Source organism: Medicago sativa, chromosome 7 (assembly GCF_051527215.1).
Source record: "Medicago sativa cultivar Bolivia chromosome 7, Bolivia_mono, whole genome shotgun sequence".
NCBI lineage: Eukaryota > Viridiplantae > Streptophyta > Magnoliopsida > Fabales > Fabaceae > Medicago > Medicago sativa.
This window is the reverse complement of record NC_140755.1, coordinates 9,845,752-9,957,565: the sequence shown is the minus strand read 5'-3', so window position 1 is coordinate 9,957,565 and position 111,814 is coordinate 9,845,752. Positions and strand designations below refer to the sequence as shown.

The following is a 111,814-nucleotide window of genomic DNA, read 5'->3' as shown; positions in this document are numbered from 1 at the left end:
GAATGCTGAGTCTTTCCCATGACATCCAGTTGATCCCTTTGGTGTTCCTTTTGTTATGACCCCACCAGAATGAGTTCAACATTTTCTCTATATCAACAATAATGGATTTAGGGATAGCAAAGATACTCATGATATACGAGGGTATTGACTGCAAGACGGATTTGATTAGTGTTTCTCGACCGGCTTGTGACAAACATTTGCTGCTCCATGAGTTTATCTTCCTCCACACTCTATCCTTCACAAATTTGAAAGTAGAGGTGCGACTTCTTCCAACCATAGAAGGAACCCCAAGGTATTTGCCTGTTCCCATAACCTGTTGAACTCCTAAGATTTGGGAAATAGACGCCTTGACTGCATCATCCACATTCCTACTGTAGAAAACTTCGGACTTCTGAAAGTTTATTGACTGGCCAGAAGCACTTTCATACATTTGTAATATATCTTTCATACCCTGAGCTTGACTACTTTTAGCTTTAAAGAACAGGAAACAGTCATCCGCAAACAAAAGATGGGATATGATTGGTGCATTCTTGCAAATCTTTGCTCCACTTATGGCTCCACTTCCTTCCGCTTGACGAATAAGTGATGAAAGCCCTTCCGCACAAATGATGAAAAGGTAAGGTGACAACGGGTCTCCTTGCCTGAGACCACGACCTGGAACAATTGGACCAATCTTCTCACCATTTAATATAACAGAGTAGTCAACAGACTCCACGCACATCATAATCCACTCTGACCATTTCGAACAAAAACCCATCTTCCCCATTATGCTCCTCAGATAATCCCAATCGATTCTATCATAAGCCTTACTGATATCTAACTTCAAAGCCACATCCCCTTCATTACCTTTAGTCTTGCATTGCATGTAATGAACTATCTCAATAGCCGCTAAAGCATTATCCAAAATCGATCTTCCGGGCACAAAGGCAGACTGATTCTCAGATATACATTTAGAGAGCACTACCTTTAATCTATTAGCAAGAACCTTTGCCACTATCTTGTAAAGCACATTACACAAAGCAATCGGTCTCCAATCTTTCATAGATGATTGGGTATCTCCTTTCGGAATAAGAGTGATGTTGGTAGAATTTAAGGTTGGAGGGAAAGAACCATTTTCTAGCCAAAAACATGCAGCCTCAAAAATATCTTGTAGTTACTAATTATCGTCATAACTATATAATGTGGTTCAACATTTTTAATGTTAATCAACTAGCTCATCCGCTATACTCAATAAGCTATAAGTTCATCTGTTATAAACTAGTTTATCAGCTATTTATTACCAAACAAGGCTTTTATGTGGTTATTTTGACATTTGTCGCTTGAACTTATAATCTCTACAAATGATGGCACCAAGAGTCCGAAACTAGTTGAGTAATTAAATAGACTACTTGATGCCTTTTAGCTTCCACGTTACGTTCAGATCTTCAAACACAATCTCAATGATTCCTCAAGATGTTTTGGATTTCATTTAAAGTTATTCAAACGATTGAAATTGATTTTGGTTAAATCAACTTTTTCTACCTTCTACATATTGACTACAATCTGTAGCAAATTTTTGTAATTTATCAGCTATGCACTTTCCAAAGTATGGCCATTTTGAAGTTTTGCGTCTTTTTTTCTCTTTTGCGTTTCAAGCTGCAGCTGCAACATTCACTTTCATTCTCTAAATTATAGAAGGAGTTATTGTGCTCCAAAAGTTCATTTGTTTTTTTTTTTTTACACAATCGCAATACTGAATCGATAAAAAAAAATGGCTTTTACTTTTTCTACCATAAGTGTTACTCACAAACTTCATTTTTTGTCTCAAAATACCTATTGCTTGAATGTTATAAAATGAGAATTTGAATGATATTAACCTTTGAATTTGATTATAGAGGGAAGGTAAAAACAAGACTTGTTCCAACTATACAACATACTATATTGAAGCTTATTACACAGAATTATTAAATATCGAATGTGGTTCAAGAAACTGGATAGGGAATGGGGTTGTGGTAATCTTTGTATGATCTCTTTAAGGAGAATGGGACTTTGATTATTAACCTTGCAATCAAACATATCAACCTTACACTCTCATGTCAATTTACAGACTGACACCATGTCATTTGACCATTCATACAATCCCTAAAATATTAGAGTTACCTTTTTGTATGAAAGTCCAACAGTGGAAGCAAATTGTAGAAGAAAAGTGAAGGAGATAATTTGAGATGAAATGAGAATTTGTGAAGGATTGGTGGGTATTTAATGGGAAATTTGTGAATCATGGTGCATAGAGTGTAACGGTCCAATAATTAGGGTTAAAAACGTGTCAGTCTTGTTGAGCAAGTAGCCGTCCAATAATTAGGGTCCAATAATTAGGGTTAAAAACGGTCCAAAGGACCCAGAGAGAAATGTGTTCAACAAGTCAGTCTTGTTGAGCAAGTAGCCGTCCACACTATGAACTGGTTCAGATTATATAATCCAAAACAATCTTAGAAATATTCATATTATATAATCTGAACTAGTTCAAGATTGTGTTAACTCATACTTTGTAGAGTGAGGGACAATTCAGACTGTATAATCTGCACCGCACCAGTTAAGTGCGAGATTTTTTTGTGGTACACATTACAACAAATTTTTTCACTTAATTTCATAAATTTGTGTGCTTGTTTTCATATGATGTAAACCACTCCAAATAATCATGGTCACTTCAATCATTGATCAGAAAAAAAAACTACTTGTAGTTTACTACAACGAGGGAAAACCTAATATGTTCACGGTTCCAAACGATGTCATGCTCTCTAGGTTGAAGGATCAGCTGGACCAAATCAATCGTCGACTCAACCACATAGACACAAAGGAAGGTGGACGGTGTTGAGTAACGACGCCCATCAACCGACTCAGCTGGAAGTGTCTAGTTCACCTAAATGAAACTTATGAATGACGCGATGTGAGAACAATGCTCCCAATATTCGGTAAAGACAATACTAAATGACCAACTAAGTTAGATGCTTCCTTGGTTAGATCTTTTAAGATATTCAAAAAAAAATTATCCGGCCCAGAACATACGATGAAATCAAGGCTTTCATAGAGGAACCAAATGAAGAAGTTAATTTGGCTGATCTGTGTGTTTTGTTATATTATGTCTTTTACATTGTTTAATTAAGTCGTTTGATGTATTTAAATTGTTATATTTAATGTATGTCGCTGGAATTAAATTACTTGTGTTAAAATTCATACTTTAGGGTGACAAACAATTTGGATTTTATAATCCAATCCAGTCAAGCGCATAATTTTACTGTGGTCTACATTGCACCGACAATTTATGTTGTCCATGACTCAGAAACTTGTTTAAATAGACATTTTTGGTTCATTTGTTGTAAAACACATCAAAGAACTATGAAAATTTATAATGCGGATATAAACACGAAGAGGTTGTTATGAACTTGATCTTTGTGCCCTACCGATCGAAATATGTCAGTTGGCAAAAAAGCGAGATAAAGTTGAAAAACACCTCCTAGAACACCTTCCCTTTCATCATTATCTTGCGGATCTGAGCAAAAAAAATGTGTTATGAACTTTATCTTGCTGCCCTACCAATAGAAATATGGCAATTGGCAGGGCAGCTGGATAAGTTGAAAAACACCTCTGAAACATCTTCTCTTTCATCATCATTTATCTTATTATTGATATGAAATATCAGGTTGCACATAAGCTTCATATCGGAGCTTCAAAGTTTTCACAAAAATACTATTTGCTATCATCCATATTCATATAATCATATTCAATGTGTGTCGAGCATTTAATGTGAATAACTTTTTTAGTTGAAGTCAAACTGTGGTTCGTCACGTATTAGGAGTCTAACCTATTCCATCGGACCAAGTCTTTGTTCGTTCCCCATATACGTATGTAACGCCCATATTTAAAAGTGTCTAGAATAATAAATATGTGTGTTATAATAGGTACTGAATACATTAATTATACAATACAGAACGACTGAAGTCGGAAATTCAGGTACAAAAGTCACTTCATCCATATGATACATTATACACAAGGATGGTCGTGCGAGACTTTATCACAAAATTCATTACATCACATCATCTAATATAACATAAGCATCACTAGAAGGTCATAAAGTCGGATCCATAAAAGCACGATTAATCCAAAGCTTTCTCTTTACCTTTGGCACTTGAAACCTGTGAACCTGAACAAAAGAAGAAACGGGATGAGACATAACGTCTCAGTGAGTTCTATCTATTTCCTAGGCTAGTGGTAACTTTGGGGAAGATCCTACGGTTACCAAGTGTCGACTTTACAACCGCATGGTTGATTATACGTGAGTGAGTTCTATATACCTAAACGACCGTGCGGGGTACTATATCGTTCTTTCAAAACTATACTTGTGTGCATCCTATCACATCTTTTCTTGACATAAACATTTTATACATATCATAAGTGGGTGTAACAATCATATATCTGAGTTCGTTTTACGGATTGTTCTAGGTGGAGTAACCCCAAATACAAATCCCATACAAAGCTGAGAGTACCTAGCTAAGGCACATCGGACTCCTTCAGTGCCGTGCGGGCCCCCCTTACGAAGCTTATCCCATTTCGATGAAGGAAACCCCTCGCATCCCCCTGATGTGGATAACGAGAGCCACGACACCTACAACATTTCATACATATGCAAGCATGATCATATTCATTTAACGCCTAAGGTTTATGCTTCCTACTTCTTTTCTCAACCACTAAGTCGAGGCTCTAATATTTCCATATTCACAAAGATTCCTACCCTTTCTTGATTAGGAGAAGACTCTCTTAAAGTTATACTTGATTGTTTTAAGTTTTGTGCTTCTCGCATGCTCCCATTTTATCGGAGGAAGGATGTTTAGGGTTGCAAGATACTTGTTCAAGAAATGATGATTTTTCCCTTGATTAGGAGGAGTTTTAAGAATGATTTCAAGTAGTTTAATGATGTACCGAAGTATTAAGATCAAAATGATATAAGTGAAAGATTATGCGTTGTTTGCAAATGGCGAAAAGTCCTAGACTTCCAGACAGTAAGCGTGAGCCTCTGGAACCTGCTAGCAACCCTAAACAACCAGTAAGCTTGGCAGATATGGAATTTGCAAAAGCATAGCACATATAACACACAAACAAACAACAATTTCATGAACCTTGGGTAAGAAAAATATACAATTTTCCATCTAATGATCAATTCAGATTAAAACTATCAAGAAAGCAACCCATGATGAAGGTATTCTAACTAAGAACTCACTTTGATGAGCTTGGAGTTGAGATCAAGTTCTCTACACCAAAACCCTAAACAACCACTACCCTTAATTGAGAGAGAATAAGTTGGAGAAGCTTGATTCTTTGCACCCAACACTTGCAAGGATTCTAGTTATAAATGATTGAAGTGAAGATTATGTGAAAGAAGAGGGAGAGGGGGCCGAGTTCTAGAGAGAGGAGGGAGCATAAATTTGGTGCAAACCCTAGTGAGAGAAAGTGAGGGAAATAATGAAGATTTTCGGTCTTAAAGTCCTTATATACCCCTTAAGCTCAAATGTCAAAAATGCCCTTAACCTTAGACGCGCACATTTCATCGTCAACAGGTAATACGTCGTAACCTGAAAAACTGGGATGTTACAACGTGTGTGTGACTCTTAACAATTTTTTTTTTGTCTATATTTCCTAAATAATTTACTCCATCAGCTTCTTTTCAATTGTTACCTTTGTAGATATTTTTTTCTTTCTCCATATTAGCTAATATGTTTTGCAATAATATATTTAGATATTTATTGTTTAGAAAGAAATAAGTATAATTAAATGATAAATTATTAACAAATACGAAAGAAAATAAAAAAAATAATTTCATCAAAAGAGACAAAATTTATTAGGCTTTTTAGTGTATGCAAATAACCTTAAAACGGCAACTAGAATAGAAAATGAAGAAAATGCTAGACCTTTTTTTTTTTTTTTAGAGAGCGAAGAGATAGTACTAGATTTGTAAGAAAAAACAAGGAGCTAATGTTGTCCATAAAAAGAAATATTTTTCTTTGTTGAGACTTTGAGATCAACTTTAATGACAACTCGAGTAATAAATTGAGACTTTGAGATCAACTTTAATGACAACTCGAGTAATAAATTGTGCTTATAATAAACAACTCCAATTTGTTTGTACTTACAACAATTTGTGTTTTTGTTTTGTTTTTATTACAAAGAGGACGGAAATCCTGTTCTAATCTTTTTTTTTTTTTTTTTTTTAATTTGACATGAAAACTTCTAATCGTATTCTTAATGAAGTTGTTTTGCCTATAGAATAATTTGTAACAACTTCTTTAACATAGTTATTTAAACAGAACCATTATTACTAGTGGTTTTAGTCCACCATTGCATTATTAATGTGGCCAACGTTTGTTTATTTAGTTCCTCTGTTTCATGCAGAATATGCTAGGAGTTTTAAAATTTATTGGAAAAGTAATTTTGATTAGAAAAACTATTACTATTAAACTAATCATAAACGTCCAAGATTCATTATCTTGTGAGACAATTGATTTACTTTCAAACCACTCAAAAAAGAAATTGATTTACTTTCAAAGATAAAGTTTCACCAAATCAAGTATTTCTTAGAATGCGGGTCGAACCTAATTTAACCTCTATAAAACCATCTTGTAATTAAGATGATGAATACATACACATTTTAAAGTTTTATCTTATAAAATGTAGGACTCTTAACTCACTTTCACGCTCAAAACTAAATATATGAAGCATGCATGACCCATATGGTTCAATAGCCGTGATCCGATAACAAGTGGCTTGACATATATTAGGCTTTAATACCATGTTAAATGTGTTTTACTCCACTTTTAACAGCTAACTCGTAAGATGAAAGGTCTCAAACACATATATACATTGCACAATCTTGGAACTTTGATGGTGTGAGACTAAAAATATCCACCTAGGTCTTATTCCCAAGCACCCTACACAAAATCCAATTCTAACATCATCGTAGAATTTGAGTTGAGTTTAGCTAAAGCTCTACAAAACCATATTGTAAGATGCGGATCACCACATTTATAAACACATTTTTAGACTTTATCTCATCAAAAGTTGAATTTTTAACAATATTTGCACATTACAATGAACTAAGGAAACCAAAGGCTGAAAAACAACTAGAAACCTCTACAGATGCAAACTCCAGCGAAGGCTTTCATAAGAACAACCAGAAAGTTAGGAACAATAATGTCGAAAACATTAAAAGGAAACAACTAAATCAAGATCAAGATTAGATGAATGAATCATCAATTTCTTTAGTTATCATATGAACATAAGCTCAAGTCGACCAAGAAATTTGGTAAATATGATCCTTTTAACTCCTCCAAAAACCATATAAAGCCACTGCAAAATAAATAAGTCAACCTCTAACATTTTAACTCCTTGAATCCAAGTATCTTTCAAAATAACTCACTCAGTCACCCTTTGCCTATTCTCCAACGATGATTATTCTCCACTACTCTTCAAGACTTGCAAATTCCTTACCACAAATGCAATGCTACATTCCTTTCTTTTATTCTAGGAATAATATCATGACCACATTTGTGTTGTGCTTAGGACCTGGACCCAAAGAGAATCATGATTGGCTCTGAAATTCCATCCAATCTTTATTAGAAAGGAACGACTGCTTTGATCTTTAGGATGGCAAATATTTTCCCAAAATATTTTCCCAAGCAAGATGGATTTTTTATGCACATCATCATATCCCCCAAAGATTTCTTTTATACAAAATTATATAATATAAGAAAATGCTAACAAGCGCTCTTAGGGCATTGTTTAAGCATCCAAAAGTAACAACTTTTGTATTGAAAATTGTTCAGTTATAACTTTAATATGTGTTTGACTTGTATTTTCAAGACAAAATTTCTTTTTGTGGGTTCCTTAAACAATGCCCTTAGGACACTTGTTAGCAAGACCCTATTTGTTTTAGCTCAACGAATGTCAACTCAATGGTAAAAATTTAACTTTATAACTTTAAGGGATGAAATTTATATCCCTTTAGAAACAGTTGAAACATGACTATTAATATCCTCCTTCCATAATTTATTTTTTGAAAGTCCTAAGTAATACATTTCAGAGGATTTGAAATCAAAAGCTGTACATATTATACAAACCAATTTCAATATAATCAAATGTTTCGGACTGGGCCAAGGCCCAATCTGGGTAAGGATCTGACCTCTCCCGAGATCCAGTATATGCAGTGAATTCATATTATGAACACGCCCAAATTTCACTAGATCGCAGTCTAGACTTTTAATATGGACCGTCCCGTTGGAATCCTATGTTGTAACTACCCACATATCATTATAAGTGTCCAATGAGGACACCTGTTCGGGTGAAGGTCTAACAACCCAAAACCCTTCTTATCCTTTATAAATACTAATGAATAGCATTGGTTCAGATATCTCACTATTTACCCTAATATTTGACTCACTCGATCACTCGCTCGTTTGAGCGTCAGAGCATGTGCAGGTACACCGCCCTCTTCGCAGCAGCACTCAACCCTCATACCATATACCTTAGGTCTGAAAGGATCACCAAATGTTTCAGAGACTAAATAAAACAACAGGGTCGAAAAGAAAGAAAAAATGGTATATTTGCAATGATTGAAAACAAAAGAAAATATATTTGAAACAAGAAAAATTGTGTCAAAAATAAAATAAAATAAAATAATAGGTGCTAAAATGATTATTATGCAATTTCATCATGGGGTTTGAAAGGTGTATGGACTTGGCTAGTCCAATTGTCAACATCCTTAAGGAATTTGGCACACCAACTTCACTATAAATATACCAGTTATAGAATCGTTGAGGAGGCAGAAGAGGAAGATTATAAAAGGGTCATAACAGTATTGTTCCCTGCCACATTGGGTTAACATATAGCTAGAGATCACATTTCTTATAAGTTATATTACTCCAAAAGGTATAAACAACGATGGAGGAAATAGACAGATCAAGATCAACAAGCCGTTTGGTCACTTTTACAAATGAGCTGCAAAATCGCATAACCCAAAAGCAATCAATGTACCCTCTTGGCTTCCCAAAAAAGGTAATTGCTAATATTCGACAGAAATCTCTATTAATCTCTTTGGTTCATTTCTCTTTTTATTATTATGGCCAAGTATAATCATCTAATGTTTCAAAAACTGAACCACTAGCAACTAGCAAGACTTATATGTTATAGTTTTAACTGTTTTAAACTGCTCGAACCGGTTGAATAATGCATAGAAAAAGCTGGTTCACACACTAATAGAAACTCTCGCTTTTTCTGCGGAATTACCGGTGGATTTTGGTGAAAATTCCGCAGGAAACCATTCAATGAGGTAGAAACAAAAGTGACCAATTTGTTTTGTTTTGGTGAAAAAAATATTCGTTATATGAATGATACACATAGTCAAACCATGTCACTTATTTTGAACCAGAGCGAGTATTATAAATACACTTTTTTACTAAAAATGATAAGTCTAAGCTTTCAACTATTTTTAAAAGGTTTATAGAAGACAAATCCTTTATGAATGTTGTAAAATTGAGTTACTATCTTGAAAATGTTTAGTTAATTAACCATTTGTTGTTGTTGTTGTTGAATGATTGGTCCTTCATCAATTAAACTAAATTTAATATGCAATACAGGTATTTGCTGAGGTTATAGGGACATATTTATTGGTATTTGTTGGGAGTGGGTCTGCTGCTATGAATTCAATTGATGAAAACAAAGTCTCAAAATTGGGAGCTTCACTTGCAGGTGGATTCATTGTTACTGTTATGATTTATGCTATTGGACACATCTCTGGTGCACACATGAATCCGGCTGTTTCCTTAGCTTTTGCCACCGTTAAGCATTTTCCTTGGAAACAGGTTTGTCTCTTTATTTTGAAAAATTCTAATTTTTACTCCTTTGGATTAAATTATAGTAGTCATTTACTCAAGAGCACTTAGATGAGATGATAAAGGTCTCTTCTAACTTATTCAGAGTTATCGGTTCAAATTCAATATTGGGGAAGTAGCAGCATTAAACTTTCAGGCAGAGTTTGTCGTCCATTCGAGGGATCAGTATTTACGGAGTATACCCAATTTACGCAAAAAAATTATACGCCACTTTAACAATTTAATTTAGGGTCTTGCTAACAAGTGCCATAAGGGCATTGTTTAAGGAACACATAAAAGGAAATTATGTCTTGAAAATACAAGTTGAACACTTGTTAAAGTCATAACCGTACAATTTCCAATGCAAAAATTGCTATTTTTAGATGCTTAAACAATGCCCTTAGGACACTTGTTAGCATTTTCCTTTAATTTAATATGTTGTTTTTGTATGAGAAAGAAAAAATATGAATTACTTTAATTCGTTAATCGTCTAAAAAAGAGAAATTAAAATAATTAGAAAAAGATAGATTAATACTAAACATTAAAGGCATGATAGAAAATTTAAAAATTTCTACTCTATCAGTATTGTAAAATGATATTCTGTTATAAAATGTGACATGTATAGTATATGACCAGGGGAACATAGAATTTCGAGTTTCTTTGGATGGGAATTTAAATGCTTTTCAATCAAAATTTAATTTTCAAAATATAAATAAAAATAAACTAAAATCAGAACCACAAATCAATTAAATAATTTATTCCTACTTTTCTTCGCAATTAATTGGAAAAATATTCCTTTCTATCCAACAATCTTCTTTCGTTTCATTTCATTTTCGGTTTATTTTGTTCATACAATCTGATGCAAAACCAGCCAACATGAGTCAATTTCCAATGGATTAAGTCCATATCAAACTTGTTCCGCCAAGAAATAAATTGTTGTGAGTCAACTTCAAATATCATTCTGGACCCACAGAAATGTGTTTGCATTTAATTGGATGGGATTTCTTTAATAAAGAAATGACCCTATATATACTATATATATATATATTTTTTTTTTTTTTGAAGGAAGAAATGACCCTATATATAAGTCCTTGCATGTGATGCAAGTATTTGAACCTCATATCCTCACTGGCGTGAAATAATGCATATTAAATTAAATTAGTTTACATTAAAAAAAACACAACTACTCTTTTTTTTTTTAAAGGACAACTACTCTTTGTTAATACTCATCTCTTACACATTTATTATGGCCACTTTAGTTTTTTTTTTTTTTTTAAGAAATCAAAATAGGATATATTAAAACAACTGACTATCCTCCCAAAAAAAAAAAAAAACTGATTATCCTCCCAGCACAAGGTGTGTCAAAATAGATAGTAACAGAAATGTTTCAACAAAAAAGAACAATGATTAGCCTATACCCAAACATAAGAAAGGGTTCTGGCGTAAATCATGAAACTTATGATAAAAAGTTGCAAATTTTGCTTTATGCCACGAAGAAGAAAGTAGCTTGATGTTCTCCAAAGCTAAGAAAAGGAGTTTTCTTTGGTTCGGAAAAGTCTGTTGTTCCTTTCCTTCGAAATAACCCACGAAGTTGCAAACCAAATTAAGTATGTAAAAGAACGTCGCGCCTTTGTATAAACTGCTGAAGTACCAAATTGAATTAAGTGATCCACCAAGGTTGAGGGGTCCGCAGTATAGACACCCAACCATTGACGAACAAGATACAAAACCTTACCAAACTGATTACATAACAAGAAAATATGATCGGAAGATTCGGTTGAGTCACACCCACTGACACATAATTTCGCCTCATTATGAATAACTCCCTGACGGAATAAATTCACCTTTATAGGCAACCTATTCCGAAAGAGCCGCCAAGCAAAGATCGAGACCTTAAGGGGAATATCTTTCCTCCAAAGAAGATCCGCATAAACCAAAGAGGCATTATGGCTGATGGGCATTCCGTTAGTGAGAATGCGGAAGCCCCTCTAACCGTATACCCCACTCCTGGATCAGGTAGCCACGTTCAGACATCGTTAACAGTAACCTGCAACACCACAATCAGTAATAACAACCTACACTCCACTAGTGACTCCTCCTCCCATGCATTTAACCTCCATCTCCACTTCCAAGCCTCTCCTCCCTCATCCCACCCCAAATCAAACATCTGAGCCACATTTAACCATTATTTTCTGATAAATCAAACAAACGGCAAAACTGGACCAGTAGATGAACCTCACCTACCCATCTGTCAACCCAAAATAATGCATGTGATTCGTTACCTATTTGTAACCACACATTATCAGGGAACCATGCTCCTCCCACCGAACCAACATCGTCACATATATTAATCTCCCTCCACCACGCCGCCCCCTCCCTACCACCACCCTGGAGCCGCCCCCCACAAGGCCATATTTGACGGCCAAAAGTCTAAACCACAATCCCTCCCTATCCACTTTAGTAAATAAAAAAATATTTAAAATTAAATTATTTTCTTTGAATTTTATTCTTAATTAAATATTATATATATATTATTCATTAAAACTCTTATAGCTTATGATCCTATCCGAATTGAAAGATTAATTTGTGCAATTGAACGTAAATGATACCCAATTTACATATAAAATAACATTATTTCAGTCATTATTGAAAAAGTCAAAAATTTACGATCAACTTGCATTACTTAGAGCACAAGATGTGCCCAAAAAATACGAGAATCAAAGTACACAAGTTAACACTGGAAAAAACTACCAAACCCAAATACTACACAACAACCCTTCCAAAACTAAAAAGTAGAAACCCTACTTACCACAAAACATACTCTCGTGCAAGAATTGGGATCCACATTTAAAATTAGTTATTGGTTGTTTGCTTTTAAAATATTAGGCTTAGTTGGATGACATGGATGTGTTCTAATCCAAGTTATAATGCCATGTCATTTTACTCGCTTACCATATCATAATCTTGTTTGTGACATCATTCAATTTAGCCCCGATATAATAGATGGGAAAAAAATGTCAGACATTAAAAAAATTTAGGAGCCTAAAATTTGGATTTGGAAAAGAAGGACTAGCTCTTAAAAAAAAGAGACTAAATTCGTGAATTGAACAAAATGTAGGGATTAAATTACATTAATTTATGCCCAAATGAATGCATTCAACGATATTGTAGATTAAATAATTTGAAATATGTAAAAACACATTAAAAAAACCCTTTAAAACCTACAAATTTTAGATTATATAATCCAAAACAGGCGTGGAGAGTGGAAAAAGAATCACTCTAAGAATAATTCAAGCTCAAGAAACAAAATTCATGCCGATAATGAACCCTTTTAGCTAGCCTACTCATTTTGGCTCCACTAGTTGTTTTTTGGCTTAATTAATGATTTGGTCCCTTAAGTTATTTGTTGGTTACATTTTGGTCCCATAAGTTATTAACGTTACAATTTGGTCCCTTAAGTTATTTGTTGGTTACATTTTGGTCCCATAAGTTATTACGTTACAATTTGGTCCCTTAACTTATTTTTTGGTTTCGTTTTGGTCCCTTAACTTATTTGTTGGTTTCGTTTTGGTCCCAAACTACTCCCTTAACTCTAATAACTTATGGGACCAAAACGAAACCAACAAATAAGTTAAGGGACCAAAACGAAACCAAAAAATAAGTTAAGGGACCAAATTGTAACGTTAATAACTTATGGGACCAAAATGTAACCAACAAATAACTTAAGGGACCAAATTGTAACGTTAATAACTTATGGGACCAAAATGTAACCAACAAATAACTTAAGGGACCAAATCATTAATTAAGCCTTGTTTTTTTATCCTGAAAAAACAATCTTTAGGAATTATCTTTCGAAGTCTTTAAAATCATAAAAGAATGTTGTTCGAAAACTATCTTCTAAACTGTTTGCGCATTCTTTGATGCAAAGAGAAACCGTCACTTTATTTTTTGGGCTAGGTGTAGATTTCGACCCTTTCAACATAAGCACATAATAAGCACACAATCTTTCCTTGCAGGTCCCATTTTACATTGCAGCTCAACTCACAGGGGCAATTTCAGCTTCATATACACTTCGAGTTTTGTTAGAGCCATCAAAGCAGCTGGGGGCAACATCACCTTCTGGATCAAACATTCAAGCCGTAATCATAGAAATTGTGACCACCTTTACCATGGTGTTCATCTCCACCGCCGTCGCTACCGACTCAAAAGCTGTAAAATTATGCATACCAAAAATGTTTGATTTTGTTGTACCAAAATTAATTATAAACACACATTATCTTAATTAAAATGATTTTATTTGCAGACAGGAGAGCTTGCTGGAGTAGCAGTAGGCTCATCTGTTAGCATAGCAAGCATTGTTGCTGGGTAAGAAAATGTCTTTCCAGTCACATTTTTTTAAAAAGAAATATGCCCCTAAAAAGATCCCTCTTAATATTAAAAATTGATTGAATTTTTTATTTTGGTATAGCAAAAAAATTAGTGAGTCCAACAAATTATTAATAATAAGTAATTTAGAAAATATATCATATAAGCCTGTGTTGTGAAAATTATCAAAAGAACCAAGCCTGGTTATTTGATGCTGATTAATATAAGCTGTCAATATCTTGTAATCTTGTATACAGACCAATATCAGGTGGGTCAATGAATCCAGCAAGGTCTTTAGGTCCTGCAATTGCTACTTCATCCTACAAAGGAATTTGGGTCTATATGGTTGGACCAATTACAGGTGCACTTTTAGGTGCATGGTCTTATGTTGTGATTCAAGAGACAGATCATAAACAAGATATTGCAACTTCACAATCTCCACTTTCAGTCAAGATACACAATGAAATGAGTGGGATTGAGCTATAATTTGCGACATGGACAGCCAATGCTAAGTGTGAGAATAGTACATTTTAGTTTGGAGTTTGGACACTATCCAAGGCATATGAAATGAAATGTCTTGGATGATTTGAAGTCCAATTCAGTGCATATATTTAGTGCATATATGTATGTATCAAACTTAAGGATTAACCATGTATATTTCAATGGATATATACATTTGTGTTTCAATGAAAAGTTGGTATTTGTAGATTCTGTATAAAATGATTTTTTCGTAGTGGTTTGGCTTTTTTAAACGCCCATCCAAACACATATTTAGTCTCGCATTGAAGTGATAAAATCTAGGCTAAATTGCATATATATAGTTCTTTCACTTATTTAATATTTACATATTGGTCACTTAATTAAATATTGTTACGTTTTGGTCCTTCAACGTTACTTCCGTCAGTCCAATTAGTCATTTTCTGTTAACTTTTGACATCAATGTCTTCCTTCCTTTAAAAAAAACATCAATGCCTAAGATGGATCAACAATATAGAAGTTTCCATCGTAGACGTCATTAAATGAATTTATTTTAACTGTTTGATTTTTTTTTTGTAACGAGTATTGTTGGACTATGCAAATCTATTGTATCTTACGATGAACCACCAAGTACTAATTTTTGTTACTTTTCTCATCATACTTCTTCATCATTATCTACATAGACCTTCATCAACATAAAACCCAGAAAATTAAATAAACTCAAATTTATTTTTTTTTAAAAAAATATCTCAATCTTCATCTCTCAAAAACCTATAGATCTCAAATTATTTTTTTCAAAGGATCAACACCAACTCATAGTCCTTTCTCTCTTCCAATCCATTCACAGAAACATCACCAACTAATTTTGTTTTTGTCATCGTTCTCTTCTCTTTGACATAAACATCACTTTGAATCACCAACAACAAAGCACCCTTCTCAATTTGATCCAATCCCTAATCAAGTCCATGCACGATTCTCAGAGTTAAAGCATCAAACGGTTAAAAATAATCAAACCGTTAAAATAAAATAAAAATTAACGAGGCCTACGATGAAACATCTATAATAATGTTGATCCAGACATCAATGTTAAAAGATAACAAAAAATGACCAATTAGATTAATGAAAGTAACGCTGAGGAACCAAAATGTAACAACAATTATTTAAACAATCAATATAAAACCATTAAATAAGTTAAGGGACTATATATGCGATTTGACCTAAAATCTAAAACAAGTAAGAAAAGAATGGTACCACCTAATTAATTTCTTTAAAAAATACAATGCTTACTATGGTTAATATGGGGGAGGAATCCTCTTTGTTGACATTTTTTTCCATGTGAAATCTCATTCACTCCTTTTCTTTTAGCAGTTGCAGTGTTAATTATTAAAAAATAATTAAAGGTGGATTTGGATAATTTAATATTTATTTTTTGTGTTTAAATTCAATATTATCTACACTATTTTTTTTTGATGCTTTGTTGTTATGTTTACCTAAAAAAATGCTATTGTTATTTGCTTGTTGTTTAGACGTTGCTACTGCAACTTTTATATTTGTTGTCTGTAATACTTGATGCTGCAACCTTCTTTTGAAAGGAATTGTTAAATTGCAAGCTTATGTGTTGCAAATGTTTTATTATGCATTTTAGGACTTATGTTTATTTCAATATAATCATGTTTATGCTTTTGTTGAACCACTATCATGCACTATTTATGAAATGAATGAAAAAAAGACAAGTTGGTTGATAAAATCATCCATATTCTCAATTATTAATAATAATAATAATAATAATAATAATAATAATAATAATAATAATAATAATAATAATAATAATAATAATAATAATTAAATAATAATAATAATAATAATAATTAAAAAATAAATAATAAATAAATTGGCATCATGTTTTATGTATTTAGATGTTGAATGTTGTTTGTGCTTCGTGACCTACACCAGTCTGGTGAAGCATCAATATGCTTCGTGACCGACATTAGTATGGTGAAGCATAACACTTTGATCATTCATATTAACATAATCATGTTGATCGATTTTATGTTTATATGATATAGACATGTTATAGTGCGAATCATATTCTATTAGTGTTTGCATATAAATCAAATTCACACCTTTTGGGTCTATAAGTGGATGATGATGTGTATTTCTTTATCACTTAAATATGTTATTGAAGTAGAAAAATTGAGAAAATATTTATCATTTGTAATTTAAATATTAGGGTGTGTTTGTTTCAAGTTTACCAATTCCTAGGAATAACATTCCTTAGAGTATAAAGATTAGAATTTTATTTCGAGGTATTTAGAAAAAATATGTTTGGTTAACTTTATAATATTCCTAGGAACCATAAAAATAGGGTTTATAATAGGTAACTACGTATAAATTTATTCCCATCTCCATGGGAACTTTATTCCCACCCTTTTCTTTGGGAAATTTTTTCTATTCCCAGGAACATTTTATACCCGAGAATAAAATTTAATAAACTTGTAACAAACATAGGCATATATATTTCTATCATTCTATTTCCAGGAATCAACAAATATAACTTAAAACAAACACAACCTTGGTTACATTTGAAATTGAACAAATATTGGTTATGAAGTCCTTGTGAGCTTAGGTCAGTTGGTAGGGACAATGCATAATATATGCAAGGTCCATGGTTCAAACCCTGGCCACCACAAAAACAAAATATTGGTTATGAATTAAAAGGGTGAAAAGTGATATTATAAATTGAACATCATTCACAGAAGTGAATGGTTCATACTATTTATTATTTTTATAACCAATGTAGTGATTATGATAATTGTTTTAGTAGAGACTATCATATCCGTCATACTCTTCTATAAGTGGGTGAGCCTCCTTTCAGTTTTCAATTAAGGACGGATTGAAACCTTATGCTTTTGATGAGGTAATATTTTAAAATTATATATTATGTTTTGTTTCCTTTTAGTATCTTGTAAAATTGTTTCCTTATTCTATGACCAAATATTTGATTATTATTTTCTTATTGTGCAAGATATGCTTTATTCCCTTTTAGAATCTTGCAAGATTTTTTTTTTAAGCAAAAATGATGCATAAAGCATCATTCAAAATATATTAACCAAAAAGTAAAGGTAGTACAGGTAAGAAAAGGGGGACTAGGCCAAAACCTTTTAGAAATTAACAAACCTATAATTAGGTAATCCCAACCTATTCCTAATGTACTCCCCCCTGATTAAATCAGGGATGGTATCAAACCAAACAAAATCATTAAAAGGAGAGTTAAGACCTAAATTAGTTAAACCATCAGTACATTGTCATACCCTAATTTTGGACCTAAAAATACTTGCTCCAAATGATTTTCCTCTTCTCTGAGATGGGTCTTTGACTCTTGAGAGATTGCAGTTGACTGTTGTTTTACCCTGACATCTTACTCTACTCTATCTGAAATTTACTGATGTTACTTGAAAATGTTTAATTGTGCTTTTGTCTGTGGTTTTCTTGCATTTCAAGCCATCCAAAAGGGTTTTCTTGCACCTCAAGTCATTTGAATTTGTCTCTGATCAATTGCATATTTCTCTGCATTTTATTTGAACCTTATTTGCAAAAATCATTGAAAAGGGCATTTTAGTCATTTCCTGTGTTAAAACTCCTTTTAATCTTTGAAAATTGTCTCTGAGTCTCTTCAATTAGTTTGTATAAATCCTTGCTTTAATTCCATGTTAAAATCCATTTCAAAAATTGCATTTGAGTCATTTTGAGTCAGTTTAGTCCCTTGGGGCATTTTGGTCAGTTTAGTCCCTTGGGGCATTTTGGTCATTTCACATAAAATTTTGACAGAGAGGTTACTTTAAAGTACCTCATTTTTGTAGTTGATTCATTTTAGTCCTTTTTGTGTTTTTTATTTGTTTCACTTTACGTTATTTTCAATTTACCAATTTTAACCAATTTTATTTTAAATTTCATTTCAGTCCTTCAAAGTTGTTAAAATTGCATTTTAGTCCCTCAAAGCTTTTAACTCTGTTTGTTTAGTTCTGTTGCAAATTGCAGTTTGGTCCTTGTTTTTAAAATAATTGCAGGTCAGTCCCTTAATTTCCAGAAATTGCAAAAAGGTCCTCAAGCCAAAATCAGTCCAAGTCCGAGCCAATTGGTCCAGGGACACATGTCACAAGCTCATTGGGTCTCAAGTACACATGTCACCTATATAAAGGCCCAATCATCACAGTCCCATTCAGATTGTAACAACTCATCAAAATCACAGAAACAGAATCACACTTTCTCTCTCTTGGCAGTTACGATCAAAACACAACAATTTTCCAGAAAATTCATCCCCAATCTCAAACCCTAAAATTCCAGAACCACAAATTCAACACAATTTCAACAAATTTGTGAGAGTTCTCAGAGATTCACCGTTGAATCTTCATCATCGAACCTATCCCTTCGCAATTCTAGTGCGAATCCATCACTGAAAGCAACGGACTCAAGCACGATCACAAAAGGATCGAAGTTGAGAAGAAGAAGGATTGAAGAAGAGGAATCGAGCCGGTGAAGAAGAGAGAAGAAAATACCGATTTATTTTCGGTTTCCAGAGTTAAAGATTACTCACCAGAAGGATTCGAAGCTACTACGAAGTTCTCCGAAGAATTCTTTGTTCGAATCTCCGTTTAAATTTAGGTAATCGCAAAAAACTTTCTCGTTTTCATCGCAAAAGCTCAACGAAGGTTTACAAACACAAATAAACGGTGAATCGAAGCAGATTAACAAGTTCTAAGACTTGTTCTTTCGAAAAACTTTGAAACAGATTGAAAAGATTTGAAACCGAAGTTTCAAATGTAGATCTACGACTTTTCACCGTTTATTTTGCAAAACTAAGTTCATATTCGTAATCAGTGTGAAAAACAGAGTGGATTAGGGTTTGATTTAAGTTAAACCGGTGTTGTTAGGGCTCGCCGGAATCTGGAATTCACGGCGGAGTCGATGAAGATTCCGATGAATCTTCATCTTCTCCGGCCGTTTCATTCCAGAAACCGGCGGGGAAGGATGAACAGGATAGGAGAGAGGCGAGTGCTTCTCTCACTAGAACGAGAGAAGAGAGAAGTGAAAGAGAAGAATGAAACAAACCGGTGTGATTAGGTTTTTATAGAGGACTGAACCGGACCGGTTCGAAACCTGTCCACTCCCCTGGATCCTGGCCATTGGATCTAGGGTTGATCCATCTGGATCAATCCTACGGTCCCTGTTGTTCCCTGATCTTTCTGGATCTTCTTCCTTTGGGCCTGGGCTTTCTTTTTCGTTTTCCTTTGTTTTTCTTGCTATATATACTTGTTTTCTTGCTGATTGAACCCCTGCATGCTTGTTTTTGTGCTATAAAATCCCTAAAAAATTATCAATGCTTTTTCTTGTTAGTTTTAGTTGTTCTTGAATATTTCACATGTTAATTTTGACCTGAAAAATATATGGAGATGAGTTTTGATATTCTTGTTAGTTTAATGCTTTTCTTTTGTTAAAATTTTGTGAAAAAACCTCCAAAATTGATCATGTGTTTTTGTATTTTGATAATGATTCTTGATATTAAATATGCTGAATTTTCTACCTCTGAAATGTATGCAATTACCTTGATTTGTGTGGTGAATTTTTGGTATCATGTGCTTTAAGTAACTTGAATTTTTTGTAGAAATAAAGTGATAAATATACCTAAAATCTTGCTATGATTTCTTGGCTTGTTGTTTCCATTTAATTTCCATGTTATGGCTGAAAGAAAAATGCTCTATAAAATTGTCATAATGTAGGAATTATAGGTCCTACACTTGCCATTATCTTGTGGTAAATTTTTAGGTATATTTAGCATCTTTTTTTGTTAATTCTTGTTACTTGTTTGGAGCTTTTACTTGCTTATAATTTTTACCATATTCCTCTATATTGTGCTACTAACCATCTCATACATTTTCCATTCATCTTGACATAGCATTTCACCCTTCATTCTCTAGCTTTACATTTCTTGCAATTTAAGTTTCCTTGCAAATTTTAGAATGTAAACTTCGAGGTTTTGTAACTTTACTTTTATGCCTTTATCTTTCTTGCAAGACCTTAGTGTGTATCTAGGCCAATGATGTAAAAGGACAATGGACTCTAAAGATGTACACCGACACTCACCGACACATCACATGTATGTTTTAGATGTATGCTTAGGGAATGTGTAACATCCCAGACTGCTTACAGGATTGCCGACTAACCCCACAAACCAACACGAGTCTTTTCAGCATGCTTTGTCCTCACTCACATGCTTACCGGGAAACTTCCCGGTAGGTCACCCATCCTAGTACTACTCCAAGCCAAGCACGCTTAACTGTGGAGTTCCTATGGATTGAGCTCCCGAAAAGAAGATGCACTTATCTTGTGGTAAATTATAGGTCCTACACTTGCCATTATCTTGTGGTAAATTTTTAGGTATATTTAGCATCTTTTTTTGTTAATTCTTGTTACTTGTTTGGAGCTTTTACTTGCTTATAATTTTTACCATATTCCTTTATATTGTGCTACTAACCATCTCATACATTTTCCATTCATCTTGACATAGCATTTCACCCTTCATTCTCTAGCTTTACATTTCTTGCAATTTAAGTTTCCTTGCAAATTTTAGAATGTAAACTTCGAGGTTTTGTAACTTTACTTTTATGCCTTTATCTTTCTTGCAAGACCTTAGTGTGTATCTAGGCCAATGATGTAAAAGGACAATGGACTCTAAAGATGTACACCGACACTCACCGACACACGCACACACATCACATGTATGTTTTAGATGTATGCTTAGGGAATGTGTAACATCCCAGACTGCTTACAGGATTGCCGACTAACCCCACAAACCAACACGAGTCTTTTCAGCATGCTTTGTCCTCACTCACATGCTTACCGGGAAACTTCCCGGTAGGTCACCCATCCTAGTACTACTCCAAGCCAAGCACGCTTAACTGTGGAGTTCCTATGGATTGAGCTCCCGAAAAGAAGATGCATCTTGTTGATATGGGTAGTACCTAACAATTCTTATAAGCCTTCCTTCAACCATGTAGTCCCATACCTACACGGCCTCCGGATCCCTCTCATTCCGATGTGTTTCGGTTCCTACTATTGTCGTGGGGGTCCCTTGCGGCTTAAACCGTTCCCCTTAGGTCGGGAACCTTTCGTATCCACCTAGCGGGATATCGAAAGCCACGATGTGGGTGTTACATGCCCACCAGCTTCCGCCTGGTTCATCCCCGAACCACACCGTACTGGGAGAGGTCTGCTCTGATACCAAGTGTAACATCCCAGACTGCTTACAGGATTGCCGACTAACCCGACAAACCAACACGAGTCTTTTCAGCATGCTTTGTCCTCACTCACATGCTTACCGGGAAACTTCCCGGTAGGTCACCCATCCTAGTACTACTCCAAGCCAAGCACGCTTAACTGTGGAGTTCCTATGTATTGAGCTCCCGAAAAGAAGATGCATCTTGTTGATATGGGTAGTACCTAACAATTCTTATAAGCCTTCCTTCAACCATGTAGTCCCATACCTACACGGCCTCCGGATCCCTCTCATTCCGATGTGTTTCGGTTCCTACTATTGTTGTGGGGGTCCCTTGCGGCTTAAACCGTTCCCCTTAGGTCGGGAACCTTTCGTATCCACCTAGCGGGATATCGAAAGCCACGACGTGGGTGTTACAGAATGTATGCTTTAGATGTATGTTTAGGAATCGCGATACTTAGAAAAATTCTCTTTTCCAAAAAAATGTGAACAACTTCACTCAAATAATTTTCCAAAGAAACCTTGGGATCAAAGTCCCATTGAATTTTCCCTTTTATTTTCTTAATAAATGATAAAACAATTGCTAAATACTTTGACTAAAGTTTTTGTAAATAAATTGACCAACCTCACTCTTTTCCAAACCTCAAGCCCATGAGGCCTCTTTCTATTCTTCAACTTCTATTTTTTCAAACTCTTAAAATCAAACTTAACTCACAAAAACATTTTTTGGAAGAGAACTACATGGAGTTTGATCCTTTAAAAGGGTATGTAGGCAAGAAGTCAAAACTTCTCCAAGTCCAATAAAACAAAAATTCAAACACATTCTTCTCCCTCCAATTCTTAACCTAGCAAACCCTTAGGTGTAAATAACATTTTCAAATAGCATTTAAAAATAAAGCGCGTGTGTAGAAAGTAAAGACGGTTCCTATAGAATACTATAGTCGTTATAGGTGCCTAACACCTTCCTATAGCGAAAACAACTCCCGGACCTCGATTCTCAAGGGTTTTTCTTATTTTTCCCTTCCCAAGAAAAAATGAGATATCAAAGGTTAAAAAGGTTCAAACTTAATCAATGTTTGACACCCGAAAAACCAAGATAAAAAATACATGCATTACCCTCTCTATATACATGAGAGAAAATGAAGTTAATATTCTTTACAAAAAACAAACAGTTCTGCTATCTATTCCTAATGACCCAAGGAACATTAGCAGAAGATTTGAGAGCCAAGCAAACTAGTTGGGAGTCAGTTTCCAGCCATAAATGAGTGTAACCTTTACTTTGAGCAGTTTTCATGGCAAGAATAGAAGCAAAAATCTCAGCATAAAAAGCGTTGGAAGAACCTAAATTTTGGGCAAAGCATTCTATACAAGTTCCTTCTCCATTTCTAAAAATACCTCCAGCTGCTGCCTTAGAGGGTTTTTTGGTAGCTGCACCATCAGTATTGACTTTGATCCAGTTGAAAATAGGTGGGGACCAATTGATTTCCTTAATAATAGGTGCCTTAGGAGGGTGAATATTAATTTTAAAACTTTACAAGATTGCAAATTCTCTGATGTCCGGAGATGCAGCTTTGGAAGAGTTGGTACCAGACATGTAAACAGCTGAAATAATACGGTTGACCATGAGTTTCCAGTGAATGAGATTATTTTGGAACCTCACTTGATTTCTTCTGTACCAAATAGCATTGATAATATTCACTAGACAATATTTAATCACAATCTTGCACTCGGGGGACCAGTTCTTATCACAGATCTTCCAAACATCATCTGAACAAGAAATTTGAAATCAAAAATTGAGAATGTTGGCTAACCAGTTCCAAAGCTTAAAGGAGAACTCACACTCAAAGAAAAGGTGAAAAGAGGATTCAAATTCTTTGTTACAGTTGGAACACATAGAAACTAAAGAACAACCTCTAGAAATGAGGTTCTCATATGTTGGAACTCTATTGTGCATTAGTCTCCAACGTATAAGAGATTTAGAAGGGGGAATATATAAGTTCCATATGGTTTTGGCCCAGTGTAAATTTTGCCCCACCTGAGATTTGAATATAAAAGCATCCTTAAGAGACAACTCACCTGTAGAGCTATTCTTCCACACAAGCTTATCACATGAATCCTCAATTGGGATAGAAACTTGTTGAACACGAGAACTCAGGTTTGGAAATAAATGTTGAACATCTGTTGGAATCCGCCATTGACCATCATGAATAAAATCAGCTACAGTAGCATGGAGGTTTTCAGAGATGTAGTGAGGTAAATTGAGAGTAATGTACAAGGGATCCCCACACCAATCATCATTCCAAAAATTGATATTGATACCTTTTCCAATTCTCCAACCTGATTGAGACATTGTGTTGGCGAATTCCAATTTTATCCTACTCCAAATAGAAGAGTGAATATGATAAGAGTTTGAGGTTAGAGGCCTCATTCAGAGAAGTTAAAGATCTAATGCCAAGGCCGCCTTGAGAGATAGGCTTGCATATTCTGTGCCAAGAAACAGTTACTAGCTTTCTTTTTTGTATATCACCACTCCAAATGAAATTTCTAATACATTTCTCCAGATCTTTGAGAAGAGACTTTGGCCAAGAGTAAATGGAAATGCTATGGATAAGCATGCTATGAATTACTGACTTCACAATTTAAATCCTTCCAGCAATGGAGGGTAAAGAAGCTTTCCAAGCTGCAAGCTTGCTTTTGATCTTGTCTGCAATAGGGGATAAGTGGATAGCTTTGGGTTTGCCTCTAAATATAGGAACCCCTAAATAATTAAAGGGAAGAGAGCCTATGGGGAAACCAATAAGATTAGCAATACGAGAAAGTCTAGGATTAGATATGGAACCAGCATAAATGGTAGACTTTGATGGGTTAACATGCTGACTAGAGGCTAAGGCATATCTATGAAAATGGCTTTTTAAAGCTAGAATAGAGGAAACCTTACCCTTACAAAAAACCATAATGTCATCCGCATATAAAGTATGAGAAGGAACATACTGCTTTATTGAGCCCTTGATTAACTCCAGGTTTCCTTATTCAACCAGATTACTAACACCTCTACTAAGAACATCTTCAGCTTAACAGAAGAGAAGAGGTGATAGGGGATCCCCTTGCCTCACACCTCTCTTACAGTTGAAGAACCCATACTGTTTACCATTGATTGCTATAGAAAGTTTGGCTGATTCCAAAATAACCTTGATCTAGTTGCAAAATTTCTCAATGAAACCAAAATGTTTCAGGACAGATAGCAAAAAACTCCATTCCAAAGTATCAAAAGCCTTTGAGATATCTACTTTGAAAGCAACATTACCTCCAAATGCTCTTCTTTGCAAAATATTGATAGCTTCAGATGTTGTACAGATGCAGTCTCTAATGTGTCTTCCTCTAATGAAACATCTTTGTTCTTCAGATACAATGTTGGACATAACATGTGCTAATCTATCTGCAAGAATCTTAGTAATAATTTTAAATTTAAAATTAGCAATGGCTATTAGCCTATATTGACTAACAATATCAGCATTTTCTGATTTAGGAATAAGCACAATTGTGTTGGAATTGAAGTTAGGTAGCAACCATCCATCTATGAAGAATTGTAAAACAACCTTACACACATCCTCTTTGACAATGTTCCAATACGTTTGGAAGAAGAAGGCTCCAATACCATCTGGACTAGGAGCCCCATTTTTGTTTAAAGAAAATACAGCTTTGTGAATTTCCTCCTGAGTTGGAAGCATAGTCAACAAGTTGTTAGAAGGTGAATGAGGTTATTATTGTCTGACCAGTTGGAAAAATTTTCCATAGGAAGCCTAGCAGGACTAAAAGAGCCCCTAAATTCATGTGAACCAATAATAGTGTTAAAGTCACCAATTGAGCACCAGGGAATAGGGTGTTGGTTTTGGATTAATTGTAGTTTGTTCCACAACTATCTTCTGGTGATGTAGCTTGTTGAGGCATAAACAACATTAAAGCCAAAGGTCAAATTGTTTTCAGTGATTGTGAAGGAAATTTGTTGGTTGTCAATGTCAATTTTGAGTGGATTAATATGAGTAGAGCAGAAACACCAAAGGTTGGGTAAAAGGTCATCTCTGTGGTTAAGAGCCAAGAGTTTAAGTCCTAATATATGCAGCCATAAAGGAGGGAAGCTAGAGAAAGGTATCCAGGTTTCAGCTAACATAATAAGGTCAGGTTTATGTTTAGTTATAAGTGTTTTCAGGGCCAATCTTGTGGGGGATTTGGCAAGCCCTCTAATGTTCCAGAAGATGCACTTCGTCGGAAAGGTTTAGGGTTAACAACCTTTGATCTGGTTGGATAAGAGCTTGAGCTAGCAGGGATAGAAATCTTACCTTGCTTCTTCTTCTTCTTTGCTTTGTGAGTAACCAATTTGAATCCAGATTCATCTATGTTATGTTGTATCTCCTTTGCAATTTGATCATAAATATGTCTTTGCTGCGCCTTTGTAAATTCATCAGGTTTTTGACCATCTTCCAATTTAGCAAGATTAGCCCATGAGTGTTGGAAGAATTACATATCATTTTGTATCCTTTAGAAGTAGGTATCTCATGAGTGGGACTGATATTCAGACTTGATCCATTCCCAGATAGCTGCATCACTTGAGTGTTTTCAACAAATTTAGTGTGATTTGAGTTTTCCCCTTCACTATCAGCAGATGCATTGACAGAATCTTCATTTGCATTTTGTCCATCAGCATTGTGTTCTGCAACATTAAATGTCAACCTGCAGCTCCAAAGGTTTAGAACCAACAGGTGCATGATGTAGTGGCATATTCAAGTTATCTGCCTCAAATTCTTTACCGGACAAATCTACATTATCTGCTACATTTTCATCTCCCTTCTTACCATCAGTATCAACCTAATTTACTTCCACAAACTTCTGAGTTTCCACCGCATCTTTCCTCACAAACTTTTGATTCCTGTCCTGAACCTTATCCTTTTATTCAGCAACCTTTCTTCACTTCTCCAAACTGTGACCAATCATCTGACAGTTGCTACAAAAGGCTGGTAGATTCTCATAATCAAAATCAACAATGAATGCATACCCCTTCCTTTCCACCAGAACTTTTTACTTAAGCTCTTGTGTTAAATCTAGATCAACCAAAACTCTGACAAAGTGGCCAAAAGTTCTCTCAAAGATAGGTTTACTAGTAGCAGCATTGGTGCAGAGAGGAGTGCCTACACTACTAGCAATTGCGAACAAGATTTTAGGGTGCCAATATTCTTGTGATAACCCGTAAATACTTAACCACACTTGAGCAGAAGTGTTATGTTGAATGTTGGGATTAAAATCCCTTGTCTAGGCAAAAAGCTTTAGCAAACGCGGGTTTAGGTTCCATGATCCCACATACCTAACAATATTAGCATCCTCAACAGAAGAAAAAGATAGTTCATAGAAGCCCTTACCTAGAGAAGTAATACCCCATCTACCAAGATGCTTCCAAACTGTCAGAAGCTTAGTTCTCAGAGCAGCCATTGTGAGTGGTGTTGATCCTTTAGGCCAAAGGATCCTAGCTTGCAGATTATTTTTACACTCCTCCAAGCCAATATCATACTCCTCATCAGGAATAGCAATCGTGAATTCGTTCCCTTTCAGGGTAGGTTTAGGTAGCTGATTTTGTGGTATATCGCATACATTCTTTACGGCCTGCGCGAAGGTTTTGTGCGGAATGGGTTTTTTATTTGGGTCGGATTTTTGGGCGATTGGAACAGAAGAAGATTCATCGAGACATTTCCATGGAATTTCAAAAGGTTTGGAAGCCATCAGGTTGAAAAAGGGTAAGTCGGTGGTGTTTGGAAGGTTACACAATGATGGCGATGAACAGGAAAAGAATCTCCAGAGCAAAATTCATTTTTCACTCCTTAATCAAATCTTGCAAGATTGTTTCCTTATTTTGAGAGAAAATATTTGATTATGATATTTTTCTTTCCTATTCCATAAGATTATTGGAAGGCTTGAGTTACAAGTTGATGACATTCTGTCATTACGTAATATTAGGGACTTATTGTGACATTTTGATAGAGTTCTTATGCAATTTCTACTGTTCTGGAGTGCAAAAAGCTTAAATGTTGAAGTCTGTTCGAAGGAAATCGCGCCACGCCAATTTCAAGCCGTGCTGCGATTTTTGAAGCAAAATTACATCCTCCCTGTTTGAGGGAAATCGCGGCACGCCTATATACATGGCGCGGCGCGATTTTGACGGGTCAGGCCCATGACTTCTATAAATACTGCACTCAATCTGAAGAACAAGGGTTACGATTTTGGAGAACGAAAGTGCGATTTTAACACCCAGAAGGCTGCAGCGGAGAGGATTTCATCATCTCTAACCCAGTTTATGTATGTTTTAATTCTTTCATTGATTATGCTATTTGTAAACTCAATTATGAGTAGCTAAATCTCTTAGAGATTAGGTCGGAGATGAACCTATGTAACCCTAATTGATCATATGTTGCTGTGAAACTCTATTACTTATTAATGATATTCTAGTTTTCATTCAATTCAATTGTTCTTACTGCTTTTTATATCCTGATCAAATATAAACATGATTTTGTGAGATCGAATGACTACTGACCATAGCTTTCGACTTAGACCTAAATTGAATTGTTCTAATAAACATGGTTAGTCTAGGAATGGATAATCGTTTGTTAGTGATATTAGGTTAACGTGCTTAAACCTTTGATGATTATTAGACCACCTAAGGAATTAGGGGCTGTAGTTTAAAAAGAGGGTCCTAACTCAAGGGATTGATTAGGGCTAATTTGTTAACTATCGTGAAACTAGAGAATCATTAGTAATAATAGGTGCAGTAACCAATTAGGGGAAACATAGAGGATTCGAAGACCTGATCTCATCTCTCTCCTATTTTCTTAATCAAATCTTTACTTTTTTATTTGATTTCTTAAAATCAAACCAAATCTACTGCCTAGTGGCAAAACAAAATAAACTTTTATACATCCTACTTTTATAACGAAATTGAATAATTGAAGTTAAAAACAGTCCTCGTGGGAACGATATTTTTACTACTTCGATAGTTATTGGTGCACTTGCCAAACGTCTATCAAGTTTTTGGCGCCGTTGCCGGGGACTGTTGAATTATTTCAACAAGGCAATTACGTTATAATTTAGGGTTTTTGCAATTTAATTTTTCTGTTTTTAATTTTTTATTTTTCTGTTTTCATATTCACTTGATTACTTTGCGTTGTGCAGTGCTACTAAGGTATTTTGCTGTTTATGCGAGGTAAACAGAGCTCGGACGACTTAGAGTACGATCCGGAAATTGAAAGAACTGCTAGAGCACTTCGGAAAGCTGTCCGATCGCAAAGGTTAGCTCAATCCGTTCCACCGGGTGTTCGAGAACAAGTACCGGAGCAACTCTCAAGTGAATCTGAAACAATCTCTTCTCCTAAATCTGCAACTATGGAAGGAGAAGGAGTTGTACCACCGAGACCTAAGCTAGGAGACTACGGGTTAGCCACTCATCGCGGTCAACTGACCCACACTTTTCAACCAGCTAACCCTGTAGCTTTCGACATCAAGACAACTGTCCTCAACGGTTTGAGGGACAAGCAATTCGATGGGACTGAAGCTATGAGTCCTCATGAACACTTGAGCCGTTTTGCTGAAACCTGCGAGTTTTGTGTGCAACCAGCCACCGTGACTGAAGCACAAAAGAAGCTAAGGCTATTTCCTTTCACCTTGACGGGAAGAGCAAAAGATTGGTTGCTAACAATTCCAAACGGGACTGTCCAAACATGGGAAGAGTTAGAGCTGAAGTTCTTGGAGAAATACTTCCCTATGTCTAAGTATTGGGACAAGAAGATGGAGATCTTTAACTTCAAGCAAGGAGAAGGTGAATCATTGTATGATGCTTGGGAGCGATTCAATTTGCTTCTCAAGAGATGCCCTAATCATGAATTCACCGAGAAGCAATACCTCCAAATCTTCACTGAGGGGGTAACACCAAACACTCGAATGTTCTTAGATGCTTCCGCGGGAGGTAGTCTCAAAAGCAAAACTGATCATGAAGTCCAAGCTTTGATAGAAAACATGGCTGGAAATGAGTATCGTGCTGAAGCTAAGAAGAAAGAAAGAGGAGTGTTTGGGGTGAGTGAACAAACTGCTATCCTTGCGAACCAAGCAGCTATGAACAAACAAATCGAAGCTCTAACTAAGGAGTTTCAAGGCTTCACTTTGGCCCATAAACAACAACAAGTAGCTGCAATCAAGTGTGACTTATGTGGTGAAGAACATCCCAACGGTGAATGTGTTCCAGAAGGGTCAAATGAAGAAGCTAACTTCATGGGAGGTTATCAAAGGCAGAATCAATACTACAATTCAGGCATCAACAAGCATCCCAATCTAAGCTACTCAAATAACAATGCTTTGAACTCTCAGATGCTCACTCCTCCTCAACAACAACAAAGGAAGCCATCAGCTCTTGAGGAAACTATGATGAACTTCATGAAGATGACTCAAGGCAACTTTGAAGAGATGAAGAAGAGTCAAGAAGCTGAAAGAAAGAACAATGAAGCTTCTAGGAAGCTGCTTGAAACTCAACTGGGGCAATTAGCTAAGCAATTGGCTGAACAAAGTAAAGGCGGATTCTCAGGTAACACTAAAGATAACCCTAAGAATGAGTCTTGTAATGCTATTGAATTGAGGAGCAAAAAGGTTTTGACACCTTTAGTTCCAAAAGCTCCAAAGAAGGTTGATGATGTAGTTGAGGTAGAGGAGGATGATGTAGTTGAAAAAAATGATGAGGGTGGAGTTGAAAAAGAAAATGATCATGGAGTAGTTGAAAACGAAAGGAAGAAAAAAATAGAGGGAGAAAAAAGTGAGAAGTTAATTGATGAAGATTCAATCTTGAGGAAGTCGAAGAGTCAAATTTTGAAAGATGGAGACAAACCACAGGTTATTCCATCATATGTGAAGCTTCCATACCCTCACCTTTCAAAGAAGAAAGAAAAGGATGAAGGCCAATTCAAGAAGTTCATGCAACTTTTCTCACAACTTCAGGTGAATATTCCTTTCGGCGAAGCTCTTGATCAAATGCCGTTATATGCTAAGTTCATGAAAGACTTGTTAACCAAACGAAGGAAGCCTAAGGATGATGAGAACATAGCACTTTCTGAAAATTGTAGTGCTATTCTTCAAAAGAAGCTGCCACCTAAGTTGAAGGATCCTGGTGCTTTCACTATCCCTTGTTCCATTGGACCGGTAGACATTGGAAGAGCTTTATGTGACTTGGGAGCAAGTATAAATCTGATGCCTCTTTCAATGATGAAGAAGCTTAAGTGTGGGGAACCAAAACCAACAAGAATGACCATTACTTTAGCTGATCGGTCAATCTCTTATCCTTTCGGTGTGCTTGAAGATGTGCTAGTCAAGGTTAATGACTTGGTGTTCCCGTCAGATTTTGTGATCTTAGATATGGCTGAAGATGAGGATATGCCACTCATTCTAGGAAGACCTTTCCTTGCAACTGGCCGTGCTTTGATTGACATTGAGAAAGGAGAGCTAATGTTGAGATTCCATAAGGAGCAAGTAGTGTTTAATATATTTGAGGCCATGAAGCACAAAGATGAAAATCCCAAGTGTTACCGGATTGACATTGTTGAAGAAATAGTTAAAGATGACTCTTGTGAACATCAACCAACACACCCTCTTGAACGTGCAATTGTGAATTCTATAGAAAAAGGTGAAGATGATGAAGATCTTGAAGTAAGTGATTGTGTGAAGCAACTAGCAGCAAGCAAGCAAGAGTTGGGTCCGGTAAAAACAGAAGAATTAATGGGTAAGCACTCTATAGATGCCCCTATTTTGAGTGGAGAAGGAGAGAAAAATCCAGAATTAAAAGAACTCCCTTCTCACTTGAAATATGTTTTTCTCACTAAGGATGCCTCTAAACCAGTAATCATCAGCAATACCTTGACACCTTTGGAAGAAGAAAAATTGATGAGGGTGTTAAGAGACAATCAAGGAGCTTTGGGGTGGAACATTTCTGATTTAAAGGGTATTAGTCCAGCTTATTGCATGCATAAAATACACATGGAGGCTGAATACAAACCGGTGGTTCAACCTCAAAGGAGACTTAACCCAACAATGAAGGAAGTGGTAAAGAAAGAGGTGCTGAAGTTACTAGATGCAGGTATGATCTACCCTATCTCAGATAGCTCATGGGTAAGTCCAGTTCATGTGGTACCCAAGAAAGGAGGAATGACGGTGGTAGCAAATGAAAAAAATGAATTGATACCTACCCGCACCGTCACTGGTTGGAGAATGTGTATAGACTACCGGAGGTTGAATACCGCAACAAGAAAGGACCACTTTCCATTACCATTCATGGATCAAATGATTGAGAGACTGGCTGGCCAAGCCTTTTATTGCTTCTTGGATGGGTATTCAGGGTATAATCAAATTGCAGTGGCTCCGGAAGATCAAGAAAAGACTGCCTTCACTTGTCCATTCGGTGTGTTTGCTTATCGAAGGATGCCCTTTGGGCTGTGCAATGCGCCGGCAACCTTTCAAAGGTGCATGCTTTCCATCTTCTCTGATATGATAGAGAAGAACATTGAGGTATTTATGGACGACTTTTCTGTTTTTGGTAAGTCTTTTGATCAATGCTTGTTCCATTTAAATGCTGTACTTAAAAGATGCACCGAAACTAACCTTGTTTTGAATTGGGAAAAATGTCATTTTATGGTAACCGAAGGTATAGTTTTGGGGCATAAGATAAGTGCTAAAGGCATTGAAGTGGACCAAGCTAAGATAGAGGTTATAGAGAAACTTCCTCCACCAATCAATGTTAAAGGAGTGAGGAGTTTCTTGGGGCATGCCGGTTTCTATCGGCGGTTCATAAAAGACTTTTCTAAAATTTCCAAACCCCTCTGTAACCTCTTGGTCAAAGAAAACGAGTTTAATTTTGATTCTGAATGTCTAAATGCTTTTTCTTTGATTAAAAACAAGTTGGTAACTGCACCAATAATCATTGCACCCGATTGGGATTTACCTTTTGAACTTATGTGTGATGCAAGTGATTATGCTGTTGGTGCAGTCCTAGGCCAACGCAAGAACAAATTTTTTCATGCAATTTACTATGCAAGCAAGGTTTTAAATGAAAATCAAGTTAACTATTCCACAACTGAAAAGGAATTGCTTGCGGTAATCTTTGCATTGGAAAAATTTCGTTCTTATCTAATAGGCTCCAAAGTCATTGTTTTTACAGATCATGCAGCTCTCAAATATCTCTTAACAAAAGGGGATTCAAAGCCTCGACTGTTGAGGTGGATCCTATTATTGCAAGAATTTGATCTTGAAATTCGTGACAAGAAGGGAGTCGAGAACGTGGTAGCTGACCACCTCTCAAGGCTGGAGAATGACGAGGTAACAAAGAAGGAGAAGGCCATCAAGGCCGAGTTCCCCGATGAACAGCTGTTTGCTATTGGAGAAAGACCTTGGTTTGCTGACATGGCAAACTTTAAGGCCGGCAACATAGTTCTTGATGATCTGACCTACCCTCAGAGGAAAAAGTTCTTCAAAGATGCAAACCACTACTTGTGGGATGACCCTTATCTGTTTAAGGTAGGTACTGACGGTTTGATTAGACGTTGTGTTGCAGGTGAGGAAGCACATAGTATCATGTGGCACTGCCATAGCTCAGCTTATGGAGGCCACCACAGTGGAGAAAGAACAGCTGCAAAAATTTTGCAAAGTGGATTCTGGTGGCCCACCCTTTTCAAAGATTGCCACGACTTCGTCACAAGATGTGACAAATGCCAAAGGACAGGTAACATATCAAAGAGGAATGAAATGCCCCTAAAAGGAATCATTGAAGTTGAACCATTTGATTGTTGGGGTATTGATTTTATGGGACCATTCCCTTCCTCTTACTCTTATCTCCATATTCTAGTCTGTGTTGATTATGTCACAAAGTGGGTTGAAGCGATACCATGTGTTGCTAATGATGCCAAAACGGTTGTCAACTTCCTTCAAAAGAATATTTTCACTAGGTTTGGAACCCCTAGAGTATTGATCAGTGATGGGGGGAAGCATTTTTGCAATAATTTTCTTGAAAATGTGCTCAAAAAGTATAACATTAAGCACAAAGTTGCAACTCCCTATCACCCACAAACTAGTGGTCAAGCAGAGGTTTCAAACCGACAGCTGAAACAGATTCTGGAGAAGACAGTTGCGTCAAATAGGAAAGATTGGTCTAGGAAATTAGATGACGCACTGTGGGCATATAGGACAGCCTTTAAGACCCATCTTGGGTTCTCACCCTATCAGTTAGTATATGGGAAGGCATGTCATCTTCCAGTCGAGCTGGAACATAAAGCTTATTGGGCCATTAAGGCCTTGAATTTTGATCAAGTAGCCGCTGGTAAGAAAAGAATTTTGAAACTTAATGAACTTGAGGAGATGAGGCTTAGAGCGTATGAAAATGCACTCATCTATAAAGCCAGGACAAAAAGGTATCATGACAAAAACTTAGTGCCTAGGGATATTAACTGTGGACAACTAGTTTTGTTGTATAATTCCAGGTTGAAGCTGTTTCCTGGGAAGCTCAAGTCAAAATGGTCTGGACCGTTCTTGGTCAAAAGTGTGTCACCATATGGAGCTGTTGAACTAGTGACACCTGAAGGAGATCGAAGTTTCAAAGTTAATGGACAAAGAGTTAAACCATACCTAGGTGGCGACCTACCTAAAGGAAGGGTGGCACTCATTCTGAAGGACCTCTGAGGATCCTTAGCAGTCAAGCTAGTGACGATAAAGAAGCGCTGGGTGGGAGGCAACCCACTAGATTTACTTTGTTTTTCAATACATTCAGTTTTTATTTTCTTTTTAATGTCGAAGTCCATTGAACTATTTCCCTATTGTAATTGCTCCTGCACTTGTTTATTATTAATGAATTTGTTTTGTTTCATGTGACCTATTCCAGTTTAGTAACAGTTGTTTGATGAAACGGTATTCCAAAAGTTCTAAAGGAGGGGTGACTTGATTCAAAGGCGAAGTGTACGGCATTGCTAGGTAGTCACATACTCCCAGAAATCTCAGCCATAAGGTTCATTGCCAAATTTGTTTTTCAATTTACTTATATTTAGATTAGTTTTCCATGCAACTACATTTCTAGAACTTGCATTGTTTCTCTATTATTGATTGGTCTTTGTCAATTACACACTGAGGCAAAAGTGCTTGGTCCTGTGAGCCTTTTTGAAGCCTACCCTGATATTAATTGAATTTATCCTTTCTTAACCAATTGTGAGCCGGTAGGATTAGAACTTTTTGTTCGGTGACAAACTACATTACAAGCCTAGAGACTTTTAGGACTTGTCCCTTAATGAATTTCTGAGTTAAGGCATTGTAGAATGTTGCTAAAGATTAAGTTTGGGGTTGCTATTGGAATTTGCAACCAACTAAGTTTGGGGTGGGGGTACTAGAGAATAAGAGAACAAAAAAATGAAAGAATTATGAGATTGTCATGCAAAATATACACATAAAAATGGTGTATCAAAAAAAAAAGAAATTGAATGATGAAAAAGGGACAAAACATTGAAAATCCGAGTAACTTCAAACTCGAGTGTCCCTAAATGTTAAAAATATTCTCTAGTACCTTTGCATTGATTGTATTTCCACAAGGTGAATGATCGAAGGATTGAATTTTGTGCTTTAATTTCCGTAGGAATGCCTAACTCAAATTTTGTGTAGCCTACTTATCCAAATATATCCCACCTTTCACCTAAGCCCCGTTATAACCCTAAAGACCTCAAAAGTGTGTAATGATATTGACTTTGATTGATGTTTAGAAACTTTTCAAGCGTATGGTAATATGTAGACCTGCATGTCGACTGGTAGAACCCTATTTCATATTGTTGCGTGGAGTTGTGAATTGGTGGATGCGAACAAGTCAAACTAGCTCATCTTTAGCTAGAAGGAGAATGAACTTTTGGGTACTATCGTTTTGTCAGGTAACTGTTATTTTACTGTCGTTTGTCACTGTTGCAAGCAAATTCCTTGAGGACAAGGAATGGTTTAAGTTTGGGGTTGTGATGATATTCTGTCATTACGTAATATTAGGGACTTATTGTGACATTTTGATAGAGTTCTTATGCAATTTCTACTGTTCTGGAGTGCAAAAAGCTTAAATGTTGAAGTCTGTTCGAAGGAAATCGCGCCACGCCAATTTCAAGCCGTGCTGCGATTTTTGAAGCAAAATTACATCCTCCCTGTTTGAGGGAAATCGCGGCACGCCTATATACATGGCGCGGCGCGATTTTGACGGGTCAGGCCCATGACTTCTATAAATACTGCACTCAATCTGAAGAACAAGGGTTACGATTTTGGAGAACGAAAGTGCGATTTTAACACCCAGAAGGCTGCAGCGGAGAGGATTTCATCATCTCTAACCCAGTTTATGTATGTTTTAATTCTTTCATTGATTATGCTATTTGTAAACTCAATTATGAGTAGCTAAATCTCTTAGAGATTAGGTCGGAGATGAACCTATGTAACCCTAATTGATCATATGTTGCTGTGAAACTCTATTACTTATTAATGATATTCTAGTTTTCATTCAATTCAATTGTTCTTACTGCTTTTTATATCTTGATCAAATATAAACATGATTTTGTGAGATCGAATGACTACTGACCATAGCTTTCGACTTAGACCTAAATTGAATTGTTCTAATAAACATGGTTAGTCTAGGAATGGATAATCGTTTGTTAGTGATATTAGGTTAACGTGCTTAAACCTTTGATGATTATTAGACCACCTAAGGAATTAGGGGCTGTAGTTTAAAAAGAGGGTCCTAACTCAAGGGATTGATTAGGGCTAATTTGTTAACTATCGTGAAACTAGAGAATCATTAGTAATAATAGGTGCAGTAACCAATTAGGGGAAACATAGAGGATTCGAAGACCTGATCTCATCTCTCTCCTATTTTCTTAATCAAATCTTTACTTTTTTATTTGATTTCTTAAAATCAAACCAAATCTACTGCCTAGTGGCAAAACAAAATAAACTTTTATACATCCTACTTTTATAACGAAATTGAATAATTGAAGTTAAAAACAGTCCTCGTGGGAACGATATTTTTACTACTTCGATAGTTATTGGTGCACTTGCCAAACGTCTATCACAAGTCAATCATAAATCTTTCTCTTATAATAATTCTCGATAATATTTTTTTCGGAGTTAGTATTCATTTATTTCCTTTTATTTCTTCAAATCTTGAAAATATTATTATCTCATAATTATTACACGTGAGATATGTATATTTTCATATGAAATAAATGTATTTGAACACGATCTTATTTATAATATACACTTTGAAGATGTAAACTTTTGTATTGATAACTTATGTTGCCAAAATACTATCTTGAAAGAAAAAACAATGGATGATATATAAAGTTTTACTTGTTCGAGAAAGTATGTGTAGAAGATAAATCAAAGTTTTAGAATATTGATTATAGACTATATAGCAGTTTTAGCCCCCGAGCAAAATAAAATGCAATCCAGCCCCCTAAGTATTGCCCCTTTTGCAGTTTTGACCCCCTAAGCCAATTTTGATCAATTCAACGCTGACGTGGACACCACATGTGTAATGCTTATAAAAAATAATAATTTTAATTTGCTTTATTTAAAAAAATTTATGTTAATTTTTTTAATAAAAAAATAAAAAACTAATTATTTTAAATTTTTTTGCTTTTTTTTAATTAAAAATAAAAAAAATTATGTTTTTTTGTTTAATTAAAAAATAATTTTTTAAAATCTTTTTGTTTTTTTAATTTAAAAAGTAAAATTAAATTAAAAAATAAAAAAATAATTAAAGCATTACACACGTGACACTTTTATTTATTTTTAAATTAAAAATTACACACGTGGTGTCCACGTCAGCATTGAATTGGTCCAAATTGGCCTAGGGGGCCAAAACTACAAAAGGGGCAATACTAAGGGGGCTGGATTGTATTTTATTTTGTTATGGTACTTAGGGTGCCAAAACTGCTATTAAGCCTTGATTATATTATTTCATTTTGATATAATTTTGTTGTTGTTCACTATTGACTCAAATGGATTATAATAAATGAAACATATATTACTGTAAATCAGAAGTTTACAAATCATGTTTCAAATGTTGATTGTATTAAACAATCTCACAAGTATTGCTCAAATAATGATGTACTCGCAAAAAGTACGGTAAGGAATACTAGGATTCTAGGGTTTGACTGATTACTTGATGCCTTGGGAATGCTCCCAAGAGTGGTATTTATAGCCTGCCGTGGGCTTGGGCTTTGGTTACTTGGTTTCCAAGCAACAGGGGTATTTACGTATTTATGGGGGTTTTTAGGCGGTTTCTAGAAGGCCAATGGGCCAACGCCTTTAGCGGAGCGCGCCAGGCCCTGGGGGGTCCTTCTGGAGGGCGCCCATACCCTTCTGGAGGCTTTACGCCCCTTAAGGATGTTTTGGAGTCCTTCTGGAGGTCCTCTAGGACCCCAGGAATATTATGACGGTCCACAGCCCCCCAAGCACAAGTCTTGGGACAAGGCGAAGTGATGATGACAAAGGAGTGGACTTTCTGGAGGTCACCTAAGTCCCTTTAGGAATATCATGACGGTCCACAGCCCCCCAAGCACAAGTCTTGGGACAAGGCGAAGTGATTAGTACGTCTGATGTCAGCTTTGGGTGAACGCCCATTTTGGGCGTTCACTGATTTACGCGTAGGGCCTTGCTTGGAGTTTTGGCGACGTTTTTCGTGTGGCGATCAACGATAGCTCGCCTTCTGAACGTTTCGTATTCTCCTCGTCCCCGATGATCGCCACGTGTCAAGATCTCATGACGTTGTTCCACTCAATCGTTTCAGACACGCTTCCCGAGGCGATCTTACCTCTTTAAAGGACGTTTTTGGCTTTTCACTCGTTTTCATTTCTTTGCTTCGTTTGCGGTGATCAAGCTTCCTTCTTCTAACTCCCTTCCGGCTTAAGCAGCTTCAGCAGATTTTTCTATTCTTCCTTCACAGGTATTCTTCAATTCCTTAACCCCTCTCAAACTTTACTTTATTTGTTACGCTTCGTGAGAGTTCGAAATTAGGTATGGTGTTGATTAGGGAGTGCGATGAGAAAGGGAGATTGGTTCGACCCATTGATCCAGTTGAGAAAAACCGTTTGAGGAAGGAATGCTTGAAACATGCCACCGGTCCCGATGGGATGATAAATTGGGATACTTACTATGACGGTTTATTCGGGGAGGAGTTGTTTAGCGATTTATCTAGTGAATTTAGCGCCAATTCGGGTAATGATAGTGACTGTGTGTTTTTGTCTGCCACTTCAGGGACGAATCATAAGGAGGACGAGTGCCAGGAGATTCATCCGTTTCAGGCTCCCTTAGGGTTGGTTGGAGACGAAAACGCTTTTAGGTCAACAGAAATGGCCTCATTTGCCGAGGAAGTACGGTTGGAAGAGTCTTTGTTCGTTGATGTTTCTGCTCTTGACAGCTTCATGAGCAAGTTTAACATCTCTGCGACTGGACGAGAGGAGGACGTGGTTTTATTGTCCTGCGATCCTGACGAGCGCGCGTGTGACCAAGAGATGATGGGCGAGGGCGACGAATCCTACTTCGTCTATACCGCGTTTTTGGAGGAGTTTGGCGTGAAAATTCCTTTCACGCCCTTCGAGATGGACGTCTTGAGGCTCCTCAATGTGGCGCCTACTCAAATACGCCCTAACAGTTGGGCGTTTATTCGCGCCTTCGAGGTTCTGTGCAAGTCCCTGGGTCTCGAGCCTGCGGTTGGCGTGTTCTTCCACTTCTATGGGACCAAAGATGTTAACAAGGGTACGTGGATCTCTATTTCGGCCCATTCTGGAAAAAGGCTTTTTCCTACTTATGCATGTAACTTTAAGAAAGAGTGGCGAGATACATTTGTTGGGGTACAGGGTGCACCGGAATGTTCTACATCTTCTGTGTTGGTGAATGGAGTACCCAAGTTTCCACTTAGGTGGACTAGCACTCCTTTGGCTGTGAGAGGTTATGTTCGTGAGGCCATGTCGCCCTATGAGAGTGCACTTGTGGACTTCTTGGAAGAGGCCCCTTTACTCAACATTCATGAGCTGTTAAATAGGGAGGGCGACGTGGTTCGTCTGAATGCTTATTTACGTGAGTGTTCTCTTAATTACTTATGTTGGGCTTCGTTCAAGGATTATCATATGTTTTTACTAACTGGATGCATTTGGTTTTCTTTTCAGAGGAGATGCTGCCCCTTACTGGAGCGGAGATGAGGAAGTATCTCGCCGAGCTTGAGAGGAGCAAGAATCCTGACGGCTATGTGTCCAGTGGATCGGCGGGCGTCTCTTTAAGGAAGCTAAAGCGTAAAGAACCTTCTGGAAAGGGGGATGCTGGGGTCATTGAGGTGGATGACCTGGAGGGCGTTGGGGGTGAACACACCCTCGTTTCCGTCGAATCTCCATCATCATCCAAAAAATCAAGGACAGTCCGAGGGGCTAAGGGTGCAGGAGGCCGCCCCCCGACGGGGAAAGAAGCTGGTGGGACGTCGCTGAATGACGAGGTTATGGAATCCTTCTGGCATTCGGAGTTCGATATTCGTCGGTAAGTATTTTTAAGTGTCCTTTAGTCGATTTTCCTTATCTGTCTTGGGCGAGAGATGACTTATTGTGGTCTGGCGATTTGTAGGTACACAAAAGAGCAAGTGCCGTTTGCGAAGGTTGATGTTGAGGCCGGAGTAAAAGCCAAGTGCAGCGACTTGGTGGCCGATATTGGCACTGCTGCCTTGAGGACCCTGCTGCTGAGTCACTGTCTAGAGGTGAAACAGGATCTAGTGGAGAAGAAGTATAAAGATGCTGCGGAGGACGTTGAGAAGTGGAAGCACAAATCCACCGGACAAGATGGCCGCCTGAAGGAGGCGTTGAAGGATAAAAAGGCCGCTGAAGACGCTCTGGAGGAAATGAAAAAAGCAAAAGAGGAGGCAGAGACGGAGAGGGACGAGGCTAAGTCTGCCTTGAAGAAGTCGGAAGCGGCTGTGGATGAGGGACGGCGAGCTCTTGCGCTATACTTTGAAAACGGCTTTAGTCGTGCTAAGGAGCAGGTGCTTTTGTTCAATCCTGATGCCAAACTGGAAGAGCTTGATCCTTTTAAGGTCATTATTGATGGCGAGCTTGTCGACGATGAATGATTCATGCTAGTTCTGATAATTTTATGGTTTTGTATCTTAAATTATGGCGACTTTTTCCAGCGCCTTCCTGAACAATTTTAACGCTTTGTTTTCTGCCTTTTGGATTTTGTATGGAAACACTTTAGTTTTTAAATCATGATGTACTTTGATCATATGATCGTACTTGTATGGGCCTGCTGTTTGCTTTTATTTTATCTCTTTTTTGTTGCGTGATTTCCCTCTTGATGACGATGCGCCTTAGTTTTTCGAGGTTTGAGGCTGTCAAACTTTATTGGAACTCTTCTAAGGTTAACGTTATGTTGATCAAAATTATGCGAGTCGTTATTTGGACGACTATCAGAGCCCTTTTAGGGTTGATGGTGATTATCTATGTCAGAGCCCTTCCAGGGTTGACGGATTTTTAGTCGAACCCCGCCAGAGCCCTTACAGGGTTGGCGTTTTGGGCGAGCATCAGAGCCCTTACAGGGTTGAAGTTAATTATCTACGTCAGAGCCCTTCCAGGGTTGACGGAACTTTCAGTCGAACCCCGCCAGAGCCCTTACAGGGTTGGCGTTTTGGGCGAGCATCAGAGCCCTTACAGGGTTGAAGTTAATTATCTACGTCAGATCCCTTCCAGGGTTGACGGAACTTTCGAGCCTGCATTTAAAAATTTTTTACCCATGATATTTCATGCAATAGTAGGAGCTAGCAACTTTTGAAAAAAAAGGAGAGGGGGCCTCGTTAAAAACCCCTGCCCTTGCAGGGGAAAAGAGTGCTACCCTAACCTTCTGTTTATTCAATTTATTCAAAGAAATCACAAGTCATAGTGGTGGTCTTAAGCCAAACTTATTCAAAAAGATGATAAACTACGAAGAAAGAAAAAGAAAAAAGCGAAAAAATCAACTGTAATAATGGCGTAGATTAGCTATATTCCAAGTGCGGGGGATTGCTTCTCCGCTCAGTTCCTCCAATTTGTAAGCTCCATGGGAACATTTCTCTCGAACTCGATACGGGCCTTCCCAGTTGGGGAACAATTTTCCTATCCTTGTAGGGGCTACCACTTGCTTTAATACAAGGTCGCCTTCCTTCATTTCTCTGGGCCCCACCTTCGAGTTGTAGCCGCGAGCCGCCCTTTGTTTGGCGGCAAATTCTCTTATATGAGCTTGCTCCCTCACCTCATCGATCACATCCATGCTGACCGCGAGACCTATCTCATTAGCTTTTCAAAGAAATAACTCATGAATTTATATGATGGAGTCGTAAGAAGTAAAACTATAAGAAAAAAAAACTGTTTGCCTGCGAAACAACAAGTTAGATGAATAAATATAAATCTTGATACCTTCTTCAGAAAAAGCATCCCTCCGCCAAGTGGGGGTATCAATTTCTACTGGGAGCATGGCGTCTGTGTCGTAGACCATTGTGAAAGGCGTCTCCATCATCGAAGAGTGTGGTGTAGTGTGGTAGGACCATAGTACCTGTGCTTATGTTGACCAGGGCGATGTTTATACGCATGACACATTTTATTGGAAGTTCGGAGAAATTAAATTGAAAATGTACTTACCTCGTGGAGCTGTTCTGCCCAGAGACTTTTGGCGGCCTCTAACTTCTTCTTGATGCCGTTGAGGATGACCTTGTTGGCTGACTCGGCCTGCCCATTAGCTTGCGGGTGTATTACTGAGACGAACTTTGTCTGTATTCCCAGGTGTTTACAGAATTCTACCACGGACGAGCTTGCGAATCGGGTTCCATTATCAGATACTATGAACTTGGGTAGACCGAAACGACAGATGATTTTCTTCCAGTAGAATTTTTTGACTCTCTCAGCTGTTATTTTGGCGACGGCTTCTGCTTCAATCCACTTAGTAAAGTAATCGACTCCTACTATGAGGAACTTCAGTTGCCCTGGGGCGAGAGGAAAAGGTCCTACAATGTCAACTGCCCATTTATGGAAAGGCCAAGGGGAGTATACTGAAGTGAGTTCTACTGCTGGGGTGTGCTTTTTGTCGGAGAATCTTTGGCATTTGTCACATTTCTTGACGAAGTCCGAGCTGTCTTGGAGCATGGTGGGCCAGTAATATCCAGCGCGGAGGAGATTTGCGGCTAGAGCTCGCCCTCCTATGTGGCTGCCGCACACGCCTTCATGAACTTCGAGAAGCACCAGGTGGGTCTCACTCTCCGCTAAACAACGTAACAGGGGGCTTGTTCGACCTTGCTTGTAGAGTTTACCCGAGATGATAACGAACTTCGAAGCTCTCTTTCTGACTATCAGCTCTTCATCCTTGTTCTTGGGCGTGAAAGAACCGATTAGATACCTAAGTAGTGGCTCCATCCAGCCTGCGTTTTCTTCGGCGACGTGGTGAACTATTTCAAAGTTGATATTGGGCGCTGAGATTACTTCTTGGATGACGGTTCTGTTGTTGCCCGGTCGTTTGGTGCTGGCAAGTTTCGCCAGTATATCTGCTATGGAGTTCTGTTCTCGTGGTACGTAGACAGCTTCAAAGAACACGAATCTTTTGGCTAGGACTCGTACTTTTTCCAGATATTTGATGAGCTGAGGGTCCTTCGTCTGATACTCACCCGTAATTTGGCTCGTCACGAGCTGAGAATCGCTTTTGGCCCGTAGGTTTTCAGCCCCCATCTCCTGTGCCAAAGTCATGCCGGCGATTAGTGCCTCATATTCTGCCTGATTGTTGCTTGCTTTGAATTCAAATCTGAGGGATTGTTCTATGATGATATCTTCGGGACCTTCAAGAATGACGCCTGCGCCACTTCCCTTCAAGTTGGAGGAGCCGTCAACGGATAAAAGCCACACAAAGGGAACCTCTTCTTGGGACGGGGAGGTGAGCTCCACCACGAAATCTGCTAAAACCTGGGACTTGATGCTTCCTCTTGGTACAAATTGGATGTCGTACTCTGATAGTTCTATGGACCAGGCGACCATCCTTCCTGCCAGGTCTGGTTTCCCAAGCACTTGTCTGATGGGATAATCTGTCTTTACGACGATTCTATGGCTTTGGAAATACGGACGCAGTTTTCTTGCTGTGGCGACTACGGCCAGAGCCAGCGCTCTAACTTTTGGTAGCGCAGTTCGGCGCCTTTGAATATTCTACTGACGAAGTAAATCGGCCTTTCTCCTTCTTCTGAGTCCTCGACCAATACCGTACTCATAGCGTTTGCGGAGATCACCAAGTATAGGAAAAGGATGGAATCTGGGTTTGGTCGCCGAAGGACTGGCGGGCTAGATAAAAACTTTTTTACCTGTTGAAAGGCCTCTTCACATTCTGGTGTCCATTCAAATTTTTCTTTCTTTCTAATGGAAGCGAAAAAGGAGAAAGCTTTGTCACCGGCGCAGGATAAGAAACGAGACAGGGCGGCCAGCCTTCCTGTCAACTGTTGGACTTCTTTTATGCTGGACGGGCTCCTCATGTTGATGATCGCCTGGCACTTATCTGGATTTGCTTCGATACCTCGCCTAGTTAAGAGAAAACCTAGGAATTTCCCAGCTTGCACTCCGAAAGAACACTTTGTTGGGTTTAACCGAATTCTGTACTTTCTTACTTACCCTAAGATTTCTTCCAAATCTTCGGTGTGGCTACGTTCGCCCTTTGTTTTCGCTACCAAATCGTCAATGTACACCTCCAGGTTTCGTCCTATCTGGTGCTGGAATGCGGTGTCCATAGATCTTTGGAAAGTGGCTCCAACATTTTTTAGGCCAAAAGACATAACTTCGTAGTGGTAATTCTTGGTATTGGTCATGAAGGCTGTTTTGGGGGCGTCTAGAGGGTCCATTCGTATTTGGTTGTAACCAGAGTAGGCGTCCATGAAGCTCAGGGTGTTGTATCCTGAGGCGCTGTCGATTAAATGGTCGATGTTTGGGAGCGGGTAAGGATCCTTTGGGCATGCCAGGTTTAGATCTGTGTAATCCACGCACATCCTCCATTTCCCGTTTGCCTTCTTTACGAGGACGGTATTGGCCAGCCATGTTGGGTACTTTATTTCGCTGATGAAGCGGGCGTCGACTAATTTTTTAACTTCGTCGTCCACGGCTCTCCTTCTTTCCTCGCCCATCTTCCTCTTCCGCTGTACTACCGGTTTTACTCCAGGCTTGATTGATAAATGGTGGCAGGCAATATCAGGGTCCATTCCTGGCATTTCGGATGGGTGCCAGGCAAAAAGATCCAGATTTCTCCGTAGTAAATTGACGAGGGCGATCTCTTCTTCTCGGCTTAGAGACGTGCCGATCTTAGTTGTCTGATGTGCTTCTGGACCAATGGACACTTCTTTTAGGTCTTCGATGGGCTCGAGGCGTTCTTGCTGGAAGTCTTCCCTAGGATCGAGGTCTATCATGTTGACCTCGTGAGTTTCTTCGTTACTGGACTTCTTCCTTGTTTTCTGTAGTCTCAGGCTATTGTGATAGCATTCTCTGGCGGTTTTCTGGTCACCTCGGATGGTCCCAATCTTTCCATTATCCAAGGGATACTTCATGACCAAAAACTTTGTGGACAGGAAGCCTCCCAAAAGGTTGAAGGCGGGGCGACCAATGATAATGTTGTAAGAGCTAGGCGAGTTTACGACGAGGTACCTTACTCGAATGGTTTTTGCATGAGAGCCGCTCCCGAACGTTGTTTTGAGCGTGATGTAACCTCTTACGTGTAACTGTTCGCCTGTAAATCCTGCCAGGGTTCCCTTGAAAGGTTGTAGCAGTTCCGGGTCCAATCCCATTCGATCGAATGTGTCGTAGTATAAGATATCCGCCGAACTTCCTGGGTCGATCAGCACCCTCTTCACATCCCACTTAAAAATTTGCAGAGTAATAACCATGGGGTCGTCGTCGTGTGGTACGACATCTCGAAAATCCTTGGCGGTGAAAGAGATATCAAGTTCACGCCTAGAGTCTGGGGTCTCGTATTCTTGGCACAACATTACCTGCCTGACGTACTTCTTTCGTGATGAACTGGACTCTCCGCCCCCGGAGAATCCGCCCGAAATGGTGTTGAGCTTGTGTCTCTTTCCTTCGCTCCCTTCGTCCTTCTTCTTTTCCGTCTTTTGTTCGTTCTCGCCCTTCCTGTCCTGGGCGTATCCTCTTAACTTCCCGTTCTGTATCAGTTTTTCTATTTCCTGTCGTAGGTGTATGCACGAGTCAGTGTCATGCCCCCGTATTCGATGATACTTGCACCATTTGTTCTTGTCCTTTCCCATGATCTCGTATCGTGGTAAAGGTGGATCTGGGATTAACTTGGCTTCATAGACTTCCTTCAGGATGCGTTCTAGCTTTGTGTTGAGGGGGGTGAATTCCTCCGGACGTGAGTAAGGCCTGTAATTAGTTCGTCGGTAAGGAGCTCGATCTCTACTCGACGGTGGTTGATAAGGTCGCCGCTCCGTATTAGACGTTCGTTCCTTGGCGTCCCTTGCCCTCTTCTCAGCGTTGCTTTCTTATCCCTTTATGTAACAATCTGCCCTGGCGATTATCTCTTCCATGGAATCGGTGGGCTTTTGAGCGAGGGATTCGTTGAACTGTCCTGCCTTCAGACCGTTCTGGAAGGCGCCCACAAATACTTCCTGGTTGGGATTGATGACTTTTATGGTCGCGTCGTTGAATCTTGCCAGATAATCTCGTAGGGACTCATTGTGTCCCTGGCGAACGTTGAAGAGGCTGGTTGCGGGTACTTTGCGATGGCGACTGGCAGAGAACTGTTGGATGAGCTTTCTTGTCATGTCCGGGTAGCTAGTGATAGAGAAACGGGGGAGGTTCATGTACCATCTCAAGGCGGCTTCAGAAAAGGTCCCCGCCAGTAGCTTGCACTTGAGGGAGTCTGGGGCTCCGACTACGGACATGCGAGTGTTGAAAGCCGTGACGTGCTCCATAGGGTCGCTCTTCCCATCGAAGACGGAGAGATGGGGCGGTTTGAAGTTTTCTGGAACTGGGGCTCCCCAGATCTCGGCGGACAGAGGTTGTGGTTCCGGGTCATCCATCTCGCCATGATGCGACTCCTCTTTCTCCTCCAGTTGTTTCTGTTGCATGTTCTCCATCGAAGCCTGCAAGGCGTCGTTGCGATCTTGTAACTGAGCTAGTTGAGTTCGCATGGACTCTAACTCTTCGGCTGTCGCCATGATGAAAGGCTTTTCTCTAAATCGTACGTGAGGTGCGATCTAGGTTTGTTTGAAAAAGGGCAGGGGTTTCCAAATTGTGAAGGGGTTTTACGATTCAGAGGTCTAGTATTAGGTTTCCCGAATCACGATTTGAGATTCGGAAACGTGGTCAAAGCTAGTTTTACCTCTTCCCACAGACGGCGCCAACTGTACTCGCAAAAAGTACGGTAAGGAATACTAGGATTCTAGGGTTTGACTGATTACTCGATGCCTTGGGAATGCTCCCAAGAGTGGTATTTATAGCCTGCCGTGGGCTTGGGCTTTGGTTACTTGGTTTCCAAGCAACAGGGGTATTTACGTATTTATGGGGGTTTTTAGGCGGTTTCTAGAAGGCCAATGGGCCAACGCCATTAGCGGAGCGCGCCAGGCCCTGGGGGGTCCTTCTGGAGGGCGCCCATACCCTTCTGGAGGCTTTACGCCCCTTAAGGATGTTTTGGAGTCCTTCTGGAGGTCCTCTAGGACCCCAGGAATATTATGATGGTCCAAATGATTTCTTTTGTTCATTAGTGATATAAATCCTAAAGTTATATAAAATTATTGAAGACTCCTGAAGAGCTAATGTATTGTTACATAGAGAAATGAAATGACACATTGAGATTGCATTATCTTCCTATTAAGTCCCATAATTTTTTTTTATTGAATTTTAAGATATTCATCTAAATCGATATCATATTGAAAGCAACAAAAAAAAGGGAGTTGCTAAATATCTATATATTATGAGATATACTCTAAAGAAACAAGGTGTAGTGGAAAAATTATTTTTGTCTCTGATTTGTACTAGACTTATATTAGTGCAATGCAAGCACATATTATTGTAAACCAGAAGTTTACATATCATATTAAATTTACAGTTGGCAATAACGGTTGGGTTATCCCAGATCTATTGTGATGCGGAAACTAGTTGAAAAAAAATAAATAATGGATATATGTTGAAGTGCTGGAAGATTCTTCAATCTAGTAACTTTTGTATGTTACTAGTTCCCAAAGAAAGTTGACAATTTGATAAAACTTATAGAAGGTGATATTGTATATCAATACAACGATCATGTGGATCACTTAGATATTTTATGACTTTATTGATGCATCAGCTATATGATCACATGTATGTTTGTTGTCAACTCACGACTAGAAGTTTGTGAGATTGTTTTCTCAACTAAAATGATTAAGAGTTTATTTTATGAACTTTTCAGAAAATATTTGATAAGTACCAATTATCAATTGAAAAGCAAGCTTATACAGCAAGATTACAACTCACATCAACTTGCAAAACATGTCAACATTATGTACAATCTGGCTGGAACAAAGAGAACGTGCTTGAGAATGTTCTGTAAAGGTGAGAACGCTCCGAGCAACGTTCTCAAGGAACAAAATATTTACATGCTTTCTCTCCAAGCATCATTTGGAGCGCATTTTTCATTTCAAAATGAGTATCAACAACTCATTTTCAACTTTCCTTCAAAAAAAAAAACTCATTTTCAACTTGTCCTCCAAGGCTCATCAGGTTCTATAAATAGAAGAAGGCATTGAAGGTTTAAGGCAACAGTTTGAAATACAAAATAACCATTTCTCAACTGAAATCATCATTCTCTCACAAGTTCTAACTCTCTCACTATATTTGGATCATAATCATTTGAGTTTGTTTTGTCAAAATCTCAAACATGTATTGAGAAATCGTGTTCCAACAAAACTCATCATCATACAAGGTGTAATCTAGTTCCCAAGTCTATTTGTTTTACTAGTTTGAGAAAGAATTGTTCCAACCTTTCTTGTGCGAAAGCAAAGAATTGTATAAATCTGTTGAGGTAGATTATACAGAGTGTAACAGACTGATCTGGTGTGATCAAGAACATGTAATGTTATTCAAAAATTTCTGATAGCAGGGTACTATAATGGACAATCTCACACGAATTGTGGGGATTGAAAGTAGCCAGCTTTGAATGAACCAGAATAAATCTCATGTGTGATCTTCTTACCCTTACTCTTTTACTATTTGTTTTATACACCACTCACACACTATCACAAACATTCTTTTTATCCTCCAGAACATTCTGATCCTATTTTAATTCAACAACTTAATATTTATACAAATTATTCTGGTCCTTAATTAATCATTGACATTATTCCATAAATAACTATATAATCACTCTCCAGAATATTCTGGTCGCTGAAAATAATATTGTTTAGATTCCATAATCAATTAAGTTTAATCATTCTAAAAAGAAAACATAATCATTACCAAGAATTTTCTTGAGTACATAAACCTTGTTTAAAGTTTAAAGATTAATTTAAAAAGGGTCACAAAATAAGTGTAAAAAAATTGAGATATTTTTGTAACAAAATAATCTATTTTATATAGTCATATCCAAACAAAATATTTTAAACAATGCTTCTTCAAAAAAATATTTTAAAAAAAAGATTTTTATTATGTTAAACAAACATAAATTAATCTCTAAATTATTGAATGTCATAATAGCTTTTATTTTAATATATGTCAAAATCATTTTTATCGTAAATGTGTTTTGACGCATTAACACACACTTCAATGCTCAATTATGCAAAACACAAGCCCCCATACTTAACACGAGTATGTTGCTCGTATATACCATAAATTACCTTAAGGGACTAGTTATTTTGGTCTCTGGATATGTAAGGAGTAGTCACAATAGTCCTTCAATGTATCAAAAGTTCGAAATAGTCTTTGATTGTGGGTTTTGTTAGTCAAAATAGTTCATGACGCTAAAATACTCCGTCAATACTCACAATAACTCTTTTCATATGGGGATTGAAATGCAATACGTAAATACATATAATAACTGATATGATAATAAGTAAGTATATTGACGGACTAATAAAACAATATTAACGAAGTATTTTAATGTCAAGGACTATTTTGACTTACAAAATGCACAATCAAAATCTATTTTGAATTTTTGATACATTAAAAATTATTGTATTTATCGTTACATATTCATGATCAAAATTACTATTACCCCTAAACTTAAAATCACGCACAAGCCAAAACCGCAACATGCCTACATGAGACATTTTGTTTTTTTGTGTAGATTAATTTACTAGCATTGATATTTTTTTCATAAAGTATTCACAATAATACTACCAATTATGTGTATATATAAATTATTTTATTAATATCAGTTCGATCGTGGTTTGATCTCGGATGGGCTTTATTGAATATTTTAAAATGAATCGAATGGAGCAACATAGAAATGAGCAGAATGGAGTAATTATCGTTTGAATAATATATGATGGAATGGATTAAAATGATTTTTTGATTGTTTGATCGTGGTTTGATTGTTTGATTGATTGTTACTTGTGCTTGCACTAGGCTATATTTCAAAATGAAAACAATTAGGAATGTATGAAGCAGTAACATTACCATGCTATAAGACTAATATTGAATGCAGAAATTTTTTATAGGGACTAAAAAAACTATTAAAATTAAGTAATGACTAAATTTAGATGGTCACAATTTTATAAGGACCAAAATCATATTTAAAGGTATAAAAAATAAAAAAAAATAGCCAGATCAGCAGTCCATTTGGTGACTGGCCACAGTAAATTTATGGTAGGGACTAAATTTGCTAACGGAGATAAAATGTAAGGACTTTAAAAATATTTACTTAAATGTAGGGACTATTTATCAAAGGAGCGCAAAATGTATGGACTAAAAACATATTTAACCCTAAAATTTATTATTAAATTTGCATTCCTTCTTTTTTACCCTTGTTTAAAACACAAATATAATATTAACACCTCCACTTAATTTTTTTTCTTTTCATTTTGGTCATTTAAGTTATGAAGGATGGACAATTATATTTGGTCGCTTAAACTTATGATATTAAGAATTTTGATTCTTGATAGAAAGAACTAAAGTGTTTATGATTTGTAACTTTAAAGGATTAAAGTATCTAATATAGTTACTCACCTTCTGGGAAGTCCGGATACGAGATACGATACGGATACAATACTGATACGGATACAATACTGCACTGATACGGAAAAATTTCAAAAATCAAGATACGATACGGCTGTGATACGTTAATGTAAAAAATTATATAATTAAATATACAATATAATTATAACCCTTTTTTTAATATGCAAATATATTAACAAACAAAAGAAACCGGTCATAGGCTCGTAGCACATCAACATAAATATAAATATAAATAATATTGACGATTAAGAGAGTGATGATTAGTCAATTACATACACAATATATCCCAAAAAGAGCACCATCAGTGCTGTACTATATTCAAAAGGAACATTGTTAGTGCTATACTATATCGATCCAAAAAAGAAGCACTATATCCAAAAAAGAACAAGTCAATATTCAAGAGTTAAGTTATTTTAGTTAACATTAATTGGGAAGTATCAGAGCAGGTATTGGTGCAGGATAATTATCGGATACTCTCCTGGTACGTATCGGGAAATATCGGATAATCATTTTTAAAAAAAATTAAATTTAATCTTCGGATACTCTCCTGATATGTATCGGGAAGTATCAGGCAGGTATCAGTGCAGGATACGCAGGGGATACGGTACGTCATCCATTTTGAAGTATCGGGGCTTCACAGCTCACCTTCCATTGGCAGCTTCTCTTTTGAAAATGCATTTACATTTTATTACTACAATGATAAATTGACATCTCTAAATTTCATTCATTCATTCGACATCTATTTTCCTTCCATCTCTTTTATTCTATTTTTTTATCAAGTAGTCTTGTGGCTAGAAATTCACCGTTAAAGTAAATAAGTGAGATGTCCGGGATTTGAACCCCAACTTCTACATATATTATATATGCAATATCCCAACTAATTGAGCTAAACTCGCGGAGATCCTCCATTTTTTTTATTTTTTATTTTTTTATCACGTAACTAAATAATCACATTTTTTTTTCTTTGTTTCAAGGTATTTAATTACATCACATAGGATATACTTTGTCAAAAAAAAAAAATCACATAGGATATACACAACATTTTCCATACTAAAATTGGATCATTGACAATAACAGGTTCATTTGCAATAATTAAGACAATGGTGACACACACACACGTAGGACATGAAAAGTGAAAATATATCTAACCCAATTAACATTGGGATTCATATTAATTTATTAAACATCTTCCAACCACAACACAACAAGCTAGGCAGAGAAAGTAAGCGAATTAGAACGATAGCCATAGCATTCAACATAGTTTCCATATGCAACAAGTAGTATGTCACAGTATCTCTTGTAAAATCCAATCCGATCCATCTCGCTTGGAGTCATGAACCCACCTCCACATTTCCAGTTTTTGAATTTTTGGGAGGAAGTCACCACATAAGTTGTCATCCCGTATCCTCCATACCTTCTCTGAAGTTGATCAGCATGAGAAGGAGTCCATATTCCAGCCATAACTTCATGGCAGGCCGGCATATATACGTCGGATGTCTGAATCGGAGGCGTCATCCAAAACCATAAAGCACTCTTGAAGGATATAATTGGGTCAGTGGCAACAAGGTCTGGATTTTTTAGCAAGTCAACACCTATTGCACGTCCACATCTTCCGTAATCTATGTTTCCAGTTATCTGGAATGGACCCCTACCGTAGTATTGCTTCCCGGGAGCACATGGGAATTCAGAGCTTGGTTCGCAGTAGTCCCTGGTCGGATACGGTTCCTTCACAAAGCAATATCCCCAATAGTAAGGTCCTTCAGTTGATCCACCACTTGTTTCGTGAGAACTTTGACTAAAGAAAGCAGCAATGTCCGATTTCTTTGAATTTGTAGTACCTACATTACCGAACTTGGGGAAGGTTTTGGCAGCTTTCACAAAAGCTTCATAGGTGTAAAATCCTTTCCCCTCACACAGATCATCATCGTGATGCTTAAGCATCTCATTGAAATCCTTTACCGAGATGAGGTACTCCTCCACAGGAGGAGGAGGGGGAGGAGAAGGGGGAGGGGGAGAAGGAGAAGGAGGAGGGGGAGAAGGAGGTGGAGGAGGAGGGGGAGGTGGAGAAGGAGGTGGAGGAGAAGGAGGAGGTGGAGAAGGGGGAGGAGGAGAAGGAGAAGGAGGAGGTGGAGAAGGAGGGGGAGGGGGAGAAGGAGGAGGAGGAGGAGGAGGGGGAGGGCCGCAATGGCTTTCAATTGATCTACAAAAATCCCATGCACTGCAGCATAATCCACATTCCTCCCTATCTCGACCCGCCAAGCACCATCCTGTAGATCCTATTATAATTAGTAGTACTATTACTACTGTCGGGAATTGATTGATTGTCATTCTCTTCATCTTTGTGAAAGTGTTTGTCTATGAAAGTGCATATATATACCAATTGCTCCATCCTCCATCTACTATTTATAAATAATTTTATCTACAATATAAAGGAGAAACATCTAATTAAAATATTTTATCTTTTTTATTTAAATAAACAGTTAAAAAATTAAGTAAATCTCATTAAAACATGAATAATCCACAACATTATAAAAGAAATCCACAATAATAGAAACAATATTGAACCCTATGAAAAATCTTATTTTGATCTTATATAAAAAATATTTTGTTTTAGTGTAACATTCTTTATTCTAACTTTTTTTTTCCACTTTTGACCATTTTATCGTTCCTTGCAAATAAAAGCGGAAAGACAAACACGTAAATGTCCGTCTTAATGCTAATCTATAATAAGTTAAACCCGGTTTAAATACGTTTTTTTTCTTGCAAGTTGTAACTTTATTAAATTTCTATTTTATAATACAGTAATTTTTTTTGGAGGGATAATGTAGTAATTTTTTATTCTTTACGAAATATATAATTCGGCAATTTATGTATCATTATGAATTCAAGTTCAAGTATATATAATTCGGCAATTTATGTATCATTATGAATTCAAGTTCAAGTATTGTGTGAAACAATCATTAATGAGATTTTACTTACATTACGTCTGAACTTTAAACTACCAGAGATTTCTTCTCCTAAAAATTGGAGGTTTATAAAATAAAGTTTTTGTCTTTCATGTATATTTTGGTTTGGATATATAAACTTGGTTAATGTATGTAATTTTAAATTTAGCAATCATCTCTATTGCTTATTTTGACAAGAATATCCAATTGCAACAAAAAAAATTGACAAGAATATCCAATTGCAACAAAAAAAAAAGACAAGACAATAATATCTAATATTAGTTGACAACTTAAAATGAAAAAAAAAATACCAATTTACTATTTTTTTTAAGGAAAATACGTATTTACTATTATGACTCCAATTTTGTCAATATATATAGCCACCTCTATACTATAGCATTTGTGTTTACAATGCTTATCATCAGGATTCCCTATAAACTATGATATAAATTAGTAGGTATGCTATTTGAACAACTAATTATTTTAAGATAAATTACAGGATAATTAAAGATATACAAAAAAATTAAGTATTGGCACGAAACCAAAACAGAGAAAGTAAGAATATAATAAAAGTATTAAAACGAGTTGTTTTAAAGTTATTATAAAATGGTTGTACAAATATAATTTCTAAAATCTGGGGAATGGGAGAAATACTTATTTTTGGACTGATTTGTGGTTAGGTGGTATTGCTTTATCGGTGCGGTTTAGACGCTTGTTTGATTTAAGTGTCAATAAACATAGCACGGTGGAGGATATGTTTGTGTTGGGGTGGGAGGAGGGTCGTGAGGCGTGGAAGTGGCGGATGAGATTGTGGGATTGGGAGGAGGAATTAGTTAGGGAGTGTCGAGCGTTGATTGCTAACGTTACTTTGCAGGTCACATTGTCAGATGAATGGAGATGGAGACTTGACAACTCAGGTAAATATTTTGTTCGTTCTATTTATGATATGTTGACTTCAGGTGGTAATCCTATTGTTGATGAGGCTCCAAATTTGGTGTGGCACAGACATGTCCCGCTAAAGGTCTCTATTCTTGCTTGGAGGTTTCTTCACAATCGGTTGCCAACAAAGTCAAACTTGGCGGTTCGTGGTATCATGGTTCAGGATGCACATCTTTGTGTTTCTGGATGTGGAGAAGTGGAGACAGCTCAACATTTATTTGTTTCCTGCCCAGCGACTTATGGCAGCATGTTCGCGCTTGGATTGGGGTTAATGGGGTCAATACCTTTGACACTGCTGATCACTTTGTTCAGTTTTCTTATTTGTTAGGATATGCAGCTAAAAACTGTTCTTTTATGCAACTTTTATGGTTGGTGTAACACCCCGTTTTCCCAACGTAAAAATTTCATAATTAAAAATCAGAGTAATTCAACTTTAAACGGAATGCTACACTTCTTAAAAATTCATAAACTGAATAAATAACAATTTATTCTTCAAAATCATTGAACATAAGTAATTCAAAACTTCGCAGGGGAATTAGTTCATTCAACATAAAAAGTGTTTGGCACGCAGGCCTCATCAGAAAATCTCATAAGTCCTAGTTCAATATTTATTCATAAAAGTTCATAAACAATATGTAAGGAATAGAAGTAAAGTCAAGTCTCATCCTGTTACGTATCAGAGCACCTAGACACACATGTGAGGAGTCCACTCACGACGCCTCTAATCTTGATTACCTGCAAGTTACCCATACGAAGAGCAACATTTCCAAGCAGAGGGGTGAGATTTCTCAAAACAAAAATATTAAACATATAAATCATATAAAGTACATTCAACAGCTTAAACATCTTATAACTCATTAATCGTATCTAACAACTTAAACTTCCTTAACTAGTATCATTAATCTTCATACGTTAGTCATAAACTATCATAACACTAATCATAAACATCTTCATATATCATCAATTACTAATCTTAAACATCATTATATAACATCAAATAATAGTCACCAACAATCATCACATAACATCAATATCAATCATAAGCATCAACATGTAATTCACATAAGTATCATTATCAAAACATAGCATTACCGAAAATAACTTCATAATCAAATTCGTAATCAATTCCATATATCCACATTATTATAAACATCAACTTATAGCATCCTAAGTACAAACACAACGTTATCATGTATCGTCATAAATATATTCATAAAACATCACATATCATCATATCATAATTCACGTAACATCTTATCATAAATCATATAACATCATAATCAATCATCAACATAAACATCATAATCATTCGTCTTCATTCATCATAGCACTTCATTAATAACTTATCAACGTAACATCTTGACATCTAAACAACTTGACAACTCGACAACTTGACATCTTAACATCTTAAATCATCTTAAAAACCTCTTGATATACAAATGCATGTGGTATCAATCAACAACATAAATGAGCGTAATTAGGCTCTTCAACGTGTGAGCATAAAGCTGCCGGGCTTAAAGCCCCCAACGTAGTTTGAGCACAAGGCTGCCGGGCCTAAAGCCCCCAACTTGGCTGCCGGGCCTAAAGCCCCCAACTTTAATGAGTATGCAATGGACTCAATCTTCCTACAACTTAGACACAACGTGAACATCTATGACATCCTAACATCTTGACATCTTGACAACATAACATCTTAACAACTCGACGACTTAACAACTCTTATCATCTTAACGTCTTAACATCTTAACATCTTAGCATCTTGACAACATATGGATCACATAAATAATTCATGTCATATCATAATATAACAATATCAAATTATAATAAACAACATCTTAAAACATCATATTCATCAATCATAAACAACTTCATATAACATCGTATTTAAACATCGACAATAATTCACTATGTATCTTTGTAAAAACATAATAAATTATCCACAACCTATTTTCATGTCAAACCAAAGCTACTGGAAAGATATCACAAATATCAACAACTTTCATGTTTACAACAAAGATCAATTCAAAACAGAAACATATGAACAAAACGCAAAAAACATGAAACAGAGAATGTTGTCACCGTACAATTTTGCTAAGACCTCCCTGTAGTATTTTCATCATAACTCACAGACCAAACATCATTTTCACGTCAAACCAAAGCCACTAGAAAGCTAACAAAATTATCTAAAACTACGCCTAAGACCAATTCTGTACCAATCAATACCAGTTTTCATTTTAAATTCGGAAAAGTTGTGCTGAAAGTCCATAAAAATTAACTGTGACCTACGTGCAGTAATTTGATCATAACTCAACTTCTATAAATCCTATTGACGTGAGACCAATGGCATTAGAAAGCTAACATTCATACCTACAACTTTAGTGTTTACACCTAAACCCAGTTCGGAACTTAAACTTGTCAAACTGAGACAATAAAAACGCGTTTTGCACATTGACAGCAAAATCGCAGTTCAGCTGCGATTTCGCATTGGGGAAATCTTTTCCACTTCATATTCGATCCAATACTCTCCAAACTTGACCCTAATCATTACCCTGTGATTACCCTATCATTAGAACACTAATTATTCATCAACTTACTGTATGCAAATTCAAAGGGTTCTCAAATCTATTAACAACCTATTACAATTATTAAACCCTAATTCTTAAACTCACCAACATCTCATCCAATTCCATGGTTCTAACCTCAAAACTACATCCAATAATCATCATATGGGTTATCTAAGGACTGTATACAATTTCTACATCAATTCAACTAGTTTTCATCATCTAATCATCAAATCTCTCTCAAAACCCTAATTCTCAAATTCTCACAAAATTTCTCCAACTTGTTAGATGCAATCTAATGATTTAACAACTTAATATTAATGCAAGATAGTCTCACCCTCACCTTAGATTAATTCCTGAATCATCAGCAGCGTTCTTCTTTCCTAAGGTATTCTCCTCTTCTCTTGACTTTTCTCTTCTCTTCTCTTCTTTCTTGTTCTCCTCTTTTCCAAAAAGCGGTTTAAGGTAAACTTTTTCTAACCTAAGCTTCTCTATTTATAATACTAAAATATTCTTCCCAAATCTATCCAACAACTTATTCTTCTTTCTATTCTAACCCCCAAATCCACTCACACTAATAATCCTCATATTCTAATAAATAATATTTCTCTACTAAATATATAATAATACACCAAATAACAAATATATTTCCACATAAAATAACAAATATATTTCTGTACCAAATAACATATATATTTCTACACAAAATAACAAATATATTTCTACACCAAATAACATATATATTATGCTAGTAAATACCAACATATAACATAACAAAATATCACTCAACAAAATATATTAACTAAATTATAAAAAGACATCTAATCTCAATAAATCATATATCCCTCATATACATCATATAAATATATAAATATATTCTAAAACTAATTAAAACAATTAAATAAAAAGGAGGGCGTTACAACTCTCCCCAACTTAAAAGAATTTCGTCCTCGAAATTCAAGCACAATAGAAAATAAATTTAGTCATTACTTCTTCAAACAAAACACAAAAACCACATCAAGTTAGTCAGTTAAACATGATCACATAAAAACATAACTACTAACTAGAAAACACGACGACACGACACAACGACTCATCTACTTGGCCGGACAGTTTTGTAGTTTTTTTTTTTAAGGGGCCAAAATCGCAACTTCGTGAAAGTTAGGGGGCGAAAACTATTATTAAGCTTATAATAATAAGCTTTGTTAAAATATAAAAGATATATGCTGAAATGACAGGCTGCTCGCGTTTCTCATGTTTTGGATTTTTCTTTTTATTCTATATATAATATATCATATAATATGGCTCAAAGATGTTCTTTACGGAATTCACTAGTTTTATTACTTGAAAAAAAAAAATGTAATATAATATGCCCCATCTAAAAGTATGCATTATTATATGCTTTGTTAAAAAATAAAAGGTATGCATCATAATGCTAAAATGACAGCCTGCTCGCATTTCTCATGTTTTGTTTTTTTCTTTATTTAATAATATATTTTTGTTTTTCTAATGTGATTTTGTTCTCAACAACATAGTTTTAAAATTCGGACTGATAATCAACTCGATAAGGATATTGAGTCACTAAGTCAATGGTCAAACCACTGAGTCGTTGTTCAAACCGCATGAAAGAATCAGATTAAATCGGTTGACTCGATTGTGTCACTCGCTCTTTATAATAAAAATCTTGTATTACATTGAATAATTTTGTTCTCTAAATTTTTTTTACACTAATAAAAAGTTAAAAAATTAACATAATTTCACAAGTTTATTTTTCAAATTTAATCTATTGACTATGATACAATTACCAATCAAATACAAAAATTAATTTTAAGCACAAAATTGATTTTCATAAAAAAAATTACGCTATTTTTATTGTTGACAAAAGAAATATGTTATTAATCACAACAATATTTATAAACAAGGTTATTTTTTTGGTGTTAAAAATAATTGTATATAATTTTAAATATAAATTGCAATATATCATTAAGCTAAAATCATGAAAAATATCATTGGAACATTAAAATAAGAAGCAAAAAAGTAACACAATTATGAAATACATTATTAAAAAAAATTGTGAATTTCAATGTTTTTATAAACAAGAAACGTGAATTATAGTGACCTATTGCAATAGAATTTAATATAACAAATAAGAAGAAAATTTTAACCAAATTGAAGGAATGGTGTTGTGATTAGTTCATTTCACATTTAAAGTTGTTGTTGCCAGTTGGATTCCTTCTCCGCGCAAAGTGGAATTTTTTTTATTAAAAAATATATCACGCTCTTGTTTCGGAATTTTTTTTATAAAAAAATATATCACGCTCTTGTTTCTTGTCCAAAAAAAAAACCGAACAATTGTTGACTCGACCGGTTTTCAACAGACCTCCGAGTCGTCAGTTTAATCCGGTTCTGGCTGAGTTTGACCTGTTCATATGTAGCGGTTCAATGACATAACCGATCCAATAAGTAGACCGAACTGGCTAACCTTCCGGTTCATGGTCGGATCGGTTCGATCGGCCGGTTTGATCTGAGTTTTAAAACTATGTCCTACAGGGTTTTAATCCATATCGTTGTCGAATGTATGAACAAAGTCGTTCATTAGAAAGTACAAACAACTCTAATGAGTTGGGTCTCCAAAATCTGGGGTCCAATTTTTTTTTTTTTTATATACTGCAAGTAAACAATTAACATATATCAATAGTGTGACATAAGTTTTAGATATGACATAATGTCCCATCAGTACAAGTGCGCATTTGCATTGCCTTGATCTATCTTGGGTTCAACACTTAGGATTCACCATTTCTTCCTTAAATAATTAAATTTTCCTTTTCGTTTCTCTTTTAATATTTTTTTTAGGGTTCAACACTCAAGATTCACATTTTCTTCTTTAATTAAAATTTTCTTTTATTCTTTGATTATTTTTTTTATAGTATGAGGGCTTTAGTTTGGATGCAATTTATTATTGATTTGAGTCTCATTTATCTCCAATACTCCCTTCAATTCAGTCATATTCTCCTTACCATATTAGATTATATATTCACAATATCATTTTTTTTTTGTTAGAGCACTTTTTGTAATTTTTAATCCATACTTAATGTTTAATTAGTAAAGCTCTAAGCCTCTAACAACTAATATTATATTTTTTTAAAGAAAAAACTTTATTATTATTCTCTCAAATAAAATATTATAAACCTTTTTTTTTTCTCGTGTGCAAATTAAACTAAGGAAAATAGCAACCTAAAAAATTGATAAAGGTATTAGCTTGAAGTTGTATTTTTATTTACTGATTAGAACATTGATCTTTTCTTTGTTAGTTACAACATTGCAATTTTTTTTTATCATTATAGATCTGATTTTCAATTTAAATAGATGATCGCTCTTTTAAAAAACAAATTATGTTTTTATTTTTTTAAGGGCATATTTATACTTTGAGAGTCAGGCCTCCGATTACGCAGGAACGGCCTGCATATGAAGACCTAATAATCCAGAAACTTCTATACTTGAGGATGAACAAGGGACTTCTGATGCGCTTGACCGCAAATGAGTGTGGTCCTTCAATCAGGTTTGTATATGTGTTTTCTAACAAACTCCTATTTTTCATGTCGGGGGTTTCACAATATCACTTATAGCTAGGCACCAATATATAAATATGGCTTCAATCCACCATAAAGACAACTTACACATTTTATCGCTTTTTGACGAACTCTTTCGTCGAGTTCTCTCTATAATCTCTTAGTAACCTCACCAGATAAATGCGCCCGCCTTAGACAATAGTAGCTTTGTCACTACATAAAACTCATTGAATTGGGTGTCTTGTTGAATTGCGTCCTTAATTTGACTTCGATGGATTTGTTGTTATCCCTCTCAATTGTAGCTCGCAGATTTAAGACATTTATGCGGCAAGCATTATTCATATTATGCATACTATTTAGATGGCCAGAAATACCGTGAAGTTTAGCTCATGCAAGATATCCCTTTAGACGGCAGAGGAAACAATTGTTTCTTTTGCTGGGGAACTCTTTGCCTTACACACACAATATTTCTTTTATGGATAACTTCTTTGTCTCGCCTGGTCGTAAGCCTTTCAAAGATATTGTGCAAGTAATTTGGAAGCATGTGGTCGAATTAGGCAAGTGAATCAAATCGTTTATGAAGTAATAAAGTGATAAATAATATATCGTATCCACATAATTATTGTTACTTATTTTGAACAATAAAATAATAAAAGAGTTGAGGGTTAAGAGATTTACAATTTTTATCTGTTTGCAATAGAGCAAGTTACCTATTTTGGTTACAAAAATGTTAGCAGAGGTTTGGATTCTTTGAAACTCACTATTCATTTGTTGGAATTAATTAACAGTCAAGTCTCACTCAGTTATTCTAAGTAGACTATCTAAGTGATGAGTCTGTCTGGACATTCTAACCTAATCGGTTATCAAGTTGCACCTTCTAGTCGCACGGTGATCCTTACATGCAGGGTCTTACTCTCTCGATTGATTTCGGTCTATCCCTCCGCCTGTTGAGTTGCACCTGCTGGTCACACGGTGATTCATATGGGTGGGGTCTTACTCCCGCAAAGGTAATTGAAACATAAACATAAATGGCTTAATTAATGATTTGGTCTCTTAAGTTATTTGTTGGTTACATTTTGGTCTCATAAGTTATTAACGTTACATTTTGGTCCTTTAACTTATAATCTGTTGGCCAATTGAATCCTATCTGTTAACTTTTGTCAAAGAAACGATAATATTCATCATCAATCCAGAAATTCATGAAATTCATCATTAAATCCAGAAAATTCATCAAATTCATCTACCTTCATCAATAACCTAGAAAAATTAAAAAAAACTCAATAAACCCAAATTCCCCAAATTCAAACCCCCTAACCCCAAATTCCCCGAATTCGATTTCGATTTCCTGAGCAAATTGGGATTTCCCCAAATTGGGAAGATTCCATTTCCCCAAAGTTTGATGAATTTTCTCCCAAATTCATCAATACTTTTTTTTAGTAACAAAATTGGGAATATTGTTTATAGAGGATTTAGAACTATGATTTAACCCATGATCTTTTATAAACCTGGGCATTTTTTCTATAACCATGTCAATTCATGTTTATTCATACTCTTTTTATAAAGTTTGTTGAATTTTTATGGGTTTGTTAATGAAGTTCATGAAGGAAGATGATGATTTTTTGAGTTTGGTGATGAATGCGATGAATTCTGGGTACGAGGATGAAGATTAACAGTTTTTAACAAAAGTTAACGGATAGGATTTACTTGGCTAACAGATTATAAGTTAAGGGACCAAAATGCAATGTTAATAACTTATGGGACCAAAACGTAATCAACAAATAACTTAAGGGACGAAACCATTAATTAAGCCAACATAAATTAGCATTCCTAAATTTCCAAAGGTGTGATGGCAAGTGTTTTTTCACTCCAAAAGAGATTTTTCGTTCTGCATATGAATAGGAAGAGAAGAAGAACACGAACGAAATGAATAATTTAGGTTAGAGAAATCCCCTTCTGCAGATGAAGATGGAGAACAAATTGAATAATTTAGGTTAGAGAATTCCCCTACTGCATATTTTTTAAATTATACTGAATCAAACAAAAATTTGAAAAAACCAATTGAAATATATTGAATCAACAACACTCAAAAAATTGAATATTCAAGAAAAGATTTCAATACAGGAACATGACTTAGGAGCATTACCATTCGGTGAATCGGTTGAGATCGTTGAAATCTTTGATGTGTCATCGTTAGAATCAACCATGTTGTTGTTGTTATTTAGGATTTTGGAAAATGGTGAGTGACACATGCATGTGATTTTTCATTTTGGAACATGTACAATCTTAATTTTTCCCCTTTTGCAGATGAAGATGGAGAAACCGAAGAAAGAGGATGATTAAAAATGATTTAATTTGTGTATAATTAATAAATGATTTAATTTTAAATAAAATAAGTTAATAAATCAAAAGTAATTAATATTTTGTATGAAGTCTGATTTGTAATATGGTAAAGTTTAGTCTTAGAGTGGTCCACCAGCCGGACACTAGCTGACATGACATTAACAGTTATATTATTGGCTAAACAAAATAACTTTTTCAAAAAAGTCAATTTCCTGACTACACTGTAAAAGTGTCTATAAATAAATTATAAACATTAGTATTATGTGTAATCTATATCTAATATGAAACATAAGAACTTTTTCAATTCACACATCAACACTCATGTTCCAACACTTGTTCATTTACATCATCTATTGAATTCATATATGAAAATAACATTGTTCAAATATCGTTCTTGTTTATTCATTGAGATTTGAGATGATGTAGTAATTATAAATAAATAAGACAAAGGTGGTACATCACACACACATACAAATTACAATACCCAATTAACACAATGGGTGATGAAAATATTTATTTTCATTTTAATTAATTAAGAACAAGACAAAGCTAGCTAGGCAGACCGAATCAAGAGATGGCAAGAGAAGAAAATTCAAAACATTCTAGGTGATCTTCGTATCGAACTCCAAGTATGTCACAATATCTCATTTAATATGTAACACCCCATTCTCCCAACAACGTAATATTAATTATAATAATCAGAGTAAATCATACAACGGAGTGTCACACTGCTTTTCAAAATTTCATAAATAGAAAATAACTATTTATTTTAACCAACATCTAAAATATCTTAAAACTGCAGCGGAATAATTCTTTTAGAAAAATATAAATCAACATCAATGTAATTCTTGGCACAAAGGCCTCAAGATAATAAACATTATTTTCAACAAGGATAAACTCCAAAAACCAAGTCTTTTCAAAACATGATACATAAAAGAAATGAAGAAGACATTCGCGACGATCCCCATCCTAATATGTATCAGAGCCCTAGACACTTGAGCCAACCAACCTACAAGCCATCATTACCTACAAGTTACCCATACGAAGGGCAACATTTTCAAGCAGAAGGGGTGAGAAACTCATTCAATAATAATAATATATAATCCATCAAATTAATGAAACAACAACATATTACAGCAGACATCATTAATAATGTATATAAACGTATACATATAGCAACAACATAATCATCATCAACAACACTGAACAACAACAACAACAATTTCGTTATCATTAACGACACCCACAACTCGACAATGCGACAACGACAACAGCAACTCGACAATGCAACAACGACAACAACTAATGCATCATGCAGGTGGTACCAATCTACGCGCGTTGAATGCTAAGCATTCTAGGGCATAAGCCCCCAACAATTTGGATGGTTAAAGCATCTCAGGGCATAAGCCCCCAACAGGTGAATGATAAACATTCCAGGGCATAAGCCCCCAACAATTTATGAGTATGCAAATGGACTTAACTTGTGTGTATCAACATACAACCCAATAACAGCTACGACAACAACTTCAACGTACTTAATTAATTATGACATACTCTTCAACTTAGTCAAAATCTAACACAACAACTATTACGACAGAATTCACCAACATAGCACATATACATTAATCAATTACATTCATATCAAACAGAACATTCCTCAAGAGCAAGTCAAGTTTGACCGATATAACATAAGCCAACTACTCATAAAACACTTCAACTAAATCCCTAATACTTAAGTTTGAAGTTGGGAAACCAACCGTAAGTTTTTGGACTAACTAGAGATCAGTTATGCTAAGTATTCTTAAAATTTTCTGAAGACCCGCTTAGACTATTTTTATCATAACTCAAAATATAGAAATTATTTCCAAGTCAAACCAAGGCCATTAGAAAGCTAACTTAATTATCTACAACTTTCATGTTTACGTCAAAAGCCAATTCAAAACAGAAATGGGTGAAAAAGCACAAAAAACGCAGAAACCAAAATTCTGTCAGCGCGAAGAAAACAGAACGTTGGCACGGCCCGTGCCATGCACGGCACGGCCGTGCTCGATTGACAGTACAACTTTTTCTTCGTTTTTTTTCCGTTTTCACCATTTCGCGCATAAAATTCAAACCGTTAAGCGGATTTCAGTGCCGTTTTCGCCTACACGCTCCTGACTTTTCCCTCTATCATAATCTACAGAAACATTCAATTTTTCACCACTCAAAAAAATCGATTTCCCAAACCTCACATAATCACTTGTCTGTAGAACATTCAGACACCGACGTTTCAATCGAAAATCCCAATTTTTAATCCCTGATTACCCAAAATACGTTTCAACAGAAGTTTTCAGGTTCAATTAGGCAATATAGCAATCAAATAACATAGAAACATGCATCAACAACACAATTCATCATATTATAGCCATTAACCTAAAACTTTCTAACCCTAATACCAAAACACCACAATCATCAAAAATCAGAATTATACATATTATTAGTGAAAGGAATCCCACCCTTACCTTAATTCAGCAAATTCTACAGCAAAAAATGGTTGGATTCTCTCTTTCTAGCTCTTCTCCTAGCTTTCTCTTCCTTCTCTCAAAAACTCCCTTTTTCTTGTTTGTACGTGAAAATGTTTTGTCTGACTTTTCTTTCTTTTACCCAAATCTATAACCTCTCCTTTTCTCACTTAACTCCGACCAAACTCACATAATTACTACTTAATTCCCATTAACCAAAATAATAATATTTCTTCCTATTTTTCTTTCTCCTATTATTTCCACAAATAATAAAACAATATTCATTTAAATAATACACAACTCCATAAATCAGATAATAAAATAGCATCACACCATATATCACATAAAAATCATATAAAATATTCAAACATCATCTAAAAATACTTAAATAAAAATGAGGCGTTACAACTCTCCCCAACTTAAAGAATTTCGTCCTCGAAATATTACCTCAAGCAAACAAATCAGGATATGACTCCCGCATCTTACTTTCTAACTCCCAAGTAAGACTTTCACCAGTTGCTCCTCCCCAAACAACTCTCACTAGAGGTATCTCTTTGCCTCTCAACGTCTTCACCTTGCGATCATCAATCCTTAAAGGTAAAATCTCCACCGCAAGGTTGTCTCTAACTTGCACATCATCTCTAGTAATAACATGTGAAGGATCCGCTACATACTTCCGAAGTTGCGACACATGAAACACATCATGCAAGTTCGAAAGATGTGGTGGCAAACCAACTCTATAAGCCACCGTGCCAATTCTCTCAGATATCTGATAAGGACCAATAAACTTTGGAATCAACTTCTTGGACTTCAATGCACGACCCACACCGGTCATAGGAGTGACTCTCAAGAACACATGGTCACCCTCTTGAAACTCAAGGTCTTTTCTATGCTTGTCATGATAACTCTTCTGTCGACTCTGCGACACTTTCATATGCTCTCTTATCATCTTGACCTTCTCCGTAGTCTGCTGAACTATTTCAGGTCCCAACACAACACTTTCACCCAACTCAAACCAACACAAAGGAGTTCTACACCTTCGACCATATAAAGCTTCGAAAGGTGCCATACCAATACTCGAATGGTAACTATTGTTGTATGTGAACTCTATCAGCGGTAGGTGACTATCTCAAGCTCCACCTTGCTTAAGTACACACACCCTCAACAAATCTTCTAATGATTGAATCGTTCTTTCCGACTGACCATCTGTTTGCGGATGATAAGCCGAACTCAACTTCAACTGAGAGCCCAAAGCTTCTTGCAGGCTCTTCCAAAATCTCGAAGTGAACCTCGGATCTCTATCTGACACAATACTCGACAGGACACCATGCAACTTCACAATATTATGAATATAAATCTCCGCCAACTGAGCTACTGAGTAAGTGATATTAATCGGAATAAAATGTGCCGACTTCGTCAATCTATCGACAACAACCCAAATGGCATCATGCCCTCTTTGAGTATTCGGTAAACTAGTCACAAAGTCCATGGAGATGCTATCCCATTTCCATTCCGGGACATCTAAAGGTGTCAACAAACCAGCAGGCTTCTGATGTTCAATTTTCGATTTCTGACAAGTCAAACACGCATATACAAAACGCGCGACATCTCGCTTCAACCCGGACCACCAAATCAACTTCTTCAAGTCATGATACATCTTTGTAGCTCTCGGATGGATACTCAAGCTACTTCTGTGACTTTCTTCTAAAATCAACTTTTTCAATTCATCGTTATCAGGGATACAAATCCTACCTCGGAATCTCAACACTCCTTGATCATCAACCTGAAAATCACCATCTGTAGCCTGATTACTAGCAGCCTTCAAGTCTACAATTTTCACATCAACTTCCTGTGCTTCTTTGATACTCTTCAAGAAATCATTATTAATCTTCAACATACCCAACTGCACACTCTGAGGTGCCAATTCACAAACAAGACTCAAGTCTCTAAACTGTTCCAGCAATTCAAATTCTTTTACCATCATAGCAGACATATGCAACGTCTTCCTGCTCAAGGCATCTGCAACCACATTGGCTTTACCTGGATGATAATTCAAACTGAAATCATAATCCTTCAGCAATTCTAGCCACCTTCTCTGCCTCATATTCAACTCCTTTTGATCAAATAAATATTTCAGACTTTTATGATCACTAAACACTTCAAATCTGGAACTGTACAAATAATGTCTCCAAATTTTCAACACAAAAACCACAGCAGCTAACTCTAAATCATGTGTAGGATAGTTCTTCTCATGTATTCTCAATTGTCTCGAAGCATAAGCCACTACCTTGCCATCTTGCATAAGCACACCACCTAAGCCCAACTTGGACGCATCATAATATACAACAAAAGGTTCATCTGGCTTTGGTAAAATCAAAATTGGAGTCGTCGTCAATCTTCGCTTCAACTCATTGAAATTACTCTCACACTGAGCATCCCACACAAACGCTTTACCTTTACGGGTCAACTGAGTTAATGGAAGTGCCAACTTCAAAAATCCTTCGATAAATCTTCTGTAATAACCAGCCAAACCAAGAAAACTTTTAATCTCTGTAACTGATTTAGGAGTCTCCCATTGTGATACCGCTTCAACCTTCGACGGGTCAACTGCAATACCACTACCAGAAATAATATGGCCAAGGAAACTTACTTCACTTAACCAGAACTCGCACTTTGACAACTTTGCATACAACTTCTTTTCTTTCAGCACCTGTAAAACAATCTTCAAATGTTCTGCATGCTCTTCTTCAGTCTTAGAATAAATCAAGATATCATCAATAAACACAAGAACAAACTTATCTAAGAAAGCATGAAAAATCCTGTTCATATATTCCATAAACACCCCAGGCGCATTAGTAACACCGAAAGGCATCACTTTATACTCATAGTGTCCATATCGTGTCCTAAATGCCGTCTTCTGCATATGTTCATCCTTCACCTTGATCTGATGGTAACCTGACCTCAAATCGATTTTACTAAACACACGAGCACCCACTAACTGATCCATCAAGTCATTAATTCTCGGAAGTGGATATCTATTCTTTATAGTCACTTTATTCAGCTGACGGTAATCTATGCACAATCTCATGCTTCCATCCTTCTTCTTTACCAACAATACCGGCGCTCCCCAAGGTGAGACACTCGGTCTTACAAAATTCTTATCAAGCAAGTCTTCTAACTGCTTCTTCAACTCTGCCAATTCTGAAGCGGACATACGGTAAGGAGCCATCGACACAGGCTTTGTACCCGACACCAGATCAATTGAAAATTCAACCTCTCTCTCTGGTGGCACATCTGGAATCTCATAAGGAAAAACTTCAGGAAATTCATTCACAACGGGCAATCTATCAATTACCGACTGATTCTCCACAGACAAATACGCCATTAAAGAAAACATCAAGTTTCGGTCATGCTCTAACTGCTTCAGCTGCTTGGTAGATAAAAATTCTGCTCCACTCTCTTCCTCAGCAGAAGAAAAATACACCGTCTTTCTAAAACAATTAATATGGACATGGTTGTACTCCAACCAGCTCATACTAAGGGTTACACAACAAACAAGAAACAGGACAACAAGGACAATACAAAATTGTCACACAACACTACTAGGCTCGACACGACTCTACTAATTGGCCGGACGGACCAACCTGCTCTAATACCAATTGTAACACCCCGTTCTCCCAACAACGTAAAATTAATTATAATAATCAGAGTAAATCATACAACGGAGTGTCACACTGCTTTTCAAAATTTCATAAATAGAAAATAACTATTTATTTTAACCAACATCTAAAATATCTTAAAACTGCAGCGGAATAATTCTTTTAGAAAAATATAATTCAAAATCAATGTAATTCTTGGCACAAAGGCCTCAAGATAAAAAGAAATGAAGAAGACATTCGCGACGATCCCCATCCTAATATGTATCAGAGCCCTAGACACTTGAGCCAACCAACCTACAAGCCATCATTACCTGCAAGTTACCCATACGAAGGGCAACATTTTCAAGCAGAAGGGGTGAGAAACTCATTCAATAATAATAATATATAATCCATCAAATTAATGAAACAACAAAATATTACAGCAGACAGCATTAATAATGTATATAAACGTATACATGTAGCAACAACATAATCATCATCAACAACATTGAACAACAACAACAATTTCGTTATCATTAATGACACCCACAACTCGACCAACAGCAACTCGACAATGCAACAACGACAACAACTAATGCATCATGCAGGTGGTACCAATCTATGCGCGTTGAATGCTAAGCATTCCAGGGCATAAGCCCCCAACAATTTGGATAGTTAAAGCATCCCAGGGCATAAGCCCCCAACAGGTGAATGATAAACATTCCAGGGCATAAGCCCCCAACAATTTATGAGTATGCAAATGGACTTAACTTGTGTATATCTGTTGGAACAAAATGTGTTTAACAATGAACCTTAAAGAGTTTTGATGATAACAAGGTATTAAAATTTGTAAATTGGACTAGCTAATATTTGTTCAAGTGTACAGGACCATAATTAAAAAGTTACATCATTTATTGGTTCTGAATGAGCAAATAAAGAGCAAAAGGAATCAACAAAATTGAAGCTTAGTGCTCCTAAAGGCAACTCGCTCCTGAAGAGAAAAAGCGCTCCTGAAGTAAAGCCGCTCCTGAAGTTAGTAAAGTGCTTCTGAAGAATTGTGCTTCTGAAGACAAGAGGTCCAGAAGCCACATCATCAGAAGCTGCGTTATCAGAAGTTGTATCATCAGAAGCTGCATCATCAGAAGCTGCCTCATCAGAAGTCGTTTCACCAGAAGCTGAAGATCAACTGGATTTGCAAAAGATTCAAGGATTGAAGAATCATCATTGCAAAAGTTGTCTAATGGATTCGAAAACACAACAAAAGATTAGTGGAATTTTGCAACGGTCATTTCAAAGGTGTTTGAAGGCATGTGCTTGCAATTTTGGACGAAAGCGTTGACATTGTACTTTGTACGAACTGTACAACCACCTTCTACACTACTCTGTTTTGTGTCCACGCTACAAGACAAGATGTTCCTTTAGATAAGGAATGGATTTCAAATTGGTTCTTCATAGGACAACAACCAAATATGGCAAAAGATCATTGGTGAAAGATCAAGCTTCAACAACGACTCTTTGATGTGCTGGCAATTTCACAACGTCTCTTTCACACCTCTATATAAAGGAGTGAAGACTTAGAGTTTTGGTAATGCTGAACGAAAGACTCACAATATTTTTACAAGTGCCAAACCTCTGCTGAAATTGTTCTGCATTCACTTAGAATTTCTGTGTCTCAAAGTTTCATCTTAGAAATTCTTAAGTTATTGAGTCTGTATCTGATTTGTATTGTGAACACCTCTGATTGTATATCAAGTGTTCAACCTAAAACAATTTTCTGTGTAATTTTGTTTAGTTAGAAGTCTCTTGCAGTTGTGCTTGAGCAGGTAAGTCTCTTGATTGTGTTCTTGAGCATAGGAAGACTCTTGCAAAGTGTGCTTGAGCAAAGGAAGCCTCTTGCAGGTGTGCTTGAGCAATTGTAATCAGATATTACTCTTAGTGAAATCTTCTTGGAAGTGTAAGGGGGACTGGACTACTTCCGGATTGTGGAGGGAACCAGTATAATTGTTTTGTGTCGTTCTTCTTCTCTCTCTCTGTTTTTATTCCGCTGCGTGTAGATTCTGATTAACACTTCAGAAGCTGTTTCACTTAGCTTCTGATCAGTGTGTTTAGTTTTTAGGAGAAACGAAGAATTTTCCAAAACACAATTCAACCCCCCTTCTTGTGTTTTTCTCACCTTCAATTGGTATCTAGAGCCTTGGTTCTGTTGATAACACCTAACAGTGTAACAGTCCAAGATCAGAGAAAAACATGTCTGACGAATCTGTTTCTAGAAATGGATCTGGCAACAATAACAAAAGTTTTGCATATGATTACAATGTTGACAAGAAATCCAGTGTTGGAAAGATTCCAAAGTTCAACGGAGATGCTGGAGAATTTTCTTGGTGGAAAACCAACTTCTATAGTTATATCATGAGCTTAGATGAAGAACTATGGGATATTCTAGAAGATGGTGTTAGTGGCTTAGACCTTGATGAAGAAGGAGCTGCTGTGGATAGAAAGAAACATACTCCTGAGTTGAGGAAACTCTACAAGAAGCATCACATTATCAGAGGAGCTCTTGTCACTGCCATACCTAAAGCAGACTACATGAAGATGAGTGACAAATCCACTGCTAAAGCTATGTTTGCTTCTCTCTGCTCTAACTACGAAGGCAGCAAGAAGGTCAAAGAAGCTAAAGCTCTCATGCTTGTACATCAGTACGAGTTATTCAAGATGAAGGATGATGAAACTATTGAGGAGATGTACTCAAGGTTTCAAACCTTAGTCTCTGGGCTACAAATTCTAAAGAAGAGCTATGTTGCTTCTGACCATGTGAGCAAGATACTCTGAAGCTTGCCTGCAAGATGGAGACCAAAGGTGACTGCCATTGAGGAAGCTAAAGATTTAAACACTTTAAGTGTCGAAGATCTTGTTAGTTCTCTCAAAGTTCATGAGTTAAGTCTTAATGAACATGAGTCTACTAAGAAGAGTAAATCAATAGCTCTTCCTTCCAAAGGCAAGTCACCAAAAGCTCTCAAGGTGGTTGAATCTGACGAGGAAGAACAATCAAGTTCAGATTCTGAACCAGATGCTGCTTAAATGGCCATGCTCTCCAACAGACTTCAGTATCTGGCCAAGAAGAATAGAAAGTTTCTAGCAAGAAGGAGTAACTCCAGAAGCTCAAGGAAAGAAGATTAGAAGGGATGCTTCAACTGTAAGAAGCCTGGACACTTTATTGCTGAATGTCCTGATCTTCAGAAGGAGAAGTCAAAGGATAAGTCAAAGAAGTCAACGTTCAAACCAAGCAAATTCAAGAAGCAGATTAAGCAGAGTTTAATGGCAACCTGAGATGATTTGGGAAGTGAATCAGGATCTGATAAAGAGGAAGCTGATGAAGATGCAAAGGTAGCAGTTGGGTTAGTTGCCACAGCAACTTCAGAAGCTGGATCAGAATCGGATTATGAAGATGAAAATGAGGTATATTCTAAGATTCCCAGAGATGAACTTGTTGAGTCACTTAAAGAACTTCTTACACATTTTGAAGTAAGAACCAATGAGTTGAAGGATTTAAAAGAAAAATATGCTGATTTGGTAAAACAGCAAAAATCAACTCTATTGGATCTGAAAGCTTCTGAACAAGGACTTAGGGGCTTTGACTTCATGTGTAAAACTTATGAAGATTAGCTCAGGTTCTTATGTCAGAAGCTACAAGAAAAGTGTAATGAAAAACCTTTAAGCAACCATGAAATTGCTCTTGAAGATTTTATCATATCTAACATTGACAGAAGCAGAGTGGCTTCTATGATTTATAGCATTTACAAGAACAATGGCAGAGGAATTGGTTTTCCAGAAGTGAAACTTGAGAAAACCAATCTTAAATCTTGTTGTGAATGCATCAAGGAAGGTCTGAAAACCTTCTTTGTACCTGAAGGTGCTGAGTTGAAAACTGTTGTTCAATCAGAACCTGAAACTTCTGGCTCTAAGGCTAAGATTACTTCAAAGCCAAAGAACTCTAAGCCAAAGGCTATGATCAAATCTGAATCCAAGACTTCAAAGATCAGGATCTTGAAAAGATCAGAACCTGTTCCTCAGAGTCTGGTCAAGCCAAAATCCGAGGTTCTGAAGTCTAAGTTTCAGAAGAAGACAGTTACTGCTTCTGAAGTACCAAAACCTAAGGTGATGATTAATCAGAAGCAATCCAACTCACAGCACAAGGTACAGGAAGTGAAGAGTAAAACCTCAAGTACTAACCTTTCAGGACCCATAGGACAATGGGTACCTAAATCTGAAAATGTCAATGATACAGGTATGTCTAAGAGCAGCACCAAAGCAAAAATCATGGTACCTAGACAACGGTTGCTCAAGACACATGACAGGAGAAAAGTCCAGCTTCCTCAGCCTAACAATGAAGGAAGGAGGAAGTGTGAAATTTGGAGGCAACCAAACTGGCAAGATCATAGGTACAGGAACTATTGGTAATTCCTCTACCTCAATTAATAATGTATGGTTGGTAGATGGTCTTGAACATAACCTTTTGAGCATTAGTCAATTTTGTGATAATGGTTATGATGTGCTTTTTGAGAAAACCAACTGTACTATAATCAACAAGGAAGACAAATCCATTGTGTTCAAGGGAAAGAGAGTTGATAATGTCTACAAAATCAATTTTTCTGAACTGGCTGATCAGAAGGTGATTTGCCTTCTATCAGTGAATGATAAGAAATGGATGTGGCACAGAAGGTTGGGACATGCTAACTGGAGATTAATCTCTAAACTTAGTAAGTTACAACTTGTCAAAGGGCTACCAGACATTGATTATCATTCAGATGCACTCTGTGGTGCATGTCAGAGAGGGAAAATTGTGAAATCATCTTTTAAAACCAAAGACATTGTTTCAACCTCCAGACCCTTAGAACTACTCCATATTGATTTATTTGGACCAGTGAGTACTGCATCCTTATATGGAAGTAAATATGGATTAGTCATTGTTGATGATTATAGCAGATGGACTTGGGTGAAATTCATAAAGAGTAGAGATGTTGCTTGTGATGTATTCAGTAGTTTCTGCACTCAAATTCAATCTAAAAAAGAATCAAAGATTTTGAAAGTCAGAAGTGATCATGGTGGAGAATTTGAAAATGAGCCATTTGAAGCTTTTTGTGAAAAACATGGAATTGTCCATGAATTCTCTTCTCCTAGAACTCCACAACAAAATGGGGTTGTAGAGAGAAAGAATAGAACTTTACAAGAAATGGCCAGAACCATGATCCATGAAAACAATTTACCAAAACATTTTTGGGCAGAAGCAGTGAATACAGCATGTTATGTCCAGAACATGATCTATATTAGACCTATTTTGGAGAAAACAGCATATGAACTCTTTAAAGGAAGGAAACCCAATATCTCTTACTTTCATCAATTTGGATGTACATGTTACATTCTGAATAACAAGCTCTACCTAAAGAAATTTGATGCCAAGGCCCAAAGAGGAATCTTCTTGGGTTACTCTGAAAGGTCAAAGGCATACATAGTGTATAATTCAGAAACACTTTGTGTTGAAGAATCTATGCATGTGAAATTTGATGACAAAGAGCTTGAAGATAAAACTTCAAAGCAAGGTGAAAGTTTTGCAGAGATACAGGTTCCTGAAGCTACTCCAGAACCTGATCAGATAGCTAAATCTGAAGAAAGTCCAGAAGCTGAACCCACATCAGAAGCGCAAGATGAAACTGCTTCTGATGAAGCACAAGATGGCTCACATCAAGCAGATCCTCCCAAAAACACTTTCAAGCACAAGTCTTCACATCCTGAGGAATTAATCATTGGAAACAAAGATAGTCCAAGAAGAACAAGATCATACTTCAGACAAGAAGAATCAATGATTGGACTGATCTCAATGATTGAACCTACAACAGTTGATGAAGCACTTTCAGATGATGGATGGATCTTAGCTATGCAAGAAGAGTTGAATCAATTTCAAAGAAATGATGTGTGGGATCTGGTACCCAAACCTCAGCACAAGAACATTATGGGAACAAAATGGGTATTCAGAAACAAGCTGAATGAGCAAGGAGAAGTAACAAGAAACAAAGCCAGACTTGTTGCACAAGGGTATAGTCAACAAGAAGGCATTGATTACACTGAAACATTTGCTCCAGTTGCAAGATTGGAAGCAATCAGGTTATTTCTTTCCTATGCAGTCAATCATGGCATAATATTATATCAGATGGATGTCAAGAGTGCTTTTCTTAATGGTTTCATTGAAGAAGAAGTGTATGTTAAGCAACCTCCTGGATTTGAGGATATCAAATATCCTGACCATGTTTTTAAACTGAAGAAATCACTATATGGCTTGAAGCAAGCTCCCAGAGCTTGGTATGATAGGCTAAGTAATTTCTTAATCAAAAATGATTTTAAAAGAGGACAGGTTGATACAACACTCTTCAGAAGGACCCTTGGGAAAGATATTCTTGTTGTGCAAATATATGTTGATGATATAATATTTGGTTCTACTAATCCATCTCTTTGCAAGGAATTTTCTAAGTTAATGCAGGATGAATTTGAAATGAGCATGATGGGAGAGCTGAAGTTCTTCCTGGGCATTCAAATTAATCAATGCAAAGATGGAGTCTATGTTCATCAATCAAAGTATACAAAGGAGCTTCTGAAGAAGTTTAATCTTGAAGATTGTAAAGTGATGAACACTCCAATGCACCCTACTTGCACCTTAAGCAAAGAAGATGAAGGAGCTAAAGTTGATCAGAAGCTGTATAGAGGTATGATTGGTTCTTTGTTATACCTCACTGCATCTAGGCCAGATATTTTATTCAGTGTATGCTTGTGTGCAAGATTCCAATCAGATCCTAGAGAATCTCATATGACTGCTGTCAAGAGAATCTTCAGGTATTTGAAAGGAACAACTAATCTTGGACTCCTTTATAGGAAATCCTTAGATTATAAGCTAATTGGATTCTGTGATGCTGATTATGCTGGTGATAGGATTGAAAGAAAGTCAACCAGTGGCAATTGTCAATTTATGGGTGATAATCTTATATCCTGGGCTAGCAAAAGACAAACAACTATTGCTATGTCTACAGCAGAAGCAGAATACATTTCAGCTGCAAGTTGTTGTACACAACTACTTTGGATGAAACATCAGTTGGAAGATATCAGATAATTGCTAACAGTATTCCCATTTATTGTGATAATACTGCTGCTATTTGTTTGTCTAAAAATCCAATTTTGCATTCGAGAGCTAAGCACATTGAAATCAAACACCATTTTATCAGAGACTATGTTCAAAAAGGAATTTTAGATATACAATTCATTGATACTGAAAATCAATGGGCTGATATATTTACTAAGCCTTTAACTGTTGAAAGATTTGATTTTATAAAGAAAAATTTGAACATGCACTTGGTGTCTGATTAAATGTTTGCTTGCTCCTGAATAGGATTTTAGGTTCTGAAGTTAGTTCAGAAGTAGTAGTCCATCAGAAGCTCTTTATTGAGGTTCTGAGGAAAACTCGGTTCTGATGATGACGTCAGCATCTGAAGTCCAGAAGCTGGATTTTATGCTTCTGAATAGTGGAGTTAGTGGAAACGTTGGGAGTTACTTTTTATGGTAACTTCTGGCCCACTAACTTAGTAGTTACTCTGAGAACTTCTGACGTGGCCTATATGTATTGGTGTATAACTTAAAAGGGCAATGATGATTTAATAACTTTGAAAGTACTTTTCACGCGCCCCCAATTTGTCATTAATGTTATGTTTGTTTGTCTCTTTTGAATTGCAAACATTTTTACTCTTAACACTTTGTTAATTCACACACTACTCACTCACAACAAACACATTTGCCTTCAAACCTGTACTTGCGAAGTAAGTGCATTCTCTCAACCCTAAAACCCTAAAATCATCATCTTCTTCAAATCTTCTTCAATCATCAATGGCATCATCAAGCTCACAACGAGAAGTTTCAGAATCTTCTGCACGAATGGTACCTGAATATGACTACAGACGAAGAAGCATGAAATTGGAAGAATGGGATTTACAGGTTCAGATAGAGAATCCAGTGGATTTTGAATCACTAGCTTTCCATAAGTGTTAGATCAGAAGCTACTATGAAGAGCAAGGACTTCTGAAATACTTCAAGATGTTGAATGGACCAACATACGAAGCATTGGTTAGGCACTTCTGGGTAAGAGCGAAAGTTTATAACAAAGCAGCATCTCTAGCCGAAGAGAGTCAAATGGTTTTGATGTATCCAGAACTAGAGGGGAAGACAAGAGAAGAAATGGGACTTGAGCCATTTACTGAAGATGAAATAAGGTCAAGCATCTGTGGTATTCCAGTGAGAATTACACAATGGCAGATAGAATCTATACTTGGTCTAAAAGCTTCTGGATATTACTCTGGAATTGATCTTTCAAGTGTTGCTGAATAACGCATTTGGAAAGTAAAAGCTAATTTGGTTATATACAATTCCAAAAAGGTAGGGAAATATGCTGACCTAAACATGGAAAAGAAAATGCTTCTGAAGATTCAGAATGAAGATTTGCTTCCATGTGGTAGTAGTGAGAAACCAAATTTGGCTCAGAAGGTCTTTCTCCAGCACTTCATCAAACAAGAAAAGGTGAATGTGCCAAAATACATGTTTAAGTATTTGATAGAATGTCTGAAAAAGAGTCAGCTACAGAACAGTCCCTGGGTTCCGTATGGAAGACTCTTATCAGAAATATTCTATCAAGGAGGAGTTTTAGACAAGTTAAGCACGGTTGAAGCCTTCACAGATAAGTTGATAGACACTAAGACTGAGAAATTCATCAATGCTCATACCCTCTTGCATATGAATCTAATCAGTGAAGTCACCAAGCTTCAAACTGATTTAAGTGAATCCCATGTCAGGTCTGATCTTATGAAAGATTTTCCACCCATCTGCAAGAAGGATCCTATTGATGTGCAGATGTACTACATCAAGGATTACTATAAGGCAACCAACAAGGTCATCAGGTTGAATGAGGTACCTGAGGAGATGTATGGTGGTGCAGTGCCTCTGGCAAAAGGCAGAAGATCAAAAAGAAAAATGACTGCAGAAGAGTATATGGAAGTTGAAAAATCTGCTAAGAAGGCAAAACCTGCTTCTGACAAGCTTAAAATTGGTGGTTCTGCAATGCCATCAATTGAAGAAGTAACTGAAGACATCAATTCGAGCGTAGTCCTGAGTATTGGCATTGCTCCTGAACAGCCTGCTATACCAAAAAGGAAGAGGAAGCCAGCCTTGAGGAGGACCAAGGATTTTCCTCATGTTACCAAGATAGCTGAAGCTGCTTCTGATTTAGCTTTGAAGGACTTACAAGGGAAAAAGGCAGAAGCTGAAAAAGTTTTGGAAATTGCATCTGAGCTACAAGAGTCTGTAGTTTCAGAAGCTAAGCAACTGATGCTGATGGCGAGTGAGTCTGCTAAGAAGGATTCTGATCCTGAACCAGAAGAGGTAGTCAATATATCATCAGATTCTGCATCCTCATCATCATCATCATCAGATTCTGATGATGATATACCCATAGCTCAACTTCTTCGAAAACCAGTAAAAAGCCATTCAACATCAACCAAAACCAACAAAAAGCCCTCTCAGTCAAGCACTTATGAACCAGTTGGTCATATAATCAATCAGAAGTTGGATGAAATGGCTGAGCAGAGAGACAGAGTCATTGATACTATTCTCCGCCATAACCCTCAGCCTCTTAACATTCAACCTCTCAACATGATCATACCAGAAAATGTTGAACCCAACTCAGAAAAAGCCTCTGAAACAACTCCAGAAGCAGCTGCTTCTGAAAAGGTTGTTTCAGAAAGCCCCCATCAACAACCTTCTGAACCACACAAACCCTCATCACCCCCACAACCACAATCACCAGTTGCTAACATTGACCCCCAACTCAACATTCAATCACCAACTTCACCACATCAACCACCAGCTAACACTAAAACTGACTCCCCACAAAACCAACAACCAGAAAAACTTTTCCCAATCCCACTCCAATGGACATTGACAATCCTCAAGTCAATCTCCACGCCTCAACCTCAACCTCACAAATTGCTTCTGACCAGCCATCACTCTCAACTCCATCTCAACAAATCACCATTCCAGAATCCAACCCTGTTCAAGACCTCACTCTTAGTGATTCTGACCTTGAAACCCTTGAACATCCACCCCTGGACATCCTGGAATCTGAACATATTGATGTAGAGCTACTCAATATTCTTTCTAAAATGCATGATCTGGTGGATCAGAGAAGGACAAATGATCTCACCAATGCATACAAAGAATCATGGGCATCACTTCAGAACAGCGCTGCTGAGTTAATAGAAGGTGTAAAGGCCAAATGCATCAGAATCAAGGGAGCTTCTGTCAGAAGATTAATGGAGAATCTGAAGCAAAGATTTAGAGTTGAAAATCCCAGATTGCTTCTGACAAACAAGCCATTCTTCTCAGAAGTGGATTATATGACAAGAGAAGGTAGAATGTTCAAGCTTCTGAGGCAGCAGATGGCACAGCAACAGCAAGAAGCTAAGGCAAGGGAATTGGCGCTTCTCCAGAGGCAATAACTTCTTGAAGAACAGTTGAAGAAGCAAGCTGAAGAAATGGAGAAGATGAGGAAACAAATTCAAACCAAACCTTAGTTGCACACCTTTGTGTTTATTTTTTTTTGTTTGTTGTTTGTTTTATTTCCTGCTTCTGAATACCTCTTGTCTTTACAATTCTTACTGCTTCTGAATTCTTAATTGTTCTGAGTCTTGAATTCCTGAATATTCTGTTTTGTTCATATATATATTTTCATTGATTTACTTAGTTACTTATATTTTTGATGAGCTATATTATAGGTTCTAATTTTGTTTATACTCTCTTCTTGCTTGAGTTTCTCTCAGATCTTTTTGTCTTGATTGCTTATTTTTTTGATAATGACAAAAGGGGGAGTATATGTGATAGTATTTAAAGGCTCTGAGCCCCATTAATGATATTTGAAATTTTTTGAAAAACTTATATCTTTTTGTCTTACCTAAAGAGAGGTGTATCAAAAAGGGGGAGTATCAAATTTTCAAATAAAATTAATTGAATCACTCTTCTCATCTATAACTCATTTCATTTTCAGCTCTGAAATTATTATTGCGCGCTAAATAAATTTAATTAACCTGGATAGAACTTTGGGGGAGCTTACAAACCTCACCTTAAAGACTATCAGACTCAGGGGGAGTTTGAGCTTACAAACCTCAGAACCCCAAAGTCAACTTGTTAATTAGATTAACAACAATTGATCAATTTTAAATACTATTGTTTGTCATCATCAAAAAGGGGGAGATTGTTGGAACAAAATATGTTTAACAATGAACCTTAAAGAGTTTTGATGATAACAAGGTATTAAAAATTGTAAATTGGACTAGCTAATATTTGTTCAAGTGTACAGGACCATAATTAAAAAGTTACATCATTTATTGGTTCTGAATGAGCAAATAAAGAGCAAAAGGAATCAACAAAATTGAAGCTTAGTGCTCCTGAAGGCAACTCGCTCCTGAAGAGAAAAAGCGCTCCTGAAGTAAAGCCGCTCCTGAAGTTAGTAAAGTGCTTCTGAAGAATTGTGCTTCTGAAGACAAGAGGTCCAGAAGCCACATCATCAGAAGTTGCGTTATCAGAAGCTGTATCATCAGAAGCTGCATCATCAGAAGCTGCCTCATCAGAAGTCGTTTCACCAGAAGCTGAAGATCAACTGGATTTGCGAAAGATTCAAGGATTGAAGAATCATCACTGCAAAAGCTGTCTATTGGATTCGAAAACACAACAAAAGATTAGTGGAATTTTGCAACGGTCATTTCAAAGGTGTTTGAAGGCATGTGCTTGCAATTTTGGACGAAAGCGTTGACATTGTACTTTGTACAAACTGTACGACCACCTTCTCCACTACTCTGTTTTGTGTCCACGCTACAAGACAAGAAAACAGCTCCAGAATACGGCTTTGCCTGCATAGATGTTCCTTTGGATAAGGAATGGATTTCAAATTGGTTCTTCATAGGACAACAACCAAATCAGGCAAAAGATCATTGGTGAAAGATCAAGCTTCAACAACGACTCTTTGATGTGCTGGCAATTTCACAACGTCTCTTTCACACCTCTATATAAAGGAGTGAAGACTTAGAGTTTTGGTAATGCTGAACGAAAGACTCACAATATTTTTACAAGTGTCAAACCTCTGCTGAAATTGTTCTGCATTCACTTAGAATTTCTGTGTCTCAAAGTTTCATCTTAGAAATTCTTAAGTTATTGAGTTTGTATCTGATTTGTATTGTGAGCACCTCTGATTGTATATCAAGTGTTCAACCTTAAACAATTTTCTGTGTAATTTTGTTTAGTTAGAAGTCTCTTGCAGTTGTGCTTGAGCAGGGAAGTCTCTTGATTGTGTTCTTGAGCATAGGAAGACTCTTGCAAAGTGTGCTTGAGCAAAGGAAGTCTCTTGCAGGTGTGCTTGAGCAATTGTAATCAGATATTGCTCTTAGTGAAATCTCCTTGGAAGTGCAAGGGGGACTGGACTACTTTCGGATTGTGGAAGGAACCAGTATAATTGCTTTGTGTCGTTCCTCCTCTCTCTCTCTGTTTTTATTCCGCTGCGTGTAGATTCTGATTAACACTTCAGAAGCTGTTTCACTTAGCTTCTGATCAGTGTGTTCAGTTTTTAGGAGAAACGAAAAATTTTCCAAAACACAATTCAACCCCCCCTTCTTGTGTTGTTCTCACCTTCAATCAACATACAACCCAACAACAGCTACGACAACAACATCAACGTACTTAATTAATTATGACATACTCTCCAACTTAGTCAAAATCTAACACAACAACTATTACGACAGAATTCACCAACATAGCACATATACATTAATCAATTACATTCATATTAAATAGAACATTCCTCAAGAGCAAGTCAAGTTTGACCGATATAACATAAGCCAACTACTCATAAAACACTTCAACTAAATCCCTAATACTTAAGTTTGAAGTTGGGAAACCAACCGTAAGTTTTTGGACTAACTAGAGATCAGTTATGCTAAATCTTCTTAAAATTTTCTAAAGACCCACTTAGACTATTTTTATCATAACTCAAAATATAGAAATTATTTCCAAGTCAAACCAAGGCCATTAGAAAGCTAACTTAATTATCTACAACTTTCATGTTTACGTCAAAAGCCAATTCAAAACAGAAATGGGTGAAAAAGCACAAAAAACGCAGAAACCGAAATTCTGTCAGCGCGAAGAAAACAGAACGTTGGCACGGCCGTGCTCGATTGACAGTACAACTTTTTCTTCGTTTTTTTTTTCCGTTTTCACCATTTCGCGTATAAAATTCAAACCGTTAAGCGGATTTCAGTGTCGTTTTCGCCTACACGCTCCTGACATTTCCCTCTATCATAATCTACAGAAACATTCAATTTTCCACCACTCAAAAAAATCGATTTCCCAAACCTCACATAATCACTTGTCTGTAGAACATTCAGACGCCGACGTTTCAATCGAAAATCCCAATTTTCAATCCCTGATTACCCAAAATACGTTTCAACAGAAGTTTTCAGGTTCAATTAGGCAATATAACAATCAAATAACATAGAAACATGCATCAACAACACAATTCATCATATTATAGCCATTAACCTAAAACTTTCTAACCCTAATACCAAAACACCACAATCATCAAAAATCAGAATTATACATATTATTAGTGAAAGGAATCCCACCCTTACCTTAATTCAGCAAATTCTACAGCAAAAAATGGTTGGATTCTCTCTTCGTAGCTCTTCTCCTAGCTTTCTCTTCCTTCTCTCAAAAACTCCCTTTTTCTTGTTTGTACGTGAAAATGTTTTGTCTGACTTTTCTTTCTTTTACCCAAAACTATAACCTCTCCTTTTCTCACTTAACTCCGACTAATCTCACATAATTACTACTTAATTCCCATTAACCAAAATAATAATATTTCTACCTATTTTTCTTTCTCCTATTATTTCCACAAATAATAAAACAATATTCATTTAAATAATACACAACTCCATAAATCATATAATAAAATAGCATCACACCATATATCACATAAAAATCATATAAAATATTCAAACATCGTCTAAAAATACTTAAATAAAAATTAGGTGTTACATAATATGCAACCCGATCGATCTCGTTTACATCCAGCCACCCGGTCGCGCATTCCTTCCAGCCTTCTATGACATATGTGGTCATCCCATATCCTGGAAACCTCCTCTGACTAAAATCAAAATCAGTAGGGATCCATCGTCCGGTTATAGCGTCGTGGCAAGATGGCTTTACTTGGAAAGGGAAAGGTGGAGGAGTTCTCATCCAAAACCATATAGCACTCTTGAAGGATATAACAGGGTCTGTGGCAATGAGATCTGGGTTATTGAGCAAATCAACACCTATTATACTTCCACATTCTCCATATATTTTATTCCCTTTGATCTGAAGCGGACCCCTCTCGTAGTATTGCTTCCCAGGAACACATGGAAATTTAGAGCTTGGTTCGCAGTAGTCTTCTTCGATGGGATTCGTTTCATTCACAAAGAAATATCCCCGGTCATAGGGGCTAAGAGGTGATCCACCTCTTGTTTTGTGAGAGCTTTGACCAAAAAAAGCAGCAATGTCTCTTTTAATCTCTTGAGTGTCTCCTTCGTTGCCGAACCTGGGGAATGTTTTGGCAGCTTCAACAAATGCTTCGTAGGTGTAAAATCATTTCCCCTCACACTCATCATCGTCGGGATGTTTAAGCATCTCGTTGAAATCCTTTCTCGAGATGAGGTACTCCTCTTCTGGAGTTGGAGGAGGAGGAGTAGTAGTTCGATTACATTGACTCTGGCAACCCTCGCCGCACTAGTGGTCGGTTGATCCACAAAAGCCCCATGGACTGCAGCATAATTCATTATGACACAGTGCACCCCCAGCTTGTTTTCCACATTGCTCTTTGTCTGCCCAACACCTTCCTGGTGATGCTATAATTAGTAGTACTATTACTATTATTGGAAACTGGAATATTACACTTCCCAATCTCCCCATCCTTTGTGAAAGTTTTTTGTTTGCGATGAAATTGCATATACCAACTCCCTCCTCCTATCTACTTCCTCCGGTCTCAAATGTAAGAAACTTTTCACTTTTTAGGTTCATTCAGTAAATGATGTATGTGGTCTTTATTATTGACCACATACATCATTTATTGAATGAACCTAAAAAGTGAAAAGTTTCTTACATTTGAGACCGGAGGGAGTGTATATTTGAGAAATAATACATGTAACATTTTTGTATAAGACACGGCAGCTGTATGCATGTGATTTAACGTCTCTTCATGAAACATTCGGCTATCAATTGAAAAGTCTTGTGGAAATAGATTTTCAAAATCTCAGCAGGTGATTAGAGACAAACGTCCTGCATATAAATTATTAGTTAGCATGCATGCACCATTGATAGATATCTTAATAATATTAACCATATGGGCCATATGATATGGCCTATTTGGATCCAAAGATTTCCGCGAATCTTTTTTCTTAAACATATATGCTGTAATCTATTAAAATAAAAATAAACATATATTGTTATATTATTTCGTCGAAGTTTTTGATAAATAAAGATTTAGTTATTATATTTGTAAATGATAGAAAATAATTTGTTTGCTAACCAGTGACCTTTTCATTCCAATTGTACCCTTCAATTGATACTATGCACACACGATTCCGAAAATATTAATTTTACTTTGATGAAAAACTAACTAATAATTAATAAGGATAATTTGGTAGAATAACATTTTTCTTTCATTAAATCATTACATTTCTTAATATGTTTGTAAATATCTTAAGGCTTTGTTTGCGAGTTTTGAAGGGAGGGGAAGGAAAGACTTAGGAGGGGAGGGGAGGGGAAGGAAGGAGGGAAAGCCTTCCCCTTGTTTGGGAGTTAAAGAAACCAACAAGGAAAGGAGATGAAGGGTTTATGTGATAATTTTACTATTTTTTACCATTTTTTTCTCTTAAAATAAATACATTATGTTATACTTTGTAATTTATCTTGTAAATTATAATTGGAATTTTGGATTATTATGAGGACAAAATTGTCAATTTGTATGTTTAACCCCCCAAAACCCTCCAATTTGGGGGAACTTTAAATTTGGACAAATGAAGCCCTTCAAAACCCCCCAAAACCATTCCATGTTTTTTTAAAACTCCCAATCAAGGGTTTACCTCTCCATAAGCCTTTCCTTCCCCTCCCATCCCCTCCAAAACCCAACTCGCAAACAAAGCCTAAGGGTCCGCTTGGTTCGAGAATTAGGATGGGAGGGGAGGGCAAGGATTTTATCGGAAGGAAAGGGAGGGGAAGGGTTTTAAAATTATTTTACAGTTTTACCCTTAAACTTAATTAAATAAGGACAATAAAGTAACGAAACAATAACGATGTAATCGATAACAACACGATAGAATAATGGATTAACAATAGGGTTGTTACAAGTAGTAATACAAGTAGTTTCAAGGAAAAATTGTTAATAATATGAAATAAAAGTTGTTACAAGAATAATATAACCTAATAATAATACAATTTGTTACAAGATAATATAACATATAATCTATCTAATAATAATAATAATAATAATAATAATAATAATAATAATAATAATAATAATAATAATAATAATAATAATAATAATAATAATAATAAAAGTTGTTACAAGGATAATATAATCTAATAATAATAAATGTTGTTATAAAGATAATATTGAGATTTTAAATTAATCTAAGGATAACTTTGACAGTGCAATAAAATTTACTCCGTTCTCTTCCCTCCATTCCTCTTCTAAAAATTGAACAAAACACGTCAAATTAAAAATATTCCCTCCTCTCCCCTCCAAAACACTCGAATCAAACGGACCCTAAACAACATTCATTTTGATTGAAAGTATGAAAGTTAGTACACTTGTTTTATTTTTGTTACAAAAGATAGTACACTTGTTTAAAAAACTATTCATCACTTTTTTTTTATTATCATAAAGCAATTACTTATATTGCTTATTACAAATTACTCACTAAAAAATTACTTATTTCCAAACAAGTCCCAACACTTCCAAAATCTCACAATCACTTCATCACAGTATCATCACATTAATCTCAAAATCACTTAATCACAATCTCATCATTATCAAAATCCCACAATCAGGGCCTTTCCTAGCATTTTACGGGCCTTAGACATAATACGAGAAAAGGGCCCCTCACATAAACTTTTTAGTTCTTTGTTGTGATTCTATTAACACTTTATTTCATTTTTTTTTCTTTCTTTTCAATATGATAAATGTCTTTTAGGCTATATCTTAAAAAAAAAAAATCAAATACTCAAAATTTTAGCACTTGAGAATAATAGCACAAAAAAAATCAACACTTAATTAATTAAATTTTAGCCTTTTAGATGCAGAATTTTCCAATATTAGACCCATAACAAAGATATATACAAGACACATTTATACCTTACAAGTACAGCATTCTTCTTTTCATATGCTACAAATATCTTTGAAAAGTTCTTTGTGATGATACAATATTAGTTTTGGATTGTTGTTGATAGTATGCCTCAATGGAGAATTTAAGCACACTTAATCACTTATATTGATAATTTTATCGCACTTATGATAAAAAAATTATCTCACTAAAATTAATGAGACATGCATTTATTTTGACGATTGATATCTCAATTATCTTGACACCTCAAAACAACGTGTTTTAAATATACCTCATCATATATTATTTTTAAAAAAGAAAAAGAAAACAAAAAAAAATTACGGTGGACCACATGATCCTAAGTGTGTCTCGCATGATCTTGCATTATCAAATTCAATTATGCAATCTTTCCAATCAATCCAAGAAAGTTGACACCATTATATTACTATAATTTTTTTTATCCTCTATAGAAAAGATTAAAATTGATATCTCAAGTAGGCCCGTTTTCAACTAAAATATCGTTGATTTTGTTATGAACATTCTCGCAATTTCTTAGATAATAAATATCACCAATATTTTATAATTAGTGAGACACATTATTAGGAACAAAAGGCCCAACAACTATCATCAATTTCTTAAATAATAAATTTTTGACAAATAATTAGAATAAAAAACACAATTTTTTTATAGGGAGGGTGTATATAGAAATCTATGTTTAATATGGGAGTATATATAGCAACTTGCACTAAAAGGGCCAAAACATTAATCAGTTCAGCTCATCATCTTTTATTTGACAACTAAGTGTCAATGTTTGGGCCTCTTGATGAAATTTGCTAAACAGACCCCTTGGTAAACCAAGTTTTGCTACATGCACCCCTCCCCTAAAATCATTTTTTTGGGCCCCCTACTGACATGGGCCCTAGGCCGTTGTACCCTTGGCCTATGCCTAAGGCCGGCCCTGATCACAATCTCAAAATCTCAAAATCGTAGATCTGAATCACCAAATATTCTCCGAGCTCAAATCAAAATCAAAATCACTAACTTCTTGTAAGGATTTCGCAACTTCACCGATTTGCAAGGATTTCACAATTTTGCCACATTTTCTCCAATCTTCGCTACTTTGCAGGATTTTCTCTGATCTACACATTTGATTCAAGGTATTGATATCGAAACTGTGATTAACTTCAAATTTGTTTTTTTTATCATAGGAATTTCAGAATTTATTGATTTTTGTGTAGATACGATGATTCTTTTATCAGAAATAATTTTTTGTAGATATGATATGATGAATCTTCTAGGACAAATAATTTGGTCTAAAACTATGATCAAATGCAGTAATTTAATTAACTTCACAACATATTCATCTTAATCAGCTCTAAATATCTACTTTGTTTTATTGCATATGGTTTATGAAGATAGTGAATAAGAAGATAGTGAAAATGACATTTTCTTATATGAGTGAATCTAAACAAAGATATTTAGTGGATCTGATTTTTTTTGTTTTTAAAGAAACTAAGTTAGTCCACCCAAATTGGCTCCGACGATAATCGTATATGAGACCTTGATGAGGAGCACACTCTCAGGTTCTTAGTCAATATCACTAAGCCAACCCAAGTGGGTTGTGCATCTGAATTATTGATTAATCACTATAGCATTTATTGTCTCTGGCAACACTTTTTATGGCAACATGTAAAAAACGTTGCCCAAATATTGTTAAGGCAACGATTTATGGCCTATACTTGGCATCAAATAAGTTCTATTAGGATTGGGATAAATGTTTTATTTAGGTAGGTTGTTTTTCCGTTGGTTGTAGAATATTAGCAAATTTATTAGAAAATTTAGCTCGTGTAGAGTTGAAGGAAATTTAGTCCGTTGGTTGTTTTTACAGTGTTTTTATGGTGACTATTTTATGACTGATGTTGAAGGAAATTAATGTTTTTAAAGAAGTTTGGTTTAAGTGTCAATAAGGTTAAATTCAAATATTTTCTTTAGTCTCTCAAATTCTCTTTATATTAATGAGACCCGGTCAAAGTTGGATGATGCGAAGAAAGGATTGTAATAACCAAGTAACCGAAGAATTTAAGAATGGAATTGGTGATTTCGTTAAGGTTGCTAAAAGTCACTCGGAAATTGCTGACGCGTTAGGTTGTATTTTTTGTCCATGTTCTAAGTGTAAGAACTATGTTAGAGAGAAATCATTTTGGATAGAGAAACATTAGTATGATCATGGGTTTATGGAAGATTATTTAAATTGGACCGTTCTCGGTGGGAATCAGTGGGGGATAGTAGTTCTACATCATTTGTCCATAATGAAGAGATGGAGAATAGGAATCCATACGTGGATATGGTTATAGATGCCATGGCTGATGATCTTTCTGAAGATCAAAATCTAGATGAGGATCCCAATCTACCAACTTTGAAGTTTTATACCCTTATAAGAGATGCTTATGGACCATTATGGGATGGGTGGCATAAACCGACAAAGTTGTCTGCTATGTCTCGATTTTTGAATTTGAAGTCTGAGTTCAACATGAGTGAGAGTTGTTATGATCAGATGATTGTCATAATCCAAAAACTTCTATACTTGAGGATGAACAAGGGACTTCTGATGCGATTGACCGCAAATGAGTGTGGTCCTTCAATCAGGTTTGTATATGTGTTTTCTAACAAACTCCTATTTTTCATGTCGGGGGTTTCACAATATCACTTATAGCTGGGCACCACTATATATAAATATGATGGCTTCAATCCACCATAAAGACAACTAACACATTTTATCACTTTTTGACGAACTCTTTCGTCGAGTTCTCTCTATAATCTCTTAGTAACCTCACCAGATAAATGTGCCCGCCTTAGACAATAGTAGCTTTGTCACTACATAAAACTCATTGAATTGGGTGTCTCGTTGAATTGCGTTACATAAAACTCATTGAATTGGGTGTCTCGTTGAATTGCGTCCTTAATTTGACTTCGATGGATTTGTTGTTATCCCTCTCAATTGTAGCTCGCAGATTTAAGACATTTATGTGGCAAGCATTATTCATATTATGCATACTATTTAGATGGCCAAAAATACTGTGAAGTTTAGCTCATGCAAGATGTCCCTTTAGACGGCAGAGGAAACAATTGTTTCTTTTGCTGGGGAACTCTTTGCCTTACACACACAATATTTCTTTTATGGATAACTTCTTTGTCTCGCCTCGTCGTAAGCGTTTCAAAGATATTGTGCTAGTAATTTGGAAGTCTATGGTCGAATTAGGCAAGTGAACCAAATCGTTTATGAAGTAATAAAGTGATAAATAAAGTAGCGTATCCACACAATTATTGTTACTTATTTTGAACAATAAAATATTAAAAGAGTTGAGGGTTAAGAGATTTGCAATTTTTATCTGTTTGCAACAGAGCAAGTTACCTATTTTGGTTACAAAAAAGTTAGCAGAGGTTTGAATTCTTTGAAACCCCCTATTCATTTGTTGGAATTAATTAACAGTCAAGTCTCACTCAGTTATTCTAAGTAGACTATCTAAATGATGAGTCTGTCAGGACATTCTAACCTAACCGGTTTGTCAAGTTGCACCTTCTAGTCGCACGGTGATCCTTACGTGCAGGGTCTTACTCTCTCGATTGATTTCGGTCTATCCCTCCGCCTGTTGAGTTGCACCTGCTGGTCACGTGGTGATTCTTATGTGCAGGGTCTTACTCCCGCAAAGATAATTGAAACATAAACATAAATGGCTTAATTAATGATTTGGTCCCTTAATTTATTTGTTGGTTACATTTTGGTCCCATAAGTTATAAATGTTACATTTTGGTCCTTTAACTTATAATCTGTTAGCCAATTGAATCCTATCTGTTAACTTTTGTCAAAGAAACGATAATATTCATCATCAATCCAAAAATTCATGACATTCATCATTAAATCCAGAAAATTCATCAAATTCATCTACCTTCATCAATAACCTAGAAAAATTAAAAAACTCAACAAACCCAAATTCGCCAAATTCAAATCCCCTAACCCCAAATTCCCCAAATTCGATCTCGATTTCCTGGGCAAATTGGGATTTCCCCAAATTGGGAAGATTCGATTTCCCCAAAGTTTGATGAATTTTCTCCCAAATTCATCAATACTTATTTTTAGTAACAAAATTGGGAATATTGTTTATAGAGGATTTAGAACTATGATTTAACCCATAATCTTTTATAAACTTGGGCATTTTTTCTATAACCATGTCAATTCATGTTTATTCATACTCTTTTTATAAAGTTTGTTGAATTTTTATGGGTTTGTTAATGAAATTCATGAAGGAAGATGATGAATTTTTTGAGTTTGGTGATGAATGCGATGAATTTTGGGTTCGAGGATGAAGATTAACAGTTTTTGACAAAAGTTAACAGATAGGATTTAATTGGCTAACAAATTATAAGTTAAGGGACCAAAATATAACGTTAATAACTTATGGGACCAAAACGTAACCAACAAATAACTTAAGGGACCAAACCATTAATTAAGCCAACATAAATTGGCATTCCTAAATTTCCAAAGGTGTGATGGCAAGTGTTCTTTCACTCCAAAAGAGATTTTTCGTTCTGCATATGAATAGGAAGAGAAGAAGAACACGAACGAAATGAATAATTTAGGTTAGAGAAATCCCCTTCTGCAGATGAAGATGGAGAACAAATTGAATAATTTAGGTTAGAGAAATCCCCTTCTGCAGATTTTTTAAATTATACTGAATCAAACAAAAATTTGAAAAAACCAATTGAAATATATTCAATCAACAACACTCAAAAAATTGAATATTCAAGAAAAGATTTCAATACAGGAACATGACATAGGAGCATTACCATTCGGTGAATCGGTTGATATCGATGGAATCTTTGAAGTGTCATCGTTAGAATCAACCATGTTGTTGTTGTTGTTATTTAGGATTTTGGAAAATGGAGAGTGACACATGCATGTGATTTTTCGTTTTGGAACATGTACAACCTTAATTTTTCCCCTTTTGCAGATGAAGATGGAGAAACCGAAGAAAGAGGATGATTAAAAATGATTTAATTTGTGTATAATTAATAAATGATTTAATTTTAAATAAAATAAGTTAATAAATCAAAAGTAATTAATATTTTGTATGAAGTCTGATTTGTACTATGGTAAAGTTTAGTCTTAGAGTGGTCCACCAGCCGGACACTAGCTGACATGACATTAACAGTTATATTATTGGCTAAACAAAATAACTTTTCAAAAAAGTCAATTGCCTGACTATACCGTAGAAGTGCCTATAAATAAATTATAAACATTAGTATTATGTGTAATCTATATCTAATATGAAACATAAGAACTTTTTCAATTCACTCATCAACACTCATGTTCCAACACTTGTTCATTTACATCATCTATTGAATTCATGCATGAAAATAACATTTGTTCAAATATCATTCTTGTTTATTCATTGAGATTTGAGATGATGCAGTAATTATAAATAAATAAGACAAAGGTGGTACATCACACACACATACAAATTACAATACCCAATTAACACAATGGGTGATGAAAACATTTATTTTCATTTTAATTAATTAAGAACAAGACAAGCTAGCTAGGCAGACCAGATCAAGAGATGGCAAGAGAAGAAAATTCAAAACATTCAAGGTGATCTCCGTATCGAACTCCAAGTATGTCACAATATCTCATGTAATATCCAACCCGATCCATCTCGTTTACATCCAGCCACCCGGTCGCGCATTCCTTCCAGCCTTCTATGACGTATGTGGTCATCCCATATCCTGGAAACCTCCTCTGACTAACATCAAAATCAGTAGGGATCCATCGTCCGGTTATAGCGTCATGGCAAGATGGCTTTACTTGGAAAGGGAAAGGTGGAGGAGTTCTCATCCAATACCATATAGCACTCTTGAAGGATATAACAGGGTCTGTGGCAATGAGATCTGGGTTATTGAGCAAATCAACACCTATTATACTTCCACATTCTCCATATATTTTATTGCCTTTGATCTGAAACGGACCCCTCCCGTAGTATTGCTTCCCAGGAACACATGGAAATTTAGAGCTTGGTTCGCAGTAGTCTTCTTCGATGGGATTCGTTTCATTCATAAAGCAATATCCCCGGTCATAGGGGCTAAGAGGTGATCCACCTCTTGTTTTGTGAGAGCTTTGACCAAAAAAAGCAGCAATGTCTCTTTTAATCTCTTGAGTGTCTCCTTCGTTGCCGAACCTGGGGAATGTTTTGGCAGCTTCAACAAATCCTTCGTAGGTGTAAAATCCTTTCCCCTCACACTCATCATCGTCGCGATGTTTAAGCATCTCGTTGAAATCCTTTCTCGAGATGAGGTACTCCTCCTCTGGAGTTGGAGGAGGAGGAGTAGTTCCATTACATTGACTCTGGCAACCCTTGCCGCAGTAGTGGTCGGTTGATCCACAAAAGCCCCATGCACTGCAGCATAATTCATTATGACACAGTGCACCCCCAGCTTGTTTTCCACATTGCTCTTTGTCTGCCCAACACCTTCCTGGTGATGCTATAATTAGTAGTACTATTGCTATTTTTGGAAACTGGAATATTACACTTCGGCCCAATCTCCCCATCCTTTGTGAAAGTGTTTGTTTGCGATGAAATTGTAGATACCAACTCCCTCCTCCTATCTATATATTTATGAGAAATAATACATGTACTCCCTCCGTCCCTTAATGTAACCCCTCTTTGTATTTTTCACATTTCTTAAGAAAAGTTGTCAGTGTAATTAATGTGTCTGTTTTGTGTATTAATATTACCAAATTGTCCTTTGTTTGTATGTGTATTAAATTTGACTATTCATATTTCAAGACAAGTTAGTAGTATTAATTAGGGGTATGTTTAGGAAAAAAGTAATAAATGCATCTAGTAATTTGAAAAGGGGTTACATTTAGGGGCAAAAATAAAATCAAATAGATGGTTACATTAAGGGACATAGGGAGTAACATTTTTGTATAAGACACGGCAGCTGTATGCATGTGAATTAACGCCTCTTCATGAAACATTCGGCTATCAATTGAAAAGTCTTGTGGAAATAGATTTTCAAAATCTCAGCAGGTGATTAGAGACAAACGTCCTGCATATAAATTATTAGTTAGCATGCATGCACCATTGATAGATATCTTAATAATATTAACCATATGGGCCATATGATATGGCCTATTTGGATCCAAAGATTTCCGCGAATCCTTTTTCTTAAACATATATGCTGTATTCTATTAAAATAAAAATAAACTTATATTGTTATATTATTTCGTCGAAGTTTTTGATAAATAAAGATTTAGTTATTATATTTGTAAACGATAGAAAATAATTTGTTTGCTAACCAATGACCTTTTCATTCCAATTGTACCGTTCGATTGATACTATGCACACACGATTCCAAAAATATTACTTTTACTTTGATGAAAAACTAACTAATAATTAATAAGTATAATTTGGTAGAATAACATTTTTCTTTCATTAAATCATTACATTTCTTAATATGTTTGTAAATACCTTAAGGCTTTGTTTGCGAGTTTTGAAGGGAGGGGAAGGAAAGGCTTAGGAGGGGAGGGGAGGGGAAGGAAGGAGGGAAAGCCTTCCCCTTGTTTGGGAGTTAAAGAAACCAACAAGGAAAGGAGATGGAGGGTTTATGTGATAATTTTACTATTTTTTACCATTTTTTTCTCTTAAAATAAATACATTATGTTATACTTTGTAATTTATCTTGTAAATTATAATTGGAATTTTTGATTATTATGAGGACAAAATTGTCAATTTGTATGTTTAACCCCCCCAAAACCCTCCAATTTGGGGGAACTTTAAATTTGGACAAATGAAGCCCTTCAAAACCCGCCAAAACCTTTCCATGTTTTTTTAAAACTCCCAAACAAGGGTTTACCTCTCCATAAGCCTTTCCTTCCCCTCCCCTCCCCTCCAAAACCCAACTCGCAAACAAAGCCTAAGGGTCCGCTTGGTTCGAGAATTAGGATGGGAGGGGAGGACAAGGATTTTAACGGAAGGAAAGGGAGGGGAGGGGTTTTAAAATTATTTTAATGTTTTGCCCTTAAACTTAATTAAATAAGGATAATAAAGTAACACAACAATAACGATGTAATCGATAACAACACGATAGAATAATGGATTAATAATAGGGTTGTTACAAGTAGTAATACAAGTAGTTTCAAGGAAAAGTTGTTAATAATATGAAATAAAAGTTGTTACAAGAATAATATCACCTAATAATAATACAAGTTGTTACAAGATAATATAACATATAATCTATCTAATAATAACAATAATAATAATAATAATAATAATAATAATAATAATAATAATAATAATAATAATAATAATAAAAGTTGTTACAAGGATAATATAATCTAATAATAATAAACGTTGTTATAAAGATAATATTGCGATTTTAAATTAATCTAAGGATAACTTTGACAGTGCAATAAAATTTACCTCGTTCTCTTCCCTCCATTCCTCTTCTAAAAATTGAACAAAACACGTCAAATTAAAAATATTCCTTCCTCTCCCCTCCAAAACTCTCGAACCAAACGGACCCTAAACAACATTCATTTTGATTAGAAGTATGAAAGTTAGTACACTTGTTTTTTTTTTTTTTGTTACAAAAGATAGTACACTTGTTTAAAAAACTATTCATCATTTTTTTTTGTTATCATAAAGCAATTACTTATATTGCTTATTACCAATTACTCACTAAAAAATTACTTATTTCCAAACAAGTCCCAACACTTCCAAAATCTCACAATCACTTCATCACAGTATCATCACATTATTCTTAAAATCACGTAATCACAATCTCATCATTATCAAAATCCCACAATCAGGGCCTTTCCTAGCATTTTACGGGCCTTAGACATAGTACGAGAAAAGGGCCCCTTACATAAACTTTTTAGTTCTTTGTTGTGATTCTATTAACACTTTATTTCATTTTTTTTTCTTTCTTTTCAATATGATAAATGTCTTTTAGGCTATATCTTAAAAAAAAAAAATTAAATACTCAAAATTTTAGCACTTGAGAATAATAGCACAAAAAAAAATCAACACTTAATTAATTAAATTTTAGCCTTTTAGATGCAGAATTTTCCAATATTAGACCCATAACAAAGATATATACAAGACACATTTATACCTTACAAGTACAACATTCTTCTTTTCATATGCTACAAATATCTTTGTAAAGTTCTTTGTGATGATACAATATTAGTTTTGGATTGTTGTTAATAGTGTGCCTCAATGGAAAATTTAAGCACACTTAATCACTTATATTGATAATTTTATCGCACTTATGATAAAAAATTTATCTCACTAAAATTAATGAGACATCAATTTATTTTGACGATTGATATCTCAGTTATCTTGACACCTCAAAACAACGTGTTTTAAATATACCTCATCATATATTATTGTTAAAAAAGAAAAAGAAAACAAAAAAAATTACGGTGGACCACATGATCCTAAGTGTGTCTCACATGATCTTGCATTATCAAATTCAATTATGCAATCTTTCCAATCAATCCAAGAAAGCTGACACCATTATATTACTATAATTTTTTTTATCCTCTATAGAAAAGATTAAAATTGATATCTCAAGTAGGCTCGTTTTCAACTAAAATATCGTTGATTTTGTTATGAAGATTCTCGCAATTTCTTAGATAATAAATATCACCAATAGTTTATAATTAGTGAGACACATTATTAGGAACAAAAGGCCCAACAAATATCATCAATGTCTTAAATAATAAATTTTTGACAAATAATTAGAATAAAAAACACAATTTTTTTATAGGGAGGGTGTATATAGAAATCTATGTTTAATATGGGAGTATATATAGCAACTTGCACTAAAAGGGCCGAAACATTAACCAGTTCAGCTCATCATCTTTTATTTGACAACTAAGTGTCAATGTTTGGGCCTCTTGATGAAATTTGCTAAACAGACCCCTTGGTAAACCAAGTTTTGCTATATGCACCCCTCCCCTAAAATTATTTTTTTGGACCCCCTACTGACATGGGCCCTAAACCGTTGCACCCTTGGCCTATGCCTAAGGCCGGCCCTAATCACAATCTCAAAATCGTAGATCTGAATCACCAAATATTCTCCGAGCTCAAATCAAAATCAAAATCACTAACTTCTTGTAAGGATTTCACAACTTCACCGATTTGCAAGGATTTCACAATTTTGCCACATTTTCTCCAATCTTCGCTACTTTGCAGGATTTACTCTGATCTACACATTCGATTCAAGGTATTGATATCTGAAACTGTGATTAACTTCAAATTTGTTTTTTTATCATAGGAATTTCAGAAGTTATTGATTTTTGTGTAGATACGATGATTCTTATCAGAAATAATTTTTTGTAGATATGATATAATGAATCTTCTAGGACAAAGAATTTGGTCTAAAACTATGATCAAATGCAGTAATTTAATTAACTTCACAACATATTCATCTTAATCAGCTCTAAATATCTACTTTGTTTTATTCCATATGGTTTATGAAGATAGTGAATAAGAAGATAGTGAAAATGACATTTTCTTATATGAGTGAATCTAAACAAAGATATTTAGTGGATCTGATTTTTTTTTTAAAGAAACTAAGTTAGTCCACCCAAATTGGCTCCGACGATAATCGTATATGACACCTTGATGAGGAGCATACTCTCAGGTTCTTAGTCAATACCACTAAGCCAACCCAAGTGGGTTGTGCATCTGAATTATTGATTAATCACTATAGCATTTATTGTCTCTGGCAACACTTTTTATGGCAACATGTAAAAAACGTTGCCTAGATATTGTTAAGGCAACAATTTATGGCCGGCATCAAATAAGTTCAATTAGGATTGGGATAAATGTTTTATTTAGGTAGGTTGTTTTTCCGTTGGTTGTAGAATATTAGCAAATTTATTAGAAAATTTAGTTCGTGTAGAGTTGATTCATTTGAGAGATTGTGAAATTATATTACAGTGTTTTTATGGTGACTATTTTATGACTGATGTTGAAGGAAATTAATGTTTTTAAAGAAGTTTGGTTTAAGTGTCAATAAGGTTAAATTCAAATATTTTCTTTAGTCTCTCAAATTCTCTTTATACTAATGAGAGCCGGTCAAAGTTGGATGATGCGAAGAAAGGATTGTAATAACCAAGTAACCGAAGAATTTAAGAATGAAATTGGTGATTTCATTATGGTTGCTAAAAGTCACTCGGGAATTGCTGACGCGTTAGGTTGTATTTTTTGTCCATGTTCTAAGTGTAAGAACTATGTTAGAGAGAAATCATTTTGGATAGAGAAACATTAGTATGATCATGGGTTTATGGAAGATTATTTAAATTGGACCGTTCTCGGTGGGAATCAGTGGGGGATAGTAGTTCTACATCATTTGTCCATAATGAAGAGATGGAGAATAGGAATCCATACGTGCATATGGTTATAGATGCCATGGCTGATGATCTTTCTGAAGATCAAAATCTAGATGAGGATCCCAATCTATCAACTTTGAAGTTTTATACCCTTATAAGAGATGCTCATGGACCATTATGGGATGGGTGGCATAAACCCACAAAGTTGTCTGCTATGTCTCGATTTTTGAATTTGAAGTCTGAGTTCAACATGAGTGAGAGTTGTTATGATCAGATGATTGTCATAATTAAAAGCATGATTCCATAGACATGAAAAATATCTGAAATTTTTTATAGATCAAAGAAAATGGTTAATAGCCTAGAATTAGAATATGAGAAAATAGATGCATGAAACGAAGACCCAAAAGTTTGCTCTTCTTTCTTGGTGTGCGGGCACCCATGGTTCAAACCAAAGGTTGGTTGATCAACGAAGGAAACATACGTTCCATTCTCCGTGATGCGATATTTTCCTATTATTCTGAGACTCCAACGCCTATATATGTTTGCATAAGAAGCTCGAAATGTCAAGCTTGGCTTTTCAACATATGGTTTTGGTCCATTTGGCGTTTCAACTGATAAATACTTGTGTTAGCCTGTCTAATTTGTCACGCCATGCAAACTTCTGCCAAGCGTATGTGCACAAGGTTGTGGCGCTCAGGAGCATACTCCACATCAAACTTCAATTTTGGGCTTAGCATTTCATCAGTTGAGTAACTAAGGTAACAATCATCCGTGACACCCAAATATTTAAATGGAGTTTCACCATTTGTTGCTTTAAGAGCCATATATGAAAATGTAGCCCTTTTTGTCACCTTTAAACACTTGTTTGTTTTATTTGTAGCCCTGTGAGTTCATGATTTCACAATGTTTTATTATTAATAGGTGAAATGTCTTCCATATCCTATAACTTTGTATTAATGATCATATGCAATATATGTAATGACTGGAGTTTTGGGGCAAGTTGCAACTAGGGCGGCGTTTAGCCTGGGAATGGACAGTTTTTTCCCACCATGGAAAAGTCTCCTTTTCCCGAACAGATGGTGGTGGATAAACTGGTTAAGAAAAAACAAAAAAAAAATGAAATTAATTTTTTAATGTTGTTTGTTTTTTATAGTGTACCTCCTCCGTTTACTATGCATGCATCAGTTCAATTCTTTTGAGATTCCCAAGAACTCAATAAAATCCAATCTGAAGGAGGTAATGTTTAAACTCATTTCTTTCCACCTTCATTTCAACAGCTAAAATCTGGACGAATCATAACAAATCCAATCTGAAGTACATCATCATCATCTTCCTCTTCCTCTTCCTCTTCTTCTTCTAGGATGTCTACTAGTTCGTCGATTTCTTAATTGTTTTTTTTTATTTTGTTTTTTATCAAATAAAAAAAAAACATAATATATATTTCTTGCTAATTTTATGTCACACATTATTTTTCTTTTTAATCAAATTTTGAAAATTGATAAATTTCCTCTCTAATTCAATTTGATGTGGAAACATTATAATAAATAGAAACATGGGGTCAATTCAGTCCGAAAATTTTGGGTTAGAAACAAGTCCTAAACAAATTGCTAAGGTCCATGATTTAATAAAAAAAAAAAACAATAAATGAAACTCCTAAAAGTCTGTGTGTATAACTGTAAGAAACATATGCTTAGTCAATATACAAAATATATGAAGAATTTTCAATATCATTTTAATTTTTGGTTATTTTATTTAGTTGCAAAAAAATTTTGTTAATTTTAAAGACCAACAAATTATGATAATATACAATATGAAAAATTAAATTAGGAATTCACACTAATAATTATTTAGAAAACTATTTGACAATGACATAAGTCTGTGTTGTGAAAATTATCAAAAGAACCAAACCTGGTAATTTGATGCTACGGTATGATGCGGTGGATATGATGATACAATATTTTCGGTCTTCTCCAGGAGATGCTCTTGATGAGGTGAATGAGACCAGAGGTGCACATGCACGATTCAACTACTTGAGGAAGATTTTCAAACAGCGTCTTTTGCTGCAATTAGAGTTAGATAATGAGGGTGGTGTGGAGGAGGAGGTGCAGAGGTTGCGGGACCAGGCTCTCCGCATATATCTGATGTACTTGGTGGGGATCACGCTCTTCATTGGCAAGAGCACCACCTATATGAATGTTGTCTACCTGAGGTACTTCAGAGACCTAGAGGTTGTTGCTGGTTTTTCTTAACCATGCTTTCCAATATCATTATGACGTTTCTCATCCACGCATGATTCTTCCAGACATGGAGGTTCCAGTGCCGAGGCCACCAGAGCGGGAGGCCATTGATGAGATTGTTGCTCAGGAGGATGGAGAGCATGGGTATTTAGAGTTGAGCGGAAGGTTAGGTCGTATAAGAGACCATATGTATGTTGTGATGTCCAGTGGTGTGGTGTCGCGAGGGTTTGAGGAATGGCAACATTTGGAGGAGGTATTGAGAGGTGCATGGTGGGAAGGTTTACCGCCCTAGGAAAAATGTTGAGGATGGCACGGGTGTCGGGGGTTCCAGAGGTGGCAAGGGTGGTAGGGGTGTAGTGATAATAGGTTGATTGTAATTTATAATTATGTTAATGTTTGAATATTATGGATGATTTTAAGTTATGTAACATTTGGATAATTTTAATTTTTATGTTTGATTAACGTTGAATTTGGATAATTATGTTGTATTGTTAATTGTTATGTTATAAATTGAATTTTCTCTTTGAACATATGGTCAAAGGCCAAAACTGTTAACTAAATTAAATGCTCTAAAACAGAGGTTCAACCAAAACAGATGACTTCTGCCTCTGTGTGGATGCAGTTCAGATTATGTAATCCGGACATGTTTTACACTTTCGGGATTATATAATCCGGAAACATCATTTTTCATCCCAAATGTTGACTTTCTACGGGGTGATTGACACTTTTCAGATTACATAATCCGGAAAGTGCAAAACCAGTCCGGATTGTATAATCTGAATCTATCCATTGCACATTTGCATCAACATCCATCAGGGTCCTTTAAGTTCCAAAATCCACGAATTTATCCGGATTTCATAATCCGAAAAAAGTTTGGATTATGTAATCCAGACTAAGGGTGTTTTTAGAAAAAATAGGACGCGCGAGGAAATGAATATGGTGGAAAAAGTAATAGTCATTAATATAAGCTGTCAATATCTTTTTTTTTTTTTAGAGGAGCTGTAAATATCTTGTAATCTTGTATACAAACCAATATCAGGTGGGTCAATGAATCCAGCAAGGACATTAGGTCCTGCAATTGCTACTTCATCCTACAAAGGAATTTGGATCTATATTGTTGGACCAATTACAGGTGCATTGTCTTATGTTGTGATTCAAGAGACAGATCATAAACAAGATCTTGCAACTTCACAATCTCCTCTTTCAGTCAAGATACACAATGAAATGAGTGGGATTGAGTTATAATTTGTGACATGGACAGCCAATGCTAAGTAGGAGAATAGTACATTTTTGGAGTTTCGACATTATCCAAGGCATATGAAATGAAATCATGTCTTGGATGATTTGAAGTACAGTTCAGTGCATATATATGTATGTATCAAACTTAAGGATTAACCATGTATATTTCAATTAGGAGGTGTTCGCGGTGCGATTTGGTTTAGTTTTGAGGTTAAAAGTCATCAGATCTGTAAGACAAAAAATTATGCGGTTTGATTTGATTTGGTTAGCTTTTGAACACTCGAGAATTGAAATTTACTATATAAAGCGTGTAATTGATTATAAAATGTCTAAGTGAAAACACCCAAACTCAAGTTTGAGAATCTCCCCACCACAAAAACAAAAAGTTGGTATTTGTAGATTCTACATAAAAGTGATTTTTTTCGTCTTGGTTTTGCATCCAAACACATATTAAGTCTCACATTGAAGTGATAAATATAGGCTAAATTGTATGTATAGTTCTGTAACTTATGTAATATTTACATATTGATCCCTTAAATAATTGTTGTTACGTTTTGGTCCCTCAACGTTACTTTTGTCAGTCTAATTGGTCCTTTTTGTTAACTTTTAACATCATCAATGCCTAAGATAGATCAACAATGCAGATGTTCCACCGTATACCTCATTAAAAAAAATTACTTTAACCGTTTGATTATTTTTTTGAAACGAGAATCGTTGGATTATGCAAATCTATTGTATCTTACGGTGAACCACCAACAACTAATTTTTATTACTTTTTTCATCTTCTCTCCTTATTCTTCATCTTCATCATTATCTTTGTATACCTTCATCAATATAAAACCCAAAAAATTAAATAAAGTCAATTTTATTTTATTTTTAAAAAAAACCTAGTCTTCATCTCTTAAAAACCTATAAATCTCATACTATTTTATTCAAAGGATCATAGCCAACAATTCTTATTCTCATTGTAGTCTTCTCTCCTCTAAATTATGTTTTCAAAGGATCATCACCAACCCATAGTTCTTTCTCTCTTTCAATCCATTCACAAAAATATCACCAACTAATTTTGTTTTTGTCACCGTTGTCTCCTCTTTCACATAAACGTCACTTTGAATCACCAACAACAAATTCCCCATCTCAATTTGATCCAATCTCTAATCAAGTCCACCCACGATTTTTACGGTTAAAGGATCAAACGGTAAAAATAATCAAATGGTTAAAATAAAATAAAAAATTAATGATGCCTGCGGTGGAACATCTATAATAATGTTGATCCTTCTTAGACATTGAATTAACAGAAGTAACATTGAGGGACCAAAACGTAACAAAAAATAATTAAAGGACCAATGTGAAAACAAGTAAAAAAAAAATCTAAGGCGAGTAAGAAAAGAATGTGTAACATCCCAGACTGCTTTTAGGATTGCCGACTAACCCCACAAACCAACACGAGTCTTTTCAGCGTGTTTTGTCCTCACTCACACGCTTACCGGGAAACTTCCCGATAGGTCACCCATCCCAAAATTGCTCCAAGTCAAGCACGCTTAACTGTGGAGTTCTTATGGAATGTGTAACATCCCAGACTGCTTTTAGGATTGCCGACTAACCCCACAAACCAACACGAGTCTTTTCAGCGTGTTTTGTCCTCACTCACACTCTTACCGGGAAACTTCCCGATAGGTCACCCATCCCAAAATTGCTCCAAGTCAAGCACGCTTAACTGTGGAGTTCTTATGGAATGAGCTACCGAAAAGAAGATGCATCTTGTTGATATGGGTAGTACCTGACAATTCTTATAAGCCTTCATTCAACCATGTAGTCCCATACCTACACGGCCTCAGGATCCCTCGCATTTCGATGTGATTCGGTTCCTCTTATTAACCTGGGGTCATCCTTACGGATAGTGCCTGTTCCAACTGGCGAGAACCTTTCGTATCCAACTGGCGGGATATCGAAAGCCACGTCGTGGGTGTTACATGCCCACCAGCTTCCGCCTGGTTCGTCCCCGAACCACACCGTACTGGGAGAGGTCTGCTCTGATACCATTTTGTAACATCCCAGACTGCTTTTAGGGTTGCCGACTAACCCCACAAACCAACACGAGTCTTTTCAGCGTGTTTTGTCCTCACTCGCACGCTTACCGGGAAACTTCCCGATAGGTCACCCATCCCAAAATTGCTCCAACTCAAACTTAAGCACGCTTAACTGTGGAGTTCTTATGGAATGAGCTACCGAAAAGAAGATGCATCTTGTTGATATGGGTAGTACCTAACAATTCTTATAAGCCTTCCTTCAACCATGTAGTCCCATACCTACACGGCCTCCGGATCCCTCTCATTTCGATGTGATTCGGTTCCTCTTATTAACGTGGGGTCATCCTTACAGATAGTGCCCGTTCCAACTGGCGAGAACCTTTTGTATCCAACTGGCGGGATATCGAAAGCCACGTCGTGGGTGTTACAGAATGGCACCACATAATTAATTTCTATGAAAAAGAAATCGAATTTACTATGGTTAATATGGGGGACGAATCCTCTTCGGTGACATTTAATTTATTGTATTAGATTATAAGCTTGTTTGATAAAAAAATGAAATATGTTTGGTAACAAACTTATCTCACTATCATATATTAGTGTTCCGTGTCCGTCTGTCCATTTTTTCTACTGCGTAAATGCATAGTTCTAAACAGAATTGATAGGTTAAGGAAGAAAATGTTACTTTGGGTCTTAGTTCCCAAAAATATATATTGATAGATAGTAAGAGAATAATAGAGATTACTTCATACTTATCAAAGATGCTCAAACTAAAATAGATATAAAAAATGAAATATAAGAAAATTGTAATATTAAGACTTTAAATAAAATATTTCACTGTGATTCGAAATGCACAATTAATCCCTTTAGTACTTTGCAATTCAAAAAATAATCTTTTAAACATTTTGCATTTCAGAAGCCTGGAATAAAGTTTGTTACATAATCACTTAATTAAAGTGTATTTCAAAACATGTACAATTTACCTTTTGAGTTTTCTCCTACCTCTTATGTTTCATTATCTCTACTCTAGTACTTGTCCGTTTGTCCGCTTTTTTACCGCGCTAATTTGTAACTTATTGACAGTTTGTTCATCTTAAATATGAATTCCATGCTTGAAATCAAATTTCATATTTATGGTGAACAAACTATCAATAAGAACTTCTATTAACTTGGCTTCCAAGAAATACATCGTAGGTAGAGCTTGAAATCTACGAAGAGTTATGAGGTATCGGTTTGTTTTTTTGAGAAATGACATTTTTACAATTATTTTAGAATAACTTTTGGGACAATTTTCTATCTCTCGCACTCTCATTATGTTATTACTCTCTCCATGTATCCCTATTTATTGTTTTGTCATAAAAGAACATAGAAGAAAAATATTGTCTCCAAAGATGTTACAATATGGCTATACAAATATCATTAGAAGAAAAAATAAGCTCTCTTATTTATATCAACTAACAACTTGATTCTACTATTCTCTTTTTCAACCCTTATATTTAGACATCCATAATTCTCAAACACTCATTCAACATCTCATTTTCTCTCTAATCTCTATCTCTCTTGCTATCACACATCACCTATTTATCAAAAATCTATCACAACATTCTCTCATTTTTCTCTCTCATGGTGTTGAATGAATTATGGGTGTGCAAAAATGATATTCTTTTTTCGTTAACTTTACCAAATGGTAAAAGTAATAAAAAAAACTTACAACCAAAAACATGTTGGATCTTGTAACATCCCGCTCGTCAGCTAATGGAACATTATCAGTCAAACGTGTCAGAGGACAAATGTTCATGGAAAGTAAGTGTAATGGAGAATGTTTATTACGTGATGTCAGCTTAATACAGGTTAAGTATCAGTGTCGGATTAAACACGATTAAGACGAAGGGCATTTTGGGTATTCGCACGTAAGGAGTATATAAGCATGTTTGGACCCAAAATATTTATTTTTCCTTGCCCTTTCTTTCTCTAGGTTTTGAGAGAAAGAATTTCTCTCCTCCTTCTCTCTAGCCACGCCTCTCTCTCTCTCTCTACCATAATCTTCCAAACTTCCTTCTAATGTGATCAAGCATGGTTTTTGGTGGCTTAGCAAGCAAGAAACTAGTGGAGGAAGAGAGTAAAGCATGGATTGGATGAAAAGTTAAGGATCAAAAACGAATCACAAGCTAGGGTTTGAGCTTGAAGCTTGAAGGAATTGCAACAAACTTGTTTAGGTGAGTTCTATAGATAGTTTACCACCTTTGGGTTGTGTAAATTCTTGAAAGAATGAATGAATTATGTTAATTAGGGGTTTAGAACCCTAATGCCCCCTTTTGCCAATTCTTGTTGATTAGATGTTAAATTGCCATGAAATATGTTTATGAATGTCTTTATATGTTGCTGGATGTTTATGGTGCATTGCAGGATCGAATTGGACGAGTTTTGGGTCAAAATTGCAAAATTTGCACCACAGACCCGAAGAAACTCGCTATTAGCTCAATTTTCGCTAATAGCGAAATTACCCAGATGAAAGTCGCTATTAGCTCAATTTTCGCTAATAGCTAACAGTCGCTATTACCTCAATTTTCGCTAATAGCTAAATTTTCAGAACCTGCACAGAAAAAGTTAGCTAATAGCGAAATTCTCTGTTTTGGCCTACTTTCTTTTGGCTTGTTGGCCTATTTTAGGCCCGGTGGTGCAATCCGAAGTCTTTCTTTCATCAATATACAACTTTATAACCCCAAAACATCATCTAATCTATGCACATAACATCAAATGATCCTTGGAAAGAAAATCATGGCAATCTTAACATGAATGGCAAAGTTGGCATAGAGAGTTTTAGCCGAATACTCGGGTAGAAATGAACTAAGAAATTGATCAAAAGTAGAGCCTCGACATAGCTTGTCAAGAACTAGATAGTTTAGCATGAATTTATTTATACTAAGATGTGAACGATTAGATATCTATTCACATAGGAAGTTTAGCAAGCATATAGTTTACCTCTAGTGGGATCGTTTAGGGATCCGAGGTAAAAGAGATAGCATGTATAAGTTTATCCTTCATGCATGTGCAGACCAAGACTTTAATAATGATGTAGGTGTCGTGTCCCTTGTGTTCCACACTAGGTTGGCTCAGGGGGTTTCCACTAGGTGAAACGGGATTAGCCGTAAGGAACCCGCACGTCACTGAGGGAGTTCCGATACTACCTTAGATAGGTTTTCATCGGTTAGATAGGGATTGTGCTCGAGTTTACTCCACCCCGGGGCTCTCCGTAAAATGAACTCAGATAATGTTGTTATTGTTCAACGCTAACCTCTAACTTAATGAATGAACTTGATTTTCATACGAAGTTAGAAATGTATATGTTATGTTATAGAGCCTTGAAGTAGATCCTAAACGTAGATCGTTAGGAACTAGTATGATAGCAAAATGATATGTTGTTAGACACAACGTTGTTATACCCTAATTTTGGACCTAAAAATAATTGTTCAATTCTTCTTTTCTTGCATTACAGGCCATTTGAACTGTCTCTGATCAATTACTTCTTTCTCTGCATTCTATTTCAATGTTACTTGCAAAATTCACATAAAAGGGCATTTTAGTCATTTCCTATGCCAAAATTTCTTTCAGTCTTTGAAAATTGTTTGAGTCTTTTCAATTGGTTTGTATAAGTCCTTATTTCAATTCTATGTCAAAATCCAGTTCAAAAATTGCATTTGAAGTCATTTTGAGTCAGTTTTACCCCTAGGGGCATTTTAGTCTTTTCATGTGTTAAAGCCCTGTTTAAATTCTAAAAATTGTCTCTGAGTCTTTTAACTTGCTTGTATAAGCTCTTGCTTTGATTCCTTGTTAAAAATCCATTTTAAAATTGCATCTGAGTCATTCTTAGTCATTTTAGTCCTAGGGGCATTTTGGTCATTTCACACGAAATTTCGGCAGAGAGAGGTTACTTTAAAGTACCTCATTTAAGCCATTGGTTCATTTTAGTCCGTTTGGTCAGTTTTAATTGTTTCACTTTACGTTTAGTCAATTTTACCAATTTTAATTCAATTTTATTTTATTTTTTGCACTTTAGCCCTTTAATTCCTAAGAGTTGCATACTAGTCCTTTTTTGTCACTTCTTTTTAGCCTTTTAATTTTTGGTAATTGCATTTTTGGTCCTTTTTTTTCTGCAGTCCTTTAAACATTTTTTAAAGATTTGCAAACAAGTCCTTTTTGTCCAAAATATTGCAAAGTGGTCCTTTTCTTGTCCAGGTCATCCTTTTTAGTCTTTTCTATTTTTCAGGTCAGTCCCTCAACTTTCCAGAATTGCACAAGGGTCCCTAAGGTTCAAAATCAGTCAAGGACGAGTCTGTTAAGGTCCAAACACAGTTGTCAGCATTCCATTGGTTGTTAAGTCCACATGTCAGCCTATATAAGGCTGTGTCAGCAATGCAATAGGACACAGAGCCATTTACTTTCGGCCAACTCATCAACAACACAGTTACAATTCTCCTTTTCCACGCGCCCACGCGCCACCATAACAGAACCCTAACAAACTTTTTCAGCCATTGAAACCACCGTAACAAACACAAGTTCACACCAATTCATCACCAATCCTCATCAATTTCACTGTACGGAGCTCAAATTCAACAATTACACAGCAAAACTCATCAGTGACAATTCGAATTAACACGAATTCTCAGAGATTCATCAAGAATCTTCATCACCGAATTCGTACCTTCGCAATTCAAGCGCAAGCGCGATCACGAAGGATTTTTGAGAAGAGAAGAAGAAGGATCACAAGGATTCGAATCAGAGAAGAAGAGGAAGATAACTGAATCAGTTCAAGAACTCACCAGAAACCTTCGCGAGGATCTGTTTGTTCGAATCCCCCAAGTCAAATCTAGGTAACACACAAAACCTTCTCGTTTCTACTCTAAATCTTCATCGAAGGTTCTCAAGACAAAATAAACGGTGAAACAACGTGGATTAACAAGTTCGAAACTCGTTCTTTCGAAAAAGTTTGAAAAGAATTAAAAAAGCTTGAAACCGAAACCCTAAGATGTAGATCCACAGCGATTCACCGATTATTTGTCAAATCAGAATACAAATCCATGATCAGCACGTAAAATAGAGTAGATTAGGGCTTAGTTTCAAGAAGTTTAGGAAAATATTTGAAACCCTAGAAATCGAAGGTTTAAGCTTCGATCTGCTATGTTTAAGTCACAATTTCATGAAAACAGTCTCAGATTCGTAAAAAGGGGAGGAAGACGAAGAAGTCTGGGTAATTAGTTTCAAGAAATAGCGTTAAGTCGTCGGAGAAGATGAAGATTCTGATGAATCTTCATCCCTCTCCGTCGTCCTCCGCCGTCCTCCCCAGTTTACGGCAAGACTGAGACTTAGAGAGAGAAGAGAGAGTCTGAGAGTTAGAGAGAGAAAGAAGAGAAGGGAATGAACTAGACCAGTGTTCTAGTGCTTTTATAAGCACATGAACCGGTCCGGTTCATGACTGGCTCGGCTTCCCTCCATTCCTGGCCGTTGATTTTGCTTCCTATGTATGTGTACGGCTTAGATGCCATAATCCTGTGTGCCTGAATGTGTTGTTGTGCGCCTGCTGCTTCTGGACCCTTGGATCTAGGTCTAGGTGGAGCTGGATCAATCCAACGCTCCTGATGCGTTTGGATAGTCCAGATCCATCAAAGAGCTTGGGTTTGGGCCTCATGTCCCTGCAGACTTCGTTTTTCCTTTTATTTTTACTATTCCCTACACTGTCTTTGATATTTGTACCCCTGGCATGCTTGAAATGTTTTAGAAAATCTTAGAAAAAATTTATAGAGTTTTCTTAGTATTTTTGTGATGTTTTTGTGTTGATTTTATACTGAAAAACTTGATAAAAAAATATTGAGATAGTTTCTAGTGTTATTTCTTGAATTTTATGTTAGAATTGGTGAAAATTGGCTTAATTTTGTTTCTAATTCTTGATGTACACTTGTGATTCATGATATATGATTTTGTGAGGGATTTACCATAGTTTGAATGTGTTTTTACTGATCATGTGCATATGTTGTTCACTTGCTTGCTTTGCAAGTAATATTGGTAAATAAGTAGTGTAAATAGGTCTAAATCCACATTAAGATATAAGGCTTACTATAACTCTTAGATTCTCATTTTTAAACCTGGATTTCATGTCTTATGTTGAACCATGAGAATTATGAGTCATAGTTAGGCCTTGCCTTGGTGAGGAATTTTAGGTCTATTATACATTACTCTTGCTTATTTCACATCCATTTTTTCCCTTTTGGTTATGATAGCTTTACTCACCTATATATCTCTCTATGCCTTATATTACTAACAATTTCCTCTATTGTATTTCATACATCATGAGCATTTCATTTCCCATCTCACATCTTCATCCTTTTATCTTTCTACACTTTAAAGTTCATGTAAAAATTAGAATGTAAAGTCTTAGAAGTTTTTTTTGTAATATTTTACTTCAGGTCATTTAAATTCTTGCAAGACCATAGAATGTATCTAGGCCAATGATGTAATAAGGACAATGGACTCTAATGATGTACACCGACACAAGCACCGACACATGCACACACACCACTTTATGTATATAGCTAGAATATGCATGTTTAGATGTATGTTTAGGATTGTATGTTTAGATGAATGTTTAGGCTTTATACTTAGAGAAAAAAAATCAATTTTATAAAAATATGAACAACATCACTCAAACCATTTTTCTAAATAAACCTTGGGATCAAAATCCCATTGAATTTTCCCCTTTTATTTTCTTAACCAAAAAACTTAATGAATTTTAATCATACTTAGACCATATTTTGCAAATGACTAATTCAACCTCACAATTTCATAATCTCATGCCCTTGAGGCCTCTCTCTTATTCTTCAAACTCCAATTTTCAAACTTAAAATCAACCAACAAAAACAAAAACATTTTTGGAAGAGAACTACGGTGGATTTGATCCCTTAAACGGGTACGTAGGCAAGGAATCAAAATTCCTTCAATTCAAATAAAATAAAAATTCAAATACATCCTTCTCCCTCCAATTCTTCACTTAGAATACCTTTAGGCTTAATATCACTTTCAAAATAGCATTTAAAAATAAAGCGCGCGCGTAGAAGTTAAAGACGGTTCCTATAGGATACTATAGTCGTTATGGGTGCCTAACACCTTCCTGTAGCGAAAACAACTCCCGGACCTCGATTCTCAAGGGTTTTGCTTACTTTTTCCCTTCCCAAGAAAAAATAAGATATCACCGGTTAAAAGGTTCAAACGTAATCAATGTTTGACACCCAAAAACCAAGATAAAACAGCTGGCGACTTCACTGGGGAGATTCGAGAGTTACGCCTAGTCTTTATTTCCACGCTTGCGCTTGTATTTTTACTTGCTTCTTTTACTTGTTTTCTTATGTGAATAAATGTTTAATTTCTTGCAAACGTGTGGGGTGAGAATATCAAAAGTCGTGCACCCGGGCTGAGTGAACTTAGGATTTAGGAGGGATATAATCGACAATTCATTCCAGGGGTTGCCTCGTGTTTTGGATTATGCGATCAATCCCACATAGCTGAGGCATTTTGGGGGTGATGTTGTCGGCGCGTGTTGTCGCGTTTAGGCACTTTACTTCTAATTGTTCTATGACGCTATGAACCGTAGATAAC

The 111,814-nt window shown here is 36.0% G+C and overlaps 2 protein-coding genes and 2 pseudogenes across 4 annotated transcripts; 1 reads left to right on the top strand and 3 right to left on the bottom strand.

The window, feature by feature from the left end:
- Positions 1-8,852: 8,852 nt before the first annotated feature.
- Positions 8,853-102,177, top strand: LOC146904100 (aquaporin NIP2-1-like). 2 transcript variants are annotated; one of them, XM_085729578.1, is made up of 5 exons: positions 8,853-9,081; positions 9,663-9,887; positions 13,913-14,107; positions 14,200-14,261; positions 101,927-102,177. In XM_085729578.1, the coding sequence occupies exons 1-5, from the start codon at positions 8,968-8,970 to the stop codon at positions 102,141-102,143; spliced, it is 813 nt and encodes a 270-aa protein (XP_085585704.1). In that variant the 5' UTR covers positions 8,853-8,967; the 3' UTR covers positions 102,144-102,177. The 2 variants fall into 2 exon arrangements, with proteins under 2 accessions (XP_085585704.1, XP_085585703.1); XM_085729577.1 differs by lacking the exon at positions 101,927-102,177 and adding an exon at positions 14,519-15,148.
- LOC146904103 (endochitinase pseudogene) lies at positions 52,343-53,621 on the bottom strand (annotated as a pseudogene). The gene has a single exon (XR_015020287.1). The product of XR_015020287.1 is annotated as an endochitinase pseudogene (transcript).
- On the bottom strand, positions 83,764-84,976 carry LOC146904102 (putative inactive chitinase-like protein LaCIC; annotated as a pseudogene).
- Positions 92,682-93,902, bottom strand: LOC146904101 (putative inactive chitinase-like protein LaCIC). The gene has a single exon (XM_085729576.1). It carries the CDS (start codon positions 93,862-93,864, stop codon positions 92,872-92,874), a length of 993 nt encoding a protein of 330 aa, XP_085585702.1. The 5' UTR covers positions 93,865-93,902; the 3' UTR covers positions 92,682-92,871.
- Positions 102,178-111,814: the final 9,637 nt, after the last annotated feature.

What these genes read in the sequence shown, in the direction of transcription:
- LOC146904100 (XM_085729577.1), top strand. Translation starts at nt 8,968, where the DNA reads ATGGAGGAAATAGACAGATCAAGATCAACAAGCCGTTTGGTCACTTTT. An exon ending in TCGCTACCGACTCAAAAGCT is followed by an intron (nt 14,108 to 14,199) that starts GTAAAATTATGC and finishes TTTTATTTGCAG; the next exon opens with ACAGGAGAGCTTGCTGGAGT. An exon ending in ATAGCAAGCATTGTTGCTGG is followed by an intron (nt 14,262 to 14,518) that starts GTAAGAAAATGT and finishes TCTTGTATACAG; the next exon opens with ACCAATATCAGGTGGGTCAA.
- LOC146904101 (XM_085729576.1), bottom strand. Translation starts at nt 93,864, where the DNA reads ATGGGGAGATTGGGCCGAAGTGTAATATTCCAGTTTCCAAAAATAGCA.